The sequence below is a fragment of the Oncorhynchus masou genome, chromosome 31 (genome assembly GCF_036934945.1).
Source record: "Oncorhynchus masou masou isolate Uvic2021 chromosome 31, UVic_Omas_1.1, whole genome shotgun sequence".
Classification (NCBI taxonomy): domain Eukaryota; kingdom Metazoa; phylum Chordata; class Actinopteri; order Salmoniformes; family Salmonidae; genus Oncorhynchus; species Oncorhynchus masou.
In genome coordinates this window covers 30,442,259-30,586,437 of record NC_088242.1, presented here as the reverse complement: position 1 = coordinate 30,586,437, position 144,179 = coordinate 30,442,259, and the positions used below count along the sequence as shown (strand labels likewise).

Here is a 144,179-nt window from a genome sequence, read left to right as displayed (position 1 = left end):
CAACTATGTGCGATAGCTACAAACTCTTAATATTCATTGGGGAAAAAAACATGTTATTAAAAAGTTGTTTTGGGGCTGATTCCAATGAAGTCATGCAAATACATTTTTTTCATTTTGCTATTGACTTCAGTCTAACGGACTGATTGCAAAGCTTTCAGGGCTGAACAATGTATTCTAAATGCCTATGTCTCATTAAAATGTTCCATTAGAATGCGGCTCCCAGTGTGATCGCTACCTCACAAATTTGCTCATGAACCTGAAAATATTAGCAAGGCAACTAAGAGCGATTTAACCTTTCAATAACGCAGGGGGAAAATGTTGATTCTTCCCACAAAGTTGTTATCTGTTCACCATTGGGTGATGGTGATGTTTATAAAGGTGCTCAATTAGCGTCATGCCTCCTCTTCTACCAGTCAGAACATTATAGGAGAACGAGTGGTTTGAAAGAGAGGAGAGAGAGATGACAGTTAAGTGTGTGACAGGCGTGTCCAGCGAGGCCTGTGATTGTCATAGAGGGGCACGAGGGGAACAGAAAGGCATCTCTATGTTCCAGAGAGTCTTAGCTTCCCGGAACAGCTTATAGCCAAAATGGTTCAAACGCTAGAGACAAAATTCATAGGAAGAAGTAAATAAATCCAACATGCCACATTGGATTCAGAAACCTCCAGAAGCTTCCGTTTCCCACAGGTAGAGTTTGATGAACTTGAAATTAGAGTGTCGGTCGTCCGGCCCTGCGACCTAGTATACGTAACTTGAAAATATATATGATCAGTTTACACAGCACCAGTGGCACACATTAGCCCACAACATACAATAGTATTCTAGTAACACATTCATACTGAGTGAATGTTGGGCACACTCAACTTTACATGTGCATACTGTGGAGGCATAACTACATGGAATCAGCCATGGGGAAGAATCTCTGCATTCTTCATAATACATCACCCCTACTCTACCATCGCCATCATGCTGACATACTGCTAGTTACAGTTGAGTAATGTAGTTTATGAAAGTTCATTCCAGGCTGGTCGGGACGACTCGTCACTTTTATTAATCTAGTAAACTCGTGTAATTCACATTTTGTCACGGCTGTCGTAAGAACGGGACCAAGGCGCAGCGGATATTGAGTTCCACATATTTAATTCAAAGAGAAACTTAAACAAAACAAAATACATCAATAAACGAACTGAACGTGCACAAACACAAAACAATATCCCACAAACATAGGTGGGAAAATAGCTACTTAAATTATGATCCCCAATTAGAGACAACGATACCAGCTGCCTCTAATTGGGAATCATACAAAAGACCAACATAGAAAATATAAACTAGAAAACAACATAGAAATTATAAACTAGAATAACCCCTAGTCACGCCCTGACCTACTACACCATAGAGAAACAAGGGCTCTCTATGGTCAGGGCGTGACACATTGCTTCCCATTTTACTCATCAGCATAGCAGGTATGTATTTATGTGGTAGTGGCCATAATGATACCTCATCAGCATAGCAAGTATTTATATGGTAACGATTATAACACGACCTCATAACCATAAGCAGGTGTCTATGGTAATGGTTATAACTTCACCTCGTCAGCATAGCATCATCTCATTCCTCCTCCTGGAACACAAGCTAGCGTGTGGAATGTCATTCACCTATTAGCTTCAGCCTATGAGCATGGCACACCAAGGCAATTTGACAACGGTTGCCGATTTACCAATCGGCTCACTTGTGCAATGATCACTCTCCTTTCTTTCAACCAATTGGAACGAATCTAGGGGAGTACTTATATGTCACCTCAAACCTCGTGTCTCCCACTTGCTGCTTCGCAGCAACAGTCTTCCAACGACTTTCTACCTCGAAACCACCAACGACTGAAGGCTCGTCATCGGATCCCCGTTCTCCCAGAGGGTTTCGATGCCAGCTGCCCCAGCATAGGGCAACCTGTCATCGGCATCTGGCTCTGAGGAGCATTCCTCGGGGACAAGGCCCCAAACTATTCAATACAATTCCATAATGTATTCGGCCTCTGTTGTCATTCAGTCAAGCCTCGATTGAACTCTAGCAGCTGTAGACGTACAGTACATGTATAGAAGAGATGGGAATCCCATCACAGAGCGAAGACAGCGGTATACTCAGAAAACAAATGGTTTATACACTTGGTTACATATCAATGTTATTATCCATTTGCCCTTACCTAGGAATCCTATCACATCACTGACAGACAGAGGGGATGTAGCATGGGTAGAGACCCCCGGGAGGACACAGGCAGCTAATACCACTGTCAGTCTCAGCGATGCCTCTGTCACTCAGTGCCTGCGTGTTCCGGGGGAGTAACCGTCTCGCTGTTCAAACGGTGTCGTAGGAGATTAGCCATTAGAAAGAGAGAACGTAGTGCTGTGACAGTGTTCAGATGGAGGGGTGGTTGGAAAATGAGAGAGCGAGAGACTCACTCTGACCTTATGATAACTGGGTAGTGAGTACACTAATAACTGATTCCTCTGCAAGGAAAAAACTGTCAAAGTGGATGGGACTCATGGTGAATTCTGTACTGGGGAGTATACAGTACCAGTCAAGTGTTTTTGTTTTGACTATTTTCTACATTGTAGAATTATCGTGACCACATCAAAACTATGAAATAACACATAATGAATCATCCAGTAACCAAAAAAGTTTTAAACAAATCAAATATATTTGAGATATGATATTCTTCAAAGTAGCCACCCTTTGCCTTGATGACAGCTTTGCACACTCTTGGCATTCTCTAAATTAACTTCATGAGGTGGTCACCTGGAATTAATTTCAACTAACAGGTGTGCCTTGTTAATTAAAAGGTTCCCGAGTGGTGCTGTGGTCTAAGGCACTGCATCTCAGTGCAAGAGGTGTAACTACAGTCCCTGGTTTGAATCCAGGCTGTGTCACATCTGGCTGTGATTGGGAGTCCCATTGGGCGGAGCACTGCTGGCCCAGTGTCGTCTGGGCCAATTGAAAAACCCTTGAACAAGTAGGTGTGTCCAGACTTTTGATTGGTACTATATATGCTGATAACACCGCCGGGAGGGAAAGAGTGGCACAGTCTATTGGTTGGAGGCACCTCCATTGGGGAAGACAGGCTCATGGTAATGGCTGGAGAGGAATCAGTGGAATGGTATCAAACACATGGTTTCCATGTATTTAGATGTCATTCCATTAGCTCTGTTCCGGCCGTTATTATGAGCTGTCCTCCCCTCAGCAGCCTCCTGACTAACTGACCTACAATGCTGATGGACTGATGTCCTTCCTTGGGAGAAGGAAATCTCTAGGTATCACCCTGGATATACAACCACTACAAACATCACGTGACACACATACAGGGAAGAACAGATTCACCCAAATAGATAGAACCCAGATATCTCTCTCCCACCTCAGTTGCATCCACTAAACCTCTCATTTCCCAGCCCAAGGTGACACAAGTTAAATGTGACCTTGGCATTGACATTAAGGTGACAGTGACACAGTTTAGTAAACACAGAGGGAGTTAACCCTGCTGATCTGGCCTTCATCGGTGAGAGGAGGCCTTATTGCCTGTTGGGCCAATATGCCATTAAATAGACTGCCTGAGTGAGGATACAGAGAAAAGAAGGGATGGAGGGATGAAAGGAGGAAGAAAGAAAGAGAGGGAGGCATGGAAGTGCAATGGTCCCATCTCGTATGTAGCAGGATTAGACCAGGGAGCAACAGAGGCTGGGGTATCTCTCTCTGCTAGACAGGTTCCTAATAGACGCTCTGAATGCAGACTCACACTGTGAAGCCGTGTTGGACGACTAATTGAAAAGTAATTACAACCCTCTCATCTCAATTACACACACACATCCAAATATATTTGTATATATATATATATATATATATATATATATATATATATATATATATTGATGCTCCTGCAGTTAGCTGGAAGCCAGAGACAGGCTCATTTGATGCAGTTAGAAGTGAGGCGGAGGTGCCGGCGTAGGGTTTGATTCCAGCCCTCCTCGCAGGTCTCACCCTCTCTGAGGTATTGTTAATTATAGGCTCAGACGTAACCGTGGGCTCTTCAGGCACAGCAAGGGGTCTTGCTCAAACATGGCTTCCCGACGCATGACATTTTCACCGCCGAGCTGATTTTTTAGGGAGGGGAGGAGGTATCAAAGTTATCAGGTTTGTGTTAGGTTACTGTGCCCTGAGTGACTCTGCTCTTTCTCTCTCTCTGCCTTTTCTCTCTCTACCTTTTCTCTCTCTACCTTTTCTCTCTCTACCTTTTCTCTCTCTCTCTCATTACCTTTTCTCTCTCTCTCTGCCTTTTCTCTCTCTCTCTTTTCTCTCTCTCCACCTTTTCTCTCTCTCTCCGCCTTCTCTCTCTCTCTGCCTTCTCGCTCTCTCTCTCTCCGCTTTCTCTCTCTCTCTCTCTCTCCGCCTTCTCTCTCTCTCTCTCCGCCTTCTCTCTCTCTCCGCCTTCTCTCTCTCTGCCTCTTCTCTCTCTCTGCCTTTTCTCTCTCTCTCTGCCTTCTCTCTCGCCCTCTATATTCTCAGTCAGCATGTCATTCCTCCCCTCTCTCTCTCTCCGTCTATATTCTCAGTCAGTGTGCCATTCCTCCCCTCTCTCTCGCCATCTATATTCTCAGTCAGCGTGCCATTCCTCCCCTCTCTCTCGATGTCTATATTCTCAGTCAGCGTGCCATTCCTCCCCTCTCTCTCGCCGTCTATATTCTCAGTCAGCGTGCCATTCCTCCCCTCTCTCTCGCCGTCTATATTCTCAGTCAGCGTGCCATTCCTCCCCTCTCTTTCGACGTCTATATTCTCAGTCAGCGTGCCATTCCTACCCTCTCTCTCGCCGTCTATATTCTCAGTCAGCGTGCCATTCCTCCCCTCTCTCGCCGTCTATATTCTCAGTCAGCGTGCCATTCCTCCCCTCTCTCTCGCCGTCTATATTCTCAGTCAGCGTGCCATTCCTCCCCTCTCTCTCGACGTCTATATTCTCAGTCAGCGTGCCATTCCTCGACTCTCTCTCTCGACGTCTATATTCTCAGTCAGCGTGCCATTCCTCCCCTCTCTCTCGACGTCTATATTCTCAGTCAGCGTGCCATTCCTCCCCTCTCTCTCGCCATCTATATTCTCAGTCAGCGTGCCATTCCTCCCCTCTCTCTCAACGTCTATATTCTCAGTCAGCGTGCCATTCCTCCCCTCTCTCTCGCCATCTTCTTTCCCTTTCTCCCCTGTCTCCTTCACTCTTTTCCTGTCATCTCTTTCCATACATTTTCTCCTGGTCCCTCTCCCAACACACCCCTCCTCTCTCTCCTACTCTATGCATGTCCCTACCTCTGTCCCTTCCTGTCCTCACACTTGCTGTCTTTAAAGTAACGCAGGCAGTAGGGGCTCGACTGGATTTACTTTTATTGCATTTTAATACCCTCACATCCCCGTTCCCGTCCCTCTCCTTCTCACTCTCCTTCTCACTCTCCTTCTCACTCTCTCCTGCAGAGCTGTCTGCTGTGCTGAGCTGTTGTGTATTAGCATGTCATCATTAATTTGTGAAAGGCTCTAAACACTCAGAGAGATAGAAAGCAAGAGCGAGAGAGAGAGGGGCTAAACACCGAGCTCTGAGAGCGAGAGAAAGCAAGAGACAGAGAGAGAGAAGCTAAACACAGAGCTCTGAGAGAGAGAGAAAGCGAGAGGCTAAACACAGAGCTCTGAGAGAGAGAGAGAAAGCAAGAGAGAGAGGGGCTAAAAGAGCTCTGAGAGAGAGAGAAAGCAAGAGAGAAAGAGAGAGAGAGAGAGAGAGAGAGAGAGAGAGAGGGGCTAAACACAGAGCTCTGAGAGAGAGAGAAAGCAAGAGAAAGAGAGAGAGAGGGAGAGAGGGGCTAAACACAGAGCTCTGAGAGAGAGAGAAAGCAAGAGAGAGAGAGAAAGAGAGAGAGAGGCTAAACACAGAGCTCTGAGAGAGAGAGAAAGCAAAAGAGAGAGGCTAAACACAGAGCTCTGAAAGAGAGAGAAAGCAAGAGAGAGAGAGGCTAAACACAGAGCTCTGAGAGAGAGAGAAAGCAAGAGAGAGAGAGAGAGAGAGAGAGAGAGAGATCCTAAACAGAGAGCTCTGAGAGAGAGAGAAAGCAAGAGAGAGAGAGAGAGAGAGAGAGAGAGAGACTAAACACAGAGCTCTGAAAGAGAGAGAAAGCAAGAGAGAAAGAGAGAGGCTAAACACAGAGCTCTGAGAGAGAGAGAAAGCAAGAGAGCCAGAGAGAGAGACTAAACACAGAGCTCTGAGAGAGAGAGAAAGCAAGAGAGAGAGAGGCTAAACACAGAGCTCTGAGAGAGAGAGAAAGCAAGAGAGAGAGAGAGAGAGAGACAGAGAGGCTAAACACAGGGCTCTGAGAGAGAGAGAAAGCAAGAGAGAGAGAGAGAGGCTAAACACAGAGCTCTGAGAGAGAGAAAGCAAGAGAGAGAGAGAGAGAGGCTAAACACAGAGCTCTGAGAGAGAAAACACAGAGCTCTGAGAGAGAGAGAAATCAAGAGAGAAAGAGAGAGAGAGGGACTAAACACAGAGCTCTGAGAGAGAGAGAGAAAGCAAGAGAGAGAGAGAGAGAGAAAGAGGCTAAACACAAAGCTCTGAGAGAGAGAGAAAGCAAGAGAGAAAGAGAGAGAGAGAGAGAGAGAGAGAGAGGGGCTAAACACAGAGCTCTGAGAGAGAGAAAGCAAGAGAGAGAGAGAGCACACCCTAATTGACAACCAAACAAACCAAAACAAAGGCAAAGTCTTTGTTTTGTTGTCATGCTTTGTTGATTTCAAAAAAGCCTTCGACTCAATTTGGCATGAGGGTTTGCTATACAAACTGATGGAAAGTGGTGTTGGGGGTAAAACATACGACATCATAAAATCCATGTACACAAACAACAAGTGAGCGGTTAAAATTGGCAAAAAACACACACATTTCTTCGCACAGGGTCGTGGGGTTAGACAGGGATGCAGCTTAAGCCCCACCCTCTTCAACATATATATCAACGAACTGGCGCGGGCACTAGAAAAGTCTGCAGCACCCGGCCTCACCCTACTAGAATCTGAAGTCAAATGTCTGCTGTTTGCTGATGATCTGGTGCTTCTGTCACCAACCAAGGAGGGCCTACAGCAGCACCTAGATCTTATGCACAGATTCTGTCAGACCTGGGCCCTGACAGTAAATCTCAGTAAGACCAAAATAATGGTGTTCTAAAAAAGGTCCAGTCACCAGGACCACAAATACAAATTCCATCTAGACACTGTTGCCCTAGAGCACACAAAAAGCTATACATACCTTGGCCTAAACATCAGCTCCACAGGTAACTTCCACAAAGCTGTGAACGATCTGAGAGACAAGGCAAGAAGGGCATTCTATGCCATCAAAAGGAACATAAATTTCAACATACCAATTATGATTTGGCTAAAAATACTTGAATCAGTCATAGAGCCCATTGCCCTTTATGGTTGTGAGGTCTGGGGTCCGCTCACCAACCAAGACTTCACAAAATGGGACAAACACCAAATTGAGACTCTGCACACAGAATTCTGCAAAAATATCCTCCGTGTACAACGTAGAACACCAAATAATGCATGCAGAGCAGAATTAGGCCGATACCCACTAATTATCAAAATCCAGAAAAGAGCTGTTAAATTCTATAACCACCTAAAAGGAAGCGATTCCCAAACCTTCCACAACAAAGCCATCACCTACAGAGAGATGAACCTGGAGAAGAGTCCCCTAAGCAAGCTGGTCCTGGGGCTCTGTTCACAAACACACCCTACAGAGCCCCATGACAGCAGCACAATTAGACCCAACCAAATCATGAGAAAACAAAAAGATAATTACTTGACACATTGGAAAGAATTAACAAAAAAACAAAGCAAACTGGAATGCTATTTGGCCCTAAACAGAGAGTACACAGTGGCCTGACCACTGTGACTGACCCAAAATTAAGGAAAGCTTTGACTATGTACAGACTCAGCGAGCATAGCCTTGCTATTGAGAAAGGCCGCCGTAGGCAGACATGGCTCTCAAGAGAAGACAGGCTATGTGCTCACTGCCCACAAAATGAGGTGGAAACTGAGCTGCACTTCCTAACCTCCTGCCCAATGTATGACCATATTAGAGAGACATATTTCCCTCAGATTACACAGATGCACAAAGAATTCGAAAACAAATCCAATTTTGAAAAACTCCCATATCTACTGGGTGAAATTCCACAGTGTGCCATCAGAGCAGCAAGATTTGTGACCTGTTGCCACGAGAAAAGGGCAACCAGTGAAGAACATGCACCATTGTAAATACAACCCATATCTATGCTTATTTATTTTATCTTGTGTCCTTAACCATTTGTACATTGTAAAAACACTGTATATATATATATATATATATATATATATATATATATATATATATATATATATATATATATATATATATATATATATATGACATTTGTAATGTCTTCATTGTTTTGAAACTTCTGTATGTGTGATGTGTAATTTTTATTGTTTATTTCACTTTATATATTATCTACCTTACTTGCTTTGGCAATGTTAACACATGTTACCCATGCCAATAAAGCCCCTTGAATTGAATTGAATTGAGAGGGGCTAAACACAGAGCTCTGAGAGAGAGAGAAAGCAAGAGAGAGAGAGAGAGAGAGAGAGACTAAACACCGAGCTCTGAGAGAGAGAAAGCAAGAGAGAGAGAGAGGCTACACACAGAGCTCTGCGAGAGAGAGAAAGCAAGAGAGAGAGACAGAGAGAGGCTAAACACAGAGCTCTGAGAGAAAAAAAGCAAGAGAGAGAGAGAGAGAGAGAGAGAGAGAGAGAGACTAAACACAGAGCTCTGAGAGAGAGAGAAAGAGAGAGACTAAACACAGAGAGAAAGCAAGAGAGAGAGAGAGAGGCTAAACAGAGCTCTGAGAGAGAGAGAAAGCAAGAGAGAGAGAGGCTAATTACAGAGCTCTGAGAGAGAGAGAAAGCAAGAGAGAGGCTAAACACAGAGCTCTGAGAGAGAGAGAAAGCAAGAGAGGCTAAACACAGAGCTCTGAGAGAGAGAGAAAGCAAGAGAGAGAGAGAGAGACTAAACACAGAGCTCTGAGAGAGAGAGAAAGCAAGAGAGAAAGAGAGTGAGAGAGAGAGAGAGAGAGAGGGGCTAAACAGAGCTCTGAGAGAGAGAGAGCAAGAGAGAGAGAGAGGGGGGCTAAATACAGAGCTCTGAAGGAGAGAGAAAGCAAGAGAGAGAGAGAGGGGCTAAACACAGAGCTCTGAGAGAGAGAGAAAGCAAGAGAGAAAGAGAGAGGCTAAACACAGAGCTCTGAGAGAGAGAGAAAGCAAGAGAGAGAGACAGAGAGAGGCTAAACACAGAGCTCTGAGAGAGAGAGAGAAAGCAAGAGAGAGAGGCTAAACACAGAGCTCTGAGAGAGAGAGAAAGCAAGAGAGAGACTAAACACAGAGCTTTGAGAGAGAGAGCAAGCAAGAGATAGAGAGAGAGAGAGACTAAACACAGAGAAAGCAAGAGGGAGAGAGAGGCTAAACACAGAGCTCTGAGAAAGAGAGAAAGCAAGAGAGAGAAAGGGGCTAAACACAGAGCTCTGAGAGAGAGAAAGCAAGAGAGAGAGAGGGAGAGAGAGGGGCTAAACACAGAGCTCGGAGAGAGAGAGAGGCTAAACACAGAGCTCTGAGAGAGACAAAAAGCAAGAGAGAGAGAGGGAGAGAGAGGGGCTAAACACAGAGCTCGGAGAGAGAGAGAGGCTAAACACAGAGCTCTGAGAGAGAGAGAAAGCAAGAGAGAGAGAGAGGCTAAACACAGAGCTTTGAGAGAGAGAGAAAGCAAGAGAGAGAGAGAGAGAGGCTAAACACAGAGCTCTGAGAGAGAGAGAGAGAGAGAGCAAGAGAGAGAGACTAAACACAGAGCTCTGAGAGAGAGAGAGCAAGAGAGAGGCTAAACACAGAGCTCTGAGAGAGAGAGAGAGAGAGCAAGAGAGAGAGAGGCTAAACAGAGCTCTGGGAGAGAGAGAAAGCAAGAGAGAGGGAGAGGCTAAACACAGAGCTCTGAGAGAGAGAGAGAGAGAGAGAGAGAGAGAGAGAGAGAGAGAGACTAAACACAGAGCTCTGAGAGAGAGAGAGAGAGAGAGCAAGAGAGAGAGGCTAAACAGAGCTCTGAGAGAGAGAAAGCAAGAGAGAGAGAGAGACTAAACACAGAGCTCTGAGAGAGAGAGAGAAAGCAAGAGAGAGAGAGAGAGAGAGAGAGAGAGAGACTAAACACAGAGCCTTGAGAGAGCGAGAGAGAGAGAGAGAGAGAGAGAGCAAGAGAGAGAGAGGCTAAACACAGAGCTCTGAGAGAGAGAGAAAGCAAGAGAGAGAGAGAGACTAAACACTCAGAGCTCTGAGAGAGAGACAGGCAGGCTCAGTAGCCAGCTATAGCTGAAACACACACCTATTGAGGGATAGTAGAAAGGGGATAGCAGAAAGATGCAATGTACTGTAAAAATAGAAAGACTCAAAACATCATTATTGTGTAATGCAATCTTTACAAGAAGTGCATCTAACCTGAAATCTGGTGTTTGGAGGGTGTTTGAATGTAAATCCAGTGTAAGTGTTATGATACACAGTGTTTGAAAACAGAAAATAAGTACACTGAAACACCTAAAGTAGTTCTTCAATCTGAATATTGGTGTTTGAAAACACTTTTTTGGGGGGGTTTCAGTGCATGTAACAGGTAGTCCCTCATACAATCAAATGTTTAAGAAATGAAAACGGTGTATAGCCTCAATATTGATTCACAATATAGACCTATGGAGAAGAGTAATTTGTTTAACTACTTCAGCAGGCATAGTTAATCACAGTATCCAATCCAGTAATAGTAACTGGTGGTTTTACAGCAAGTATTACATGATACTGTATTTGCCTCTACCATGAATAGTCTAATTTTTCGGGAATGGGTTGTCTCATCATTTAATGTAATTTTCTGTGACGGTTTTGATATCCGTTCATCATGATCCATTACGCCTCATGGCACAACACACTGGTTAATACTAATATAGAAGTCTACTTTCTTCAAACATGCATACAACGTTGTGTAAAAGAGTTTAAAAAAATGAATTACCCACAATCCCCTAAAAACAGAGACATGTGGCAAGATAGGAAGTGCAAGGAGATAATTAGTATTAGTATAATCACACATTTTCTCTATCTTTGGTTATCCTCATATAAAATTGACTTACATTTTGTAAAACATATTAAGTTGGAATTTTTTCTTATATTTTTACTAAGTACATGTTGGTTGTTTTTTTTTGGTCAAATTTCAATTGACACCAGAATTTTTTTTTACACTGTGGTTGTGTGGTTGAATATGTAAAATTACCATTGAAATTCCCATGAAATGCATCATCTTACTGCCCCAGAAGTTGGGCGTCCAATTCCTGCTTCAGCCTGTCCCACTTTTACTACTTCTCGGAATCCTCCTGTTTGTAATCTGTCTAAATAAAGCGATGAAAGTGGATTTAAAGCTGGTAAATGATAAATGACATAAATCAGGTATCTAATTCTGCACTAGACAGGATGTGAAACACCATAATAGTGTTGAGAAGCTACAGAGAGAGGAAACGACACCAGAAGAGAAGGTATCTACACTGAACAAAAATATGAACGCAGCATTTAAAGTGTTGGTCCCATGTTTAATGAGCTGGAATAAAAGATCCAGGAAATTTCTTAAAAGCTTATTTCTCTTATATTTTGTGCACATATTTGTGCACATCCCTGTTTGTAAGCATTTCTCCTTTGCCAAGATAATCCATCCACCTGACGTGTTGCATTTCAAGAAGTTGATCAGTGTGATCATTACACAGGTTTACCTTGTGCTGGGGACAATGAAAGGCCACTTTAAAATGTGCAGTTGTGTCACACAATGCCAAAGATGTCTCACGTTTTGAGGGAGCGTACAATTGGCATGCTGACTTGCAGGAATGTCCAACAGAGCTGTTGCCAGAGAATTCAATGTTAATTTTTCTACCATAAGCCACCTCCAACGTGGTTTTAGAGAATTTGGCAGAACTTCCAACTGGCCTCACAACCGCAGACCACATGTAGCCTCGCTCTGGATAAGAGCGTGTGCTAAATGACTTAAATGTAATGTAAATGTAGCCACGCCAGCCCAGGACCTCCACATCCGGCTTCTTCACCTGCGGAAACGTCTGAGACCAGCCACCCGGACAGCTGATGAAATTGAGGAATATTTACGTCTATAATGATGCCCTTTGGGGGGGGGGGGGGGTATTCGGATTGGATGTGCCTGGCTCCCCAGTGGGTGGGCCTATGCCCTCCCAGGCCCACCCATGCCCATCCATAGATTAGGGTCTCATAAATTATTTAAATCTATGAACTGTAACTCAGTAAAATTGTTGAATTTGTTGCATGTTGCATTTATATTGTTATTCAGCACAATTCTGCACTTAGAACTTGAAACACCAAAATAGTGTTTTCAACATTTTCCGGTACTGATCCCAGTCCCTGGAAAGGTGTTGCACAACACTTGATGAAGGGGTTTTCCACCCCCGTGTCATGTTTCAAAGCATCTAATGATGTGTTTTCATACTCTAGCAAAGTTAAGGTTTTGTCTCCTTTGCTTTTGTGGTAGCTCTGTTGCCATCAGTTTTGGGGTCACAAAGCACTTCATATTAACATTGTAGGTTTTGATTAGGATGAGGAAGGTGATGAGGGTGGGGATGATGATGATTGGACTTTAGACAACCTAGTAAAAGTGAAGCTGTGTCTCTTTAAGAGCTGCAAAGCAGGGAGGAGTTCAGGGCTTGTCACTATGCTGAAATGAAAGTTATCTTGGGAGAATCACACATGGTAACAAGCTCTCTTCTACTCTTTGCAAAAAAGAAACAACACAGATACACAAAGTCTACTTTTCGTCAACTCAAACAAGGAATAAACACTCAGGTAAGTAGAGAGAGAGAGAGAGAGAGAGAGAGAGAGAGAGAGAGAGAGAGAGAGAGAGAGAGAGAGAGCAGTGGAGGCTGCTGATGGGAGGATGGTTTCTAATAATGGCTGGAATGGGGTCAATGGAATGGTATCAAACACATCAAACACACGGTTTCCATGTGGTTAATACCATTCCAATGACCCCATTCCAGCCATTATTATGATCCGTCCTCCCTTTAGCAGCCTCCATTGAAAGAGAGAGAGAGAGAAAAAGAGAGAGAGAGATGTATTATCTGTGTGGAATTCAAGCCATATTCTCTGTAGTTCCTGTTTTTTTCACCTGTGCTGTTAAAATTCTGTTAACATATGGACAGCGTTACAAACATATTATCCATAATGGTTTAATGGTTCATTTATAAGTCACTACATCTCCAAACCTTCAAATTAAAAAGCTGGATAGGTAAAGTACAGAAAAATCTTTTCTTAACTCTTCCTCCTCTGGATAAAATACAAATGTATGGAACATGTTGAAACTGTGAATCAAGATTGTTATCACTACAAAAATCAATACATAGTATTCAGATAATGAATTACTGTATAATGTTGACTCATTCCAGGAAGTATTCTTATAATTTGTATTGTGTTACAGAAATGGCGTCCTCCAGCAGTCTCCTGTCTGAAGATCAGTTCCAGTGCTCCATCTGTCGGGATGTGTTCACTGAGCCAGTCTCCACTCCATGTGGACACAACTTCTGCAAGGCTTGTATTAGTGGATACTGGGATACCACTAGCCGGAGCCAGTGTCCACTGTGTAAGCATACTTTCTACATAAGACCAGAGCTAAAGACCAACACGACACTCAGAGATGTCGCAGATCATTTTAAGAGGAAGAGAGTCAGAGATGAATCTCTTCACAGGGCTGGGAAAGGGGTCTGTGACTTCTACATGGAGAACCTGGAGGACAGAATCATGTGTAAGAAACACAACACACTCCTTGAGCTGTTTTGTAGGACTGACCAGATGTGTGTTTGTCAGTTCTGTACTGAGACAGACCACAAGACTCACCACATCGTCCATCTAGAGGAAGAGTGTGGAGAGAGGAAGGCTCAGCTTGGGAGGACGGATGCACAAGTGCAGCAGATGATCCGGGAGCGAATGCAAAAGGGTTGGGAGATCAAACATTCAGTAGAGCTCAGCAAGAGAGACGCAGAGAGAGAGATAACAGACAGCATGCAGGTCTTCACTGATCTGGTGCGCTCCATTGAGAGAAGCCAGGCTGAGCTCATTGAGGTGGTTGAGGAGAAGCAGGAAGCAGCAGAGATGCGGGCTGAAGGGTTCATTAAAGAGCTGGAGCAGGAAATTAATGAGCTACTGAGGAGAAGCACTGAGCTGAAGCATCTCTCACACACTGAGGATCACCTTCAACTCCTCCAAAACTCCCTATCCCTATGTACCCCTCCAAATGCCAAGAACTGGTCTGAGATCAGTATTCACACTGAGCTGATGAATGTGAAGAGAGTTTTGAGGAGCTCTGTGTCGGAGCTGGAGGAGAAGACGAGGAAAGCATTTTCTGAGCTCATGGAAAAATGCAATAAAGCAATGGAGAAGTTTCATGACAAGCTGAAGATTCCTGACAATCTGAAGAGTATGCAGCAATATGCCGTGGATGTGACTCTGGACCCTGATACAGCAAATCCCTTTCTCGGCCTGTCTGCGGATGGGAAACAAGTGAGTATTGGACAGACATGGAACGTTCGCCCTGAAAACCCAAAGAGGTTTGTTAGTCGATGTATCCTGGGAAAGGAGGGCTTCTCCTTGGGGAGATTCTACTATGAGGTGCAGGTGAAGGGGAGGAATTGCTGGGAGTTAGGAGTGGCCAGAGAGTCCATTAATAGGTCCATTGAGAGGACAAGCTTAGGGGTTTTGTTCCATTCAGGGCTTCCACTGACCCCTGAGGGTGGATTCTGGACAATGGGACAGAAATATAATATGTATGGGAATACCTATGAGGCCAACACCTCTCCTTCTGTAACCCTCACCTTGGAGACGCCCCAGAAGGTGGGGGTGTTTGTGGATTATGAGGCTGGTCAGGTGTCATTCTACAATGTGGAGACCAAAGCTCATATCTTCTCTTTCACTGGCTGCAACTTCACTGAGAAACTCTATCCATTCTTTGACTGTGGGTTTTATGATAATAACGATCCGGCATTGATCATCTCCCCTGTCAGTCATACAGACTGAATTAGGGCACATTAAAGTTACAGGGCACAATACGAAGGCTGGGATTCAATATGTAACCTCGCTATAGTGCGCTTGACATTTAAAGGTCCTTTCCAATGGACTACTCGACGTCTGTAGTTTTTACCTTGAATGCGAACTCCATGAACGCGGTAACATTGCCTTTAAAAGCCACATTGTCGAGTAGAGCCATCTTATTGAATCCCAGCCTTAATACATTTTTCTGCCCAATAGTAGCCCTGCCACTCGGTTTGCTAAAGCTGAGGGATGGCCTGGAGAAATGTAACCACTCTCAAATTCATAGATTGACTGACAGTTCATAAGATCACAATTATAGTATTCAACTTATTTTGAAGCTGAGCATTGTTTGTTGACAAATATATAGTTTACAAACAGTGGAGTATTGACATCAGGGCTTGGTCACACTTTATTTGGATCGTCCCACAGATGGTCATACTATCAACAAACTATATGTTGATAAGCAACTGCTTGCTAAGGTTACTGTTAAGGTTAGGTTTAGAATAAAGGTTGGGGTTAGGGTTTGGATAAGGGTTAAGGTTAGAATTAGGGCTAGGGTTGGGATTAGTGGTTAGTTAGTCGAAATGTTGTCCCATCTACTTGGGACTATCCAAATAAAGTGTTGCCTGCAGCTTTTAAAAGCAATGTTCCCGCGTTCTCAGAGATCACATCTGGTAAACTCTGCGTATGTTGCCTTTATTACATTTACATTTAAGTCATTTATTGCCAACAGATTGTCAACAACCCGTGATCGGATTGAATGCTGGCCCATGAGGGTGATTGTTGAAGTTGGTTGATTTAACTGGTTGAATTATAGGTCCCAATCATGAAATCTACCTTCCAAATTCAACTTCAAGACTAAGACAGACTAGGACAACTCAATCGTTGAATCGTCAAAAATCAAGTATCTACATCTTAATCACAGAGGACATCTCCCCATTATATAATTGAAATATTTGAATTTACAGAGAAGTGGAGGATTTGTTACATATTTTCTGGTGTTATCACATAGTGGCTAATATTTGGAAAAGAGTGCAAGAAGGGTTAGTCCCTGTTTTACATGATTTTGTTATCTCGCCACAAACATAGATATTGGGAGACTTAAGGGACAGATGCAACACTATACAATGTTTTAATTCTGCTGTGGGAAGGTTTTCATTTTTAAAACTCTGAAAACTAATATGCTATTGGATTCTTTCAAAAATAACTGTCAAACACTACTAAACTCAGCAACAAAAGAAACACACTGTCCTCTCACTGACGACTGCGTTTATTTTCAGCAAACTTAACATATGTTCATACAAATATTTCCACAAAAAGATTCAACAACTGAGACATAAACTGAACAAGTACCACAAACATGTGACTAACAGAAATGGAATAATGTGTCCCTGAACGAGGGCGGAGGGGTGTCGAAATCAAAAGTAACAGTCAGTATCTGGTGTGGCGACCAGCTGCATTAAGTACTGCAGTGCATCTCCTTCTCATGGACTGCATCAGATTTGCCAGTTCTTGCTGTGAGATGTTACCCCACTCTTCCACCAAGGCACCTGCAAGTTCCCGGACATTTCTGGGGGGGAATGGCCCTAGGCCTCACTCTCCGATCCAACAGGTCGCAGACGTGCTCAATGGGATTGAGATCCGGGCTCTTCGCTGGCCATGGTACTGACATTCCTGTCTTTCAGGAAATCACGCACAGAATGAGCAGTATGGCTGGTGGCATTGTCATGCTGGAGGGTCATGTCAGGATGAGCCTGCAGGAAGGGCACCACATGAGGGAGGAGGATGTCTTCCCTGTAACACACAGCGTTGAGATTGCCTGCAATGACAACATGCTCAATCTGATGATGCTGTGACACACCACCCCAGACCATGAGGGACCCTCCAACTCCAAATTGCTCCCGCTCCAGAGTGCAGGCCTCGGTGTAATGCTTATTCTTTCGACGATAAACGAGAATCTGACCATCCCCTCTCGAATCTGACCATCACCCCTGAGACTAAACCGTGACTCGTCAGCGAAGAGTACTTTTTGCCAGTCCTGTCTGGTCCAGCGATGGTGGGTTTGTGCCCATAGGCGAGGTTGTTGCCGGTGATGTCTGGTGAGGACCTGCCTTACAACAGGCCTAGAAGCCCTCAGTCCAGCCCCTCTCAGCCTATTGCGGACAGTCTGAGCGCTGACAGAGGGATAGTGCATTCCTGGTGTAACTCGGGCAGTTGTTGTTGACATCCTGTACCTGTCCAGCAGGCTTATTGTTCGGATGTACCGATCCTATGCAGGTGTTGTTACACGTGGTCTGCCATTGCGAGGACGATCAGCTGTTCGTCCTGTCTCCCTATAGCGCTGTCTTAGGCGTCCCACAGTACAGACATTGCAATTTATTGCCCTGACCACATCTGCAGTCCTCATGCCTCCTTGCAGCATGCCTAAAGCACGTTCACGAAGATGAGCAGGGACCCTGGGCATCTTTGTTTTGTTGTTTTTCAGAGTCGGTAGAAATGACTCGTTAGTGTCCTAAGTTTTCATAACTGTGACCTTAATTGCCTACCGTCTGTAAGCTGTTAGTGTCTTAATGACCGTTCCACAGGTGCATGTTCATTAATTGTTTATGGTTCATTGAACAAAAAAGGGAAACAGTGTTTAAACCGTTTACAATGAAGATCTGTGAAGTTATTTCGATTTTTACGAATTATCTTTGAAAGACAGGGTCCTGAAAAAGGGACGTTTCTTTTTTTGCTGAGTTTATAAACTAAAAGGATTGACAAATGGGACCAAATGGGACCAAATAATACATCAAGAGGCATCATAGACAAAGGAATGGTTGCAAGTTAAACATTTTCCTGAAGGCCAGTCATATGGCAATTCTATTTGTTGTTTTTTCTGTTGAGATAATATACACTGCTCAAAAAAATAAAGGGAACACTAAAATAACACATCCTAGATCTGAACGAATGAAATATTCTTATTAAGTATTTTTTTCTTTACATAGTTGAATGTGCTGACAACAAAATCACACAAAAATTATCAATGGAAATCAAATTTATCAACCCATCGAGGTCTGGATTTGGAGTCACACTCAAAATTAAAGTGGAAAACCACGCTACAGGCTGATCCAACTTTGATGTAATGTCCTTAAAACAAGTCAAAATGAGGCTCAGTAGTGTGTGTGGCCTCCACGTGCCTGTATGACCTCACTACAACGCTTGGGCATGCTACTGGTGAGGTGGCGGATGGTCTCCTGAGGGATCTCCTCCCAGACCTGGACTAAAGCATCCGCTAACTCCTGGACAGTCTGTGGTGCAACGTGGCGTTGGTGGATGGAGCGAGACATGATGTCCCAGCCCCAATCCCAGATCCCAGATATGCTCAATTGGATTCAGGTCTGGGGAATGGGTGGGCCAGTCCATAGCATCAATGCCTTCCTCTTGCAAGAACTGCTGATACACTCCAGTCACATGCATTGTCTTGCATTAGGAGGAACCCAGGGCCAACCGCATCAGCATATGGTCTCACAAGGGGTCTGAGGATCTCATCTCAGTACCTAATGGCAGTCAGGCTACCTCTGGCAAGCACATGGAGGGCTGTGCAGCCCCCCAAAGAAATGCCACCCCACACCATGACTGACCCACCGCCAAACCGGTCATGCTGGAGGATGTTGTAGGCAGCAGAACATTCTCCACGGCGTCTACAGACTCTGTCACGTCTGTCACATGTGCTCAGTGTGAACCTGCTTTCATCTGTGAAGAGCACAGGGCGCCAGTGGCGAATTTGCCAATCTTGGTGTTCTCTGGCAAATGCCAAACGTCCTGCACGGTGTTGGGCTGTAAGCACAACCCCCACCTGTGGACGTCAGGCCCTCATACCACCCTCATGGAGTCTGTGTCTGACCGTTTGAGCAGACTCATGCACATTTGTGACTGGCTGGAGGTCATTTTGCAGGGCTCTGGCAGTGCTCCTCCTGCTCCTCCTTGCACAAAGGCGGAGGTAGCGGTCCTGCTGCTGGGTTGTTGCCCTCCTACGGCCTCCTCCACGTCTCCTGATGTACTGGCCTGTCTCCTGGTAGCGCCTCCATGCTCTGGACACTACGCTGACAGACACAGCAAAACTTCTTGCCACAGCTCGCATTGATGTGCCATCCTGGATGAGCTGCACTACCTGAGCCACTTGTGTGGGTTGTAGACTCCGTCTCATGCTACCACTAGAGTGAAAGCACCGCCAGCATTCAAAAGTGACCAAAACATCAGCCAGGAAGCATAGGAACTGAGAAGTGGTCTGTGGTCTCCACCTGCAGAACCACTCCTTTATTGGGGGTGTCTTGCTAATTGCCTATAATTTCCACCTTTTTTTCTATTCCATTTGCACAACAGCATGTGAAATGTATTGTCAATCAGTGTTGCTTCCTAAGTGGACAGTTTGATTTCACAGAAGTGTGATTGACTTGGAGTTACATTGTGTTGTTTAAGTGTTCCCTTTATTTTTTGGAGCAGTGTATTTATTATTGATGTTTTTCTGTATGTTTTTTCTGTTTATGTCCTTTTGTAGTTTGTTAGGGTAATATTTTTTTTCTGTGTGGGTGTTTTTTGTTGTTAGGGTGTTGGTTTGCATTCTTTGTCTACCAGACCATTGATAGTGGGTTGAAGGGGTTGGAAGTTCTGGGGGAGGTGTGGAGAGTAATCTGGGGGACCATGAACCTTAAGGTCCCACTTGGGATGGTTATTTGTAAGGAAAGAAAGACCCTCAAAGACCCTTGTAAAACATATTTAATCTGTGTAAAAAATAAAATAAAGAATAGTTTAGTCCCCCAAACATGGGGGTTGGTGGTGGGCTATTAATGAAATATTATATAATAAAATAATAATTACAGAGAAATCTAAAGTGAGTTTCTCCATCTCCACCTATGAAATAGCAAGACCATGTGGCATAATAAAATAGGTCAACAACTTGCAGATGAAAGCTGTTTAGTACTGAATCCTATGAACAAGAGCTCTTGATATATTCACAGTAATAAAATGAACATATGCTACTTGTTTGTGTCTGCTTGTTTTTCTCCAGGGAAGGGATCCATCTCCCAACATCATCATCCTATCATCCTCACTGATATTACTAATAGTTGTTTCATGTCACAGTGTCTCCCTGAACAATGTTTAAGACAAAACATCTTATGACAATCATACAGATTAGAATCCAGGCAGCATCCGGCAAATAGGAATTTATTCTACATTCTTTACATTTAGATATACTCTATTTATAAGCATAGAATTATACTTAGAGTACAGTATAATTATACCTATAAATATATATTTCTGCGCAATAGACAGCCAATTCTCAGTTATATCCACTAGAGTATAAAATAGGTCATTGAGGTCAGCTCAACCCATAAACAGCTCTCATAGGTCATAGGGGTCAACTTAACACATGAACAAGCGTTGTGAGGGAAATCTGTTATTCTGTGGGTGATATAATAGTAAGTTTTCAGTCACCATAGCTGTGGAATTTGTAAGCAGTCAGTCAAGATGGTTGAAACCTGCCCTGAGACAGCTAGCTCTCTCTCTCTCTCTCTCTCTTTCTCTCTCCAATTAACCTAACTAGGACATTATTGTATTGAAGCTGTTGATACCAACCGAACCCATTCTAAATCTTAACTAGCCTTGACATTTTAGTTAATCTACACTGAATGTAGAAATCATTAAGAACAACTTCCTAATACGGAGTTGCAACCACACCCAAAATCCTCAATTTGTTGGGGCATAGCCTCTACAAGGTGTCACAGTTGTGTCAAGTTGGCTGGATGTCCTTTGGGTGGTGGGCCATTCTTGAAAAAAACAGGAAACTGTTGAGCGTGAAAAAAGGTTTTGCAGTTCTTGGCACAAATCAGTGCGCCTGGCATCTACTACCATACCCCGTTAAAAGGCACTTCAATATTTTGTCTTGCCCATTCAACCCCTGAATGGCACACACACACAATCCATGTCTGAATTGTCTCAAGGATTAAAAATCCTTATTTAACCTCTCTCCTCCCCTTCGTCTACACTGATTGAAGTGGATTTAACAAGTGACATCAATAAGGGATCATAGCCTTCAACAGGATTCACCTATGCCATGGAAAGAGCATAATGTGCATACTGTTTTGTACATTCATTGCTCTGGCTCTACCTAAATGGACCTGCTGTGTGTCTCTCACTTGGCTGACTTGCTAATTGTTTTCTATGTAGAGTAGCTGAAATCAATTTAGCCAAGGGAGTGATTAACAAAGCATGTCAGGTGAGCTGCTGTATCAGATACAACACCTCCTGTTAAGGAGTCCTATACCTCTCTATACCTCTCTGTAACTTTTCTGTTCCTCTCTACACCTCTCTGTACCTCTCTGTACCCCTGTTCACGCATGACTGTATGGCCAGGCATGACTCCAACACCATCATTACATTTGCTGATAACACAACAGTGGTAGGCCTGATCACCGACAATGATGAGACAGCCTATAGGGAGGAGGTCAGAGACCTGACTGTGAGGTGCAAGGACAACAACCTCTCCCTCAGCGTGATGATCGTGGACTACAGGAAAAGGAGGACCGAGCACGCCCCCATTCTCATCGACGGGGCTGTAGTGGAGCAGGTTGAGAGCTTCAAGTTCCTTGGCGTCCACATCACCAACAAACCAAGCACACCAAGACAGTCGTGAAGAGGACACGACAAAACCTATTCCTTCTTAAAAACCTTTTGCGGCTAGCAAACCCGTATCCGGGAGCGTAGTCATAGCCTCAAATGCATTAGCATAACGCAGCGGACATAAATACCACTAGAAACTTTTCCTATTCATGAAAATCGCAAATGAAATGAATAAAATATATTCAAACACAAGCTTAGCCTTTTGTTAACAACACTGACATCTCAGATTTTCAAAATATGCATTACAGCCAACCCTAGACAAGCATTTGTGTAAGTTTATCATGGCATAATGCTATGCTTGGCTCTGCTGGCAGCAGGCAACATTTTCACGAAAATAAGAAAAGCAAAGAAATTAAATCATTTACCTTTGAAGAACTTCGGATGCTTTCACTCAGGAGACTCCCAGTTAGATAGCAAATGTTTCTTTTTTTCCAAAAAGATTATTTTTGTAGGCAAAAAAGCTCCCGTTTCTTCATCATGCTTGGCTGAGAAATCGACCGAAAAATGCTTCTACTATAACGGCAAAAAAAATCTAAATTAGCAACATAATATCGACAGAAACACGGCAAACGTTGTTTAGGATCCATCCTCAAGGTGTTTTTAACAAATATATTCGATAATATATCCGTCGAGGCAATTGGTTTCTCATAAGAAGCGATTGGAAAAATGGCTAACTCAGTATTTTACGCAAGATTTTCTGCAGGAGACACCATGTGACCACATGCTATATATGGTCCCTTACAGCCATTCTTCAATGGAAATGCCTAACAATACGTCACAATGCTGTAGACACCTTGGGGAATGCATGGAAAATGTAAGCTCATTCGTAGCTCATTCACAGCCATATAAGGAGTCATTGGCATGAGGCGGTTTCAAAAAATGTGGCACTTCCTGATTGGATTTTTATCTGGGTTTCGCCTGTAACATCAGTTCTGTTGCACTCACAGACAATATATTTGCAGTTTTGGAAACGTCAGAGTGTTTTCTTTCCAAAGCTGTCAATTATATGCATAGTCAAGCATCTTTTCGTGACAAAATATCTTGTTTAAAACGGGAACGTTTTTCATCCAAAATGTTTAATAGCGCCACCTCGTCGCAAGAAGATAAGAGACTGAAAAGATTTGGAATGGGTCAAATCTTTCAGATCCTCAAAAGGTTTTACAGCTGCACCATCCAGAGCATCCTGACCGGTTGCATTACTGTCTGGTATGGCGACTGCTCGGCTTCCGACCGCAAGGCACTACAGAGGGTAGTGCGTACGGCTCAGTACATCATTGGGTTCCTGCCATCCAGGACCGCTATACCAGGCGGTGTTAGAGGAAGGCCCTAAAAATTGTCAAAGACTTCAGCCACCCTAGTAATAGACTGTTCTCTCTGCTACTGCACAGCAAGCGGTACCAGAGTGCCAAGTCTAGGTCCAAGAGACCTCTAAACAGCTTCTACCCCCAAGCAATAAGACTCCTGAACAGCTAATCATATGGCAACTCAGACTATTTGCATTGCCGCCTCCAGTCCTACTGTAAATCACCTCATATAATGTACCTCTCTGTACCACAGAACCTCCAGTTCGTCCTCTAACTCAACCACATGCAGCTCCACTGGAGACTTGGCGCTATTCCACTGTCTTGTAACAGTGGGAAAGCCTAAAGGGATGTGTGTCATAGGTCTAAAATGGACCCCTCTTGTCTATTCTGCTGTTCTTGTCTTCTTACTTTCATATACCTTGATGTGAATCAACTATACAAATGAACGCAAATTCCTAGTAGCCATCCATTATGGATTTCACCCTTTTTTTTTGATAAAGCAGAGGAGACGAGTAAAGGAAGCCACTGGAGACTATTGAGACACATCCATGACTCCTCTCTGGAACAACACTGCCCTCTGTTGGCCTAACCATGTAACAACACAACATGTTCTTGGCATGTATTACATTGTGGATAATAATACATTTCGTCACACAGCTTCAGATCTGTGCGGTACACAATTTATAATGACAATCTCGTCCCAGTAAATCCACTGATTAACAATGTAATATCAGATCATCCTCATCTGCATGATAAGATGAAAGAGGAATGCTCAATGTGTGAATACGTTTCTGCCATCTCAAGGCTTCCGCATGGCAGGCTACGACACATATGTCGAAGCAGTGAGTGGTCTGTGGAAGTGGGTCAGGCAGCGATCCCCAGTTCATACTCAAATCACACATGAATAAAATATCATGAGGAAATGAATAAATGAGCATCCACTTTTTCACATCGCTGCTGCTTTCCTGGCAGCTCCTTATATTCCTCAATCTTCCCTCCCTTCCCTCTCCCTTTCTGTCCCCTCCCTCCCTCGCTCCTTCCTGCCCTGTATACCTACATTTACTACTCGGCATTCCAAACCCTGGCACTGCATGCTCTGCTGAAAGCCGTGGTTGGCTGGTTGGGTTAGAGAGCCAGTGTGAACCACCTTGGGAATAGAACGGGGAGAGAGTAGAGGAGAGGGTAGGAAAGCGGAGCAGGCCGTCCGCCACTTTTTTAAAACCTCTTAAGAATCTGACCCTTTTTTTTTCAATTTTTGCCTAAAATGACATACCCAAATCTAACTGCCTGTAGCTCAGGACCTGAAGCAAGGATATGCACATTCTTGATACCATTTGAAAAGAAACATGTGGACATTTGTGGAAATGTGAAGGGAATGTAGAATAATAACACATTAGATCTGGTAAAAGATAATACAAAGAAAAAAAAAACCTTTTTTGTGCCGTCATCTTTGAAATGCAAGAGAAAGGCCATGTATTATCCCAGGCAAGGCACTATTTAGATTTAGTCCACTAGATGGCAGCAGTGTATGTGCAAATATCCCGACTGATCCAATGAACCATTGCATTTCTGGTCAAACGTTTGTGTCAAGACTGCCAAAATGTGCCTAATTGGTTTATTAATAACTTTTTAAGTTGAAAACTGTGCACTCTCCTCAAACAATACCATGGTATTATTTCACTGTAATAGCTACTGTAAATTGGACAGTGCAGCTAGATTAACAAGATTTTAACTTTTCTGTCAATATCAGACATGTCTATGTCCTGGGAAATTTTCTTACTTACAACCTCATGCTTATTGCATTAGCCTGCGTTAGCTCAACCGTCCCATAGGGGACCCATATATCCTGCTGAGGTTTAATAATTGATGAGATAGTCCAATGAGATAAGATCAGAATTCTGTGATACTATTACAAGGACATGAACGGACGTGAATGCGAACTACTGTACTCCTGTTCTGGCTTTTATTCTTGTCCTGTTACTGTGTGATCATCATCATCCACCCCTTGACAACACTCCTTTGTGATCTCCCAATGTCTTATCACTCTCCTACTGTGTCTACCAGTGGCGATTTTAGCATGCAAATTTTGGTGGGGCAAAAAAAAGTGGGATACATGCCAACAAAGCCACTACAAAACAATACATTAACGGCAATATACCACTACTACACCTGGCTATCAGTAGAGCCTTGTCTGGCAGCAAAACAGTTCATTCAGCCTCATTTACTGCCTTTAAAAAAAACATAGCTGATATGGCTGACTTGCTGAAACAAATGTGGTTTCTCATGACGAGATGTACAAACTATGGCATAAAGGGACGACAAGTGAATAAGAGGAAATCAATTAAGACATTAATAAGTGAGTTAGGACGGACCTAGTCAATATAACTATTTGTTCAGCACTTTTGAAATGTACAGCAACAGAATTCAGAACATGGTCCGTTTTTACAGTGTTCTCACTGTACACCAAGTCAGAGCCGTAGGATAAATAGAGGGGTAAAAAAAAAGTAGAATCATGATGACGTCAGTGTTCTTCAGATCAGGAACTCGGTCCTCTTTCTAGCTACGATTTACAATTTCTAGTTGGATGAGAGTTCAAAACATATTTTTTCCAGAGTTCACAGTTATCTGACTTTAATGAGTTCAAGACTTTGCCATTCCAAGTTAACAGTTGTTTTGAATGCGGCCCAAATCATGCTTCATTGACCGCATGGCCAATGTGGAATGTTTATCATTTTAAACTAGGGAATAGCAGGCTAATTGTTGCTTTGCAATGCTTTCAGTTAGCCACTGTTACCTTCCAAACCACTCATTGTTGCGATTTCCAACTTGTTGTGTAATTTTTATGTCCAATGGCCGATGAGCATCGATATGTTTTATCTATAATTTATCTTCATTATTTATCTTAATATGGCAAGGATTTAAAAGGATTTGCCAGTAGATTGTCAACTTGATTCATGATGATGACTGCTAGCTAAGATTTTGAAAGTATGATGTTGACATGATCAGTCCAATCCCAACTACTGTAGATATAACGTGATTTGACGTCATTTTATCTGTGGCCAATGACCTTGAGCCTTCTTCGATGGGCATGTCTAATGTAACTATGTGCGCACCCAAGGGGCTTGAATTTTCAAGCTCCACCCTTAGACTTGGTGGTGAAGTAGTGTCCCCATGAGGGACAGAACACTGAGCCAATCACGGCACAACACTACGTATTTTCTGCTGGCTTGCCCCACCACCACAGAAAGCACTGAGATAGGCTGAAACACCTGCATTTTGGAGCTGCCTTTCTCAAGAAAACAAAAAAGAGACCATGTTTGTATGCAGCTTTAGTAACTCAATAATATATATATTTTTTACATTGTTTGCAAACTGATATGTGACACGTATTAATGCCAAAATAGACACTGCCCCACCTGCACTGAATGGTGGGTCGCCATTATTCTACTATAGTTTTATTGTGAATTAGCACCTCTCCTCTTATGTGGTATCCTATAGCTACTGCTCACTTTTTGCCCATACCAAGACCAATGCATGTATTCTGTTGCTTTTCTCCTCTCCCACCCATATCTTATTTACTGAACTCAGGTAGATTGTATTGTATGTTACAATAAGTATGTAAATCTCGCCTTTGGGAGCTCTGTACTGCTGCTCTCCTTTCCTCTTAAAGGTCCAGTTGTAACGGTCGTTGGTGGAAGAAGGTGAGGACCAAAGTGCAGCGTGGTACTTGTTCATGTTATTTATTAAAACTGAACACTATCAAACTAAGAAACAAAAAGCACAACCGAAACAGCTCCGTCAGGTGCAAACCACACTAAACAGAAAAATAATCACCCACAACTCAAGGGTGAAAACAGGCTGCCTAAGTATGGTTCTCAATCAGGGACAATGATTGACACTTGCCTCTGATTGAGAACCATACCAGGCCAAACACAGAAATACCAAATCATAGAAAAAAGAAAATAGACTGCCCACCCAACTCACACCCTGACCATACTAAAACAAAGACATCACAAAGGAACTAAGGTCAGAACATGACACCAGTGAAGCCATTTTTATGTCAATCCGAAATCATTTATGGGACCCTACTGTGATTGTTTTGAATTAAAATGGCTAACAAGAAACAAAAAAGCTTATTTTTTTCATTTTTGACTAAACTCTTTTTTTCTTATCTAGCTGATAACAGCTGAGGGAAGAGGCTGGTTTTCTCAAGACCTGGTCCTGTAGGGCTGCAGGGTGACTCATAAAATCTTGTTCTCCAACATAAGTGGTTTATACCGTATGCATCATATCTTAATGGTTACAACGGAAGTGCAAGATAGAGAGAGGAACGAAGAGTACATAAACCCGCCTTTCAGCATTAGAAGTGGCCAAATGACTCCTAAGTGGCTACGGTAGAAGTAGGAGCTCACCAGATCAGAGCTACGTATAAATAACATTTATGAGACATCTTATCAATCTATCCCCATCTGGCCGACTGTATACCCTACCTCTGCCCTGTGGTACAGACTAAGATAGCAGACAGGAGACAGCAGATAGCGATTGGCACAGGGTCTTGCGGTGTTAGTAGTGGACAGTTAGGGGCCTCTCTGAGTGGCCTAGGGAGCTTGTCAGGATGGCCTAATGAAGACAAAGCCTGGGGTTGCGAGGGGTTGGTGGGGTTAGAAGAGGGTGGAAGTGGGTGAGGATGGGGGAGGCTAATGTGGCATTAATGGGGACCTCCACTGTCATTGACAAATCACCTCCAGAAGTCCTTGACACACACACACACACACACACACACACACACACACACACACACACACACACACACACACACACACACACACACACACGTGCACAGGCAAACACATACACACACTGTAGTGTACACACAGTAGTCACACACACAATGAGAGAACACACATACACAGATCCTCCTACACAGTAGACCCGCCACATGCACCCACTCTAAGCACTTATCAAAAATGCCACTGTGCAAACTCAGTTAGAGTAGTAATGAGCGGCATTTGTGTATGTACATATCCTCTCATCAGCATAATATCATCTCTTTTTATCTCTCCACATACCATTTTAAAGAAGTGGTCACGTTCCATGGTGGGAAGTGAATGTCAAAATTACACATTGTACCCACATTGCCTAGTTCAGGGGAATGTAGCGTTCCCACAACACGGATGCTTAAAATGCTCTGCTTAAAATGCTCTGCATCCAAATGGCACACTATTCCCTATGTAGTGCACTCCTTGTCACCAGGCCCTCTGGTCAAAAGTAGTGCACTACATAGGGAACAGAGTGCTATTTGGGACACCGCCTGAGTTCCCCTCAGCATGACTATAAAGTGTTAACAGCTCAGTTGAGGACCCTGAACACTTTACTACCACCCCCAAAACAACAATCCTCTGAGACATCAACACATGACTATTTATATGTGTTGCAGTGTACAGCACTCCAGGTAGTCCAACAGAACTTTATTATTGGATGTGTAGAGTGGTGTTGCGTTCAGTTCACAAGGAAGGAGAGGTACATTATTTAGATTCAATGACATCAAGGGAAGTGCTATATTGAGACCCCCCCCCTCCTCCTCTCTACACCTCCCCCTCTGTCTCTCTCTCCGTCAGTCTCCCCAACCCTCCCCCTCCACTCTCTCAGTTCAATTCAAGGTGCTTTATTGGCATGGGAAACAAATGTTAACATTACCAAAGCAAATGAAATGAACAATAAAAAGTGAATGGCAAATATTATACACAAGATCCAAAAGAATAAAGACATTTCAAATGTCATATTATGTCTATATACAGTGTTGTAACAATGTGCAAATAGTTAAATCCCCTCACACTACCTCTCTCTGTCTCTTCCTCCCTCTCTCTGTAGTGATACAGTTACCCTCTCTTCCTGTGAATTGAGTTGTAAATCCTTGTCTGCACTGAAATGGCTCTAAAGAGTTCTGAGAGGGTGAGCAGAGCTATAAATTGACTATCTGTGGATCCTGGGGTGAGTTGTTATATTAGATATACATTATCCAACACCAGTTTGATATATTTTGAGATTAATTGATTTAAAGCTATTTGAGAAGATAGTGATTTAGATATTATGCTGCTAACCCAGCAAACAAACATTCCCACAACTTTCGAGAGCGCTCCCTTCATAGTCTCATTTGGGTCATTAACCAACATTGTCATAGAACTGTTCCCGTGATGTGCAAGGAATGTTTACAAGAGACTATTCCCTAAATGTCAAATAAAAACTTGGTTACCATGTTCTCAGAACTCAGGAAAAAAATTCCCTCAACGTCCTGCCAAACATATACAGAACACGGTTGACTTGTTCTCAGAACATAAGATATTAATGTTCTAGACACGTTTCATGGGAACGTTGCAGAAACATTTACGTGTCCCAAGAAAATATATTATGCATCACGTCTTGTTACTTCTGCCAAGCCAGTCACTGATTTATTTGAAGCTCTTTTTCTGTTGACATGTTCAGGGCAACTTACACACAGTACTTTTAACATGCAATAGTTCTCAACATGAAGTCGGAGGTTTACATACACCTTTGCCAAATACATTTAAACTCAGTTTTTCACAATTCCTGACATTTAATCCTAGTAAACATTCCCTGTCCTAGGTCAGTTAGGATCACCACTTTATTTTTAAGAATGTGAAATGTCAGAATAATAGTAGAGAGAATGATTTATTTCAGCTTTTATTTATTTCATCACATTCCCAGTGCGTCAGCTGTTTACATACCCTCAATTAGTATTTGATAGCAATGCCTTTAAATTGTTTAATAACTTGAGTCAAACGTTTTGGGTAGCCTTCCACAAGCTTCTCACAATAAGTTGGGTGAATTCTGGCCCATTCCTCCTGACAGAGCTGGTGTAACTGAGTCAGGTTTGTAGACCTCCTCGCCCACACACGCTTTTTCAGTTCTGCCAACAAATTTTCAATAGGATTGAGGATAGGGCTTTGTGATGGCCACTCCAATACCTTGACTTTGTTGTCCTTAAGCCATTTTGCCACAACTTTGGAAGTATGCTTGGGGTCATTGTCCATTTGGAAGAGCCATTTGCAACCAAGCTTTAACTTCCTGACTGATGTCTTGAGATGTTGCTTCAATATATCCACATAATTTTCGTACCTCATGATGCCATCTATTTTGTGAAGTGCACCAGTCTCTCCTGCAGCAAAGCACCCCCACAACATGATGCTGCCACCCCCATGCTTCACGGTCAGGATGGTGTTCTTCGGCTTGTAATCCTCCCCATTTTTCCTCCATACATAACGATGGTCATTATGGCCAAACAGTTCTATTTTGTTTCATCAGACCAGAGGACATTTCTCCAAAAAGCATGATCTTTGTCCCCATGTGCAATTGCAAATCGTAGTCTGGCTTTTTTATGGCGGTTTTGGAGAAGTGGCTTCTTCCTTGCTGAGTGGCCTTTCAAGTTATGTTGATATAGGACTCGTTTTACTGTGGATATAGATACTGTTGTACCTGTTTCCTCCAGCATCTTCACAGGGTCCTTTGCGGTTGTTCTGGGATTGATTTGCACTTTTCACATCAATGTACGTTCATCTCTAGCACACAGAACGCGTCTCCTTCCTGAGCAGTATGATGGCTGTGTGGTCCCATGGTGTTTATACTTGCATACTGTTGTATGTACTGATGAACGTGGTACCTTCAGGCGTTTGGAAATTGCTCCCAAGGATGAACCAGACTTGTGGGGGTCTACAATGTATTTTTTGAGGTCTTGGCTGCTTTCTTTTGATTTTCCCCTGATGTCAAGCAAAGAGGCACTGAGTTTGAAGGTAGGCTTTGAAATACATCCACAGGTACACCTCCAATTGACTCAAATGATGTCAATTAGCCTATCCGAAGCTTCTAAAGCCATGACATCATTTCGGGGAATTTTCCAAGCTGTTTAAAGGCACAGTCAACTTAGTGTATGTCAACTTCTGACCCACTGGAATTGTGATACAGTGAGTTATAAGTGAAATTGTCTGTAAACAATTGTTTGAAAAATTACTTGCGTCATGCACAAAGTAGATGTTCTAATTGGCTTGCCAAAACTATATTTTGTTAACAAGAAATCTGTGGAGTGGTTGAAAAATTTGTGTTTGTAGACCTCCGACATCAACTGTAACTGACACACATGATTACATTATGTATCTTACGTTATACAGAAATTATAATAACACATGTCCACTAGAGGTCGACCGACTATGATTTTTCAACGCCGATACCGATTAATCGGCCGATTTAAAAAAAATGTATTTGTAATAATTACAATTACAACAATACTGAATGAACACTTATTTTTTACTTCAAATAATACATCAATAAAAATCTATTTAGTCTCAAATAAATAATAAAACATGTTCAATTTGGTTTAAATAATGCAAAAACAAGTTCCTTGCTCAGAACATGAGAACATATGAAAGTTGGTGGTTCCTTTTAACATGAGACTTCAATATTCCAGGTAAGAGGTTTTAGGTTGTAGTTAATATAGTATTTATAGGACTATTTCTCTCTATACCATTTGTATTTCATATACCTTTGACTGTTGGATGTTCTTATAGATACTACAGTATTGCCAGTGTAACAGTACAGCTTCCGTCCCTCTCCTCGCCCCTACCTGGGCTCGAAACAGGGACACATCGACAACAGCCACACTCAAAGCAGCGCGACCCATCGTTCCACAAAAGCCTCGGCCCTTGCAGAGCAAGGGGAATAATTACTCCAAGTCTCAGAGCGAGTGACGTTTGAAACGCTATTAGCGCACACCCAGCTAACTAGCTAGCCATTTCACATCGGTTACACCAGCCATTATGCTGATAGGCTTGAAGTCATAAACAGCGCTGTGCTTGCGAAGAGCTGCTGGCAAAACGCACAAAAGTCCTGTTTGAATGAATGCTTTCGAGCCTACTGCTGCCTACCATCGCTCAGTCAGACTGCTCTATCAAATCATAGACTTAATTATAACATAATAACACACAAAAATACGAGCCTTAGGTCATTAAACTATCATTTCGAAAACAAAACGTTTATTATTTCAGTGAAATACGGAACCGTTCTGTATTTTATCTAACGGGTGGCATCCCTAAGTCTAAATATTCTTGTTACATTGCACAACCTTCAATGTTATGTTATAATTACGTAAAATTCTGGCAAATTAGTTAGCAATGAGCCAGGTGGCCCAAACTGTTGCATATACCCTGACTCTGCGTGCACGAACGCAAGAGAAATGACACAATTTCACCTGATTAATATTGCCTGCTATCCTGGATTTCTTTTAGCTAAATATGCAGGTTTAAAAATATATACTTCTGTGTATTGATTTTAAGAAAGGCATTGGTGTTTATGGTTAGGTACAGTCGTCCAACGATTGTGCTTTTTTCGCAAATGCGCTTTTGTTAAATCATCCCCCAGCGTTGCATCGATTATATGCAACACAGGACACGCTAGATAAACGAGTAATATCATCAACCCTGTGTCATTATAACTAGTGATTATGATTGATTGTTTTTTATAAGCTAAGTTTATGCTAGCTCGTAACTTACCTTGGCTTCTTACTGCATTTGCGTAACAGGCAGGCTCCTCGTGGAGTGCAATGAGAGGCAGGTGGTTCTAGCATTGGATGAGTTAACTGTAAGGTTGCAAGATTGGATCCCCCAAGCTGATAATGTGAAAATCTGTCATTCTGCCCCTGAACAAGGCAGTTAACCCACCGTTCCTAGGCCGTCATTGAAAATAAGAATGTGTTCTTAACTGACTTGCCTAGTTAAATAAAGGTATTAAAAATTAACAAAATCGGCGCCCAAAAATACAGATTTCCGATTGTTCTGAAAAGTTGAAATCTGCCCTAATTAATCATCCATTCTGATTAATCGGTCGACCTCTAATGTCCACACCTGATATTTGAACTCACAACCTCTTGAGTGATCATACTCAGAGCTTCCTATATTACTACCATGGCCGTGTCAGGTATCATGTAATATAACTTAAGGCATTAAGGCATTGACTTATTTCAACAATTTAAGCTTTTTTTTGTATAGCTGCCTAATGTTGGTGGAGCATATTAATCTGTTTTAATGATACTCCTGAATCACTATGATCAATAAATTATTTTTTAGAGTGTGCTTTTAATAGAACTCAAATGTACTTCAGAGTGCATTCACCCTATTGCTTACACCTATCAAGTTGTTTCATCTACATCAGTGCCTAGGGAGGAGGGGTTAGGTTTTCTTCTGGACAGGGCCTAACTATACTGGCCCAATAAGCACACATCCTTGAGATACGCCTTATTGGGATTGTGGTTTGTGCTTTTGTCATTGGTGCTGGTGGCCTAGGTTCAAGACCCGCGAGGGGAGTTAGCCTTCTCTCACATTTGTACAAAATATTCTGTATGTTAATATCATTATTGCCATTTTAAATTGCATTTATCAGACATTTCGATTGTTTGTATGGACATTTCATTAGAACACGTGGAAATCTTTGTTACCATAATGTGCGTACATTTCCCCTCTTTCACGCATTTCTGGAACTTTGGCTACCAGCTTTGTGCCTTTGTGCATAACCTCCAGATGCATTTTCAGGTTTGATGTGGTGTTTCTGGACGAAGAGATCAACGCTACCTTTGCAGAGTTTGCATTTGACTAAAATGTTGTTCTCTTTCTCCACGAATAACTTAAAATACTGGGAGCATTTCCACAATGAAAAGGTTAAGTGGGGTAACAACACAGCTGCCATCTTTCTTTGATTTTTGGCTTTATGATACTCTATTTGAAACAAGTTAGCCTGCAGCATGATACAATATTTGAAGACAGTAACTCGTTGTATTACTCTGTTACTGGTAAAAGTAATTACTGTAATTAATATTTGATCCCCAACCCTGGTCCCAAGTATTCTGATAGCAATTGTCTATATTTCCGCATGAAAAATTGGAGATGAAACTCTGTGTTGTGTATTGTTTTGGTATAGCTGCCATCATTGTTGTTTAAATGGCAAATGTAAGAAAGTACAGACGTGCTCCTGTAAATAAACACATTTCTGATATTCTGAGAATATGGCAACCTTGTTCTGGGTACATTTCTATCAGAAGCAACAATACCACTTGGGCCGTGTTTCGGCAACAAATTAGGAATGTTACAGGTAGAAATGCAATGACAAGAGCTGATGTGATTCCTTATCAGAGACGTGTTTAGTGCTACATGGTATATGTGCTGTGGATTTCAAAAGACGATAGCAAGTTCTCACTGAGATGCTGAGCTACGTAGAATTCTACCGATTCCCATCTTTTAATGAGAAACTAATCTTAATTAGATCACATAGGTGTGTTGTAACTGTTGCCAAACAATAACATATATTGCTAAGAAGACAGAGTAGGGTGACTCTTCTAACAGGTCTCGAACACAGGCCACCAGAAGCAATAACTAGCACCCTAACCACTGTCCCAACAAGGGACATATTTGTAAGGTATGTGCTTATTGGGCCAGTATAGTTAGGCCCTGTCCAGAAGAAACCCTAACCTCTCCTCCCTAGGCACTTGTGTAGACAACTTAATAGGTGTAGGCAATAGAGTGAAGACACTTGGAAGTACATCTCAGCCCTGTTAAAAATACAAAAAAGTGATTCAGAAGTATTTTAATTAATTATTTTTTTAATTAAACCTTTATTTAACCAGAAAGGTCTCATTGAGATTTATAATCTCTTTTTCAAGAGCGTCCTGGCCAAGATAGGCAGCACCAAGTCATTATAAAAATTACAGACAAAGAACATGAAAAACTACAAGTAATCTAGTAAAAACCACATTCAGAAGAGTATAACAAAATCAAAAACAGCAATTTAAAAACATTGACAGGTCAGGGAATCAGTCTCAAGATCATTCATCGGTGATTTAAAAATACCAATCGGGACAAGTTCTTCCAGTTTAAAAGTATTTTCTAAAGCGTTCCAAGACGATGGCACAGAGTACATAAATGCCAATTTACCAAATTCAGTTCGGATAAAGTCCAGGATAAGGTCCAGCGAACGAAGAGAGTACCCACCACATTTCTGAACATTAAAAATGCCCAAATAAAAAGGTAGTAAACCCAAAATGGCTTTGTAAATAAAAGTATACCAGTGACTGAGCCTACGAGTGACTAGAGAAGGCCAGCCAACCCTGGTATACAAAGTGCAGTGGTGCGTAAGGGTTTTGAAGTTTAAAATACATCTCAAAGTGCCATGGTAAAGGGTGTCAATTGATCTCAAACACTGAGCCGAAGCGTTCATATATAAAATATCTCCATAGTCTAGTAAAGGCATAAATGTAGCTGATACTAGCCTCCTTCTGGCTTCAAAAGAGAAACAGGCCTTATTCCTAAAATAAAATCCCAATTTCAGCTTCAATTTTTTTTGTAAGTTGTTGAATATGCAATTTAATAGAGAGACCGTCATCAATTAAAATTCCAAGATATTTATATGAGGTTACAGTCTCAATCTCAATGCCCTGACAGGTAATAATAGGTGAAAAGTTCAGAGGTTTATTTCTTGCTTTAGAAAACACCATTAGTTTAGTTTTGTCAGTATTGAGGATAAGCTTCAATTGACACAAGGTATGTTGAACAGTATAAAAAACATTTTGCATGTTCTGGAACGCTTTTGTAATAGACGAGGGCCTTTGTCAGAGCTTATTAAAGAGCAGTGACACCAGCAAGAGCAGTGTACAGGTTTCTTATTTTTTCACATCGTATTTTAAAATACAAAAATACACTTGCAAGTAGCCGGCCCAAACAGCAACAACATACTTTCTATAACTGTGATATGTTGTTGAGCAAATGAGCAAGTCACTCTGGATAAACGTGTCTCTAAATTACCAAAATGTAAATATGTGAAAATGATGAACATACCAGAATTAACTGCAATGGGGCTGAGCTCATTATAATAGTACTCAGCATGCTTTGCAATTGCTAATTTGAACATATAGTGCATTCGGAAAGATTGAGGGAAAGATGAACGGAGCAAAATTCAGAGAGATCCTTGATGAAAACCTGCTCCAGAGTGCTAAGGACCTCAGACTCGGGTGAAGGTTCACCTTCCAACAGGACATCGGCCCTAAGCACACAGCCAAGACAACGCCAAGACAAAGTCTCTGAATATCCTTGAGTGGTCCAGCCTGAGCCCGGACTGAACCCGATCGAACATCTCTGGAGAGACCTGAAAATAGCTGGGCAGCGACACTCCCCATCCAACCTGACAGAGCTTGAGACGATCTGCAGAGAAGAATGGGAGAAACTCCCAAGATACAGGTCTGCCAAGCTTGTAGCGTCATACCCAAGAAGACACGAGGCTGTAATCGCTGCCAAAGGTGCTTCAACAAAGTACTGAGTAAAATGTCTGTATACTTATGTAAATGTGATATTCCTGTTTTTGCTGTCATTATGGGGTATTTGTGTCGATTGATGAGGCTTTTTTATTTTTTAAATCAATTTTAGAATAAGGCTGTAACGTAACAAAATGTGGAAAAAGGGAAGGGGTCTGAATACTTTCCGAATGCACCGTAAATGTATATTTAGCAGATGCTTTTATCACACCATAGTGCTATCAGACGTCTGATACCAACGCAGGGTGAATGTGGGGCCACAAAATGTCAACTGTTATAGAACATTTATTTTGTATTTTGAAAATATAAAAGAAATTGGAGTGTAGTTCAGTCCAGTGTAATTCAAATGACTAAATAATTCCCACAAAATATGTTGCCATGGTTGCCATGTTCGCAAATGATAAGATATGTCTCCAGTTTTCTGAGGTTTAGGAGAATATTCCATCAACTTCTAACCAAACATACACTGTACTTTGATCTTCCCACTGTGCGACAGTGTCCCTGTCAAGTATCGGATATTCTATTCTCATCATTGATTTGAATGACTTATTTCAGCCATTTAACGGCTTTCTGCATTGTTGTCTAATGTTTGTGGGGCATGTTAGCCTGTTTTAATGACACACACCTGAAATATTTTTTATTGTGTACTTTTAACAGAGCTGAGTTTTACTTTAAAGTGCATTCACCCTATTGCTTGCACCTATTAAGTTGCTTCATCTACATAAGTTCCTAGGGAGAAGGGGTTAGGTTTTCTTCTGGACAGGGCCTAACTATACTGGCCCAATAAGCACATTTCTTAGCGATATCCCTTGTTGGGACAGTGGTTAGGGTGTTCATCATTGGTGCTGGTGGCCTGGGTTTGAGAAATGCTAGGTGAGTCACACTACTCCAGAGCTCTTCAACCCTGTTCCTGGAGAGCTACTGTCCTGTAGGTTTTCACTCAAATCCTAATAAAGCACACCTGATTCTAATAATTAGCTGGATGATAAATTGAAGCAGATTAGCTCCAATACAATTTTGGTTGGAGTGAAAACCTACAGGAGGGTACCTCTCCAGGAACAGGGTTCAAGAGACCTGCTCTACTCTCGTTCTTATTAATATATGTTCCCTAACCATGCCAACAGACAGAGCTATGACTGGATCAGTTGTTCATAAATTAGGTGCCTTGATTGGCAACAGTAACAAGGCGTGATGTGTAATTAACCATTAATTAAATTATCTTGCATCTTTCCCATGAAACGTGTCTCGAACATTCATATCGTATGTTCTGAGAACATGGCAGACATGTTCTGTGTATGTTTAAGGGGGGATGTTGATGGGATATTCTCCTAACCCACAGAAAACTGGACACACGGATGTTCTTGCAATGTTCCCATGAAATGTGTCTAGAACATTAATATTGGATATTCTGCGTTCTGTATGTTCTGTTTGACATTAATTTGCATCCTTCGTGGGAGACGACATGTTTTGTTTTGCAGCTGACGAGATGGTCAGGAAATGTCAACAGAGGGCTACTTGCGCTCTCCAAGGAACAACTTTGACACCGGTGTCATATTTAATTACTTGAACTCTTCCACCATATTGACAGCAGATTCTTTCAGCTCGTTACTACTTAGTCTATGGTTCCACTTTAACTCATTCATACTGCCACACTGCCATCTCGTTGAGGTAGATATAATGGCATGCAGGGGATTGTTGCAATGGGCTGAGCCCCAAATCTAAATGCATCCTCTCCTTGGGTGCATCTCAATTATCTTAAGTGGCTTCCTTTCCTGTGGCTTTGAATTTGTGTAAATTAAGAAGAGGAGACAAGGAGTGGAAGTTACTTTAGCGTATTAAGATGCACCCTATCATCCAACCATCCTAAAGTCAGGGAGGTTTTTATGAGTCGTAGCAATAGAGTGTTGTGTACAAATAGATATCAGGCAGATGTAGATATCATCAATAATTCAGATGTTTGAATGAGTTCAGATGCCGTCCTATTTTCTTCCTAAAAGTACACTACTCTTGTTCTAGAAGGTTAAGAGTGCTTAAGTTTTAAATCATGTACAGAGATGTGAACATTTTCTGGAATTCTTAAGTATGCTGAGAATGATCCCTATGGCCCTCAGTTTATGGTGATATCGTGGGATTCACAGATCGAAGTGCGTGTGTGTGTGTGTGTGTGTGTGTGTGTGTGTGTGTGTGTGTGTGTGTGTTTACAAGTTCATTTCAGGCATCTTGATAAATATTCACTGCAAAAAAAACACTGAAAACAGGGGTGAAACTCGTTCGAACTGACAAGAAAACAGATCTCTTTCGACAAAGCTGTTAAATTATGGATTCCTAAATTACTGCATTTCTGAAGTTATGTGTGCCCTTTAGAATCCACACTACATACACTGCTTACGAGGGGCAACGGGCTGTAGAGGAGGGCAGTCTACTACAATAATGACTCCATCCCCTTTGGACAGGCAGAGGTGTTTGGATGACAGGGAAATATTGTGGTAAAACTGACCAAAAATGTAATCACTTTTGACGCAGATCATTCATTCGGGTGGCATGAAGAAAACATCTGCCTCCAGACATTTAGTCTGGCCCCCTAGAAGAGAATATAGAGTAGTTAAATCTTCCTTATGCAATAGCTGTACCTCTCAGGCCCTTTTAAATGTCACCAGAATTGAGAATGCCTCATATATTCCAAATAAATTCTTGAATTTGAATTGAATTAGTAATTTTTTAAATTCTATATTTTTATCCCGTTAAAGGGAAATATCATTGAATTAATTGAAATTCAAATGCCTCTTTCTATTCTATACTGAACAAAAATGGCTTTATTCGACAGAAATACTCCTCAGCATCCCCTCACAGGTTCTGGGCTGGCGTGGTTACACGTGGTCTGCTGTTGTGAGGTCGGTTGGACATACTGCCAAATTCTCTAAAACCATGTTGGAGGAAGCTTAAGATACAGAAATGAACATCAAATTCTCTGGCAACAGCTCTGGTGGACATTCCTGCAGCCAGCATGCCAATTGCACGCTCCCTCAAAATTTGAGACATCTGTGGCATTGTCTTGTGTGATGAAACTGCACATTTTAAAGTGGCTTTTAATTGTCCCCAGCACAAGGTGCACCTGTGTAATGATCATAACGTTTAATCAGCTTATTGAGGCACTGCATCGCAGTGTTGCAGCATCACTACAGCCTGAGGTTTGATCCCTGGCTGTGTCACAACCAGCTGTGATCGGGAGTCCCATAGGGCGGCGCACAATTGGCCCAGCTGTGGTGGCTTTACTTGTCTCATTGCACTCTAGTGACTCCTTGTGGTGGGCCGGGCACCTGCAGGCTGACTCTGGTTGTCAGTTGAACAGTGTTTTCTTCAACACATTGGTGCAGTTGGCTTCCGGGTTAAGCGTGCAGGTGTTAAGAAGCGATGCTTGGCGGGTCATGTTTCGAAGGACGCATGACTCGACCTTCGCCTCTCCAGTGCCCATTGTGGAGTTGCAGCAATGAGACAAGATCGTAATTACGAAATTGGGGAGAGAAAGGGGGTGAAAATTACAACAACCATTTTTTTTAAAGAATGGTCCTCCACCTAAAGGACATCCAGCCAACTTGCCACGACTGTGGGAAGCATTGGAGTCAACATGGGCCAGCATCCATGTGGAACGCTTTCGACACCTTGTAGTCCATGACCCAACAAATTGAGGCTGTTCTGAGGGCAAAAGGGGGTGCAACTCAATATTAGGAAGGTGTTTCTAATATTTTGTACACTATGTGTATTTCATTAATCATTTACATTTTGTTCAATATGGGGAAAATACTATACTTCCCAGAATGCATTCATTTAACCAGTTGATCCTGGGGCCTTCAAAAAGAAGCCAAACAAATGAAATTGTTGGTGGAAATGTAATTGGCTATTGTAAGCATCTAAGCACAAAGGTTAAAATAATATATGAACATTGTTTTATAGAAAAAGTGATATATTTTTTGGTATCTGGAAGTGTGACCGGTCAGATTCCATGGAAATTCTATGGAATTTCTTTGAATTGCACTGAATTAAATATTTCCTGTCACTCAAACTTAAATTGTACATCCTGTGGGTTGTGGCAAATTCAATTAGAATTTAAACTCATGAGTTGAATGGGAGTCAATTCCAAAATTGTGAATTGAGCCCAACCCTGCCTTCCAGCCGATCTGCAACTACTATTAGGCCAACCTTTTCCCTTGACAACTCAATATCTATACATTTCTCTCTGGGTGAATCTGTGCCATTTTCACCCTTCCCATTATGAATGGTGATGCCTCTGCTGCAGTATAGAATGATCACACACCATTACAAGCTATTACAACACAAACAACTCCCTGCTTACACACAGCGCACCACATTCTCAAAGAAACATACAGAGACACGGCTATAAAACCCCTAAGCTGACACACACTTAAGTACAATTACTATACCACCTAGTCTGTCTACTCCACCTCCCCAGAGGAACGTTATAGTAGCCCCATACAACAGAACTACAATCTGCATGCACACACACACAGAGCAGCCTAACCAGATTTCAGGAGTTGAGTGAATAACGTTTACGATCAACAGCCACTCCGGAATAGCTCCATATTAAAACATGGGTATTAAACAGTACCACTTGGCTGCCGAGGCTCCTAATCCTGGTCTTAAACCCTGGTAAAAATAGGACTGGGTCTACCAGTCATCCAGGCAGCAGAGTCAGGAAATTAGAAGAAGGAATTAGCTATCCATTCGATGAGCGCTGTGGATTGGGGAGGAGAGGGAAGGGAAAGGCTTGGAGAGGTTCTGGCTGCTGGTTTGCTGTTCAGCTCGTGTGGCAGGCCTGGCAAGCTAGTGCTTGTTATTCCATTAGACACACTGAGTTGAGAGAGAGGGAGCACATAGAAGAGGAGAAGCTGAAAGGGTGATGAATGATGAATCATGGTTTAGGAATGCATGGAGATAGGAGGGAAGACAAGACAGTGACTAGTGAGACTTCCGTGTGTGTGTGTGTTTGTGTGTGTGTGTGTGTGTGTGTGTGTGTGTGTGTGTGTGTGTGTGTGTGTGTGTGTGTGTGTGTGTGTGTGTGTGTGTGTGTGTGTGTGTGTGCGTGTGCGTGTGCGTGTGTGTGTGCGTGTGTGTAAACAACCAGTGAAGCATCACCCCGTGTTTCTGTAGAACCACACTTCCTCTACCCGGTTAATGCTCACACTAATAAACAGGGAGCTTCTCTACAAATACTTCTGTCTGCAGAAGCTGCTTTCCTTGTGTAATGGTCAGCCAGCTTGCAGAAAGAGACTGGTCTTAGTAGTAAACACTGACTGGGACACGGGCCAAAAGCTCTGGGATGAAGTAGATTCTATCTCAGAGGGAGATTTGAGTCAGGGTTAAGATTTCAAATGTTTTCATACTAAAAAGGTTCAGGGGAGTTGCTCTAAAATTCTCAGTCCATTTTCACAGAATGATTTTTAAGTTACAGTTGGACAGGTGAGGAATGAGGAATGGACATGGGAGGATGTTTTGGATGGCAAGGGTTGCTACACATGGGAAGAAATACTGGCTGGAAGAGATCGCCTCCCATGGGAACAGGTGGAGGCACTTAGGAGAGCAGAGGCAGCCGGAGAGAGGAGCCGGCGTTATGAGGGAACACGGTTGGCAAGGAAGCCCGGGAGTCAGCCCCAAAAATTTCTTGGGGGGGCTCACAGGGAGTATTGCGATGCTAGGTAGGAGACCTACGCCAACTTCCTGTGGTTACCGGGGGTCTGGAGAGACCGGGCAGGCACCGTGTTATGCTGAGGTGAGCACGGTGTCCCCAGTGCGGGTGCATAGCCCGGTGTGGTATATTCCAGCTCCGCGTATCGGCCGGGCTAGATTGGGTGTCGAGCCAAATGCCATGAAGCCGGCTCTATGCATCTGGTCCCCAGTGCGTCTCCTTGGGCCGGCTTACATGGCACCAGCCTTGTGCACATTGTCCCCGGTTTGCCTGCATAGCCCAGTGCGGGCTATTCCACCTCACCGCACTGGCAGAGCGACCGGGAGTATTCAACCAGGTAAGGTTGGGCAGGCTCGGTGCTCAAGAGCTCCAGTGCGCCTGCACGGTCCGGTCTACCCTGTTCCACCTCCCCACACCAGCCCTCCGGTGGCAGCTCCCCGCACCAGGCTTCCTGTGCGTATTGTGACGACCCTCCCACTCCGTCTGCTGTATTCTGTTTGTTCTTGTTTCCTTATTAGGATGCCGGTGGGCGGAGTTGGGGAGGGTCGTCAGCTACATGGGAAACACCTGGGCCAGGTGTGGCCCAGGATAAATAGACCTCCTCTACATTCATGGAGGAGACTCTCTCCATGCAGACACCATTGTAGATTGTGTTGTGGTTCTTGGTGGTCTTTTGTTTATTTGCTTTGGCACCTTTCACCAACCTGCATTATCACATTCATGCATGCAAAACACTCACTTACACTGCTGATTACTGATTACACACACCATTGTATATTATACTTAGTTACTTATTTAATAAATATATATACATTGCTACTCCTTATCTCCACGTTGTCTCCCTTTGTTACGGGCTTTGAGCCGGTTCGTGACAAGTGGGGGCTCATCCGGGATCTTTTGAACTATTGGTTTGGGAGGCCGTGGAGGTACGTGTTTGGTTTGCATATTTTGTTTGCGTGTGATAGGCCCAGTATTGGTTGCCTTTGTTATTTTGTTTGTGTGCTGTGTTGGAGAGAGTATAATGGTTAGTTTCCAGGCCCTGCTTAGCCTGAACTCTTGTTCTACTTTCTGTTGGGACGTCAGTCTGAGGTGAGTAATCGGCTGTGTACCTCAGTGGGAGATTTGGGTAGGGTAGTGGAACTTGCTACCTGGAGCTATAGCCTTTTTCCCCTGATAGGTTTAGCGACGTGTTTCATTTTTTGGAATATGTTGGGCATGGTTAATGTTTGTTATTTTTGTGTGGTGTCTGTGGACTGAGCAGTTGTCTCGGGGCACATCCGTAGCTTGGTGGAATTTACCAGCATGCTGGGGAGTTTTTCCTTGCCAGCGGGCTACAGTGCGTAAATTCCCACCGCAAATCTGCACGAAGACTAGGGTTGAGTTATTGTAGGTTTTGGGGAAGCTCCATATCTCATCTCTCTTCTGTGGTGCTCAGGGTGATTGTCAATTCTCGGGTTGTAGTCTGGTTTGCTCAGCAGAAGGGAAGAGCGTCATGGCGTCTTATGTAGATGAGTTCATTCGCTCTCCATCGGAGGGATTGTTAGATTTAGGTACTAAAGAACAGCTGTTGAAGGTCGCGGAACACTACAAGGTTGAGATTAGTGATAAACGTCTAAAAATTCTATTAGGTTGATATTGAAGGCCAATCTGATGGAGAGTGGTATTCTTGAAGTTACCACTGGGCCAGCCTCTGCTGAGGATTGGTCGTCTCCCAGTAATGTTACAATGGCCATTCCATTGGTTAGTCCTAGTAGCCTTCTTTTTGAACAGCAGAAAGAACTGCTTCTGTTACAGCTGGAGCATGATCGTGAGAAGCTAGAGCATGATCGTATAAAATATGAAAAGGAATTGGCATTTAAACAAGATATGGAGCGTGCAAAGCTCAAGTTGCAACAAGAACGTATAGAGTTGGTTAGGGAAGGAAAGATCTCAGGGGAGAGTTTGTTTTGGGAAGGTGACCCAGATTTACCTAGGGGTAGTTCCGTTTTTGGTCGTGCCCCAGAGACATTTGATATTGTTGGGAACTTACGGTTATTGCCTCAGTTTAATGAAAGGGACCCCGAGACATTCTTTTCGTTGTTTGAGCGGGTTGCTGACGCTAGGAGTTGGCCTGATTCTGACCGCACTTTAATGTTGCAGTGTGTGCTGACTGGTAAGGCGCAGGAAGCATATTCAGCTCTTAGTGTACATGACAGTGCCAGTTATGATAAAGTTAAAACAGCTGTGTTACAGATTTATGAATTGGTCCCTGAGGCTTACCGCCAACGATTTAGGACTTTAAAAAGGGATGATAAGCAGACTCATGTTGAGTTTGCGCGACAATTATCTTTACAGTTTAATCGCTGGTGTTCTGCCTCTGCAGTTGTGACTTTCCAAGGGCTGTGTGATCTGATTATGTTAGAGCAATTTAAAGACACAATTCCTGATCGTATTGCCATGTATATTAACGAACAGAAAGTAAAGAATGTTGCTGAAGCTGCGGTTTTGGCGGACGAGTATGTGTTGACTCACAAAAGTGTCTTTGCAGAGCCCCGTATTCGGAAAGAGTGGGGGCGTTCGGATAGATTTGGGCTTCGCTCACCGAGATACTTTGGTTCACGGGCAGAGTTCTATCCAACTCGGGTTGAGCCTGACTCCCATGGTAAAGCTGACTTTGGGCAGGAGTGTCACTACTGTCAAGGTTCAGGTCATTGGAAAAACGAATGTCCACTTCTCAAGGCAAAGGGTGCTTACGCTAAATCTAAGCCTACCGCGTTAGCTGCACCTGTTCCACATCAGTTCACCCATGACTCATTTCCTCAGGCCCAAGAGAATGTGAAAGTCCATATTGATCCAGACTATTTACCTTTCATTACGGAAGGTTTTGTGTCTATGTTAGGAAGTAAAGACCTAGTGGCAGTGAAGATCCTGAGAGACACAGGAGCCTCTGAATCATTTGTGTTGGAGTCTGTGTTACCCTTTTCTGCTGAGACTGATTCAGGGAATAGTGTTCTAATTAGGGGAATAGGTTTGAACACTCTGTCAGTTCCATTGCATAAACTGATGTTGGATTGTGGGCTGGTGAAGGGTGAAGTTGTTATGGGGGTGCGTCCTTCGTTGCCTATTGAGGGTATCGACGTGATCCTTGGGAATAACTTGGCTGGTGAGCGTGTATGGCCTGTCGTGTTTCCATCTCTAGTGGTTTCCACTAAGCCGTCATTTGTTGGGATTCCTGATGAGAGTGTACAGAGTTTCCCAGAGGTGTTCTCTGCGTGTGCAGTGACACGTTCTATGGGTCGTGGCGAACTGGTCACTGCTCCGACTAATGATAATAATACAAAGTATGTCACTGTTTTCCCTGTTATCCCGTTATCTGTAACCCGCTCAGATCTAATCAATGCACAACGGAATGACCCCACGTTAGAAGAGTTGCGTGACCAAATTGTGCCTGTGGAACAGTTGGGAGATGTCGCCCATGGCTATTTTCTCCAAGAGGATGTCCTGATGAGAAAGTGGGTGTCTCATGATAGTTGTTTTCTAGGGGACGCAATTAGTCAGGTTGTTGTACCAGTTAAGCTTCGTGAGTTGGTGTTGGAAACTTCTCACAGCGACGTTGCTGGACATATGGGGGTGAGGAAAACCTACAATCGCATATTAAGACATTTCTTTTGGCCTAGATTAAAGAGGGATGTTTCTGATTTTATCAAAACTTGTCACACCTGTCAATTAACTGGTAAGCCTAATCAAGCTATTAAACCAGTTCCATTGTTTCCTATTCCTGTACTTAGCCAACCTTTTGAGTATCTGATTATTGACTGTGTGGGTCCTCTGCCTCGTTCTAAAAAGGGTAGCAGTTACCTGTTCACTGTGATGTGTCAGACCACTAGGTTTCCTGCTGCCTATCCTCTTCGATCTATCACGACTAAATCTGTGTTAAAAGCTTTAACTCAGTTTCTCTCATTGTTTGGAATCCCTAAGGTCATTCAGAGTGATCAAGGCTCTAATTTCACCTCTAATCTGTTTAGTCAGGTTCTTCAACAGCTCCATATTAAACACAATTTGTCTAGCGCCTATCACGCGCAAAGTCAAGGAGCACTGGAACGTTTCCATCAAACTCTTAAGTCTTTGTTGAGAGCTTATTGTACTGAGATGGATAAGGATTGGGAGGAGGGGTTGCCTTGGTTACTGTTAGCTGCTAGGGAAGTTTCACAGGAGAGCACAGGTTTCAGTCCAAATGACCTTGTGTTTGGACATAGGGTGCGTGGACTTTTATCCGTTCTCCAGGATGACTGGAAGTCTCCCGAGCCTCCTCAGTCCCTATTATCGTATGTGTGTGATTTCCGGCGACGGCTGTACGCCGCTGGTGAAATGGCTAAAGAGAAGTTATCATCTGCACAGGAGAGGATGAAGGGCATATTTGATCGCCGAACTGAGCCTCGTCACTTTAGTCCAGGTGACCAGGTTCTTGCTCTGCTGCCAATTGTTGGTTCTCCTTTACAAGCTAAGTTTCAAGGTCCATATACAGTGGTGCGCCAGTACACTGAGCAAAATTATCTAGTTGCCACTCCAAAACGGAGGAAAGCACACCAGCTGTGCCATGTAAATCTGTTAAAACCCTATTATGCACGTTCCTCTGAGACTGAACAGTGGGATTCTACAGAGCACGGTAAACCTGTTCTTTTGGCTGATACAGTTGTTTCCTTGGGTTCTTGTCGTGCTAGATCTGGGCATGAGGAGGAAGATGTTCCTGGTCCTGACGATTGTATATTGCAGGGTAGATTAAAAAATTCAGAAACACTGGATATTTTAGACAGTCTTCTCACTCACCTACCTGATGATGGGCGTGAAGAGATGGTTGGTCTGATTCAGAGCTTTCCAGGTTTATTTTCAGATACACCTACACGTACAAACTTAATAGAACATGATATTGACATTGGAGGTGCTGACCCCATTCGTCAGCGGTTCTATAGAGTTTCTTCAGAGAAACTACGTTGTCTGGATGCTGAGGTCAAGTACATGCTGGAGAGTAAGATAGCAGAGCCTTCTTTCTCCAGTTGGGCTTCTCCCTGTATCTTGGTCAGTAAACCGGATGGAACAAACCGATTTTGTACGGACTACCGTAAGGTAAATAGTGTCACAAAGCCAGATTCATTTCCTCTTCCTCGAATGGAGGACTGTGTTGATCAAGTCGGTGCAGCTAAGTTTGTGAGCAAATTTGACCTGTTAAAAGGCTATTGGCAGGTGCCACTGACGAGTAGGGCACGTGAAATCTCTGCCTTTATTACACCCTTTGGTCTGTACTCGTATTCGGTTATGAGTTTCGCTTTGCGCAATGCACCTGCCACTTTTCAGCGACTTATGAACAGGGTTGTCGCCGGTCTGACCGGGTGCGCTGTTTATTTGGACGATGTAGTGATATATGCAGATACTTGGGAAGAACATCTGTCCCGTATTCAAGCCTTGTTCGAACGTCTGGCTGCGGGTCGCCTCACAATCAATCTGGCTAAATGTGAGTTTGCTCAGGCGACCGTTACATACCTTGGAAAAGTGGTTGGGCAGGGGGAAGTGCGTCCTGTTCGGGCTAAAGTGGTGGCTATTGATGCTTTTCCACCACCAACTACTAAAAAGGAACTAATGCGTTTCTTGGGCATGATTGGTTATTACCGTAGTTTTTGTAGTAACTTCTCCACTGTGGTCGCTCCCTTGACAGATCTGCTGAAAGCTAAGGCTGTTTATGTGTGGTCTACTCGTTGTCAACACGCTTTTGAAGATGTAAAGAGGTTGCTTACCTCAACTCCGGTGCTGGCTGCTCCTCGCATGGATTTGTCATTTACCTTGCAGGTGGATGCTAGTCATGTGGGGGCAGGTGCAGTTTTGCTGCAAGCAGATGTGTCTGGGATTGAGAGGCCTGTTAGTTTCTTTTCTAAAAAGTTTAACGATTATCAGTTGAATTATTCAGTTATTGAAAAGGAAGCGCTAGCACTCATTTGGGCGCTACAACACTTCGAAGTGTATGTCGGGTCGGGGGTAGTACCTATTGTGGTCTACACCGACCATAACCCCCTCACTTTTTTGAGGTCCATGATGTGTCCAAACCAGAGGATAATGAGATGGTGTTTATTTTTACAATCATTCCATCTCGATGTGCGCCACATCCGGGGAACTGAAAACGTGATTGCTGATGCTCTCTCTCGGGCGCCCTGTTCCTAAATGTTTACGTGACTGACCATTGTTACGTATTGTCATGTTCTCTCTGTCCTGTCTGCTCCCGCCTGGTCTTGTGTTCTTCTTTCCTCTTAAATGTTGCTTCCTGTGTGAAGGTTGCTGAGGTCTGTGGAGGAGGTTGGCTAGGGTGAACACATAGACCCTCATCAATTTGTGGTGCAGAAGCTGTGTCAATTTGGAACTTAGAGGCTGGTATTTTCTTCCGGGGTCCTTGTTGGTCCCCGGTTTTATGGGGGGAATGTGACGACCCTCCCACTCCGTCTGCTGTATTCTGTTTGTTCTTGTTTCCTTATTAGGATGCCGGTGGGCGGAGTTGGGGAGGGTCGTCAGCTACATGGGAAACACCTGGGCCAGGTGTGGCCCAGGATAAATAGACCTCCTCTACATTCATGGAGGAGACTCTCTCCATGCAGACACCATTGTAGATTGTGTTGTGGTTCTTGGTGGTCTTTTGTTTATTTGCTTTGGCACCTTTCACCAACCTGCATTATCACATTCATGCATGCAAAACACTCACTTACACTGCTGATTACTGATTACACACACCATTGTATATTATACTTAGTTACTTATTTAATAAATATATATACATTGCTACTCCTTATCTCCACGTTGTCTCCCTTTGTTACGGGCTTTGAGCCGGTTCGTGACAGTATCCTCGGCCCAGTACCAGCAGTGCCAGCACCACGCATCAGGCCTACAGTGCGCCTCGCCTCTCCAGCGCTGCCAGAGCCTTCCTCCTCTCCTGCGCTGCCGGAGTCTCCCGCCTGTTTAGCGCTGCCAGAGCCTTCCTCCTCTACAGCGCTGCTGGAGTCTCCTGCCTGTTCAGCGCAGCCAGAGCTGCCAGTCTGCATGGAGCAGCCAGAGCTGCCAGTCTGCATGGAGCAGCCAGAGCTGCCAGTCTGCATGGAGCAGCCAGAGCTGCCAGTCTGCATGGAGCAGCCAGAGCTGCCAGTCTGCATGGAGCAGCCAGAGCTGCCAGTCAGCATGGAGCAGCCAGAGCCGTCAGTCTGCCAGGATCCGCCAGTCAGCCAGACTCTTCCAGATCCGCCAGTGAGCCAGACTCTTCCAGATCCGCCAGTCAGCCAGACTCTTCCAGATCCGCCAGTCAGCCAGACTCTTCCAGATCCGCCAGTCTGCCAGACTCTTCCAGATCCGCCAGTCAGCCAGACTCTTCCAGATCTGCCAGTCAGCCAGGATCTTCCAGATCCGCCAGTCAGCCAGGATCCGCTAGTCAGCCAGACTCTTCCAGATCTGCCAGTCAGCCAGACTCTTCCAGATCCGCCAGTCTGCCAGACTCTTCCAGATCCGCCAGTCAGCCAGACTCTTCCAGATCTGCCAGTCAGCCAGGATCTTCCAGATCTGCCAGTCAGCCAGGATCCGCCAGTCAGCCAGACTCTTCCAGATCTGCCAGTCAGCCAGACTCTTCCAGAACCGCCAGTCTGCCAGACTCTTCCAGATCCGCCAGTCAGCCAGACTCTTCCAGATCCGCCAGTCAGCCAGACTCTTCCAGATCCGCCAGTCAGCCAGGATCTTCCAGATCCGCCAGTCAGCCAGGATCCGCCAGTCAGCCAGACTCTTCCAGATCCGCTAGTCAGCCAGGATCTGCCAGAACCGCCAGTCAGCCAGACTCTTCCAGATCCTCCAGTCAGCCAGGATCTGCCAGAACCGCCAGCCAGCCAGGATCTGCCAGAGCCTTCCTCCTCTCCTGTGCTGCCGGAGTCTCCCGCCTGTCCGGCGCTGCTGCCGGAGTCTCCCACCTGTCCAGCGCTGCCGAAGTCTGAAGAGCCCCTCTGTCCCAAGCTGCCCCTCTGTCCCGAGCTGCCCCTCTGTCCCGAGCTGCCCCTCTGTCCCGAGCTGCCCCTCAGTCCAGTGTCATTAAGTAGGGTCGACGTGGATAGGAGGCCACGGAAGCGGACAAGGTGGGGGACTAAGACTACGGTGAAGTGGGGGCCACGTCCAGCACCAGAGCCGCCACCGCGGACAGATGCCCACCCAGACCCTCCCCGATAGGTTCAGGTTTTGCAGCCGGAGTCCGCACCTTGGGGGGGTACTGTCAAACCCTGACCATAGTTTGCTTTGTATGTTTCTATGTTTTGGTTGGTCAGGGTGTGATCTGAGTGGGCATTCTATGTTGGATGTCTTGTTTGTCTATTTCTATGTCTGGCCTGATATGGTTCTCAATCAGAGGCAGGTGTTAGTCATTGTCTCTGATTGGGAACCATATTTAGGTAGCCTGGGTTTCACTGTGTGTTTGTGGGTGATTGTTCCTGTCTCTGTGTTTTCACCAGATAGGACTGTTTAGGTTTTCACACATTTATTATGTTGTTAGTTATTTCATGTCGAGTTCCTTTATTAAAGAACATGAATAACCACCACGCTGCATTTTGGTCCGCTTCTCCTTCGCATACAGAAAACCGTTACAATTTTGCTAAATAAAAATTATTGTCCTTCTGAAGTCCACCCAACTCACAGAATAACACTGATTAAGCAATTGTTTTTTTAAATATTTTTTACAGTGTAGTTCAGCACTCCTACTCAGAGACACTTTGTGGATATGGGCCCAGATCACAAACCTGGTTGGGGGAGTCTGATGGAATGCTAATGGGTGCATCTCAATAGTCTAATGTGGCATCCTCTCCTCATCTCCTTCCCTAAAGAACATTACACTGGTGTGAAAGAGTTGGACAACGTGCACAAGGCTGGTGCCATGTAAGCCGGCCCAAGGAGACGCACTGGGGACCAGATGCGTAGAGCCGGCTTCATGGCATTTGGCTCGACACCCAAACTAGCCCGGCCGATACGCGGAGCTGGAATATACCGCACCGGGCTATGCACCCGCACTGGGGACACCGTGCTCACCTCAGCATAACACGGTGCCTGCCCGGTCTCTCCAGACCCCCGGTAACCACAGGAAGTTGGCGTAGGTCTCCTACCTAGCATCACCATACTCCCAGTGAGCCCCCCAAGAAATTTTTGGGGCTGACTCCCAGGCTTCCTTGCCAACCGTGTTCCCTCATAACGCCGGCTCCTCTCTCCGGCTGCCTCTGCTCTCCTAAGTGCCTCCACCTGTTCCCATGGGAGGCGATCTCTTCCAGCCAGTATTTCCTCCCATGTGTAGCAACCCTTGCCATCCAAAACATCCTCCCATGTCCATTCCTCATTGCGCCGCTGTTGCTGTTGCCTGTTGTCACGCCGCTTGGTCCTGTTGTGGTGGGTGATTCTGTAAGGGTTTTCTTCCGTCGAAGGAGAAGCAGACCAAAATGCAGCGTGGTGGTTATTCATGTTCTTTAATAAAAAGGAACTAGACATGAAATAACTGACAAAATGATGAATGTGTGAAAACCTAAACAGTCCTATCTGGTGAAAACACAGAGACAGGAACAATCACCCACAAACACACAGTGAAACCCAGGCTACCTAAATATGGTTCCCAATCAGAGACAATGACTAACACCTGCCTCTGATTGAGAACCATATCAGGCCAGACATAGAAATAGACAAATAAGACATCCAACATAGAATGCCCACTCAGATCACACCCTGACCAACCAAAACATAGAAACATACAAAGCAAACTATGGTCAGGGTGTGACAAAAATAAATCAAATGAATAACAGTATGAGGATGAGGTAGTTGGATGGGTTATTTACAGATGAGCTATGTGCAGTGAACTGTGAGCTGCTCTGACAGCTGGTGCTTAAAGCTAGTGAGGGAGATCTGAGTCTTCAGCTTCAGTTATTTTTGCAGTTCATTCCAGTCATTGGCAGCAGAGAACTGGAAGGAAAGGCAGCCAAAGGAGGAATTGGCTTTGGGGGTGACCAGTGAAATATACCTGCTGGAGTGCGTGCTACGGGTGGGTGCTGCTATGGTGACCAGTGAGCTGAGATAAGGCGGGGCTTTACCTAGCAAAGACTTATAGATGACCTGGAGCAGTGTGTTTGGCGACGAATATGAAGCGAGGGCCAGCCAACGGGAGCGTACAGGTCGCAGTGGTGGGTAGTATATGGGGCTTTGGTGACAAAACAGATGGCACTGTGATAGACTGCATCCAATTTGCTGAGTAGAGTGTTGGAGACAATTTTGTAAATGACATCGCCGAAGTCAAGGACCGGTAGGCTAGTTAGTTTTACGAGGGTATGTTTGGCAGCATGAGTGAAGGATGCTTTGTTGCAAAATAGGAAGCCAATTCTAGATTTAATTTTGGATTGGAGATGCTTAATGTGATTCTGGAAGGAGAGTTTACAGTCTTACCAGACACCTAGGTATTTGTAGTTGTCCACATTCTAAGTCAGAACCGTCCAGAGTAGTGATGCTGGACGGGAGGGCAGGTGTGGGCAGCAATCGGTTGAAGAGCATGTATTTAGTTTTACTTGCGTTTAAGAGCAGTTGAAGGCCACGGAAGAAGAGTTGTATGGCATTGAAGCTCGTCTGGAGGTTAGTTAACACAGTGTCCAAAGAAGGGCCAGAAGTATACAGAATGGTGTCGTCTGCGTAGAGGTGGATCAGAGAATCACCAGCAGCAAGAGTGACATCATTCATGTACACAGAGAAAAGAGAAGAGAAATTTAGTTAATGCGTGAACGTTTGTTTACTCAACAAAATTCCTTACAGTTAGCTGAATGCATATTACTTGTTGAGTCGTTTTACAAATTCATGTTTGTCTTTGGAAGGCTACACTGTATGTTGGTTCAGCTATATGCTCAAATTGTGCGCCGACTCAGAATCCTATTGCAGCTGGTTGCCTTAAAATTGTATGTTGAATCACCAAACTCTGCTCGAAGTGAGCTGAATTTGAACAACCTTGTTGATTAAAATTACAAATTAATGTTAGCTCAAAACCACCCAAAACCTCACCCATCATTATCATATTTCCCAGTATGCTCAATTGCAGGTTGATTTTCAGAATTTTGTGTTCCAATACCTGTGTTTTTGCATGTATATTGATTGTTAGTAGGATAAAAAACGGTCACTTTTTATGTAGTGTAGGTGCAAAGTATTGATCATTTTACTTTGGAAGCAAGAAGTGAGCCTCCACCCCTAACCTCCCATCTCATTCCCTCAATCCCACCCATCCAACATCTCTCCATCAAACCACCCACCTCCTGCCCCCCCTTCCTTAGCAACTATGGCTGTTTTGTCAGTCACCTACTGCAACTGCTATAGCATCTTTGCGCACAATGGTAAGCAGCATCATCTGGATATGTATGCAACAAAAGTTCAACATTCACCTTCTGCTACCATTTCTGTCAAGCCGTCTACTCATACAGTTTGACGCATATATTCGATAAATCCAACATATGCCCCACACAGAACGCACTGCAACTGCCTCTGCTCTGCTGCAAGGCAAACGGCAGCATTTCTTTGGAAATTATTATAATTCTGGTGTACCGAAATGCAAGGCGGCAGTGGGTGTGTTCGAAGCCGTGAATGTACTTCTGGCATACCAAAATGCAATGAGGCTGTCGGTGTAGCCTAGCAGGCAAACCGGTTTAGCATACTAGTCTGGTGTCTGCAGTGTTGTTGCTGCATGGTGACACATCCTTCATTGTGAGTGATAACCAAACTATGCCAATCCCAACAGGTCATTACACGTATGCTTTGTACACATAGACTCTACTGTCTGTAGTAGGCTACCTCTTTCCCAACTCAGTTTTTGTTTATTTTCCTTGCCTGAGAGTACATTTTTTTATTAAATTCCACGCAAAATTTTCACCCAATTATCTTTGACTCAAGTTAATTCACCAATGTGTAGTCTATAGTAAAAACATTATACAGATTGAGTCAAACATTTAGCCTATTACACTAATCAAAAATATAAACGCAACATGTAAAGTGTTGGTCCCATGTTTCATGAACTGAAATAAAAGATCCCAGAAATGTTCCATAGGCACAATAAGCTTATTTCTTTCAAATTTTGTGTACAAATTTGTTTAAAAAACATTTCTTCCTTGCCAAAATAATCCATCCACGTGACAGCTGTGGCATTTCAGGAAGCTGAATAAACAACATGATCATTATGTAACGAATGTGAAACGGCTAGCTTAGTTAGCGGTGCGCGCTTAATAGCGTTTCATTCGGTGACGTCACTTGCTCTGAGACCTTGAAGTAGTCGTTCCCCTTGCTCTGCAAGGGCCGCGGCTTTTGTGGAGCGATGGGTAACGATGCTTCGTGGGTGTCAGTTGTTGATTTGTGCAGAGGGGCCCGGGTATGGGCGAGGGGACGGTTTAAAGTTATACTGTTACAATTACACAGGTGCACTTTGTGCTGGGAACAATACAATGTTTTGTCACACAACACAATGCCACAGATGTCTCAAGTTTTGAGGGAGCGTGCAATTGTCATGCTGACTGCAGGAATGTCCACCAGTACTGTTGCCAGAGAATTGAATGTTCATCTCTCTACCATAAGCTGCCTCCAATGTCGTTTTAGAGAATTTGGCAGTATGTCCAACTGGCCTCACAACCGCAGACCACATGGATGGCGTCATGTGGGCGAGCGATTTGCTGATGTCAATGTTGTGAACAGAGTGCCCCATGGTGGCGGTGGGTTTATGGTATGGGCAGACATAAGCTACCGACAACAAACACAATTGAATTTTATTGATGGCAATTTGAATGCACAGAAATGCCGTGCGAAATCCTGAGATCCATTGTGAGGCCCATTTTCTTTTAAGTATATGTGACCAACAGATGCTTATCTGTATTCTCAGTCATGTGAAATCCATAGATTAGGGCTGAGGGTTGGTCTCTCAACATCCCTCAGCTCTCCCTTTTCTGCACTAACACTGACCAAAAGGGGACACCACCTTCCAGCTGATTGCAAAACTCGAGTCGCATCTCATTATTTCTGCCTCATGTACAAACTTCAGTTGTTACTCCTATGAACAGAGAAAGTGAAATATTCCTTGATATTAAAAAAGACCCAAGCCGCTAATAATAACAACAATGCAAGCCTAGATACACTTTCCTACTCATTACTGCTGCAGTGTTTGTTGTAGAGCCGAGTGGAAATAGGAAGAACACCCATGTTATGCCTTATAAAAGTGTTGACAATGCTGAGAAGGAACTTAAGCATGAACACACTCATAAAAACAGCATCTCTTTGCTGTATTCGTTGACACTCTCTAGCCATGGTTATTTTATACCTGATACACATGAGGGGAACACTGCTCGCCACTCATGCAGTTTACTCTTTTATCCATTATATGGTTAATTTGATCCCAGCCAATCACAGTTTAGCTGTTCACGCATCTCACTCCTTGAGGTTTTGTTATAAAAAATCTTTGGTGAGATCGCTTACTGAGTGAGGGTGACCATCTGAAGAGTGGCTCCCAACTTTTCTACAACTGTTTTGTGTGCGTTCAGATACTAGTGAGTGTTGTTTGAGGTTATATCGTAATTCTATTGAAAGCCCGAGTGTTAATTGCCATTAGTGGTGTTCATTTCACCTTTATCTGTTGAGTAATGGTAGATTGCTAGACTAGCTGTTCGCCTGATATGGCTTCTCTTTGATGTTTGTATAGGCCTACTATTTGCTCACATTGTTTGCCTCATGAATATTAGCTAATGGTTATTACTTAGTTGTGACATTATGTGGTTACATGCAAATGCAGCGGCATTGCTTTGTTAGTGCTACAATTAAGTGTAATATGCTATCATGCTAGTGTGCATGCCTTTGCCTCATGGCAGTGTGGTTGCGCTTGCAGGCGCGTGCGCTATTTTGCTAATTGAAGCCTGTATGTACCAGCCTGCTTGTTTAGCCCTGTTAATAGTACTGTTTGTGTCCACAGTGGTTATGGACATTATTATTATTTCAGTATAATCACTCATTGCAGAAGCATAGCCAGTAATTAGTTGGTGGGTGGGCCTGCAGAAATTTGCTGAGAGAAAATGTTGCATTTTTAAAGCTAATTTCCTGCAATTCTACCATGAAGCAGGCAGGAATCCTTGCCTTGTTTCATTACATCACTACCACTTCTGACACCAACTTAATGAAACAGGCAGGGAGAGCGGCTCGAAACCACAACCTTCTAGCCATATACTGGGCCACTAAAGCATGCTTATGTGGCAGAGTCAATATCTGCGTTTATAAACCAGGGTCGCTGCATTATGTAAGTCTATTTGTAATATTGGCCTTACTGTATGTATTAGAGGTCGACCGGTTATGATTTTTCAATGATGATACCGATTATCGGAGGACCCCAAAAAAGCTGATACCGATTAATCGGCTGATTTTTATGTATATATATATTTCTAATAATGACAACAATACTGAATGAAGAATGAACACTAACTACAGGTTAGTCGAGGTAATTTGTACATGTAGGTAGGGGTGAAGTGACAATGCTTAGATAAGAAACAGCGTGTAGCAGCAGTGTAAATACAAAGGGTGGGGTCGTCAATGGACATTTGATTAATTGTTCAGCAGAAAATGTTTGGGTCCTTCCTCTGACACCGCCTAGTCTATAGGTCCTGGATGGCAGGAAGCTTGGCCCCAGTGATGTATTGGACCATATGCATTATCCTCTGTAGCGCCTTATGGTCAGATGCTAAACAGTTGCCGTACCAGGCGGTGATGCAACCGGTCAGGATGCTCTCGATGGTGCAGCTGTAGAACTTTTTGAGGATCTGGGGACCCATGCCAAATCTTTTCAGTCTCCCTTACGTTGATGATCTTTTGCAAATCCATGTTGATTCAACGTCATCACATTGCTTTTTTGCATGATGTGGAAACAATGTTGATTCAACCAGTTTTTGCCCAGTGGGCGCCTCCATGTGTAAAACCCAGTAGCGCTCCTGCAATCTGCAGTGGGATTACTGAAAGCACCGCATTAGCAAAAATAACCTGCCCAGCTCCCTGTCAGTTACTAACCCGGAGGATCAGTTGTCAAGGTATAGTAAAGCTATTGTAGCTATAGTATAGTCTACCTGTTTGTGACCTATTTAACTGATATTATATGTCTATATCTTACTGGGATAGACCTAGTTGGAACCTTGTTTAATTTTTATTTGGGATATTTAGTCGTTTAATATCTCGGGAAACATGTTATAGGCTATTTGTAGTAGAGCCCAGCCTATACTCTCTCCTATGGCAATCTGGTGTGAATGCATTTCATTTTGGTGAGTGATTTTCTGCGTAGTTTTACCTGGAGAAGCACATGTTCACCACTCGAGATATTATCCTAGCAGTATTTTGTGAATAAACATTTAGTGCTGTGATAATTTATTACATTTTATTTGCTCAGTGTTGTTAGGAAATGTGTTGGAACAAATCATCCACTAAGGTGATTTTGATGCTGGTGATTAGGTAGATTACCTTCTGGCAGCTGGTCAAAGACGCCACGGAGCATGACAGTTGTCAGGCTTCAAATGCGAAGGCAGCGGGGTTACCTTGCTAAGGGGGTCCAGTGTGCACGGTGTCATTGGCTCCGTCCATGAGATTGTCCCATGATGGGAGTCGGGGGCCTCGGCACCGCGACCCCAAGCTGAATGTGCCAAATGTGCGTAACGTTTTCTTACAGTTGGTGGAATTCGCCTCTCTCTCTCTTTTCTATCCTCTCTCTCTTCCATCCCCTCAATCTCTTAACCCCCTCCTTCCCTCTCTGTCTGTCTCATATCACACTCTCCTCTGTCACTGTGTAGCCTTCTCCCTCTTCTCTCTACTCCTTATCTCCTGTCCTCGTAGCGCCATGTCGAACGAGGAGCGGACTTTCATTGCCATCAAGCCAGATGGAGTTCAGAGGAGGCTTGTTGGCGAAATCATCAAGCGATTTGAGCTAAAGGGCTTCAAAATGGTGGGGATGAAATTTGTCCAGGTACGTCATTCTACTTACTGGAATCTGTTACTTTATATGTAGGCTGTAGTCCTATGCACTTTCAGCGCATTACCAGACAAAATGGTATAGCCAATAAGTAGGACTGAATGGCAGGCCTGTATAACAGTATGTAATCAGGCAATCTGACTGCTTTTTTAAATAAGCACACAAATCGTCTAAGCAATAACTGCCAATACACATTGTTTGGGCATACAATACACATTGTTTGGACATACAGTGCAGTAGGACCTCATCTAGTCCTTGAGGTAGTTCCTAGTGAGCAGATTAGCTTCCTGGCTTTTCTTGACCACATGTATGTTTAGCATAGGTCTCCTGATCCTGTCTTCGTTGGTCTGTGGCCAAAGAGGGCTGCCTTGTGACCTACGAACCCAGGGATCAGAAGTGCCCACCGGTTATAGTCACTGTTTGCAATGGGCTGTTTAAAGGTTAAACACATGCACTCAACGGTTACCTAGTGACTTCATGTGATTGATGCTATATGCACTATAGCAGAGTGTATCCAGATTTAGGCTATAGCTTTACGAAACCCTTGTTTTGTTGCAACATGACTGTTACAGGATTCTTTTACTCCACAGGAGGTTGGTGGCGCCTTAATTGGGGAGGATGGGCTCGTGGTAATGGCTGGAGCGGAATCGGTGGAATGGTATCAAACACATGGTTTCCAGGGGTTCGATAGCATTCCATTAGCTCCGTTCCAGCCATTTATAATGAACCGTCCTCACCTCAGCAGCCTCCACTGCTTTCCTTCTGCTATTCTACCACTGGTGTTCCAACATGGCCCGCTGTATTCTGCTGTGATCTGCTTCTTGTGTGTCTATGGTTATGGTGGATTATTGATTGTTTATTGATGGTTCTGACTACCTGTTGTGTTATGTCGTGTCTGACTAACCCAGGCCCCGGAGTCTCTGCTGAGGGAGCACTACGCTGACCTGGAGGACAGACCCTTCTTCCCAGGCCTCGTCAGCTACATGACCTCAGGACCAGTGGTTGCCATGGTAGGAGAGACTTTCCTTGTTGTGTTCATTGATAAGTGGTGCAATTGGTCAAGTTTCCCCTGCAAGAACACAGAAAAGCCTGCACACTGTAACGCTTCTAATACCATTTCACCGTGCATGCGTTCACTACCTGTACCACTGTCAGATTATAGCTTTGAGCCGCCAGGCTTGAACATATTCACATTAGTATTCGTATTTTGAAATGTATTTGACCGCTGTGCATCGAAATGGAAGATCATAAAGCGTACTTGGATAGTACAGTGTTATCCATCTGTGTGTGGGTGCCAGGTGTGGGAAGGGTTCAACGTGGTGAAGACGGGCAGAGTGATGCTGGGAGAGACCAACCCTGCAGACTCCAAACCCGGCACCATCCGAGGGGACTACTGCATCCAAGTGGGCAGGTGAAAATTCATCGCGCCACACCACTGCACATGATACAACAAGAAAAGAAAGCCGCGTTTAATTACACACACACAAACAGATAACACACAAAAGCATTTATTAAGTAAACATGTGTTGATATTTTAAAACCTCTGCTTTTTTGATCATTGACATCACTTGGACAAGTCCAGTACTTGCTAAACTCTATCCAGAGACACTAATTAACCCATCGTTAAGTCTCCATCTTTCTTCCCTTGTTGTTTTCAGGAACATCATCCATGGCAGTGACTCAATAGAGAGTGCCAACACAGAGATCAACCTGTGGTTCAAACCTGAGGAGCTTTGCAGCTACACTAGCTGCTCTACCAGCTGGCTCTACTGATCTAGGATCAGTTTACCATCCACAAACCCTAACCATTAGGACTAGGAGGGGGAATGTAAAACTGGCCTTAGATCAGAGACAACTTCATCCTACTCTAGCTGGCGACTGAAGACCATTTACTATGGTAAATGTGTTTGACTGCCTGTTTTGTTCAACTGAGCTTTCCAATAAAAAAAAACTCACAACCATCTTTTTTTCTTGTTGCTAGGGGTTGCCAAGATCTGATAACCTTAATGAAATTCCTAGGTTTTCCAGAAATCCTGGTTGGAGGATTCTGGATTTCTTGCTCATTCCTTCATGGTTCAGGGAAACTTCCAACTGTGTTTTGTGGAAAGCAGGGATTTTATTTCATCTACCTCGCATCATGAAAACCCTTTTCTTTCAACAGCCACCCAGTGAACTGCTCTTGATCTGACATGGCCTACAGTAGGTTGATAGGGTTCATTGGTGCATCACTGTCCTGTGGGCCTCAGTCCTGCTGGCCACATTGACAGTTCAAACATTAGCAGGCCTGGCCAGGTCACTGCCAACATTAAGCGGGATTAGCCGGCGCCATAAACCTAGGTTGGGATTAACTGTGGATCTGCTACCTTGCTCAGGTGAGTAAACGGTCAACCTAATGATGGACCTGGGATGGGACCTGGGATGACACAAAGGCTCAAAGGAGGTATCACACACATACTGTATGCTTAGAATAGTACCTGTGTCACTGGGGAAGATTTGACCCAAGATGTCTATCAGACGTGCATGTGGTGTGGAGCACTGGAATCACCTGAGCCTGGCGGATCTCTGTAGTCAGTCTCATTGCAGGACTCTGGGTCCACTGCATAGGGGAAGTGACATCGGGGTTACAATCGTTAGCAGCCGCACACAAGCCTAAGATCACCATGCGCAATGCCAAGCGTGGGCTGGAGTGGTGTAAAGCTCACCGCCTCAGGAGCTGTGGAAACGCGTTCTCTGGCGTGATTAATCCCGCTTCACCATCTGGCAGTCTAACAGATGAATCTGGGTTTGGCGGACACCAGGAGAATGCTACCAGCAGCCAATGCATAGAGCCAACTGTAAAGTTTGGTGGAGGAGGAATAATGTTGTGTGCCTGTTTTTCATGGTCCGGACGAGGCCCCTTAGTTCTAGTGAAGGGAAATCTTAACTACAAAGATTGGAAAAAATCTGCATCAACAAATATAGTAATTTATAAGTATCATTTTATTCAGTGTAAAAAGTTAGTTCTTACAAAAATCACTAACAGATAGACCTTTTCACAGCCATGCGGAAACCGTTTGCAATGATTGTAAACAAAGAAACCAATAACACAACCAATATTGTCCCCAAACATTTGATATATTTACAAATTCAAGGAATTGTCTATCAAACTTTGATCACAGCACAAAATTACCATAATGATGAAAGGAAATCTCATTTTTATAGACACACTATCAAAAAATGTACAAACCCTACACTGCAACTTAATATGTATTACAAGGGCCAGTGTTAATAATTTCAACAATCTTAACAAACCATTGTTATTTGTATCCAAAATAAATCAAAAACGCAACTTAAGCCCCTCAATTCATAATTACAATTGAGAATTATTTCTCCAATAAAATAACTAATAATCACGTTATCAAATATATGTAGCACCATGATATAATGGCTGAATATAGAGGGTTTGTCGCATACAAAAAGAGACCCGTGTTAGTATTCAATGAACAGACACCACATTCTAGATAGACTCCCTAGCCCCTACCACCACGAGAAACCATGTTTGAGCCTGAAAAGATTTGGATAGGTGTCAGCAATATGGCTCAAATTCCACCAAGCTTACCAAAAGGGCAAAATGGAGGTATTTCCATGTTTCTCATACCTATCAAATCCTTTCAGATCTGTAGGTGATACTTTGGGTTAGGTGCTAGAGGTCGATTTAGTGGGCGGTAGCACGACCAAAGACCATAACAGCAACAACAACAAAAGCTCAGTACAGGACCACAGAAAGACCTCACTATTCTGCATGCACTCTTAACTTGATTGATCAGTGCACCCACTCCCAAATCAGCCCCTCAGATCTACACACTTCCTGAATTGCCCCTTGTATATCTGAACAGACCGGATAGATGTGAGCCTATAATGTCATATTGCTTATATGCAACCTGTTCTTTCAGATATCTAAGGATTCAGAAGTGACTAGATGGAGAGGCAAGGTGTTGACTTTGGATTGGGCTTCTAGGTGATATTGGGATATTCTTACATACATTTCTAAGAATAAAGAAAGAGGCATAGTATCACTGAAAAAGTAGAAACCTTCAAAATGCAGAAAAGGTTTGCGGTGTTTGTGCGTTAGGAATCATTTGGGTTATTTGGAAAGTAGCAGCAAAATTAGTCTATAAACAGCAGTGTCATTATTTTCCGTACGGTGATAATGTAATTTGGTCAGTAAATTGGTTAAGATGACCATCATCCTTTTAATGCTTTCTTCGTTCTCATCTAGTTAGTCAAAGTCTGTGCCAGATCGAATTTCATAAAGTGAATCACAAACAAAAAAGCAAATCCTGAACTCCAAACCTTTTACACATAAGGGTATAAAGAGACACGACATTTTATTGCTCTGCTGGACATTGTGTGTATAACCTTAATTAATATGATGAACAATTCAATCATAAATCAACAGAGTGAGGAAATGCATATTGGCAGAAACTATGAAACTATACATCCCTTGGAAAAAGAACACCACATGGAAACAACGAGGGTAACACATACCTATCTACACAAAGCACGGCGTCAAACTGAAAGCTGATCCAAGGGATCTTAATTGTTACTGTTAGAACATTAGGACATGAATGGTTTATATAAAATACCTTACCAACCAACTGAACAGTAAATCACTGAACACAAGAAACCATATCAAAAACGGGAGAAATCAACATTCAGACACGGACAAGAAGAAACAATGTGAGCAAGTTGTTCCATTAAGACTTTTCTCTAAGTAACTTTACGCAATGTCGTTCTGTTTGATTTTAACCGTAATGTGCTTTGCTTGACCCTTGAAGACAAGAAAAAGCAAACATTTCCTGAGAAGTTAATCGTCAACCTTACTGGTATAGAGAGATTATAGCTAATTTCACAACTGCGACGATCACTGAGCAAGACCCATTTTTCTGTACTAGTCTATTTCGACACGGAGTGTACAAAGCATTATGGACACCTGCTCTTTCTATGACAGACTGACCAGGTGAACGCTATGATCCCTTATTGATGTCACTTGTTAAATCCACTTCAAATCACTGTAGATGAAGGGGAGCAGACAGGTTAAGGAAGGATTTTTAAGCCTTGAGACATGGATTGATTGTGTATGTGTGCCATTCAGAGGGTGAATGGGCAAGACAAAATATTTAATTGCCTTTGAACGGGTATTGTAGTAGGTACCAGGCACACTGGTTTGTTGGGGTGGGGGCAACAACAGTATTAGGACGGTGTCCTTAAGGTTTTGTACACTCAGTGTATATAGCGTGTGGTTCTAACAAACCTAACTATTCTATTCTGATTATAGACCATAGCTCACAGTTGTCACAGTTATGCAATAGAATTTAGGTAAACTGATGTAAGTATAATATATTTTATGCATCTTAATATCACTTTAGGGTGTTATAGTTCATGGATGTGACATAGCAAAATAATACAGAAAACATTATTGCATATTATTCCATTTCGAGGACTACCTCAAATGTGCTATGTTAGAAATATCGGGTGTTTGCGGTCTAGTCTTAAAGTCAAACATATGAGGATATAATTATTTTATTTGCATATGGTATGTCAAGTTGCCCAAACCTGCATTTCAAATTTGAGACCCCATTAGGAATTCACAATGAGCCCCAACCCTGTCTCTATTTGACTGCCAAGCTCACCAAGAGGTAGTACAAAGATAGAAATTAAGTCTAGATACAGATGCGTCACCACTCAGTACCAGCTACAACACACAAGCAGATTCAGGAATTCAGGAGGATCTCCTCCAACCAATCAGGAATCTTATAAAAATGTATGCCCTCTAATTGGTGAATAAAGAAGCCAATGGGAAAGGTTCTCCTGCTATAGCCTACTCCAATCTGATCCCATTGGTTTTATGTACGTACAGACTATCAACAAAGCCGTGTTTAATAAAAGACATTAACACGAACAATAAAGGTGTTATCCAGTGGCTCGGTTGAATACTTAACCAGTACGCATCAATATGGCTCTGAAATAAAGAACTACCCATACACAAGAGGAAAAACACCACTGAAATAAAATGACCGGTTTTGCATATCTCGGAAGTCATCCATGAAATGGAGCCTACATTGTTTTTCTGCCTGCTTTACAACATCATTTTAGGATTAAACTGCTTGATTACTAAAATCATTTCTGTCTTTTAGGGCCAGACTTACTAAGTTTACACTTGTTTTCTTCGAGGAAAATAGGTTATGACAATATGGTAGAGTAAAATAAAGAGTATATCATGGTTTAGCTTTGTTTCTGGAGTTGTATCCTGTACTTGAAAAAAACAGATGCAAACGTTAGCTAAGTCCGGTCCTTCTATTCTAAAGCTGCTGACATGGTAAAGGGTGGTTCCAACAACCCAAAGAGACTGGTTGTTTGTTCCTGTAGTGCAATCTGTGACAGTGTTTATCTAGTGTATCCCAATAGACACATTAGCACTACCTAGTATGCATAGCCAATACTAAGTAGTACGCAAGTTACCCTATTAAGACACAAACACCATCTAGGTTTGAGAGTGTCAGTCCTATCACACCAGCAAGGTTTCGGATTTATACAACATCTATTCAAAACCCACTCTCGTCAAATCACAATTCTTAATATCTATATAGTTCTATATTGAACAGTCACATCTATGAATATGTATCCTCATAATATCTACACCACTCCCGACAGTATCTCCTCCCCCCCCAAAAGAGAGGTTGATAACAAATCAGAGTTGAAGTCAAAATAACAACAACCCTCCAATTTAAAGGGCAAAAACAAACAAAAAACAGAAACTTTACAAATATCAACTGAAAACTTCAAGTACTATTAACAAATAAAAAGCAAGTCCACCTGGCAAAATGTTTGAAAAATAATAATCATCCTGCTTTATACAACTTGTTCCCTCCCTTCTCAAGACCGAGTGAAATTAAATCCCGCCATGTGCGGCTAGCCTTCTTACCTGAAAGAAATAAACCAAGGCCTGGCTCAGAAATATCTGTCACAGTTAGTCCAGGTGACTGTGTGTTTGGGCCCCACGTTTTGAGTCAGAGATCCTGCCTAGCAGGGTGGGGGAGAGAGACTACCCAAAAGAGAGGCTTCTGTTTCTGGGCATCCAGACCTCCAATGCCCCCTAGATAGATGCATTTATGGAGGAAGAGATGGAGAGCCACAGTCGTATCCAATCATCCAGGGAATTGGGATTTTAAATCAGATTGTCCAGGTATCATAAGAGACCTCTTCTGGGCCGGTGGCTTTGGGAAGTGTCCAGTTACCCGTTAGCCTTGTTCATATGGTATGTCTGTCTCAGTGACTGTATCAGAGCGCCAGGGTTTGAGGCTGTAGCTGCTCAGAAGGGTACTCGCCCCTGCGTGGTTTTGGGGAGCCCCAAGTAGCTTAATTTGTGGGTGAGGGTTGGGGTTTCAGGGCGTGAAGTCACTCAGTGTTTTGTACCCCAGTAGCATTCTCTCCTGATTGGGGTGTAAGAAACTGGCATCTCTGGATATGTTTTTTTTTTTTGAGCACTCCATGCTCCCTGCCCTGTTGTTCTCGTCTTGGTTTAAAGATGTCTTATCCTAGTTGAGGGGGGGTGTAAGAGGTTGCCCCTGGCCTCCCAGGCCTAGCCCGAGGCCCCTGTCCCCCGGATCATCAGGGCTCCTGTTTGATGTAGTAGCTGCCCGAGCCGTTGCTCTCCTGATCTGAGATGCCCTGGGAGAAGGTGAACTCATCCACCTCAGCCGGCTCCTCCTTCAGACGCAGCAGAGACTCTGGAGAGCGGGAGAGAGAGGGGGAGAGAGCGTTAGCCAAATTGAGGGTTTGATGAATCTCAAAATTATAGGCAAAACTCTTTCCAGCATCCCAAGACAGGGCATTCATTATTCAACTCCCAAGAGAACAAAAAAGCAAAACAATTTTTATTCACAAAACCCTTTGCAACACAGGAACAGCTGACTTAATACCTAGCCTTCCATTTGAGCCTGCAGTTCCAGTAATACGAACAGACATACACAGTAAATCATATTACCACTTTTGCTCACCTAATACGCATCATGAGGTGGGAGGAGAAAATTACATTTTTCACATTAACACTTTCACTGCAATAACATGACACAGAAATAGATCAAATAGATTTTTCTTTCCTGCAGTTGTATCCGACACACAGCGATCACACATGAAGGTCAGGACCTAGAGTGGATGAGGACTGGCCCCTGTTACCACCCTCAGTCTGTGTGGAGGTCTCAGTTGTTATTCATTGTTAGTGTGTTACCTGGTTTGTGGGTGTGGTGGTGGTGGTGGTGGGTGCGGGGCCGGGGGACCATAGTGGGGCCCTGGCTGGAGTAAGGGGGCGGACTCTGCTCTTCCTCCTCCCCTGATAGGCTCCTCCTCCTGCCTGCCTGACTGAAGGGCCGTCGACCAACCGGAATCTTCCGCTCTAGACACCAAGTCAGACTCAGGTAAGCTACCAGGGGTGTTTTCAGGATGCTAGCGCTCCCAACAGTATAGATTTGAATGTTTGGTTGCACAGTGTTGCTTTATATGCATTTTGAAAAATCTAGTAAATGCATTCATTTATTCATCATAGATAATATTGTGTGTATTAGGCAAAGGCCTAGACAACTCCATGCTTTAATGAGATTATGTACATATTCCAAGTCCTTTCATATAATATTTCAAAACACGAATCACCAGGCCCCAATGAATTATTCCGTTGCAAAACCTTTCAAACGGTTCCAAGAATGATCTCTGTTCCATTATGAAATGTTATAGAACCGTACATATTCTGAATACACCCCAGGTAAGCTACCAGGTAAGCCAGACTCAAGTAAATCAGCTAGAGTTGGTGGTGTGTGTGATCGTGTCTACACATATCCGCGCTAAACCACTCCCTGAGGTGTAAAACAAGCTGTGTTTGGATCATCACACCTGGTGTTACAAGCACGTTCCCCACATCTTTGGCTTTTACCCAGAGTGCCACATTTTCCTTTCATGTGACTCATGCCAACCAATCAGAACCCAAGGAACAGACAAGAAAGAAAAAAACTAATCGATAAGAGAAAGGTTAGATCGATTGACCCCACCAGAGTGTGGACCAACGGAAGGAAGAAAAGAGGAAAGAAGTGATAACTCACTCTTCTTTTGGCCTTTGTACTGTTGGGCTTTCTTCTTCTGCTTCGGTACAGCAGGTGGGATTTCTCTGGCCACTGAAATAACATAAATTAGCAGTAAATAAACAGTTGTCTATTGTTTTACTGACACAAAGGTACATTTCTGCCTGTTAGTTTGGGACTAGGGTGTAAAACCGGTAACCGGTATCCCGAGATTTCCCGACCAAGCTCCTTCAGGTTTCCTGAGAAAGAAAATGAAAGGTACCGTGGACCAATAATATACTAACTCTATGTCTCACTAACGCAAAAATATTAAACACGTACGTCCAAATAGCTGCATGAAACGGACATACCTACTCTCATAAATCAAACCAGTCATCACAACGCTAGCAGCGTACCATATTCACTCAACATAAAGTCCCCAATTTAAAAAAACACTTGGCTTTTAGAAATGTAATCGCTGACTATCATGTGTTGGTTACATGCGACCTCTCATTACAGTCGAAAATCTCCATCTTACATTCACAAATCTCCAAACTAGCTGTGTGACACTGGCAGAGGTTCAACATGTGCTAGTCTACTCACTGCTAACAAAACAGCAGCTACACTGGGTCTGAAAGACATTTATAACATCGTTCCATGATGTTAAAACTTAAAAAGCGGGAGCACAGGGCTTACGAGTCAAATTTGCCAGAAATTGATCAACCACTCCACTATGCATAGTGTTGAATCTCCTCTACTTGCTCATTTGTTTGTTCAGCGGCGAATCATATTTATTCCCTGTAACAAAGTCACCACAATAAGTTGGTTAGCATTGAGTAAAAACAGCCACAACCCTCCCAAATTCCCCCTGATAGCCAAGTGGAAGGGGAGAGAAAAGGACAAACAAGCTGACATATTTCAGCCAAAGGTAACCGTATAATATTTCACCAGTCGGCCAGCAGTGCTTCATCAACGTAATAGGGCGGTGACAGAGAACTTCTGAGTTATTAAATGGCAACAAATACAGTACATAAAGACACCATTATATTCACGTGTATATATTTCTCCATTTACAGTGTATTATCAGGTCAGATTTTTTCACTGGTATTACATGTTCTTTTAAGCTAGAGATGTGTTGGTTTTTTTTGCAAGAGCTGCGTCTCGATCCACCGCATCCGCCAACAGTGGCCTTCCGCATCTGCGGTGAAAGGCGGCCGAGCAACAGCGGTGTTTGTCAGATCATGAGACATCCGGGGAAAAAAAAAAATTGGTGTGGAGAGGGGAGATTCTCGTGAACGCGATGGTGTTCTCCGTTTTGCTCTACGATGGGACTCGACTGAAGGTAACTGGTACTTTTGGAAGTATGGAGTTTTGTGCCTACCCCCAGAAAAAGGGGTTAAATGTGTCAAAAAAATACTAAAATATTTCCTGAGCTTTATGTCTCCTAGATATAGGACAGACACTTCAAAACCTTATGATCTATTTTGCCATTTATGAATGTGTTATTCAATGCGTTCCTGTGGGAATTGGTACTAAAGACCCCCTTCCCCATAGACTCTAGAGAATAAATAGCATTTCTGGTTTGAACAGGAACACCGGGATGCCCCAGGTGTGTTTGCAGTTTTCCTGGGAAGGAAAATACTAAACCCAATTTGGGACTCCAATGGAATGTTATTGAGTAATTGGCAACATATCACTGGAACCTAATCCAATCCATCAACGAGAACCTAAGGGTAGAGGTTGGTTTATGTCTGAGCATGTTAGTGTGTTATATTTGGGTAGAACTATAGCGCTTGATCTCACTCTGTGCGGCGGGGGGCTGTAGCTGGTAGCCGGTCAGCTGACACCAGCCCACAGGGTAGAGGTCAGGTGATTGGCAGTCCACCCATTGGTCGTACTCATCCTCCCAGCCGTCAAAGTGGATGCGCAACAGGCGGTGGACGATCCGAGTCACTGTGGCAACACACACCAGCCTGGGATCCATCAGGTCCACGGCCTCCAGCTTCATGCCCTGGCGGAAACCGTGGTTTGGAACATCCTGGGCAGGGGCAACAAGATAGCGGAGGCAAGGAGGAGAGATATTCTTAGGTTAAATGCTCAATCCAGTGTTTTTTCCATTACAATTTTGAAGCACTTTCTTACAACAAAGATGTACAGTGGGTATTGTAAGTACCCCCCTTGGATTCCTTCACATTTTATTGTTTTTTTAATTTTAATTTTACCTTTATTTAACCAGGCAAGTCAGTTAAGAACACATTCTTATTTTCAATGACGGCCTGGGAACAGGGGCAGAACGACAGATTTGTACCTTGTCAGCTCTGGGGTTTGAACTCACAACCTTGCGGTTGCTAGTCCAACGCTCTAACCACTAGGCTACCCTGCCGCCCCATTGTGTTACAAAGACCTAGGAATTTATGCCTTTCCTACAGTCTTCTCACTATTTAGTATTCAGACTTACTTTATTCAGTCACGGAACATGCTCTGCGGGTGTGGCTACCTTGCACGCTCTGAATAAACTTCATACAACCGCTGAAAACCCTCCCGCTTGCTGGCCAACAGATTTCCTCGTGGAGTTTTCATTCAAATAGGGTTTTCAGTACATTTATCTTAAGACATCCCTTTAAATACGTTGTACCTTTTGTCGACAGACTAGAATATACAGAGAAAGCAGGTTCAGAATATTAGGGGTCAATGAAAGAAAGCCATCTAAATAAATGCATATTCATCTACATTTCATTTTTAAGGTTATTTTCGATTATTTAAAGTTAAGGAAAGTATTTATGAATCTGGTTTGGAGAGACTTTACACACGAAAGAAGAAAAAAATGAGGTTTGATTCATACAGAAAATTGCGTCAAATGATAATAGGGATTATAATAGGTGAGAATAGTGTATAATGTTAGGCTATACCCTCCTCGTTTAATGCCTCCTCATTTATTGCCTGCACTAACCATGGAACTGTGTGATGACACAGCCAACAGGGTATTATACCACACTGTTACGGCTTGGCCTGCGCTCTGATTTAAATTAGCTTGCATGTCTTTTTTTCTTATACTATCAACTGTTACTAATGATCCTCAGCAATAAAAAATAAAAATCACACAGCCGTGACGATGTTTACAGAGGAAGCAAATGAAAGTAAACGAAACAATCTAATTAAATTAAATGATAACGTAGACTAACTGAAGGGAACCAACAGTAAATTGGCAGTTGAATATATGTGGTTATTAGTCCTACTAATAGTGACTAATATTTAACATGATTAGAATCAGGAAACAGAGAAAGTCGGGGTAGCCTGTAATTAAGACATTCGAGGGCACATCCCTGGATGCCAGTTAAAAGGCTGTACAATTTAAATTCTACAGTATTTCATCAACTTTACAGCGGGAAAGATATGTTGATATGCTTCAGTTTGCTGCCATATGACTGGTTTCACGTGTCTCCAGCGATCATAAGGTCAAATATTTATTTTACAATTCCCTTATCCAAACTGATTACTCATTTAACCTAGCTCTTATCAAGTTGTACATTACAGTGCATAGAAAACGGTGTTACTTCTTTCAGAGGAAAATGAAGTACATGTTTTTTTTCTCACTTGGAACCGGCAGGTTCGCTACACCTTATTCATTTTAATTTTTTAATTTTACCTTTATTTTACTAGGCAAGTCAGTTAAGAACAAATTCTTATTTTCAATGACGGCCTAGTGGGTTAACTGCCTGTTCAGGGGTAGAACGACAGATTTGTACCTTGTCAGCTCGGGGACTCGAACTTGCGACCTTTCGGTTACTGGTCCAACGCTCTAACCACTAGGCTACCCTGCCGCTCATGGTTTCCTTGTGCATAAAGGTGGTGGAAATATTGGTAAATTAAGTCAAGGTCAGAATACGGCGTATCTGTAGACACCTCCGCCACACCTTCATTTATCTGATCTCCACCCCAAACGAATAGCGGGTGAATAGCAGGCTATCCTCATGCTTAAGTTCAAGGTCAGAATACGTGGAGAGAGAAAAGTGCATTAAGGGATTTACATTCCATTTACGCTTGCTTAACTCATGTGGAAATCCCCCTATGAGATCTGTCAAGGTGTTGGGACTCATGACTAGACAGTGATTTTAAGTCTCGCCATAGATTCTCAAGCAGATTTAACTTTAACTTGGCTCCTCGGGAACATTCACTGTCTTCATAGTAAGCAACTCCAGTGTAGATTTGGACTTGTGTTTTATGTTATTGTCCTGCTGAAATGTAAATTCCTCATCCAGTGTCTGGTGTAAAGCAGACTGAAGCAGGTTTCCTCTAGGATTTTAGCTGTGCTTAGCTACATCCTGTTTCTTTTTATCCTGAAACAGTCTTTGCTGATATCAAACACCATGATGCAGCCACCACCATTTCAGCCAAAAAGTGTATTCCTTTGCCGTTTTGTTTTTTTGCAATATTGCTTTAGTGCCCTGTTGCTTTCAGGATGCATATTCAGTATATATCTTTTTGGTCATTATTGAGGCGTCACAACAATGTTTTTTATCCTCATCAGTTTCCTCCTATTGCAGCCATTGAACTCTGTAGCTGTTTTAAAATCACCAATGGCCTCATGGTGACATCCCTGAGCATTTTCCTTCCTGTCCTGCACCTCAGTTCAGAAGAACAACTGTGTCTTTGATGTGTCTGAGTGGTTTAATACATCATCCACGGTATAATTATTAACTTGACCATGCTTAAAGTGACATTCGATGTCTGATTTGCTATTGTTACCCATCTACCAATCACTGACCTTCTTTGAGACTTTTGAAAAGCTCCCTGGTCTTTGTAGTTGAAATAATGTCATGCCTATTATTTCACACAAAGTGAGTCCATGTAACTTATGTGATTTGTTTAACCAAGTTTTACTCCTTAACTAATTTAGGCTTGCCTAAACAATGGGGTGAATACTTACGAAACTACTATATTTTAGTAATTTTGTTTGAATTAATTTGTGAAAATGTGTAGAATGTTCTTTTCACTTTGACATTATGGAGTATTTTGTGAAGATCACAAATGACATAATTCAATCCCATTTGTAATGCAACAAAATGTGGGGGAAAATCCAGGGGGGGGTGAATACTTATAATACCCAATGTATGCAACCAAAACCTATCAACATATTTTTTTTTATTTGTATATTTCATGTGATCATAGAAGAACAAAACGCATGTTGGCATCGCTTTGTCATTACACAGAACTATAGGACCGGGCGAAACAACAAAACAACAAATCCACGATGTCAGGAATCAGTCCTACCTTGTTAAAGAGCTTCACAGGAGCGGCTATTGAACTCGTTTCTCTGAGGTAGTCAAACCATTTAAATGGCAGTTTAGTGTACCCTGTGGGGCAAAGTCAGTGGTAAGGCTGGGTTAACATATAACCCCCGACCAGAGAGAAGGAAAGGAAGAGGAAGGAAAACTACCTTAGTATCTCTTTGTCCCAATAGTTTTTATCTAAATGAGACTATCCTTAATTAAATAAACAATGGTTGAATGAAGAAAATTAAAATCGGAGTGAAGTAATGTTGTAGTCTGTGAAAGGAAAAGGGGCTATAGAAATGTACCTCTAGGGGGCGTGAGTTCAATGTTGTTGATTCCACAGAAGCCAGCAGGGAAGATGGAGGGAGAAGTGGAGTGGTAGCAAAACCAGTCTGAGCCATCAGCTGCCTCCGACCCGTCGATGGCGATCATGAGGTACCCGTCTGCCAACACCTGAGACACAATTAAACATAAAGACAAGATGTATACAACTCAACACCTGAAACATATAGCAAACATCAAGACGTATACAACTCAACACCGGAAACAGGTTACTGAAAATAACATGGAATCCCCAATCCAGGGGTACCAACAGTGGAGAAGTATGATTGGGGTAAATGCCCCTTGAATTTGCCCTTTATGAAAGTTCTCCATTGGTAACAATCCAAACTGTTGCCATAACTTCTTACAGTGGCTACACATATACCTGAGGGGTGAGAATTACCTTTCTGACAGTGGCTACACATATAGCTGAGGAGTGAGACAGTTACCTTTCTTACAGTGGCTACATATATAGCTGAGGGGTGAGACAGTTACCTTTCTTACAGTGGCTACACATATAGCTGAGGGGTGAGACAGTTACCTTTCTTACAGTGGCTACACATATAGCTGAGAGGTTTAGAGGGTCAATGGCCTCTAGTTTCATCCCGTCCTTGAACCATTCACCACTCTGGTCCACATCCTTCACCTGAGGAGATATCACAGACACATTCTTCATTCCGGATCCATACATAGGAAAATATCAATAGAAACCACAGAGGCACAAAGACTTGGGCCACTGTAACTGCACTTGGCGTATTACATTACCTTGGCAAACAGCGGGGCGGGGGCGTCCATCTGACCATCGATTTTCTTTGACACATCTGAAAAGAATCATTGTCGTCAGAGCAAAAAAACAAACACATTGGAGTAACCAACTAACTAACTAGGCCTAACTCACTAACAACTTAACTACCCAAACAACTTGACTGACCGGATCGTTTGAAGCGGTGCCCGATGCTCCGTGACCATCCGATGGCGTGTATGAGCGGGGAGTACATGTGACACCAGAAGTCGTCGGAGCTCTCCTCGTAGACAAGCCTCAGCCTTCCCCCGATCACCTGCTCCACCAGAGCCACCCGAGTTCGGCACAGGTGCGTCTTATCCACCACCTCCACTCGCATCAGCTTCTTAAAAGGGAACTGCATGTTCTCATGGACCTGGTTAGAGAGGGGGGAATGAAAGGTGTTTAGAGCAGGGACTGGAAAAAAATAATTTTGTTAACTATTTCGTTCTGAACAGAACCACACATTTCTTCTCCTCACTGTTCCGACCAGAAAAATACAATTCTGAACCAGTTCAAAACAAATATCGTTCCCTTCTGTTCCTTTTTTAACCTGTGAAAATTGACCATTTTTTTTTTTTTTTTTTTTTTACATTTAGCTCATTAAATTACTAGACCAATCAATGCGGATAGAGTAGCTTGCTATGGAGCGGGCAAGCTAGTTGTTCACATACGTAATGGACAGACAAGTGTAGGGTATGAGATACGACTGAAATTGTGCGGTTGGGGAGAGAGCGGAGGAGGAGGCTTGGCTTGAAGCGCTGGGAATCCTGTTATGACATGCATTACCTGAATTAGGACCACAGAATATAGCCCATCTATGGAAGAGCGGCTTCTATGGAGGAACTTTGAACGGAGTAGGTATAACACTGGACCAGAGCTAGCTAACAAGCTTGTGTGTGCAGTGCGGCACCAGAACTAAAACACGTATTGCCTTTTTGTTGCTAATAAATCCAATGTGAAATGTGATAACTACACTATCCTTAACTAGCATGGAAAAAGTTCATCTGTTCTTCTCTAATAAACATCTCTGTCCCCTTATCTTGTGAATCACACTTGGTATGTCAGTAGGCCTTGCATAAGCCCTTATTTCTTTCTTTTTTTGTGGGACTGGAAATACAGTGCCTTCAGAAAGTATTCATTGTTCTAAAATGCCATTGTTCTAAAATTGACTAAATAAAAATCCTCATCAATCTACACACAATAACCCATAATGACAACGTGAAAACAGGTTTAGACATTTTTGCTAATTTATTACAAAAAAAAAAGTATTCAGACCCTTTACTTATGAGATTCGAAATTGAGCCCAGGTGCATCCTGTCTCCATTGACCATCTTTGAGTTTGTTGATTGATTGGACATGATTTGGAAAGGCACACACCTGGCTATATAAGATCCGACAGTGCACGTCAGAGCAAAAACCAAGCCATGAGGTGGAAGGAATTGTCTGTAGAGCTCCGAGACAGGATTTTGTTGAGGCACAGGTCTGGGGAAGGGTACCAAAAGAATTCTGCAGCATTAAAGGTCCCCAAGAACACAGTGGCCTCCATCAGTCTTAAAAGAAAGAAGTTTGGAACCACCAAGACTCTTCCTCGAGCTGGCTGCCCGGCCAAACTGAGCAATCGGGGGAGGAGGGCCTTGGTCAGGGAGATGACCAAGAACTTGATGGTCACTCTGACAGAGCTCTAGAGTTTCTCTGTGGAGAAAGGACAACCATCTCTGCAGCACTCCACCAATCAGGCCTTTATGGTCGTGACCAGACGGAAGCACATGACAGCCCGCTTAGAGTTTGCCAAAAGGCACCTAAAGACTTACAGGGGGGCGAAGGTTCACCTTCCAACAGGACCACGGCGCTAAGCACACAGCCAAGGCAACGCAGAAGTGGCTTCGGGACAAGTCTCTGAATGTCCTTGAGTGGCTAAGCCAGGGTTCGGAATTGGACCCGATCTAACATTTCTGGAGACCTTAAAATAGCTGTGCAACATTGCTCCCCATCCAACCTGACAGAGCATGAGAGCATCTGCAGAGAACGGAAGAAACCCTCCAAATACAGGTGTGCCAAGCTCGTAGTGTCATACTCAAGAAGACTCGAGGCTGTAATCGCTGCCAATGTGCTTCAACAAAGTAGTGAGTAAAGGGTCTGAAAACTTACGTAAATGTGATATTTCATTATTTAATTTCTTATATTAGCAACAATTTCTGAAACCTTTTTTGCTTTGTCATTATAGGGTATTGTGTGTAGATTAATGAGGGGAAAAAACAACAATCAATTTTAGAATAAGGTTGTAACCTAACAAAATGTGTAAAAAGTCAAGGGGTCTGAATAAAAGTCAAGGGGTCTTCCCGAAAGCACTATATGTAAAAGAAGAACGTTATAAACCGGTTTCGTGCTTTAAAAGAATAACGGCTTTGTACCGGAGCAGTAGAGGTCACTTTCATTCCCTGTTCCTTGAAAAATGTACATTATTTTCCAGTTTTTGGTTCTGTTCCCTGAACTGGTTTCAACCCCTGGTTCAGAGTGGGAGCTTTTAGAGCTCTATTTTTTCATTTAACCTTTATTTAACCAGGTAGGTCAGTTGAGAACAAGTTCTCATTTACAACTGCGACCTGGACAAGATAAAGCAAAGCAGTGCAACAAAACAACAACAGAGTTTCACATGGAATAAACAAAAGTACAGTCAATAACACAATAGAAAAATCTACATACAGTGTGTGCAAATGGAGTAAGGAGGTAAGGCAATAAATACACCATAGTAGCGAAGTAATTACAATTTAGCAAATTAACACTGGAGTGATAGATGTGCAGATGATGATGTGCAAGTAGAAATACTGGTGTGCTTAGGCTATCATCCTTGCCTCTGCGGCTCGTAATTATGAGATCTTACCTTCGCAGCAAAGTCTGGTGGCAGTGTCTTGGCTCCAGTGAGTCGCTTCACAAGAAAAGCTTTCCAGTTAGAGTACTTATTCTGTATCGCTGAGAGAGAACACAAAAACATATCCACCATCAGTCTATCGACCTGGTTTTTCATCTTCTGTTAGGGATTGTGTGACCAGTTTATCAAAGGCAAGTTCAAAGCGTATTACTATGATCCTTATTAGAGTGATGTTTACATTTGGGAGGTACGAGGGGTTTCCCACTGGAGGCGCACCACCCCACGGGGTGGATCTCTGGAACGCAGAGGTTACACCAGAAGTCCCTGATGGTGTCGTTGTCAAAACCCTCGTACCGCAGCAGAGCCTTGAACCCTGGGGAAGAGAACAAAACAGAAAGAGACAACAGATAAAACAGAATGTTTCATGTGACAACCTCATTACCATGCATTCTTCTAAGAGGAATACCTTATACAAGTATAGTCTGATCAGTGACAAAAAGCTGCGTAATACTTCTATTGTACCCCAGGTACAATTTGTATAAAATCCTCCATGTGTTTAGATGTATTCTTACCTGCAAGTTTGACAATCCCTGCTATCCAGTAGACTTTAGTAGAGAGGTTAGTATCGGAGTTGAGCACCTCCACCCTCACTCCTTCAGCTAGGTCTCCCCAGCACATACCCATAGGGACCTAAGTCACAGAGAAATATTTCAATTTAACACAACTTCATATTATTTCCCACATGGGACAATTGTTTTGATCAAAACAGTGTTGATTTACAGATGTATAACCTTAGCATCTGTAATAGACCATTTGAATGTCTGGCTATTGTTTAAACGTACGTGCTTGAAGCAGCTGACTGGTGCTCCAACCAGGTTATTGCTACAGATGTATCTTCCCCAGTCAAAGCATTCAACAGGAACTACTGTAGGGGAGAAGAAACAAGGTCAACATCACATGTTCACTATACTGGGTCATATATACAGAGAACGTGTATTCTTTTGACTGAAATAACTTTCCATTCAATGTCATTCTTCTCCATTACAATATGAGAGACTGTATGTTTGGTCTACTGTGGGACTCACCTGCTTTTGATTTAGCCAGGTTTTGTTGTTGTTGACTTGCTTGGTACTGGGCGTAAGCTGCCAACTTCGCCATGAGAGGCTGTTTCTGTAACACCTTGGCCTTTTTCGTAGGTGGTTTACCCTTCGAGTAAAAAGCACACAACAATTACAATAAAGAATGAAAATAGGTAAATATGTTCACAAATTTTACTGATGCTTTCTTGCATTTCCAAAGGAAATATAAGAAAATACTCTCATTCTCATATGCCCAAAATGCAGAGCATAGTTGGGCATATCATGGTTACCTGGAGTCTAGCCATTATACTGGCTTTTTTAGAGTTGGAGGAATAACTTCTAGAGCAGGAGACGCTGCAGAAGCGTTTCGTTTTGGAGTAGAAGGCGTCTCGCACCCCAACCATCCCACACATCTCACAGGTGGCTGTGGAACAGAGGCAACACATAAACATTCCCAGGAAACTCAGAATACAGCAGGAAATTCCAATTAATTCAAAGTAATATATAATTTTATCAGTTCTTCTTCTTCGCAGTTGCAGGCCGGGATCCATGCCAATACACACTCTTATAGTCTAACCTCAATTACAGGCAGCCATTTAATTCACAATCTCTTCCACAAGCCCCATCCACCAATCCCCAACCTGCTTTGTGCGATCACCCCAGAGTGACACTGACTGACTCATAGATATTCCTGACCAATTTCGATCTATATCTTCAGATTCTATATCAATATTTGTCCGTACTGACCCATGCCAGCCTTGCCGTCGGGATAGGTGTAAACCTGTCCATTGTTCTTGATGATGGGCAGGCTGGCAGGGATGGAAGGCACCTCGTCCTCACTGTCCTCTGAGCTGGAGCTACTGGTGCTCTCCTCACTGCAGCTGTCGTACCCGTCAAACATACCGAACGAGTCCTGACGCTTACGCTCCGAACGCGGGGTGCGCTCAGCCTGGAAGGAGCAGAGAGAGGGAGTGAATGACACCAACTGTACGGTGAGAGGGTGTGTGAGTGAGTCTATAATGTTGTGCTAGATTTTGTGGAGAGATAGACTAAGAGATCTATCATTCATTATCATGACTTTGGTTTTTCTTTCAAAAAGTAAGTAATTATAACTTTCGTAACCACATATTTTATTGTGGCATAGTCATAATAGAATATTGTCTTGAAAACTGGTATACTTGGAAACTGGGTATGGTAAACAATGTGATTCAACAGTCGCAATGATATGTGACAGATACAGATAGTTACATGGCTATGCATATGTACATGGCTACCAGCATCAATGAGATGAGAAACAACATCCATACCAATAGAGCTAACGTTAATAGTATGAGATAACGTTTTACTGAGCAATGACTGCGTCTTAGCCACATAGTTAACATACATAATAGCAATTACCTTCCTATACAACTACAAAGCCGTCTCAGAGTTTGCATTAATTTAACACTTCCTCTTCTGCATATGACAGTAACGTTACTGTAAAATGATTTCCCCATTATCTGTTTCGCACTACGTTACTGGCTAGCTATTTATAATGTTCTAGTTAGTACACTTAGCTGGCTAAGTAACTAACCGACTTGTGTAGAATGAATGTGAGAGCTGAGGCCTTAGCATATTTGTTAATCCAGTTCTACCATAGCGTTAGTTAGCTAGCCAGACTTAGCTAGCTAACGTTGGCTAGTTACAAGACCGCTTGCAATACATTATTTCAATAAACGAGTAGACCTTTATCGTGTAAAAAAAACGAATAAAGCATCCATATATTCACTTTCCAAATCAGGGCTATTGGATATTATCTATCATGTTTGGTGATTCAATCAGCTGTTCTTACTACAATCTGATAACAACGAGGGGAGGGGGGGGGGCGCTAGCTAGCTAACGACGTTAGCTAGCTACGTTAGCTAGCTCGCTACACAACAAGTCGGAAGCAGACGGACCATATCGGAGAAATTAACTCACCAAATTCCTTGTGTTCTCCATCAGCCCTTCATAAAGCTAGCTATTGTATTTTATTATTGTCTAAATTGGCTATAATAGTAAAACTCCCCAAAAAAGGGGAGGTTTATTAGCTTCAGAAAGCTAAACTCGGAGCCTGAAAATATCAGGATATCAACAAAAACACAATGTATCGAAAGCGCACGCGCGAGTTTAACCCACTTTGCTGTGATTGGTCAGAGTTGAACGAGAGTTGTAGAAAACAAAACAGACAATCCCTATTGTCAAGTAAATGAATTACCCTCCTTACAGTTAAATTACCACAATCTTTGATCGTAAAAGTAAAAGGATCAAAGTAAACTGGCAAAAGGTTCCAATTCAAGATTCAATTTAAAATGACTTTGTAGTGTACTTTGAAATAAAATCAGAAAAACCTTAACTCTTAATTCTTTCTCACAACATAAACATCTGAAGCACAATATTACAGAGGCGTACATTTTGCATTTCCATACAGATAGAAAATAAGTGAAAACCAAACAACACAATCCAAACATTAGCCACAATTACCTACAGTGGCTTCAGAAAGTATTCACACCCCGAGACTTTTTCTAAATTTTTGTTGTGTTACAGCCTGAATTTAAAATGGATTACATTTAGATTTTGTGTCACTAGCCTATATACAAATTAATAGAAAATGAAAAGCTGAAATGTCGTATTCAACCCCATTGTTATGTCAAGCCTAAATAAGTTCATGAGTAAAAAGTTCCTTAACAAGTCACATAAGTTGAATGGACTCACTCTGTGTGCAATAATAGTGGTTAACATGACTTTTGAACGACGACCTCATCTCTGTACCCCACAAAATACAATTATCTGTAAGGTCCCTCTGTTGAGCAGTGAATTTCAAACACAGATTCAACCACAAAAACCAGGGAGGTTTTCCAATACCTCGTAAAGAAGGGCACCTATTGATAAAACCTGGTTAATAAAATACCTGTATTTATGGTCAAGATGTTTGAAAAGAGTATTTTGATTTTAAATTATATTGTAAATTGGAATGGTAGAGTTGTCTTTCATGGAGTTAGCAGAATTGTATGGGAAGGTCTGCTCAATCCAAGATTAAAACCAATTGATTACAGCATTACCCCAAAAATGGAGGAGGCAGGTGGCAGCGGGAGGAAGTAGGGAACTGGTCTGTCTGCCCAATATAAAGGATCAAAAATGGCAGAGGAATAAAAATATTCTTAAAAGGTATACCAGTTTCATTTGAGGACCAGGATGTTGACAGCTGTGCCATACCGATTGCAAAATGGATTTTTGATGTACCAATTCCATGGTACAGGGTGTATGAGTTGATATATAAAACGAAGCAAGATTCAAGAATTTCAGCAAAAATGATTATATAGAATTCTTGCCACCAACAAAAAGTTGAATATTTGGGGCATTCAATCATCGAAGCTCTGCAGATAATGTTGTGAGGATGCAGAATCAATAGACCATTTATTTTGGTACTTCCCTCAGGTAGCCTGTTTCTGGTCTCAGGTTCAGGAACCTCTGGAAATCCATAGCATTGATCTAAAACTGACCCTAGAAATAGTACTGTTAGGAGATCTGGAGAGACTGGGTCAGTCAATTAATAATATACTAATATTCTTAGTAAAAGTATTTATCTTCAACTTGCAATCTGTGGATTCTATTCAATTAGATAGATTGAAATTGTATATTAAACATCACAGCATAGTTGAAAGACGTTTATGGTGCGTAGAAATCCAAAGAGGGTGGCCAACAGAGATAGGTGGGAGGGGCTAAGGGTTGGGATGTGGAATTGGAGACAAGAGGGAGAGGAGTTGCTGGGCGGGGATAGAATGACTGTCAAAGAAAAAAGTATCAAAAAAATTCAATAAAGTCAAAATAAAACATAACAAAAAGTATATTTGAATGAAATTGAGGGGCAGCGTTTTTACAGCTCATACCGGTTTGCCTGAGGCTGATACCGTGCATGTGTTTGTACACATGCATATACACACACTCGCATTCAAATGCACACGTGTGCACATACATGGACACACACACAGGTAAATAGTGCCATACATGCACTCAAACATATTTAGTTGGCCTTGCTGTTGTGATTTTTGTTGTCCTTCATGTCTTTTGTTTTTCTTTGTCTTTGTCTTTTTCTCTTTTGTTTATTTTTTTGGTTGTTGGTGCATTGGGTGATGGGGGCTTGGGGGGGGGCGGTCTTGGGGGTGGGGTGGGGAATGGAATGATTTCATTTTGGAGGGCTGGTGGCCTGGCGGTTGGGAGCTTGGCCCAGTGGCTGATAGGTCACTGGTTCGGGTCCCCGATTTTGATCTTGTGAGAGATCTGTCGACGTGCCCTTGAGCAGGGCGTTGACCCTGGTTGCTTCTGTGTGTCGCTCTGGACGGGAGTCTGTTAGATGAGTGAATGTGATGTAGATGTTGAGGCGGCTTCACTCCAAGTAGATTGTATGATTTACTATTCCAAAAAATAAAACAATAATACATTCAAGTAAGTGTGTGTGAGCGGCAGCTGGGACACAAAGATGCTGTAGAGGTTGGTGGTTCGGTTGAGCGTGTGAAAGCGCTGGCCTGAGACCTGGTGGTCTGGGGAGAGGAGGGGTTGTCTTCAACATCAGCCCGCTGCAGCTCCAGAGGCCTCAAAGAACCTGAAGACAATGGGAACAGAGATGATGTTGTGGCCAGTTCTGACACCCACTCTCCATTATGAAGGCCTGTACTTTAATCAAGACATGTGCCCACCAAAAGGAGTTGTTCAGACAGCGAAAGAGAGAAAACACCTGGGGACAACTGTGTTTAATATGAATGAAATGTTCAATAAAGCATAAATGTGGAAAATGCATTGAAACCCGAAAAATGAAATTAAGTGATTTCACACATTCAGGTAGAACATAATACATTCATCCATTTCAAAACATTTAGTCAATTTCTTAGCTACTGAATGTGACCCTTCTCAGTGTAAACCCACCTGATAAGCTGATGAAGGACAGGCTCCCATCACATCATCCTAACGGAACACAGACACAATTTTAAGTCATATATAGTTCAGGGTTTCTGTTAGGAAAATGTGGCGCCAGACATTTGACCGGCAGCATTTTAATTTCCCAGACATTTGGAAAATGTACCGGACCCATAGGCATTGTGTGTGTAACCTGATTAGTGCATCTACCCATGGTGCTCAGAATGACAGAAATCACATTTAGTTTATGGTAATTCATCTTAACAGAACATGCAAGTTGAGGATGCAACGATGTGCGGTCCTCCTTACCGAATCCTGTTGCGCACTTTGAAGATGTTACGATAACTGTCCACATGGACTTTTCCTCAGCCAACAAGACGAGCAACGAACTGCAAAATAACTAGCCTTTCAATCCACTACCCCTCATAGTCCAAAAGTTGACCAATTCTAATATTGTATTCCAAACAGACTCTGGGACAGTTGTGGGACAATAAATCCCAAATTCATTCAACCAGTAGGCCTCGGTTACATTAAAAAAAAGTTAAAAAGCAATGTCTGATGCAACTGATCAGAACGTTTAGCTTAAAAATGTTGATAAACTATACTGAACAAAAATATATACGCAACATGTAAAGCGTGTGCCATGTTTCATGAGCTGACATAAAAGACCCCAGAAATGTTTCACACACACAAAAACCTTGTTTCTCTAAAATTTTGGGAACAAATTTGTTTATATCCCTGTTAGTGAGCATTTCTCCTTTGCCAAGACAATTCATTCACCTGACAGGTGTGGCATATCAAGAAGCTGATTAAACAGTAAGATCATTACACAGGTATACCTTGTGCTGGGGACAATATAAGGCCCTTTTAAAAGTGTAGTTTTGTCACACAACACAATGCCACAGATGTCTCAAGTTGAGGGCGTGTGCAATTGGCATGCTGACTGCAGGCATCTTCACCTGCGGGATCGTCTGAGACCAGCCACCTGGACAGCTGATGAAACTGTGGGTTTGCACAATTGAAGAAGTTCTGTACAAACTGTCAGAAACCGTCTCAGGGAAGCTCATCTGCGTGCTCGTCGTCCTCACCAGGGTCTTGACCTGAGTGCAGTTCCTGCGTCGTAACCTACTTCAGTGGGCAAATTCCTACCTTCGATGGCCACTGGCACGCTGGAGAAGTGTGCTCTTCACAGATGAATCCCAGGTTCAACTGCACCAGGCAGATGGCAGATAACGTGTATGGCGTCATTGTGTGGGTGAGCGGTTTGCTGATGTCAACGCTGTGAACAGTGTCCCATGGGGGTGGTGGGGTTATGGTATGGGTAGCAATAAACTACGGACAACGAACACAACTGCATTTTTTCAATGGCAATTTGAATGCACAGAGATACCGTGAACAGATCCTGAGGCCCATCGTCGTGCCATTTATCCGCCACCATCACCTCATGTTTCAGCATGATAATGCATGACCCCATGTCGCAAAGATGAAAATATCCCAGTTATTGGCCTGCAATCTCACCAGACATGTCACCCACTGAGCATGTTTGGGATGTTCTGGATCGACGTGTATGACAGCGTATTCCCGCCAATATCCAGCAACTTCGCACAGCCATTGAAGAGGAGTGGGACAACATTCCACAGGCCGCAATCAACAGCTTGATCAACTCTATGCGAAGGAGATGTGTCGCACTGCATGAGGCAAATGGTGGTCACACCAGATACTGACTGGTTTTCTGATCCATGCCCCAACCTTTTTTTAAGGTATCTGTGGCCAACAGAAGCATATCTGTATTCATATGAAATCCATAGACTAGGGGCTAATGACTATATTTCAACTGACTGATTTCCTTATATGAACTGTAACTCATAAAAATATTAGAAATAGTTGCATGTTGTGTTTATATTCTTGTTCGGTGTATTATTTAATGACATTATAAGGGCAGCAACGCACACAATAATTAAATTAGCAGGAAAATACCACTTTTGAAAGCACACCATTCATGTGAGCGGTTTAATGTGACGGATATCATGTGACCACGATGAAAATATCCTTTCAGAAATTTGAAAGAGGGGAGACCTAATATTCAATAACTAGCATGGGTTGCTAATATGACTAGGATTGTGAGTTTGGCTACTGGAAAATGAAAGAAAGTTTATATAAAATAATTGCCTCCACGGATATGGTCTGATTTTGGCGCCGATTGAGATGGCTGCCGTTTTACGCGTTATCTGCAACTTATTTTGTACATAATGTGAATATCATTAATGTGATGGCGATTATTTTATCAAATCAATTAACTATGCTTAATTAATACGACGGTTAAATTAAGCACGTAACAATTAACTCATTAGCAATCTTGGGGCACCACAGAAAAAAGTTTGTTTAATGAGTTACCGTTTCCCAAAATAAACTCAAGAATATCAGAACATATCGTTATCGTATTAGTCATCCATTAATTATTATTACCTCATATCAGTCTCATTCTGAACGTCGTAATATTGTATAAATCTGCACAAACCTAATTTTATTTATTGTTTTTTCAACAAACAAAATATATCATTCAAAAGCCGTCTATTAACAGCTAACGGAAACCCTGATATAGTTACATACTTTGCGGTTGTATCTCTAAATCGCTCTAATTTATTTTCCCTCTCCTCTGCCTTGTGCTCTTACCAACATCCTCTGTGGTGATCCGGGGTCGTCCCTGTCACCCCTACCGTTCCAATTATCCTGGCTAGGCACAGCATGGACAAGACTCACCACCTCCTCTCCTAGATCCACAATCTGACAGGGAGAGAACGAGAAACCAGTCACACACAAAGGGGGAGATCACGATAAGAGACAAATGACAAGGCATCTTCCAGAGAGAGAGAGATAGGCGAGACATACAGTGTCATTTCCCACCCCAGTCCAGGTTAGTACTGATCTTGCCCTCTGTGTTGTCGTAGAGCTATACAGTACACTGAGCCAGAGTGGGTGTAGCTGCACAGTTTGGCCAGCAGGGGTCTCCACTCGGCAACATATGTCAGACGGTCAAAGTCATCCAGGACTTCTCTCCACAGGGGTCTCCACTGGGTTGACTCCAGCTAAGCTGCACTCGATGACCTGGAATGGTAGGCTGAGGAAGTCACTCCTAAAAGGGGCATGAGAGAAGAAAAGACAAACCATTAGCCAAATAGCTAACAGCTATTAGAGTAACAGCTTTCATCTATTATTTATTACGTATGCAATACAACGAGGAGTGCTGGAATGTATTGTCCAGCTCTTTCTTGGAAACAAAATTATATATTTCAGAGCCCTAACCTCATAACCCTGACTTGTCACCTCATACTTTGTAGACTGTCCCTGGGTTGTTCAATATTGTCTCCAAAGTCGACATTGTGGAGGTCCACCAAGCCAGAGCCCATCACCCCCAGGAGCCTTGCCCTGTTCCAGGTGCTATAGTCCGGGTACTGAGCAGCCGCAATGTCCCCCACCATGAAGATCTCCACTCGCTGGTCCTGGAGCCGTCACACATAGGGCTCAATACTAAAGTTCAACACTATAGAAACATATTGTGTTTCTCTGTGATTGAGAATAAAATAATAGAGTCAGCTCTAGACACCATTCTATTTCAGTGGTTCATTGTAGATGGAATCTAGAAAGTCATGTTCATGAGGGCAGACAACGGAAAACATTTAGCAAAATAAAATATTTAGCAACACACAACATTTAGCAACAGAAAATATTTAGCAACAAAAAAACAAAAATTAGCGCATTTATAGGAAAATACCAAATAGTTCCTCCCTGTTTCAATCCATTTGTCTGTTTGGTGTCTATAGAACACAAGCAAGGTATGACTGACCTGCCAGGTTCCTTTGCTGTAGAAGCGGCTAATCTCGTCAATAAGTGTGTCCAGCCCCAGAATCTGGATCCAGAAGTGGTGGGGGTTCTCTGACGTTAACACATCGTTGACTCATCTGTCTGGAAGCTCAGGTCTGGACAGGACAAGAGAAAGGGAGATATATTTGAGCGAAAATATCAACATGCACACCATTGCATTGTGGTGCAGAGAAAAGGAAAACTCATTCCGTAGTCAATGATTTTTGACAAAATGTTTAGTGTCAATGACAGCGCACCTGTATTAATCTCAGTATTGTACAGCCAATTTCAAATGGGTACAACTTTTCAAAATGCCACATTTTCAGAACTTCTCAACCTACTTTAGAATTTGAAAATCTCTGATAGGGAGCCAGGTGAGACGATTTCATCCTCCTCCATCTCCTCCTCTCGTGCCTCTCTAGCCAGTTGTAACTCCTCTCCTGCTGCCATTAGCCTGGACCAGCCCCTCTTCCTTCACCCTGAAAGATCGTGGAGCCTCCTCTGACTTCAGCTCCTGTGTGGGTTTGATTTCAGTTACCTCTGAACTCTGTAGTAACAGAGTAGGGTCCACACACCCAGATGCTCCTATACATACAGTGGGTTCCTACAGTATTGACACCATTGGTGAATTAGAACAATAATGACTGTATACAATCTAATACTAAGCTACAGCATATTGTAAGCAAAAAAAGGGCATATTATATTATTTTATACTAGTACAATTGCTCAGAAAAAGAGATTGTTTTAAGTATTTTTTATAGGGGTGATTAATGATTGACACCCCTAAAGATTCTTATAAATAAAGTAGTCAAAAATGTCGATTTCATTCCATATTCTTAGTATGTAATGACTACATCAAGCTTCTGACTCTACAAATTTACAGATAATCCTGAATGAATCGTGAATATTGAGAAATTAGAAAGTTATAGAGGGTTGAGATAGCAAATCTGCAAGACTATGTTATAATACTTTTATTGCATCAAATGGTTGTGTTATGCAACAGAATAGAGTATTCTGTTAACTATTGTGTGTGTGTTCTACTGAGGATGGGCCTCTGGGAGATGACACTGACAGAGGAGATGTATGATGCCGTTTGGGTGATCAAACCTAAAGAGCATTCCAGAGCATGAGTTCATGTTTCTGTTCTATATGGTACCAGGGAGAGATGGTTCCAGTTTGGAGTCGGAGGGCCAGACTCTGGTCTATACAATGAAAACTGTTGACACAGCAGATGCTGTCTGCTATGTATTATAGGTATCGTTCATCCAGATCTTAACCTTGTGACTCGTTCTATATATATGTTGCTGGTCATGTAGGTTGAAAGGGGTGAATCTTGGCTATAAAAGACCCTTGTACTTTTGTCTCGGTGCTCTCAACGAATCATCTGAGCGTGAATTGTCGACCAGCCATGACCAGTCATCATTATCGCAGCGCACTCAATCGATTCACTTTATATGTGTGCGTTGTATTGACCTGCTCCCTTGTTAATAAGTGATTAAATATTTAGTTTAAGTATAACTCTGACTTGTGCAATAAGTTTGTCTCTCCTCATTTGATAGTAAAGAAATTAACCACCACAGGGTCAATGATCATACCCCCAAGACATGCTAACCTCTCCTGTTATTGGTAATGATGAGAGGTTAGCATGTCTTGGGGGTATGATCTTTTCAAAATGTCGCTAAACCCACGTGTGTTCTGACTCTGGCCCAACCAATCGGTTTCTGGGACCAATCTGATGGTCTAGAATGTATTTCCATTCTAGAAATCGTAGGGGAGGTACTCAGAACCAGACTCATTAGACTCAGAGCCAGACTCATCGTAGGGGAGGTACTCAGAACCAGACTCATTAGACTCAGAGCCAGACTCATCGTAGGGGAGGTACTCAGAACCAGACTCATCGTAGGGGAGGTACTCAGAACCAGACTCATTAGACTCAGAGCCAGACTCATCGTAGGGGAGGTACTCAGAGCCAGACTCATCGTAGGGGAGGTACTCAGAACCAGACTCATTAGACTCAGAGCCAGACTCATCGTAGGGGAGGTACTCAGAGCCAGACTCATCGTAGGGGAGGTACTCAGAACCAGACTCATCGTAGGGGAGGTACTCAGAACCAGACTCATTAGACTCAGAGCCAGACTCATCGTAGGGGAGGTACTCAGAACCAGACTCATTAGACTCAGAGCCAGACTCATCGTAGGGGAGGTACTCAGAACCAGACTCGTTAGACTCAGAGCCAGACTCATCGTAGGGGAGGTACTCAGAACCAGACTCATTAGACTCAGAGCCAGACTCATCATAGGGGAGGTACTCAGAACCAGACTCATCGTAGGGGAGGTACTCAGAACCAGACTCGTTAGAAGAAACTAACGTCTGTGGCTTAGCGTTTGGCCAGAGCAAGGAGTTTGGGTAGCCAGGCATTTCTATTGGGCACAAAATAATCTTAAAAACAGCCAAGAAACTGCTAAAACACATCTAAACTTTGGACTACTTTATTTATACGAATATTTGGGGTTGTCAATAATTTTGAGTTTCGTTTAAGTTTATTTATTTTATTTTTACAGGGACAGTGCACATTAATCAACGTTTCAGTAAAAGTGCCGGTTTTAGCCAGCCGGCTAATTTTCAACCGCAGTCCCTGGGCAGGTTATTAAAAACAATTACAATACAGACAATCGTTGAGCAGGAGCACACGCAGAGCAACATAGGACAAGCAAGACATAGCATACAGACAGAGTGCCACTCACTGACCGTAGATTGCTTTGTATGTTTCTATTTTTGTTTGGTCAGGGTGTGATTTGGGTCGGCATTCTATGTTTGTATGTCTAGGTTTTTGTATTTCTATGTTTCGGCCGGGTATGGTTCTCAATCAGGACAGCTGTCTTTCGTTGTCTCTGATTGGGAATCATACTTAGGCAGCCTGTTTTCCCACTATGGTTTGTGGGTAGTTGTTTTCTGTTGAGCGTTTGTATCACCTGTCAGAACTGTTTCGGTTATTCCTTTTGTTATTTTATATTTAGTGTTCAGTTTCAAATAAATAATATGAACACGTAGCACGCTGCACCTTGGTCCTCACCTTCTTCCTATGAATGCCGCTACAGAACTACCCACCACCAAAAGTACCAAGCAGCATGGAGAAGAGGACTGGACATGGGAACAGGCGGAAACAGCAGGAGAAGGGAACCGGAGATACGAGGGAACACGGCTGGCAAGGAAGCCCGAGAGGCAGCCCCAATATTTTTTTGGGGGGGAGGCACACGGGGAGTGTGGCACACGGGGAGTGTGGCAGGTTGGAGACCTGAGCCCACTCCCCGTGCTTACCGTGGCGATCATGGGACTGGTCAGGCCCCGGGCTATGGGGGGAAATTGGAGGTGAGCAAAGGAAGCGAAGCCGAGACTGTGAAGGAGATTATGGGGAGATTGGAGGAGAGAGCAATGAGAGCGCTGCTGTGTTGGTGCTTGAGGCACGACATCCACCCGACGGAGCGTATCCGCGATTTGATGTCACCTGAGTCAGCTCTCGATACTCGTCCTGAGGTGCGTGCTAGCCATCTGGTGAAGACTGTGCCAGCCCCACGCACCAGGCCTCCTGTGCACCTCCCTAGCCCTGCACGTCCTGTGCCAGCTCAGAGCTACAGCTTTCCAATATGTGCTCTGAGCCCGGTGCTCTACATTCCAGCTCCCCGCATCTGCCGGGCTAGGGTGAGGATCAGGTCAGGACGGGTTGTGCAGGCCCTTAGTTCGAGACCTCCAGTGCGCCTCCACGGCCTGGTCTATCCTGTGCCTCCTCCAAGGACCGGGCTGTCTCTCCATCTCCTCCCTCCAGGTTCTCCCTCCAGTCCGGCTCTGCAAGAGTCTCCTTCCAGTCCGGAGCGGCCAGAGTCTCCTTCCAGTCCGGAGCGGCCAGAGTCTCCCTTCACTCCGGAGCGGCCAGAGTCGCCCTTCACTCCGGAGCGGCCAGAGTCGCCCTTCACTCCGGAGCGGCCAGAGTCGCCCTTCACTCCGGAGCGGCCAGAGTCGCCCTTCACTCCGGAGCGGCCAGAGTCGCCCTTCACTCCGGAGCGGCCAGAGTCGCAGCCCCACAGACCAGAGACGCCAGAGTCGCAGCCCCTCAGTCCAGAGGCGCCCCTCAGTTGGCGGGAGGGTCCCAGCTCTAGAGGCATCACCTAAGTGGGCCGAGCCAAAGGTGGAGCAGGGTCCACGTCTCTCTCCAGAGCATCCACCTCTGAGTAATGCCCACCCAGACCCTCCCCTATAGGTTCAGAGTCCGCACCTTTGGGGGGGTACTGTCACGCCCTGACTGTAGATTGCTTTGTATGTTTCTATTTTTGTTTGGTCAGGGTGCGATTTGGGTGGGCATTCTATGTTTGTATGTCTAGGTTTTTGTATTTCTATGTTTCGACCGGGTATGTTTCTCAATCAGGGACAGCTATCTTTCGTTGTCATTGATTGTTTCAAATAATGAATATGAACACGTACCACGCTGCACCTTGGTCCTCACCTTATTCCTATGAATGCCATTACACAGAGCAACAGAACAAAAACTATACAGTAACTATACAGTCACCTCTCATGGCAGACCTTGTGCATCTGCTGCCATATGTTTGGATTTCTGTTTAACAAAAATACTGAGTGGAGGAGCCAGGCCATTTAGGATCTTGAATATAAGACATGCGTCGGTGTATTGCACAAGATTTTCCCAACTCAGGAGCTCATGCTTTCTGAGGATGTAACAGTGATGATTGCTATTGGGCTTCCTATCAAGCACTTTGAGAGCCTGTTTGTAGACAGACTGAATAGGTTTAAATGTTGTACAGCAAGCTTGGCCCCAACTAGTCAAGCAGTATGTTAAGTGGGAGAGTATCATAGATTTTAAGTACAGTTTTACTACCTCTGTAGTCAAACAATTTTATATAAACCGGAAATTAGCTAGGTTTAATTTGGTTATTTGAATGACCTTTTTCACATGCTTTTTAAATGAGAGGTTCGAATCAAGTATGATGCCAAGGTACTTAAAATCAGATACCACCTGGAGCTGCTCCCCTGACACATAGACACCTGGCTCAGTAGCATCTGTTGCCCTCTTTGTGAAAAACATGCAGACAGTTTTTTTCACATTGAGATGCAAACACGAGTCACTGAGCCACTTTGTAATTCTGGACCATTACAGTAGTGAATTATTGTGCAGCTTGTTGTTTGCTCTTTGCACATATATCACTGTATCATCTGCATACATTTGAACTTCAGACCCAGTACAGACAGATCATTAATGTACAGGCTGAACAGAAGGGGCCCCAGTATTTTATTTTACCCCCTTTATCTCCCCAATTTCGTGGTATCCAATTGTTAGTAGCTACTATCTACTAGCTACTATCTCGCTACAACTCCCATACGGGCTCGGGCGAGACGAAGGTCGAAAGTCATGCGTCCTCCGAAACATAACCCAACCAAGCCGCACTGCTTCTTAACACAGCGCCATCCAACCCGGAAGCCAGCCGCACCAATGTGTCGGTCGCGGTTGGTTACGATCGGTCGCGGTTGGTTACGATCGGTCGCGGTTGGTTACGACAGAGCCTGGGTGCGAACCCAGAGTCTCTGGTGGCACAGCTGGCGCTGCAGTACAACACCCTTAACCACTGCACCACCCGGGAGCCCCTAAGTATTGACCCTTGAGGCACGCCCACATCATAAGAGTGGGCGACAGCTCATTGCTCACTCTGACACACTGAGTTCTGCCTTCAAGGTATGATTTCATCCGTCACAAGGCATCGGGGGAAAAGTTTAACTTGGACAATTATGTGATAAGAATCTCATGGTTAACAGTATCAAAAGCCTTCCTTAGGTCCAGAAACACAGCCCCAACAATGCCCCCTCCATCTTGGTTAGTTGGTAAACAAAATCTTTCTCTGAGCAATTTTATTAGTATAAAACAAGGGTCTTCACAGTGCTTCATTTGTAAACCTGGAGATGCCGGAACAAAAAAATTGCACAACAGGGGTTGACCTGAGGAGCTCTGAGGTACCGGAATGCATCATTTTTTCAAAATAATAACCTTTATAATAAAGCATTGCATGCATATCATCACATTTGCGTAGTGGCATAGAGCAGTATAGACCATACCATTTACCAAGAGTTTTCATCTATATTTTTTGTAGACATCTATTTACCACAACAAAACAATGCTGGCACTAAGACCACAATAAACAAACTATGTTGGGCCATAAGCCAACTAGAAAATGCTCATCCAGAGACAGAGCCGGTGATATTAATGCAGGAAAACTGAAATCCGTTTTATTTCATTTTTACCAGTATGTCACCTGTGCAACCAGAGGGGAAAAATCTCTAGATCACCTTTACTCCACAAAGAGAGACATATTTGTCCCTCATCCTCCATTTGGCAAATCTGACCACCAGAACTCTATCCTCCTGATTCCTGCTTACAAGCAACCACTCAAACAGGAAGTAACAATGACATGCTCAATTCAGAAGTTGTCCGATGAAGTGGATGCTAAGCTACAGCACTATTTTGCTTGCACAGACTGGAATATTTTACGGGATTCATCCGATAGTATTGAGGAGTCCACCACATCAGTCACTGGCTTCATTAATAAGTGCAATGACTTCCCCACAGTGACCGTATGCACATATTCCAACCAAAAGCCATGGACTACAGACAACATCCTCACTGAGCTAAAGGCTAGAGTTGACCAGGGCATAAAATTAACACCCGCCAGCTGCCAAATGAAGGTAGATTTAGGTATTAAATCCATCCTCCTGACAGGTGTGGCATATCATGAAGCCATTTAAATGGCATGATCACTACAAAGGTGCACCTTGTGCTGGGGGCAATAAAAGGCCACTCTAAAATGTGCAGTTTTGTCACACAACACAATGTCAACGATGTTTCAAGTTTTGAGGGAGCATGCAATTGGCATGCTGACAGCAGGAATGTCCACCAGAGCTGTTGCCAGAGAATTTAATGTTCATTTCGCTACCATAAGACGCCTCCGACGTCATTTTAGAGCATTTGGCAGTACGTCCAACCGGCTACAGACCGCATGTAAACACGCCAGCCCAGGACTTCCACATCTGTCTTCTTCACTTACGTGATGGTCTGAGACAAGCCACCCGGGCAGCTGATGAAACTGTGGGTTTGCACAACTGAATAATTTCTGCACAAACTGTCAGAAACCATCTCAGGGAAGGCCATCTGCTTGCTCGTCATCCTCACCAGGGTCTTGACCTGACTGCTCTTCACGGATTAATCCCAGTTTCAACTGTACCGGGCAGAAGGCAGACTGTTATGGCGTTGTGTGGGCGAGCTGTTTGCTGATGTCAACGTTGTGAACAGAGTGCCCCATGGTGGTTGTGGGGTTATGGTATGGGCAGGCATAAGCTACGGACAACAAACACAATTGCATTTTATAGATGACACTTTGAATGCACAGAGATACCGTGGCGAGATCCTGAGGCCCAGTCGTGCCATTCATCCGCCACCATGTTTCAGAACAATAATGCACGCCCCCATTCCTGGAATGTGAAAATGTCCCAATTGGTCACCCATTGATAATGTTAGGGATGCTCTGGATAGACAGGAAGATCAGCGTGTTCCAGTTCCCACCAATATCCGGCAACTTCGCACAGCCATTGAAGAGGAGTGGGACAACATTCCAGAAACAACAGCCTGATCAACTCTGAGAAGCAGATGTTGCGTGGCATGAGGCAAATGGTCACACCAGATACCGACTGGTTTTCCAATCCATGCCTTTTTAATGCGTCTGTGACCAACAGATGCATATGTATTCCCAGTCATGTGAAATCCATAGATAAAGGCCTATTGAATGCATTTCAATTTACTGATTTCCTTATATGATCTGTAACTCCGTAAGATCTTTGAAATTGTTGCAGGGACATTGTTGGAGTCTGGTTAAAACTCAAATCATATTTTAATTATTGATGTACTAGGTGGAAGTACAGTATCAGTATGTAAGCAGTTACAGTATATTTCATTGTTTAATTCAATATGGCAAAACCTTACTCTGTAGTCCTTCCAAGCTGCTCATTGCCAGAATGTTGTGAACCATAACCTTTTTACATAAATCTAATAAAATAGCTTAATGCCTTGTTCATTGATGCCTAGTATGGAGTTCTGTTTATGTAACAGTATCAGTGTAATAAGAGCGAATTACTCTACCAAAGCATTTTGCTATACTTTTACATAATGCTATACCAATAAAACACTCATTACAAAACAAAGGATTGTCAGTATTATCAATAAAAATTACATACAACCCATTGCTGAAATGATAACATTTATTCAAACTGCATTCATTTTGTTGGTTATAAACTGAAACCATAATGCTTTGACATTGAAGTAGAAAATGAAACAAAACCATAACCAATTAAAACTATATAAAATGTGAAGCAAACATGTCTGAATTCAATTTCCCTCCAACCAGACCAAGCCTCTATAATAAATCTGTCCTGCAGCGTGTGCCGTCCTTTGGTCTGACATGCGTGTTTGGAAGACCAAGTCAAGCTTCAGCGCTTGATTAAGATGGCGGGAAGGATAATTTGGAAAGATCAAGAATCAGCCACCAACCTATACACAAAACTAAAACGTGAAAGCATTTCACAGGACAGTACACATCCCCTTCACTCAAAACGCAGTCGCAGCAGCAGCCGGACAAGGGGAAAGAGACTTCTTCAAAAGAAAATCAAAACAGATAGATATGGGGACTCTTACTCCAACAGTCTTTAGGCTGTATAAGTGTCTGTTGGTCCCTCGAGTCTTCAGCATATTGCACTTTCATTTTAAATGTGTAGCTATAGCACTTTGAATGAATTATATTGTGTAGTTTCTCGATTTTCATGTAGTCTTCAGCACATGACCAAATTAATTTCCCCGATGGGATAATAAAGTGGATCTAAATGCAGTTTTCCTGCATAGTCTACAGTAGGGCACAAATGAAAGATAAATATGGTTATTTTAAAACAATATGACTTTCATACGACTACTTTTCACCAATTAGCAACTTCATTTTTGCAGATGATCAGATATTCAGGTAGGGCCTGGTGACCATTGAAGATGACACAGGTGTCCACACCCCCTTTCACGCTGTCATAAAGAGTGATGGGGTCTCCACTGGACATCTCCGGTGGCACAATAAGATCTGGTGAGCCATGTGTGGACTTCCCTGTCAGCACTTGCGCCTCAACGAAGTACAGGTATGCCTCGTCTGCCAAGCCTTTCCACTGCTTCTTTGCCCCATCCACACTGCCACTGAAGTAGATCCCCTCTCCATAGATTTGCACTACGGATGAAAGTAACACATCAATAATAAAATTAAAGATGCACTATCCAGAAATCTCTCCATTTCCTGGTTGCTAAATTTTGAATAGTTGGCCTAATTTCAGTTTATGACAAAACAAGCAAGTATAGCGTAGAGAATCATTGTAACATCTAACCCACTAAAATATATTCTCCACAACCAAAAAAAGCACAGAAATAGAACAGATCTACACTTCTTAGACTTGCTTTCAATGAGTGACAGATCTATAAAACACATTTAATTTGGTTGGGTCTAGAATATTCAGAGGTGGAAACTGTGGGAATTACCATGTTAAATGTAGATGTTTTTTGCATTGGATATAAACTCAGCAAAAAAGAAACATCCTCACACTGTCAACTGCTTTTGTCTTCAGCAAATTTAACATGAGTAAATATTTGTATGAACATAAAAATCAACAACAGACAAACTGAACAAGTTCCACAGACATGTGACTGACAGAAATGGGATAATGTGTCCCTGAACAAAGGGTGTGTGGCCACAAGCTGCATTAAGTACTGTGGTGCATCTCCTCCTCATGGACTGTACCAGTTTTGTCAGTTCTTGCTGTGAGATGTTACCCCACTCTTCCAACAAGGCACCTACAAGTTCCTGGACTTTTCTGGGGGGAATGGCCCTACCCCTCACCCTCCAATCCAACATGTCCCAGACGTGCTCAATGGGATTGAGATCCGGGCTCTTCGCTGGCCATGGCAGAACACTGACATTCCGGTCTTGCAGGAAATCACGCAGAATGAGCAGCATGGCTGGTGGCATTGTCATGCTGGAGGGTCATGTCAGGATGAGCCTGCAGGAAGGGTACCACACGAGGGAGGAAGAGGTCTTCCCTGTAACGCACAGTATTGAGTTTGCCTGGAATGACAAGCTCAGTCCGATGATGCTGTGACACACCGCCCCAGACCCTGACGGACACTCCACCTCCAAATTGATCCCGCTCCAGAGTACAGGCCTCGGTGTAACGCTCATTCCTTCAACGATAAACGAGAATCCGACCATCACCCCTGGTAAGATAAAACCATGACTCGGCGTCAAAGAACACCTTTTGCCAGTCCTGTCTGGTCCAGCGACGGTGGGTTTGTGCCCATAGGTGACGTTGTTGCCGGTGATGTCTGGTGAGGACCTGCCTTACAACAGGCCTACAATCCCTCAGTCCAGCCTCTCTCAGCCAATTGCAGACAATCTGAGCACTGATGGAGGGATAGTGCGTTCCTGGTGTAACTCGGGCAGTTGTTGCCATCCTGTACCTGTCCTGCAGGTGTGATGTTCGAATGTACCGATCCTGTGCTACACATGGGCTGCCACTGCGAGGACGATCAGCTGTCCGTCCGGTCTCCCTGTAGCGCTGTCTTAGGCATCTCACAGAACGGACATTGCAATTTATTGCCTTGGCCACATCTGCAGTCCTCATTCCTCCTTGAAGCATGCCTAAGGCACTTTCACACAGATGAGCAGGGACCCTGGGCATCTTTCTTTTGGTGTTTTTCAGTCAGTAAAAAGGCCAGTTTCAGAACTGTGACCTTAATTGCCTACCATCTGTAAGCTGTTAGTGTCTTAACAACCGTTCCACAGGTGCATGTTCATTAATTGTTTATGGTTCATTGAACAAGCATGGAAACAGTGTTTAAACCCTTTACAATGAAGATCTGTGAAGTTTAGTTTTTTACGAATTATCTTTGAAAGACGGTCCTGGAAAATGTCAGTTTCTTTTTTTGTTGAGTTTATTTACCATATGGAGACAAACATTTGACCTTATCATAAGTAGACATAATTGCAAATGATTAAATCCTTCCAATAGAAAAAAAATAATTGAGTTACAAATTGAACTTTAATTCAATGAGTTTACTCTTCACATGGGATGATTTCAACTGAACAAAATAAATAAATATTGAATGATCCCCAATGCTCAATTACATCTCCCAAAAATGTTTTCAACATACATCTGTAAAATGATAGTCTAGAAACTAAAGCTTTGGTTGTCTTCCTCTCAGGCTTCAATGTCTTCTCCTTGGACCTCCTCAATGTCCACCTTTTGAACATCAGATTCTGAGGCTGCATCTTCACTGTCACTTTCCAACCTTGTTGAGAATGGCTCGTTGTCAGGCTCAAAAAGCCTCAAATTTGCACGGATAGCCACCAATTTTTCAACCCTTGTATTGGTCAACCTGTTGCGTGCTTTGGTGTGTGCTCCAAAACAAGAACCAGTTGCGCTCTGAGGCGGCTGATGATGGTGGGATTTGGAGGATGATGGAGGCAACAGGGGAAAGCGCCTCAGAGCCACAAAGTCCCTTCCACCAGGTGGCTGATGAGATCCGTTGGCACAACTAGCATATTGCATCTCCATCCCAAAGTCCTTGCTTGGAAGTGTACTTCGCCAGACTGCCAAGAAACTTTCCCTCATCCAGGCCAAGGTGGCGAGACACAGTAGTGATGACACCATAGGCCTTGATCTCTGCACCAGACAGGATGCTCTTGCCAGCATACCTGGGGTCCAACATGTATGCTGCGGCGTGTATGGGCTTCAGGCATCGTCTCCCTCAAGCCGTGCAATGGCTACTGCTATAGGTTTCAGGAGTTTCAGGCTGCTTACCACTCTCTCCCAAAATACATCATCCAGGAAGATCCTCTTGATGGGGCTGTCCATATCGGCAGACTGTGATATGGCCATTTCTTGGAGACTCCTTCCCCTCCAGGAGACTGTCAAACATGATTACAACACCACCCCAACGTGTGTTGCTGGGCAGCATCAATGTGGTTGGCTCTCTTGTAGAGTGTATCCATTGTTTTCAGTGCCATGATGTCCTTGAGGAGCAGATTCAATGCATGAGCAGCAAAGTCAATGGGTGTAATGTGAGGGTAGGACACCACTTTAGACCAAGCAGCCTTCATGTTTGCAGCATTGTCTGTCACCAGTTCAAATGCCTTCTGTGGTCCAAGGTCATTGATGACTGTCTTCAGCTCATCTGCAATGTAGAGACCGGTGCATCTTGCCCCTTGTGTCTGTGCTCTTGTAGAATACTGGTTGAGGGGTGAAAATGTAGTTAATTATTCCTTGCCCGCGAACATTCGACCAACCATCAGAGATGACTGCAATACAGTCTGCTTTCTCTATGATTTGCTTGACCTTCACTTGAACTCTGCAACCAGTAAATTAGTAGATTAAGCATCTCTGGTTGGAGGGGTGTATGCTGGGCGAAGAAAATTCAGAAATATCTTCCAATACACATTGCCTGTGAGCAGAGGTGAACCAGTTGCATACACAGCTTAAGCAAGACATTCATCAGCATTTCTTTGACTACATTCCTCCATTGAGTCAAAAAAACTTCTGATTCCAGGAGGACCATGAGCTGTTGCTATCGATAAGGTGTCATTCATCATTTTCACCTCAAATAGAAGTTTAGGGACTTTTGAGGTTGCTTGCTGTGAGCGCTGAGGGAACTTTATGCACTTGGTCAGATGATTCTGTATCTTTGTTGCATTCTTCACATATGATTTGACACAGTATTTGCAAATGTACACAGCTTCTCCTTCTACATTTGCTGCAGTGAAAGGTCTCCACACATCAGATGGTGCCCGTGCAATTTTCCTGTAGAGATAAGTGGGGGCAAATATGAGTACAAAAAACAAATACAATTCCATGTACAGGTAAATTGTTAAGCATTTAATCTAACTACTCCTTTGTAAGATACATGTTTTAAAATGAAGCATGTATGGTGAATTCACACTCCTTAGCAGGCTCAAATAAGCTAAAACCCACATGGTAGCAAATACGAACTAGCAGAAATTGTTAACAAGTTAGAAATTATTTAAACACACTGTTGTAGGCTACTATTTACTAGTTAACTAAAAAAATCATATGTAATATAAAATATATTCACCCCACCCAGTATTTTAATCAAGACTTACCAGAAAGCATGTAGTCCTTGGCTCAGACAGTGTAGAAGTGTGGGCTCAATAGCATCTCATTAGTGTGCAAGATCTTGAGAATCTGCACATGTGATGGAAGAATACACTGTGCATGCAGAGGGTAAGCAAAATTCCCAAAAGTCCCAGGCATAAGTTCCCATGAAAAATTTCCTGACAAATTCCGGAAAGTTTCCGACCCTTTGCAACCCTAGTTGGGTCACCCAGAAGGTTACATATTGCAGTAATACATTAAATTAATTGCTTCACAACAATTATTTCAGAGCTATTCTTTAAACACAGTGCTGGTTCCATATAAATAGAACACAAAGAATGTCATTAGAATGAATAGAATCTGTTTTTATTCAAGGGTTGCACCTCTGTCAATCGGTTGCCTCATGCTATTGTTATCAAAGTTCTACAGACGCCTCAGCAATAGTTGCGTCCAAAAGTCGAGTCGTGACCAGTCATTCTGAACTGGGGCTAGTGACCGTTTGGTCTAAATTACACTGTAGCGGCCAGGTAATACGATGACATTGCTAAAGTAGGCAAATTATTAGTCGGAAACAACTTTGCCATCATTATGACGTTGTCAAATTTACTTTAGACAGCAATGTTGACTTTAGTGGGCAAAGTTCATCAGCTCCAATTGAGAATGCATTAAGCAGAATATGCAGTTGCAATATTGCAACGCAATGTACATCTCATGAATAGGTGGCTTCTCTCTTACCATCAGGTGGTGCAAACTCCCTCTGGAAGCCCACTCTGGTGAGCAGATGACAGTATTGCGCTGGCAGGCGCTGGTACATTCGCTGAGAGGTAGACACGTCCAACTGCTTCTTTTTAAGCTCGAAGACCTGCTTTAGGGCACGGTTCTCCACTTTCTCAACCTGTAACACATTTGCCATAACCATATTTGATTGGTTATCAAGCAGTTAATATCACAGATTGCACCTTTAATGTTAAATCTGTTGTTTCTTGTGTGGACACTCACCCTGACAATATTAAGCCCGGAAAAATTCCGCTGTCTTTGTCTATAGTCAGAACTGCTCTCGTCGACAGGCTTCCTTGTGGAACTAGTGGAAGTGTTCAGGCCCATGTCCGTCTCCTCTTCTTTTGCGAAATCCTCTTGGACTTTGCAGCACATGGCTTCTACCTCTAATACAGCAGCTTTGACATCTCTAGAAACCCCATGGATGTTCACGCCGGCACAACCATCTTTGAAGAACACCTCAATGGAAACGTTGAACTTGGTCTGAAAGGTCAGCAGCTTTCCAACCTCATGTTCACCAAAGTGCTGGATGAAATTGTTGCGAATGGTGAAGACATTCTTGGAGACAGGGTTGAAAACAGAAAAATACCAGGATCTGGCCTCTTTCAATGTCTCATCAAAGGCACTGCTGAGCTCAATATATGGTTGTGCGCGTTCCCTTGAATCTCTGGAGTCAAAATAGCCAGTTGTGGTCTCCAACACTTGCAGACAAGACACAAAATAATTTAATCCAAAATACTGCATGCATTGTGCAAAAACCGCTGTAATAAATATGTTGTATCAAGAGTTCTGTTAACACACAAATGATAATAACATACCACTTCTACTTCTTTTGACTGGGATCTCACCTTGAGCGGAGGCACTGTTGATGGAGCTAGAATATTGTGTTGCGCCTTGAAGAGATTTCAGTTTGTCTTCAAAGGCCTGTGGAAAAGAGCAGAAATATGTGATGACTGGTAAATAGGCTATATCAACTCTGGTGTCCATAAGACGACAGACGGCAAAGAAATGAAGTATTTTGGTTTAGAAATGTATCATATTCACAACTCTTCAGTTCGAAAACGGCTAAGTAATTTCATTTCAAAAGAGTGAAATCGTCAAAGAGCTGTGGGACGATTACCAGGCCACGAAGGATTAGTATAAAAATGACTGATAATACTTTGATCGTAATAATAATAATAATAATACTTTTACCCTATATGTCTCAGTGTCCTCTGGATATATAACATAATAGATATCCATGTTCGTGCCATTGTTTTGCTTGGCAAATTTCACTGCTGTGTCCATCATAATCTTGGCAACCTCTTGCTTGTTGAAGCCCAACATACCAGTACCAATGGCTGGGAAGGAGATTGATGACAGACGGTTTTTTTGGGCCATGCTCAGACACTTTGAGATGACATCACCAAGAACCTGTCATGACAAGAATACAGAAAGCTTACAAATTACTTGTCCAGTTTTTTTATTCTATACGTTATACTTCTAACTATATTTTACTATGTCTCTAGTCCAGATCTTTGATATACTACCCTTAACATATTGCTAGGAACGAGGTAGGATAACTATTTTGTGTTTGATCGCAACAGTACATTTTTAGTGTAGTTGAATATCTTAAAACCTTATTTGCATTTACCTTATCAGATGCTTGACCTTTGCGAGGACATATCGTGTGGTATACGTAACTGCATGATAAATTGTGTCCAGCGGTCTCAATAACGTCACTGTATTTGTTGTAGTAATTCGATATCTCCACCTGTATGCCTTTTCCAGCCTCTCCCAGAATTGCTTTGGATATTGCCCCGGATGACAAATCAAGGTTGGAAGAAATTGTGTTCACAATGACGCCCGTCTGTCAATAAAAGACAAGCAAGAGAGAATATCAGTTAATAACAGTTAAAGCTTTTCATATATTTGGAAATATGTTCCAAATGCTGAACCAGAGCCAAATATTCACACACATTCCTCCATCAGTCATGTCTACCATTCAATTCTGATTATTTATCCTTTTTATGTTCCATTTTCTTTTAATTGTACCTTCTGTTTCTCAATGTATCCTTGTTTGAGGTTCAGAGTGACATTGTTGACTTTCATGAAAGTTGAGCCTTTTCCGTGACTCACAACTTCACTGTATGAAGCTTTAGGTGGCTGCCCCCGAGCTGCCGCTGGTTGACGGTGTGAAACCGTTGACCCCAGTATTTCACTGCATGCTCTCTCCATCTCCCCAGCCGATAGGTCATCGTGATTGACAAGGCGAACCTCTAAAGGAGCCCCGGAGTAATGGTGATCATGGTAGTGTTTCAGGGTTTTAACAATGACATCTGCACAGAGTGGCAAGGGAAAGTTGAACAAGCCAGAACTTATAGCAGGAATGGCAACAGACTTCAGATTATGTTTCTTTACCTCCTCTAGAATGTTTTTAACAACCTTTTCAAGTATTTGTGTGGCAGTATTAACATCATATTTTTTGGGGTTGTATGGTAGGCTTGGACCAACGGCATGAATGATCTTCTTGTATGGAAGGTATCCAGGTTGGGCAACGATGGCATCTCCCGTTAACAACTTTCCGTTGGTCTTTATGTACCAGTCACTCTCTAGCTGGATATCTGGGCCACCGGCATCGCTAAGCGCCTTGGCGAGACCTCCCCCATGACTGAGGTGCTCATTGGCCGCGTTGACCACAGCCTCTACGCCACGGTGAGTGGTAAGGTCGTCCCTCCATACAGACACCCTGAGGCCCTTGGACAGCACGGTAGACAACCTCATCTCAGGCTGCATGGACTGTCCGGCAACATCCACACCATGGAGTACGGCAGTGCATCCAAACTTGCTTTGCAGTGCGTAAGTCAGAGCTGGTCCACATTGGCCCAGGATGCTCACTATCTCCTTCTCCAGTGGGAAATTCTCTGACTTGGCCATGGCTCACACAATACAGGGTATCCAATGTTGTTCTGAGGACTGAGGAAAACATGAGTGTAAGATGTCATATGCAATCAAGGCATACATTACACAAGTCAAATGAGCTTCTTATGAACATGACAACCTTTCATTATAGAAGTTTTTTTTTTGTAATAGTCTACATTATGTTATCCGATTTGATTATTATTTATTTTTTTCCATTCACATGGTCTAGCTTACATTACCAACAAACTAAATATGATTGTATCACCTATTCATTTGATAATTATGAAAACAATACTTTATTTACATCAGAGGATCTCTATAGGCTGGGACATCAGATCAAGCTGTTTTGCTGGAACAACACTGACCTTGAGGACTAGGCTATAATCAAAACTGAAAGTAAACTTACTTGACTGATCTGGATAAATAAGTACATTAAAAAAAAGACTAGTCAATAATATTACTCACAAGCTCAACAATATTGAATTTAATATTACATTCAAGTAAAGCATAAATATCGCAGGGTGTAAATTAGGGTTGAATGGCGGGAATCCGATTACCGAGATTTACCGCACAAAACCACTCCATTTTCCCAGGATAAATAATTGCAAGAAAATGGTAAATGATTTCTATGAACAGCATGAAATGGAACTGTTAAATGATATGCGATGTCTAAACATGGCTTCTCTACGGCCTCTGCATGATTAAATCAATGCTCAAGGTGGGGACGTGGTAACTTTCTGGTTTGTGACAGGTACATTTGCTGCAGCATAGCCTATGCTACAGTAATATAAAGACTGAATGCGCGTCTAATTTACCCATCTGAATCTGGCTTTCGGGGGGTCGCATTGTTTTTTTAATTGTAAAGATGTGCATTTACTTATTGCAGTTGCAGAGTTTTTAAAAAACAGCCTAGCGCTTGGATATCGTTGATTTAAAATCAGTGCGCGCGTGAGCACTCTTTCTATCAACTCCATTCAAATTGCATCAAAAATAGATCATGTTTACGGTATATCCATGTCCTAGCCTACCTCTTGCAGGTAATGCATTCAATGTAGTGTCGGCCATATATTTAGCTAATTAATGATGGGTTAGAACTTAAAGCCTCAGTCTCTTGCGCAAAATGCAAGCACATGAGCTCTGCTGGCCTCAACAACAAAAACACTCCTTAGCTCTTGGAGACGTATGCAGGAAAAGATACACAACTTTTTTTAGCATTTGTTATACCAAGACTATTCGAAGACTATTTTTGCTGAATGTTAAATACAACAGCCAATAGAACTCACGGGTAGATTGAAAGAAGAGCTAACGTGTGATTTATTCAGATCTGTAAACATCAAAGCGTCGCCTTCTGCATCTAATTCTAGTCCTATATTATTCAAGGATGTCATTAGAAAGACGAAGATGAAGACAACTAAACCCGTTTCATTTCTGTTGAAAGCGAATAAAAAATGAAGCAACAGTGAGAGAAAGAGTCAGCCTACTAATTATACAAATAGGCCACATTATATTTTAAAATCAAATTTGCTAGCCTATACTTGCAACTTTGTAGGCTGCAACAGAAGGGTGGTTTGAACTGTGTGTGTGTAATTCCAATACAATAACACAGTTCACACTCAAATTAGCCTACTGGAGCTAGTTTCACTTAATTACCCGAGACAGCATATACAGTGCATTCGGAAATAAAAGTATTTAGACCACTTGACTATTTTCGCATTTTTATGTTACAGCCGTATACTAAAATTGATTAAAGGAATAAACCCTCCCCCCAATCTACACACAATCCCCCATAATGACAAAACCTGTTTTTGCTTTTAGAAATGTTTGCAAAATACATTTGGGGTATTCCTCCCATTCTTCTCTACAGATCCTCACAAGCTGTGTCAGGTTGGATGGGGTGTGTCGCTGCGCAACTAATCACAGGTTTATCTGGAGATGTTAGATCGGGTTCAAGTCTGGGCTCTGGCTGGGCCACTCAAGGACATTCAGAGACTTGTCCTGAAGCCACTTCTGTGTTGTCTTGGCTGTGTGCTTAGGGTCATTGTCCTGTTGAAAGGTGAACCTTTGCCCCAGTCTGAGGTCCTGAGTGCTCTGGAGCAGGTTTTCAGCAAGGATCTCTGTACTTCGCTCCATTCAATCATTCTCTTGATCCTGACTAGTCTCCCAGTCCCTGCTGCTGAAAAAAAAAAAAACATACCCACAGCATGATGCTGCCACCACCATACTTCACCGTAAGGATGGTGCCAGGTTTCCTCCAGATGTGATACTTGGCATTTCATCAGACCAGAGAGTATTGTTTCCTCATGGTCTGAGAGTCTTTACGTGCCTTTTGGCAAACACCAAGCAGGCTGTCATGTGCATTTTACTGAGGAGTGGCTTCCGTCTAGCCATTCTACCATAAAGGCCTGATTGGTGGAGTGCTGCAGAGATGATTGTTCTATCTGCACAGAGGAACTCTGAAGCTCTGTCAGTGACCATCGGGTTCTTGGTCACATCCCTGACCAAGGCCATTCTACCCCCATTTGCGCAGTTTATCCAGGCAGCCAGCTTTAGGAAGTGGCTTCCATTTAAGAATGATGGAGGCCACTGTGTTCTTGGGGACCTTCAATACTGAAGAAATGTTGTTACCCTTCCCCAGATCTGTGCCGACAATCCTGTCTACGGAGAATTCCTTCGACCTCATGGCTTGGTTTTTGCTCTGACAACTGTGGGACCTTACATAGACAGGTGTGTGCCTTGCCAAATCATGTCCAATCAGCATCATTTTCAAGTCGTAGAAACAGGATGTACCGGAGCTCAATTTCGAGTCTCACAAGTTCAGGCCCTTTGCTGTAAGTAATGCATTTCAGTTTTTTAATTGGGCTATTGTGTGTAGATTGATTTGGGGAAAAACATTTGATCCATTTCAGAATAAGGCCGTAAAGTAACAAAATGTGGAAAAAGTCAAGGAATCGATACATTCCGAAGGCACTGTACACAACCAGTTTATAGCTGCTGGTGCAATAAGTAGGGGGGATATAATGTCTCCAGTTGTATCCATTAGCTACGGACTGTTACAACTTTTGAAGCAGAGTGGGTCGAACTAGACATTTGAGTATTTCGCTACATTGTACATCAAAAAAGAGGAAGCGAAAGGGAGATGGTTTGTTGAAGAATGGTAGAAAGTGTAAGCAGACTGAGCTGTACGCCAGATCGAAGAGAGGAGAAATGGAAGGGAATGAGGGTGAAGTATCGGAGGTGGTAGGTGTGGTGAAGTCAGCCAAGACCTCAGAAAAAAAATTGTAGACTTCCACAAATCTGGTTCATCCTTGGGAGCAATTTCCAAATGCCTGGGGGTACCATGTTCATCTGTTCAAACAGTACGCAAGTATAAACACCTCTGGATCACGCAGCCGTCATACCGCTCAGGAAGGAGACGTGTTCTGTCATCTAGAGATGAACGTACTTTTGTGCAAAAATCAATCCCAAAACAACAGCAAAAGGACCTTGAAGATGCTGGAGGAAACCGGTACAAATGTATCTATATCCACAGTAAAACGAGTCCTATATCGACATTACCTGAAAGGCCGCTCAGCAAGGAAGAAGCCACTGTTCCAAAACCGTCATAAAAAAAGCCAGACTACGATTTGCAACTGCTCATGGGGACAAAGATCATACTTTTTGGAGAAATGTCCTCTGGTTTGATGAAACAAAAATAGAACTGTTTGGCCATAATGACCATCGTTATGTTTGGAGGAAAAAGGGAGAGGCTTGCAAGCCGAAGGACACCATCCCAACTGTGAAGCACGGTGGTGGCAGCATCATGTTGTGGGGGTGCTTTGCTGCAAGAGGGACTGGTTCCATTCACGAAATAGATGGCATCATGAGGAAGGACAATTATGTGGATATATTGACGCAACATCTCAAGATGTCAGTAAGTTAAAGCTTGGTCGCAAATGGGTCTTCCAAATGGACAATGACCCCAAGCATACTTCCAAAGTTGTTGCAAATGGCTTAAACTTTTTGGGATAGGGGGCAGCATTTTCACTTTTGGATGAATCGTGTGCCCAGAGTGAACTGCCCCCTACTCTGTCCCAGATACTAATATATGCATATTATTATTAGTATTAGATAGAAAACACTCTAAAGTTTCTAAAACCGTTTGAATGATGTCTGAATATAACAGAACTCATATGGCAGGCAAAAACTGAGAAAAGTCCAACCAGGAAGTAGGACATCTGAGGTTTGTAGTTTTTCAAAGCTTGGCCTACCAAATGCACATTGAGATACGGATGCGGTTGCACTTCCTCGGGCTTCCACTAGATGTCAACTGTCTTTAGAAACTGGTTTGAGGATTCTACTATAAAGGAGGGGCTCATAAGACCTCTGAGTCAGTGGTCTGGCAGAGAGCCTTGGTCTCATGACACACGCGCCCGACAGAGTTACTTCTCGTTCCAGAGCTTTTCTGAAGTCAAAAGGAATTCTCCTGTTGGAACATTGATGTTTTATGTTAAAAACATCCTAACGATTGCTTAAATACATCGTTTGACATGTTTCTAAAAGGACTGTAACGGAACTTTGAGTTTTTGTCTGGATGAAGTGGCTGTGCCTCATGAAGATGGATTACTGGGCAGAACACGCCAACAACAAGTGGCTATGGACATAAAGTTCCATAATTTATGGAACAAATCAGTCATTTACTGTTGAACTGGGATTCCTGGGAGTGCCTTCTGATGAAGATCAAAGGTAAGTGAGTATTTATGGGGCTGTTTCTAACTTTGTTGATTCCAAAATGGCCGATATTCCTCTGGCTGTTTTGGGTTCTGAGCGCCGTTCTCAGATTATGCTTTTTCCGTAAAGTTTTTTTGAAATCTGACACAGCGGTTGCATTAAGGAGAAGTCTATCTTTAATTCTGTGAATAACACTAGTATATTTTATCAATGTTTATTATGAGTATTTCTGCAAAATCCCTGGATATTTTGGAATCAAAACATTACTGCACGTAAGGCGGCAATGTAAACAGATTTTTGGATATAAATATGCACATTATCGAACAAAACATACATGTGTAATATGATGTCCAAGGAGTGTCATCTGATGAAGATCAAAGGTTAGTGATTAATTTTATCTATATTTCTGCTTTTTGTGACTCCTATCTTTGGCTGGACAAATGGCGGTGTGTTTTTTCGACTTGGCGGTGATCAAACATAATCATATGTTGTGCTCTAGCTGTAAAACATTGTTGAAATGGGACACGATGGGTAGATAAACATCTTGTTAATCTTTTATTTGCTGTATTGGACTTGTTAATGTGTGAAAGTTACATATTTCTAAAAAATATTTTAGAATTTTGCGCGCTGCCTTTTCTGCGGAATGTTGTCGAGCCTGCGCTAGAAAGGTTAAGGACAACAAAGTTAAGGCATTGAAGTGGCAAAGCCCTGACCTCAATCCTATAGAAAATGTGTAGATAGAACTATATAGCTACTGAAACAGATTGTGTTATTTGACATGTATCTTTATTGACATGCAAAGACCCAAACGGCATTCCATATAAATCCTGGTTGAGAATGAAACAACGAAACAGCACAGCAAGTAAGTGAAAGAAGGGACATACGTAAATTCCAACAAAATAACTTTTTGTTAAGTGTGGTGTGTGTAACCTTTTTTTAACTAGGCAAGTCTTAAGAACAAATTGTTATTTACAATGATGGCCCTGACGACACTGGGCCAATTGTGCACCACCCTATGGGACTCCCAGTCACGGCCAGATGCGATAGTCTGGATTCGAACCAGGGACTGTAGTGACACCTCTTGCACTGAGATGCAGTGCCTTAGACCGCAGCATCCGTGTGTGTGTTAACTATTTAACTGTACCAGAATGCTTAAAAGGTCGCTAAAATTATAAATATCGGCACCGTATTTTTTTGGCAAGGAACATATCGGATATCGGCCAACAATGTCATATCGGTGCATCACTAATTACTGGTGTTGGTGAAACTCGTCGTTTGGTGCGACGCAGACAGGATGGCGTGAGTGGTGAAACAGAGACGTCTGTTCTTTTGAGTTTTGATGAGTCTTTGCTTGACAAAGTGATATTTGGATTTAAATGATCCTGTACAAGCTTTTGTGCCAAATACATTACATTGCTACAAGTGTTAAGCTTATGGGCATGTGGCAGCAGTGTGTAGGAGGGAGGTTCCTAGGTGTGAGAAGTGTGCAGAAGGCGATGCGACAAAGGAATGGGTAGCATTGGGGAAAGTAGTGGTATGTGTTAATTGTAGGGGTGCCCATGGGGCTGGGGATCAGAAATGGCCAGTGCAAGAGAGGCAGGTTGAGGTTTCCAGGGTTAGAGTAGTGCAGAAGTTGTCATATGCTGAGGCAATGAAGGAAGATGGGTCAAAGGGGGAGGGATCAAATCAAAGCTGCCGGGGCAGCAGGGTAGCCTAGTGGTTAGAGTGTTGGGCTAGTAACCTGAAGGTTGCAAGTTCAAACCCCCAAGCTGACAAGGTACAAATCTGTCGTTCTGCCCCTGAACTGGCAGTTAACCCACTGTTCCTAGGCCATCATTGAAAATAAGAATTTGTTCTTAACTGACTTGCCTAGTTAAATAAAGGTAAAATAAAAAAATATTAGTCACATGTGCCAAATACAACAGGTGACCTCACAGTGAAATGCTTACTTACAAGCCCATAAACAACAATGCAGTTAAAAAAGAACAGGGATAAGAAATAAAAGTATCAAGTCATTAAAGAATAGCAGTAAAACAGCAATAGCGAGACTATATACAGGGCAGGGGCACAGGTTAGTTGAGGTAATGTGTACATTAACTTCTTAGTGCACAGATCCCGTTAGTGGGATTAAATTTGACAACATCCGGTGAAATGTCAGAGCGCTACATAAATAGTGTTACGGATACAGTTATCCTGTGTGTGTGTGTGTGTGTGTGTATCCTGTGTGTTTCTTTTCTCTCCTTCTCCCCTCACAGGTGAAAATCATCACTCCCCAATCAATCATCAATCAGAAGACCTGTGTGTCCTGTGTGGCTCAGTCGGTAGAGCATGGCGCTTGCAACGCCAAGCGTCGTGGGTTCGATTCCCGCTGGGACCACCCATATGTAAAAAAGTAGTGGCCCCAGCCGACTTGTAAGTCGCTTTGGACAAAAGCGTCTGCTAAATGGGATATATTATTATTATATTAAGACACACCTCCTCATATTTCCTAAACCTATCACAGTTCTTTCCCCATGGTTTAAAAACCCCATCATTTGTTTGTTCTAGAGCTCAGCTCAATCTCTCTGTAAATACCATGTCTGTAGGTCTCTGTGTTTCACTCTCGCTTTGTGTCGTAACCTCTCTTTTGTTTAAGCACCTCATAGCACTTTGTCATCACCTGTGAGTATTGTTTTTGGTTATGGTGTTTGTGTTTGATTGCTGGTGGAAAAGGGGGAAACCAAGACAAGTCGCCCATGGGCATACACTACCCGTAGGTGAACTTTGTTAAATACACTAGTTAGAACTGGGCGGACCACCCACTGTATTTTTGGTTAGTTAGTTAGCTGTTGTTAAAGTAGGCTAGTCTAGCTTAGGGGTGTTTTTGAATACTTATTGTTTCTTTCCTTGGGTCCAGCTCAGCCCCTTTTCCTGCTCCCCCCATTACCGTGTGTTTATAAATAAACCTAGAGTTTGACGGTAGATTTCAGTTGTCGTGCTTATTTCGTTCACACTTTTCCTTTGTCACAATAATAATTTGCATGAGTTATGTTACGAGTCTCATTACCATCCCCCCTAGACTGTCGGGCCAAAAGGGATTCGTAACATAAGTAATATTAAACATTCATGAAAATACAAGTGTCTCACATGGTTAAAAAGCCGAGGAGTCTTTGTAATCCAACTGCGTTGTCAGATTTCAAAAAAGCTTTACGGTGAAAGCATACGATGCGGTTATATGGAGGACAGAGCCCCATACCAAAATACTATTTCAAGCAGCACAGGCGTAACAATCACAAATTGCAATAAAATAAATAATTTACCTTCCTCTGTTTGCAATCCCAAGGCTCACTGTTACACAATGAATGGTCTTTTGTTTGACAAAATCCATTTTTATAGCCTAACACGAAACATTTTGTGAACCGCTTGTGTCGTGAATTACGTCTCATTCAACTTTCGACGAAACAGTCAATGTAAATACACACTAAACATGCGTTTATCCAGTCATGTTTGGTTACATTGCAATCAACTGGTGTAACACAACCAGACATGATGATTCTTTTCGCGGGACATATTGACCGAAAGAAACCGATTTGAAGACAACAAGTAATGACCTCATTGTGCACCAATTATATTGGTGGTTCGTTGATTGACCTCCTCCCTATAGGCTGTCTCGTCATTGTCGGTGATCAGGCCTACCACGGTTGTGTCTGCAAACTTAATGGAGTTGGAGTCGTGCTTGGCCGTGCAGTCATGAGTGAACAGGGAGTACAGGAGGGGACTGAGCACACCCCCCTTAGAGGCCTCTGTGTTGAGGAGAAGCGTGGCACATGTTTTGTTACCTACCCTTACCACTTGGGGTCGGCCCGTCAGGACGTCCAGGATCCAGTTGCAGAGGGATGTGTTTAGTCCCAGGGTCCTTAGCTTAGTAATGAGCTTTGAGGGCACTATGGTGTTGAACGCTGAACTGTAGTCAACGAATAGCATTCTCATGTAAGTGTTCCTTTTGCCCAGGTGTTGAGTGCAATAGAGATCGCATCATCTGTGGATCTGTTTGAGTTGTATGCAAATTGGTGTGGGTCTAGGGTTTCTGGGATATGGTGGTCTGCTTAAAACATGTTGGTATTACAGACTCGGATAGGGAGAGGTTGAAAATGTCAGTGAATACACTTGCCAGTTGGTCAGCACATGCTCGAAGTAGACATCCTGGTAATCCGTCTGTCCCTGCGGCCTTGTGAATGTTGACCTGCTTAAAGGTCTTACTCACATCGGCTGCGGAGAGCGTGATCACAGTCTTCCGGAGCAGCTGGTGCTTTCATGCATGTTTCTGTGTTATTTGCCTCAAAGCGAGCATAGAAGTAGTTTAGCTTGTCTGGTAGGCTCCTGAGAGGAGTGGTGTGAGTAGTAGATCTGTACCAGTACAGAGGAATAGGCCAACAAGTGATATGTTTCAGTAAGATTGTATTTTTAGCAATGTTTATCAACTGTACTGCAGGGATGGAACGTAAGTCGCAGAAAATGTAGGTTGTGGCGGCAGCTGCAGAGATATTTGGGTGTGCGAGACTTGACATCAGAATACTTAACACAATTGTTTTCTTAACTTAAAGCATTGTTGGTTAGGGGCTTGTAAGTAAGCATCCCATGTGACAAATAAAATTTGATTTGAAAAGTTACAGGGTGTGTTAAGTGGTAATGTCCCATCCGTTCAGGCTGTTGGCCTGAGATAGGGCAATAGATTTAAAATGTGGAGTAGGGTGGTGGGTTAAAAAATATATAATAATTTAGTGAGTGTATGGTTAGATGGTAAGGTATGTTTTTATATATATTTTTTTTAACAAAGTATATGGGAGTTATACGCCAGTCTAGTAGGTGGCAGTAATGCAACATTTATTGGATGCCAAACGCCGTTAAAACATCGTAGAAGATGTTCCAAATTTACTACAGTGCCAGTTAAATTTTTATATCGTCAGAATGTGAGCACTCAAGCGTTTCAATTGCAGCTGTGTATGCAATGCTCTGTCATGGTTGCTAAAGTTATACACTGTTCGCTCAATTTCAGTTTGTGAGAGAACAAGCACTAACTGGTGCTGCTGGGAATCTAAATCGCAGTGTAATATTTTCAATAAGCAAAAATATTTAGTTTTATAGTTGTTTGAAGCTGGTGGACCAAAACCGAAAGAGAGACCCAAACCGAAAGAGACCCAAGTTACAGGAAATAAGATACAGGGGAGTGGAGATTGGTTTGGAAAACAGTTCTGTTTTAATTCACCTAACTTCTTCACAGGGGTAAAATCCCGAGAAATTATATGAGTGCGCTCTAAGCGTTCGTAAATACATATAGCTCTCTGAGCGTTCAACGCGCACACTGGAAGTTCTGGCCGAGGAGTAGTGTAGATGTATCAGACACTAATGAGAGAACACCGAACTCTGACCATTCCTCTCGCCCTAGCATAGCCTCTTGGGCTGTTTGTTATCTAGAGCGTTGGTGACTGGTCCTGTGCTGCAGGCAATTTAATTACGTTTACTGACATGGTCATAGTCAACGGTTGTTGCCAGTTCGTAAAATCCGCAGTTCTTCTGCGCTCTACCACTCGGATGAGAGCATTTGACTCGGAGTAGATAGAGTGAATTTACGAACGCACAATGTGAAGCAGTTTTAAACACTTTCCAAATGTCGGTCTTGTTAGACACACTTCCTCTCTGCTTACACATGTCAAAATAAAAATCCTGCACGTGCGCCATAAATGGACAACAAATAGCCTACTATCCATGGATCCAAAACACACTCATCCATGGATCCAAAACACACTCACAAGCAAAATACAGAAACGGGCTCTCTTTAAAACGAGCTTAATCTAACAATCCGTTTCCAGATGACGATATCCCTCCCATTGTCACAACGTACCTACTGTACTTTTACATCAATCGAACCAACCAGCAAAGAAATAGTGAAGCTGCGTAGTCTACTCACCTGACGGCAGCTAAAGTTTATAGCAAAGGCAACTGACGAGTCGACTGGATATTCAAAAATATGGAATTCAATGCGTCGAGTCGTCGTCGACAAAGTTCGAAACTGAAAGAAATTATCAGTAAAATGAAATTTAAACACGCCCCCGTCTTGGAAGCGAAACATGATTATGCTACCGTTCTCCTAGCAGCAGGATATTATGATGGCAACATGATCGCGGATTTGTTTTTTTCTTCAAAATAAGAGTCCCCCTGCAAAGACATGCTAAACTATGGTAATATCGATTTTTTTGGCGGTCTAGGGTGACCACATGTTCCGTATTGTGCGGGATAGTCCCGAATTTTGGCGCTTTGTCATGTGTCTCGCAATCATGTCCGCATTTTATCAACAAATTCAAAACATCGTATTCCTGTCAGACGTTCCAATCTGTCTCTTGCAGTCACGTTATGGACAGAAACACCATACGGATGTGGTACTGGCAGTGGCGACCTGTCATCCGTCATTCAGAGCCCCATCTGTTTTGAGCCCCACATCTTTTGCAAAAATATATATATATAAATTGGGGGCTTGCCTGTTTTGATGTTATTTTGGCATTAATACTTGTCACATATCAATTTGCAAACAATTTAAATTAAAATCCAATTGTGTTAATAAAGCCGAAAACAAACAGGTAGCTCCAAAATGCAGGTGTTCAACCTGGCTCAGTGCTTTCTGTGGTGGTGGTGCTGGCCAGCAGAAAATAGAAAATAGGAGCATTGCACCGTGATTGGCTCAGTGTTCTGTCACTCAAGGGGACACTCGGTCACCCGCCCTTAGTCGGCATCAAAAATGTAAGCCCTTTGTGTCCTGCCATAGACTTACATTAGAAGTGCCCTTCCAAGAAGGCTCAAGGTCATTGGCCACATATACAATTACATCAAATCACTTTATATCTACAGTAGCTTTGATTGGATTGATCATGTCAACGTCTTACTTTCAAAATCCTTTCTCTTTCGTTGATGACAAAATTTGCCCACGAAGGACCGCCGCGTCACCTTCCTGTTCAAGTGAGCACATTACAACAACGCGAGGCCAAAAATGTCTTCTATGCTGCTGCAGAAATGATGTAATATGCCAGGGAGATATGTATACTGCAGCTAAGTAACAACGGCGCACGTTCTGAAGTCTGTTGCTGTATATTCCAAAAGTGCTGAACAAGTAGTTATATTGACTAGTCCGTTCTGGCTCGCTCATGTCTTAATCAAAATTACGGATTGCCTCTTATCCGCTTGTCGTCCACTAGTAAAATAGTTTGCACATCTCAATTGTCTGTAGACAGCACATTTGTTTAAGCAATTCAGCCATACCAGCTATGTTTTTTTAAAGGCAGTAAATGAGGCTGAATGAACTATTTCGCTGCCAGACAAGGCTACACTGTTAGCCAGGTGTAGCAGTGGTAAGATGTTGGGAGTGCTGTTGGGGCTCTGCTGTTGAGACAGCTTTGTGTAGGCCCTAACAGTTTGTGTGCACCTGTTTGTCACTGTTAGATTGCAATTAATGTATTATTTAGTGTTGTGGCTTTGCTGGCATGCATCCCACTTTTTTTTGTTGCTAAAATCCCCACTGGGTACTGGTGATGTTAAACACTTCTCCAATAGTTATTGTTGAGATTTGATATTCTGCGCAGCGCAAGACGATCGTAGGTCAATGTCCATAATTTGGAGAGGACAGTAAGGATAAACTATATACTTACAAAAAGTGTGCTTCCTTCATAGAGCTACAAAAGTAAGTAAATAGCCGTATTATACCAAAATATATAAGGTAATTTCGTCAAACTCATGAGGCTCTCCATGCCCATGCTCATTACTTTCTCATACAACACATTTACAACTTCAATCAACCCTGTTCTGAAAGTCTCCTTTCACTTTTGAATCATCTGTCGATAGAACATTATTCCAAGAGTTTTGATGATCATCCAGGATGTAAAAAAAAGGCAGTCCTGCTCCTCTCCTCTTTACCTATAACATTTCAGGTAAGACCCAAGTGCAGACTGTGTTGAAGTAACAATGTTTAGTGGGAGTTCTACATGCTGTGTAATAATAGGTAATTTCCACAAATTACTTACTGTTACTTTGATAACTTTCAGACATACGTTATAATGAACTGACATTCAGACATTTGGATGGAAATGGCGCTGACAGAGAGGGCTGCTTCGCTTCTAGTCCTTAGGAAACGTTGCAGTATTTCGTTTTTTTATGTATTATTTTATACATTGTTAGTCCAGAAAATCTTAAGTGTTATTACATACAGCCTGGAAGAAATATTGGATATCAGAGCGGCGTCAACTTATCAGCACTACGGCCAGGAATACGACTTTCCAGAAGCAGACCCTTTGTCCGCAACACCCAGGGCATTTGAACTGATTCCAGAGGCCAACCCAAAACAACACTGCCGTCGGAGCGGTCTTCTAGTCAGACTTCGGTAGGTATACCAACCAAGTATATTACTCACTAATGTCCAGTCCTTAGATAACAAAGTTAACAAAATCAGGGCATGGGTTGCTTTCCAGAGAGATATCAGGGATTGTAACATACTCTGTTTCACGGAAATATGGCTCTCAGGATATGCTGTCGCTTTCGGTACAGCCACCTGGATTCTCAGTACATCGCGCCGAATGGAATAAACATCTCTCCAGGAAGAAGAAGGGCGGGGGTGTATGTTTCATGAATAATGACTCATGGTGTAATTGTAATAACATACAGGAACTAAAGTAATTTTGTTAATTTGACCTAGAATTCCTCACAATCAAACGCCGACTATATTATCTCCCAAAATAATTATCTTCGGTTGTTGTTACAGCCGTGTATATCCCCCCTCAAGCCGATACCACGAAGGCCCTCAAGGAACTTCGCTGGACTTTATGAAAACTGGAAACCATATATCCTGAGGCTGCATTTATTGTAACTGCGGATTTTAACAAAGCAATTTTGAAGAAAAGGATACCCAAATTCTATCAGCATATCGACTGTAGCACTCGCGCTGGAAAAACATTGGACCATTGTTAATCTAACTTCCGTGATGCTTAAAAGGCCCTACCCCGCCCTCCTTTCGGCAAATCTGACCACGACTCCATTTTGCTCCTACCTTCCTATAGGCAGAATCTCAAACAGGAAGTACCCATGCTAAGGACTATTCAACACTGGTCTGACCAATCGGAATCCATGCTTCACGATAGTTTTGATCACGCAGACTGGGATATGTTCCAGGTAGCCTCAGAGAACAATATCGACGCATACGCTGATTCGGTGAGTGAGTTTATAAGGAAATGTATAGGAGATGTTGTACCCACTGTGACTATTAAAACCTACCCTAACCAGAAACCGTGGATGGATGGTGGCAGCATTCGTGCAAAACTGAAAGAATGTACCACTGGAATTAACCATGGCAAGGCGACTGAGAATATGGCAGAATACAAACAGAGTAGTCATTCCCTCCGCAGGACAATCAAACAAGCAAAATGTCAGTATAGAGACAAAGTGTTGTCGCCATTCAACAGCTCAGACACGAGATGTATGTGTCAGGGTCTACAGACAATCACAGTCTACAAAAGGAAATCCAGCCACGACTCGGACACCGTCTTGCTTCCAGACAAACTAAACACCTTTGCCCGCTTTGATGATAATACAGTGCCACTGACGCAGCCCACAACCAAGGACTGTGGGCTGTCCTTCTCCGTGGCCGACGTGAGTAAGACATTTAAATGTGTAAATCCTGGCAAGGCTGCCCAGACGGCATCCCGAGCTGAGTCCTCAGAGCATGTGCAGACCAGCTGGCTGGTGTGTTTACAGACATATTCAATCTCTCCCTATGCCAGTCTGCTGTCCCCACATGCTTCAAGATGGCCACCATTGTTCCTGTACCCAAGAATGCAAAGGTAACTGAACTAAATGACTATCGCCCCGTAGCACTCACTTCTGTCATCATGAAGTGCTTTGAGAGACTCGTTTTTTTCAGCAGGATAGAACAGCTGCCTCCAGTAAGACAAGGGCTGGCGGTCTGTGTATATTTGTAAAAATAAAGCTGGTGCATGAAATCTAAGGAAGTTTCGAGGTTTTGCTCGCTTGAGTTAGAGTATCTCATGATAACGTGTAGACCACACTATTTACCGAGAGAGTTTTCATCAATTTTCTTCGTAGCTGTCCATTTACCACAACAAACCCATTCTGAAACTTGGACCACACTCAATGAGCAGTATACGGCCATACAAAAACAGGAAAGTGCCAGTCCAGAGTCTGCGGACTTTAATGAAGGGTAAATAAAATCGATTTTACCTCATTTCTACCAGCATTTTCAACCTCTTATTAAGCATCAGACACTTGTTTTCAATTTTCACCAAAAATGACACCCATATTCTAACTAGCTCAGGACCTGAAGCAAGGATATGTATATTATTGATACAATTAGAAAGGAAACACTTTGAAGTTTGTGGAAATGTGAAATTAATGTAGGATAATATAACACATTAGATCTGGTAAAAGATAATGCAAACAAAAAAACACGTGTTTTTTATTTTTATTTCATCATCTTTGAAATGCAAAGGAAAGGCCATAATGTATTATTGGAGTTTAGGCCCAATTTTTGCCACTAGATTGCGGCAGTGTTTATGCAAAGTTTCAGATTGAGCCAGTGAATCATTTCAATACTGGACAATATTTTGTATCAAGTCTGCCCAAATGTGCTGAATTGGTCAATTGATACATTTAAGTACATAACTATAGAGAACAAACAAAAATTATATGGTAATACACAATTTAAGTTTACACACTCCCAGGAATGTCATACATGATGGATCATTAGCTTATACACTAACTTTCACACATCTGGATGGCTGGGCGGGGTGGGTGTGGAGCCAGAGACAGCAAGGGTTCAAACTGTAGAACCCAGTCCCTACATTTGAATTTAAAAATGTATTTGATCAAACAGAACTATAGTACATTTTATCTCGGGACCCTCAGGAAGACAAATCAGAGCAAGATTTGATTTGGATCTCTTTGTGTCCCCATTTGGACTAATCTTCCAAGAGTCCTTAAACATTAAAATACAATTTATAATACGAACACATTTCCACATAAACACACTATTACAAACACATAATATACTAGCATAATGACCCAATAAATACTCAATCTAAAGAAAATATTGATTCTTCATCTACTATAGTCCCACAACATTTCTATGTTGTGCCTAAAAATGCATCAGGTCAATGGCTTGGCCTGACAACTAAATATTTTTGAAGTAGTATCCTAATAAATTCACCTTGCTATAGGTTTATATCACCCCAATTATGCATAGCTTTCCAACGAGTTTCTTAAACCCTTGGTTTGCCTCTTGGACTTGGGTTTTGGACTGATTCATGAATCATCGCCTATTTCTCCAAATTGTCTTTTGTGAGAAAATAAAATGTTATTACTTAGCCTTCGTCTTATTATAACTCCTGTCTTAAAGTCCTATGCAATGGTTGTTTTAACTTGTGCTCCTTCCAACCTCCCTTTCAATTGCTGGATAGCATTTCTTACAGAAATCTCTCATTTGATAGGCCTAGCTGTAAAAGAGGAGAGGTGGCATAGCCCCCCAACAAGAGAAATGGGACAATTTACATTTACACACACCTTTTTTGGACACCTTGATTAACTCAGCTTGGTGATTCAACCTTCTTCAACTTCATCTATTTCGAGACTATTGGTGAGAGACCTCGTTGCTTTATCAGGTGGGCAACAATGCTTTTGTTGTTGTTGGTCAATGTTGTTGGTACTACTACTGTTTGTGTATGTAGGCATATGTGTTGGGAATTTAATATTCCTACTTAAGTTGGGGTCAATTGGAGGAAGTTCTTTGAATTTACAAAATTGAGAGAACTTGACATAAATAGCTTTTCCTTATCAGCCTATTAAGAAGTAAATTAAAATAAACCTCTTTTCAATTATTGCATTGGAATATAATTTATCTTCCTGAATTGATTGCCAAAAAAATTCAAATTGATCCCAATCCTGAGGCCTAAATCCGACACTCAAATGAGATGAGGATCCTACTGCACTCAATGCATTACGGTTTCATAGGCTACCCAAGTCACTTTCCTTTACAGTTTTACTCTGTGTTCAAGTAGACAGTTATCAAAAGCTTGTTTATTATTGTTAGTCATTCAAAATGTACAGGCCTACAGTGGTTTAATTGGCATAACTGTGTAAACGCCCCAAAATATATACATAATGCAAATAAGGATGTTCTCTTTTGTAGTGCATGTTCTCTGGTTTACACGTTTTGCATTTTATCTACTGAGTATTTCAAACCAATGTGTATTGCATTGTGGGCTATGGGGGGGGGGGGGTAAATATAGACCCTACTGAGTATTTTCCAACACACTTTAGCTGAGACAGGTCAAAAAGTTCTCTCTACAAGACAATATCGATCCCACGTACTGACTATTACAGTGTATTATTGCATTGGAAGCTATTTAGTGGACGGAGTGAAAAGCCAGCAGCAGGCAGTGCTACATAGCTCCCCTCCAAAACTACACTGAGTACTTCGCATCCAACTTTAGCTGAGACAGGTAGAAAAGTTCTCTCTCAATAATCTCAACATACCAGAGTCAACATTGTATCATTGTATTCATTATTGATTTTAGTTTTTATTAACCATATTTTGTATTTGTTTTCAAATCTGTCTTATTGCCTTTTCTTGTTGGCACAATAAAAGTGTCAATTGATTAAAATTCTATATCTTTTGAAGGAGTTTTGAAATACGGGCTGTTATTTTGAAGGTTCTGACATGAACATACAAACGTGATGTCATCATTTGTGCTGCTGGCAGAATACTAGTTTCAAAAATACATTTAAGACTTGATGATTGCAAACTGTAAGAAAAAGTATGTGTACAGTCAGTGTGCTAATGTATTGATGTCAACAAAAAAATGAAGCAAATATAAAGACGAACGATCGATACCGATCACGTTTCAATGTCATTGATATAATATAATTTCACACGAATCAAAAGTGAAACTAAACTGATACAGGCTACCACACCCACAGTGAATATATTCGTTGTTTGCCAGTTGAGGTTATTCAGGCTGCAATGGCAGATGCATACGCATTTGGACTGCTTGTTGAGCAGGAGGGGAACCCCAATATTCCCAAACTGAAAAACAAGTTGGTAAAATACACTTTATATACAAGAGTATGTGGACACCCCTTCAAGTTAGTGAATTCGGCTAGTTCAGCCACACCCGTTGCTGACAGATGTATAAAATCGAGCACACAGCCATGCGATCTCCATAGAAGAACGTTGGCCTTAAGGAAGAGCTCAGTGACTTTCAATGTGGCGCCATCATAGGATGCCAGGTTTCCAACAAGTCTGTTTGTAACATTTCTGTCGTTCTATATCTACATAGGTCAACTGTATCAAATCAAAGTTTATTTGTCAAGTGCGCAAAATACAACCTTACAGTGAAATGCTTACTTACAAGCCAACAGTGCAATTTTTAAGTAAAAAATATATATTAGGTAAATAGATTTAAAAAAAAAAAAACTTTTTTTTTTAAATAGTCTATATACAGATGATACCGGTAGAGTCAATTTGCGGGGGCACAGGTTACTCGGGCTAATTGAGGTAATATGTACATGTAGGTATAGTTAAAGTGAATATGCATAGATAATAAACAGAGAATAGCAGCAGCGTAAAAGAGGGGGTGGCGGGACACACTGCAAATAGTCCGGGTAGCCATTTGATTACCTGTTCATGAGTCTTATGGCTTGGGAGTAAAAGCTGTTGAGAAGCCTTTTGGTCCTAGACTTGGCGCTCTGATACTGTTTGCCATGCGGTAGCATAGCATCATCTCCTTTGTCTTGATTACGTTAAGGGACAGGTTGTTATTCTGGCACCACCCGGCCAGGTCTCTGACCTCCTCCCTATAGGCTGTCTTGTCATTGTTGGTGATCAGGCCTACCACTGTTGTGTCGTCTGCAAACTTAATGATGGTGTTGGAGTCGGGCCTGTCCATGCAGTCGTGGGTGAACAGGGAATACAGGAGGGGACTGAGCACGCACCATTGTGGAGCCCCAGTGTTAAGGATCAGCGAAGTGGAGATGTTGCTACCTACCCTCACCACCTGGGGGCAGCCCATCAGGAAGTCCAGGATCCAGTTGCAGAGGGAGGTGTTTAGGCCCAGGATCCTTAGCTTAGTGATGAGCTTTGAGGGCACTATGGTGTTGAACGCTGAGCTGTAGTCAATTAATTACATGATCAAGTAGGTGTTCCTTTTGTCCAGGTGGGACAGGGCAGTGTGGAGTGCAATAGAGATTGCATCATCTGTGGATCTGTTTGAGCAGTATGCAAATTGGAGTGGGTCTAGGGTTTCTGGGATAATGGTGTTAATGTGAGCCACTACCAGCCTTTCAAAGCACTTCATGGCTATGGACGTGAGTGCTACGGGTCTGTAGTCATTTTGGCAGGTTACCTTAGTACTCTTGGACACAAGGACTATTGTGGTCTGCTTGAAGCATGTTGGTATTTGACTCAATCAGGGACATGTTGAAAATATCAGTGAAGACACCTGCCAGTTGGTCAGCGCATGCCCGGAGCACACGTCCTGGTTTAAAGGTCTTACTCGCGTCAGCTACGGCGAGTGCGATCACACAGTTGCCCGGAACAGCTTATGCTCTCATGCATGCTGCAGTGTTGCTTGCCTCGAAGCGAGCATAGAAGTTATTTAGCTCGTCTGGTAGGCTCGTGTCACTAGGCAGCTCGCGACTGTGCTTCCCTTTGTAGTCTGTAATAGTTTGCAGGCCCTGCCACATACGACGAACGTCGGAGCCGGTGTAGTACGATTCAATCTTACTCCTGTATTGGCACTTTGCCTGTTTTGATGGTTCATCTGAGGGTATAGTAGGATTTCTTATAAGCTTCCGGGTTGGAGTCCTGCATCTTGAAAGCGGCAGCTCTACCCTTTAGCTCAGTGCGAATGTTGCCACAGTCACTGTGGGTACAACGTCCTCGATGCAATTATTGATAAAACCAGTGACTGATATGGTGTACTCATCAATGCCAAAAGTCCCGGGAACATATTCCAGTCTGTGCTAGCAAAACAGTCCTGTCGTTTAGCATCTGCTTCATCTGACCACTTTTTTATAGAGCGAGTCACTGGTGCTTCCAGCTTTCATTTTTGCTTGTAAGTCAGAATCAGAAGGATAGAATTGTGGTCAGAGTTTCCAAATGGAGGGCGAGGGAGAGCTTTGTACAGTTCTCTGTGTGTGGAGTAAAGGTGGTCTAGAATATTTTTCCCTCTTGTTGCGCATTTAACACGCTGATAGAAATGAGGTAAAACTGATGTAAGTTTCTCTGTATTAAAGTCCCCGGCCACGAGGATCACCGCCTCTGGTTGAGCGGTTTCCTGTTTGCTTATTTCCTTATACAGCTGACTCAGTGTGGTCTTAGTGCCAGCGTCCGTTTGTGGTGGTAAATAAACAGCCACGAAAAAAAGTCTGTGGTGGTAAATAAACAGCCACAAATGTTTTTAATGAAAACTTAAATAGTGTGGTCTACAGCTTATCATCTAAGATACTCTACTTCAGGCGAGCAAAATCTAGAGACACTTAGATGTTGTGCCCCAGCTGTTGTTTACAAATATGCACAGACCCCCCCCCCCCCCCACCCATCTTACCGGAGTGTGCTGTTCTGTCTAGCCAGTGCAGCGTATATCCCGCTAGCTGAATGTTTTCCATGAAACATAAGATATTACAGTTTTTGATGTCCCGTTGGTAGGATATTCGTGATCGTACCTCGTCTAATTTATTGTCCAATGATTGTATGTTGGCAAGTAATATTGATGGTAAGGGCAGATTTCTCACTCGCCGTCGGCGGATCCTTACGAGGCACCCCGCCCGGTGTCCTCTATACCTGTGTCTCTTTCTCTTGCCAAGGACAGGGATTTTGGCCTTGTCGGGTGTCTGAAGTACATCCTGTCTTTGTCTCATCCGAGGTGAGGGATTGCTGTCCTGATATCCAGAAGCTCTTTTTGTGTCATAAGATACAGTGGCATTAACATTATGTACAACAACAACAAAAAAACACATAATAGCACAATTGGTTAGGCGCCCGTAAAACGGCTGCCATTCTTCCGGCGCCGTCTTGTAAGTGCTGTTATTGTGAAGTGTAAACGTCTAGGAGCAACTACGGCTCATCCGTTAAGTGTCAGGCCACACAAGTTTACAGAACAGGGACTGTGAGTGCTGAAGTGCATGGAGCGTTAAAATCGAATGACGGAGGCGACCCGTCATTTAGGGCAGGTGAGACAGTCTGTTTTGAGCCCCAACTGTTCAGCAAAAATCTTTTTGTTGTTGTTGTTGCCTGTTTTGCATGTTATTTTTGCATTAATACGTGTCACATATCAGTTTGCAAACAATGTAATACATTTTTTTATTTTTTTTATCATTGAGTTAATAAAGCCGCATACGAACATGTTCTCTTTTTGGCTTTCTTGAGTAAGGAAGTTAAAAAATGTAGGTGTTTCAGCCTCGCTCAGTGTTTTCTGTGGTGGTGGGGCAGCCAGCAGAAAATACAGAGCGTAGGGGTTGGTAATGTTCTCTAGTTGCACTGTGATTGGCTCAGTGTTCCGTCACTACATCATCTATGGGGAGAGCTCAAAAATGAAAGTGCCTTATGTGCTGCCATAGAGTTACATTAGAAGTGCCAATCCAAGAAGGCTCAAGGCTGATAAAATGACATATTAATGATCAATTAAAGCTATTTTCCGTAGCTTTAATTATACTGATCATGTCAATATCATACTTTCAAAATCTTAGCTAGCATGCTAGACAAGCAGTCATGAATCAAGTCAACAATCTACTGGCAAATCATTTTCAATCCTTGTCATATGAAGAGAAAATAATAGATAAAATGTATTGGTGCTCATCGTCCATTGGACATAAACATTACACAAGTGGGAAATCACAAATTCAACAACTAAATGGTTTGGAAGGAATCAGTGGCTAACTGCAACCGCTGCAAAGCAATTACTAGCCTGCTATTCAGTGGAGTCATTGTGTGGTCCAAGTCTGGGTTTAAGGGTCTCTTTTACAAGCTTAAAAGGATAAACATTCAACACCATGGGCCAGAAAAGTTTGAATGCCTTGGCCATACTCTCAATAAAGCATACTGCATTTAAAACAATTTATAACTCGGAAATCTCAGAAGACAACTGGGAACTGAAAAAACTAGCTCCAACTGGGAAAATGTGTTTTGAACGGTAATCCAACTTGGAATTCCAAGTCAGGAACTCGGGCCTCTTACTAGAGCTCCGACCTGACGTCATGATTCAACCTAGTTTTTTCTCAGTTGTCTTGAAAGCGCCATAAATCCAGAGAATGACAGACTTTGATAACAAAGTTTGATTACAAAATTTGCCCACAAGATGGACACCAAGGTTATTCCAAAAATGTATTGTATGCTACTGCATACTGTTGCTAAGAAAGTAATACTAAGTGTAAGTTGTGTAGTAAGTCCCTAATAATTTAGTCCCTTTCCTCCTCATAACTGAGCCAAATTGCACTTCTGACTTGGGGGTGCACATATAGCCTGTTTTAGAGAAATGTAATCATCAAATATTGTAAGAACTTTCATTGTCTGCTCATATGTCCCCTGTCACGATGTGCGCAAATGGTTGAAGGTAAGTCGGGTGCAGGAGAGCAGAGATGGGTAATAACAGGCACACTTTATTCATGCTCAAGGAAAACAGCGATAACGCCCAAAGTACAAAAAACGGTACAATAAACAAAACACACGGGTCAAACACATACCTGGCGCAAACCAGCCTGATGCGAACCACACGTAACAAACAAATAGTTCCACACACAGACATGGGGGGGAACATAGGGTAATATACATTTAGTCAGATGAGGGAATGTGAACCAGGTGTGCGGAAAACCAAGACAAAACAAATGGAAAATGAAAGGTGGAGCGGCGAATGCTAGAGGACCGGTGATGTCGACTGCCGAACGCCGCCCGAACAAGGAGAAGTACCGACTTGGACTGAAGTCGTGACATCCCCTTTATTTATACTACAGTTCTGACTTGGTGTAAAGGGAGAGAATACTGTAAGAATGGCCCATGATCTGAATTCTGTCACTGTACATTTCAAAAGCGCTGAACAAATAGTTATATTGACTACGTCCGTTCCAGCTTGCTCATTGTCTTAATCGAAACTACGGATTGCCTCTTATCCGCTTGTTGTCACCTTATGCCATAGTTTGTACATCTCAATTACATTTACATTTACATTTAAGTCATTTAGCAGACGCTCTTATCCAGAGCGACTTACAAATTGGTGAATTCACCTTCTGACATCCAGTGGAACAGCCACTTTACAATAGTGCATCTAAATCATTTAAGGGGGGGGGGGGTGAGAAGGATAACATTATCCTATCCTAGGTATTCCTTGAAGAGGTGTGGTTTCAGGTGTCTCCGGAAGGTGGTGATTGACTCCGCTGTCCTGGCGTCGTGAGGGAGTTTGTTCCACCATTGGGGGGCCAGAGCAGCGAACAGTTTTGACTGGGCTGAGCGGGAACTGTACTTCCTCAATGGTAGTGAGGCGAGCAGGCCAGAGGTGGATGAACGCAGTGCCCTTGCTTGGGTGTAGGGCCTGATCAGAGCCTGGAGGTACTGCGGTGCCGTTCCCCTCACAGCTCCGTAGGCAAGCACCATGGTCTTGTAGCGGATGCGAGCTTCAACTGGAAGCCAGTGGAGAGAGCGGAGGAGCGGGGTGACGTGAGAGAACTTGGGAAGGTTGAACACCAGACGGGCTGCGGCGTTCTGGATGAGTTGTAGGGGTTTAATGGCACAGGCAGGGAGCCCAGCCAACAGCGAGTTGCAGTAATCCAGACGGGAGATGACAAGTGCCTGGATTAGGACCTGCGCCGCTTCCTGTGTGAGGCAGGGTCGTACTCTGCGGATGTTGTAGAGCATGAACCTACAGGAACGGGCCACCGCCATGATGTTGGTTGAGAACGACAGGGTGTTGTCCAGGATCACGCCAAGGTTCTTAGCGCTCTGGGAGGAGGACACAATGGAGTTGTCAACCGTGATGGCGAGATCATGGAATGGGCAGTCCTTCCCCGGGAGGAAGAGCAGCTCCGTCTTGCCGAGGTTCAGCTTGAGGTGGTGATCCGTCATCCACACTGATATGTCTGCCAGACATGCAGAGATGCGATTCGCCACCTGGTCATCAGAAGGGGGAAAGGAGAAGATTAATTGTGTGTCGTCTGCATAGCAATGATAGGAGAGACCATGTGAGGTTATGACAGAGCCAAGTGACTTGGTGTATAGCGAGAATAGGAGAGGGCCTAGAACAGAGCCCTGGGGGACACCAGTGGTGAGAGCGCGTGGCGAGGAGACAGATTCTCGCCACGCCACCTGGTAGGAGCGACCTGTCAGGTAGGACGCAATCCAAGCGTGGGCCGCGCCGGAGATGCCCAACTCGGAGAGGGTGGAGAGGAGGATCTGATGGTTCACAGTATCGAAGGCAGCCGATAGGTCTAGAAGGATGAGAGCAGAGGAGAGAGAGTTAGCTTTAGCAGTGCGGAGCGCCTCCGTGATACAGAGAAGAGCAGTCTCAGTTGAATGACTAGTCTTGAAACCTGACTGATTTGGATCAAGAAGGTCATTCTGAGAGAGATAGCGGGAGAGCTGGCCAAGGACGGCACGTTCAAGAGTTTGAGAGAAAAGAAAGAAGGGATACTGGTCTGTAGTTGTTGACATCGGAGGGATCGAGTGTAGGTTTTTTCAGAAGGGGTGCAACTCTCGCTCTCTTGAAGACGGAAGGGACGTAGCCAGCGGTCAGGGATGAGTTGATGAGCGAGGTGAGGTAAGGGAGAAGGTCTCCGGAAATGGTCTGGAGAAGAGAGGAGGGGATAGGGTCAAGCGGGCAGGTTGTTGGGCGGCCGGCCGTCACAAGAAGCGAGATTTCATCTGGAGAGAGAGGGGAGAAAGAGGTCAGAGCACAGGGTAGGGCAGTGTGAGCAGAACCAGCGGTGTCGTTTGACTTAGCAAACGAGGATCGGATGTCGTCGACCTTCTTTTCAAAATGGTTGACGAAGTCATCTGCAGAGAGGGAGGAGGGGGGAGGGGGAGGAGGATTCAGGAGGGAGGAGAAGGTGGCAAAGAGCTTCCTAGTGTTAGAGGCAGATGCTTGGAATTTAGAGTGGTAGAAAGTGGCTTTAGCAGCAGAGACAGAGGAGGAAAATGTAGAGAGGAGGGAGTGAAAGGATGCCAGGTCCGCAGGGAGGCGAGTTTTCCTCCATTTCCGCTCGGCTGCCCGGAGCTCTGTTCTGTGAGCTCGCAATGAGTCATCGAGCCACGGAGCGGGAGGGGAGGACCGAGCCGGCCTGGAGGATAGGGGACATAGAGAGTCAAAGGATGCAGAAAGGGAAGAGAGGAGGGTTGAGGAGGCAGAATCAGGAGAAAGGTTGGAGAAGGTATGAGCAGAGGGAAGAGATGATAGGTTGGGAAGGTTGGGACGGCGCGATACCATCCGAGTAGGGGCAGTGTGGGAAGTGTTGGATGAGAGCGAGAGGGAAAAGGATACAAGGTAGTGGTCGGAGACTTGGAGGGGAGTTGCAATGAGGTTAGTGGAAGAACAGCATCTAGTAAAGATGAGGTCGAGCGTATTGCCTGCCTTGTGAGTAGGGGGGGAAGGTGAGAGGGTGAGGTCAAAAGAGGAGAGGAGTGGAAAGAAGGAGGCAGAGAGGAATGAGTCAAAGGTAGACGTGGGGAGGTTAAAGTCGCCCAGGACTGTGAGAGGTGAGCCGTCCTCAGGAAAGGAGCTTATCAAGGCATCAAGCTCATTGATGAACTCTCCGAGGGAACCTGGAGGGCGATAAATGATAAGGATGTTAAGCTTGAAAGGGCTGGTAACTGTGACAGCATGGAATTCAAAGGAGGCGATAGATAGATGGGTAAGGGGAGAGAGAGAGAGAATGACCACTTGGGAGAGATGAGGATCCCGGTGCCACCACCCCGCTGACCAGAAGCTCTCGGGGTGTGCGAGAACACGTGGGCGGACGAAGAGAGAGCAGTAGGAGTAGCAGTGTTATCTGTGGTGATCCATGTTTCCGTCAGTGCCAGGAAGTCGAGGGACTGGAGGGAGGCATAGGCTGAGATGAACTCTGCCTTGTTGGCCGCAGATCGGCAGTTCCAGAGGCTACCGGAGACCAGGAACTCCACGTGGGTCGTGCGCGCTGGGACCACCAGATTAGGGTGGCCGCGGCCACGCGGTGTGGAGCGTTTGTATGGTCTGTGCAGAGAGGAGAGAACAGGGATAGATAGACACATAGTTGACAGGGTACAGAAGAGGCTACGCTAATGCAAAGGAGATTGGAATGACAAGTGGACTACACGTCTCGAATGTTCAGAAAGTTAAGCTTACGTAGCAAGAATCTTATTGACTAAAATGATTGAAATGATACAGTACTGCTGGAGTAGGCTAGCTGGTAGTGGCTGCGATGTTGACACTACACTAATCAAGTCGTCTCCGAGTGTAATAGTTTCTACAGTGCTGCTATTCGGGGCTAGCTGGCTAGCTAGCAGGTTGATTGCGTAACGTTACCTTAAAAGAACGACAATAGCTGGCTAGCTAACCTAGAAAATCGCTCTAGGCTACACAATTGTCTTAGATACAAAGACGGCTATGTAGCTAGCTAGCTACGATCAAACAAAACAAACCGTTGTACTGTAATAGTTACTACAGTGCTGCTATTCGGGGGCTAGCTGGCTAGCTACGTTAAAAGAACGACAATAGCTGGCCAGCTAACCTAGAAAATCGCTCTAGGCTACACAATTGTCTTAGATACAAAGACGGCTATGTAGCTAGCTAGCTACGATCAAACAAAACAAACCGTTGTACTGTAATAGTTACTACAGTGCTGCTATTCGGGGCTAGCTGGCTAGCTACGTTAAAAGAACGACAATAGCTGGCCAGCTAACCTAGAAAATCGCTCTAGACTACACAATTGTCTTAGATACAAAGACGGCTATGTAGCTGGCTAGCTACGATCAAACAAATCAAACCGTTGTACTGTAATGAAGTGAAATGAAAATGTGATACTACCTGTGGAGCGACGCGGAATGTTGACCGGGTAGTTGGAGTTCAATTCGGTAGAGGTTGGCTAGCTGTTGGCTAGCTAGCTAGCAGCATCTCCTACGTTAAGGACGACAAATAGCTGGCTAGCTAACCTCGGTAAATTAAGATAATCACTCTAAGTCTACACACTCTAAACTGCACAATTATCTTGGATACGAAGACAGCGAAGACAACTATGTAGCTAGCTGACACTACGCTAATCGAGTCGTTCAGTTGAGTGTAATAGTTTCTACAGTGCTGGTGGACAGTGGATGTTAGCTAGCTGCTTAGCTAGCTGCTGGGCAGATACGTTAGGACGACGAAATACGATAATTATGCAATTATCTTTGATACAAAGACGGCTATGTAGCTAGCTAAGAAGAAATTGCTAAGATTAGACAAATCAAACCGTTGTACTATAACGAAATGTAATGAAAAGTTATACAGCACAAAAACTGTTCTTCGGGAGCTTCATGAAATTTGTTTCCATGGCCTAGCAGCCTCACACAAGCCGAAGATCACCATGCGCAATGTCAAGCGTCGGCTGGAGTGGTGTAAAGCTCGCCGCCATTGGATTCTGGAGCAGTGGAAATGCGTTCTCTGGAGTGATGAATCACGCTTCCCAATCTGGTTTTGGCGGATGCCAGGAGAACGCTACCTGCCCAACTGTAAAGTTTGGTGGAGGAGGAATAATAGTCTGGGGCTGGTTTTCATGGTGTGGGCTCGGCCCCTTAGTTCCATTGAAGGGAAATCTTAACGCTACAGCATGTAATGACATTCTAGACGATTTTGTAATCCAACTTTGTGACGAAAGTTTGCGGAAGGCCCTTTCCTGTTTCAGAATGACAATGCCCCCGTGCACAAAGCGAGGTCCAATTCAGAAATGGTTTGTTGAGATCGGTGAGGAAGAACTTGACTGGCCTGCAGAGAACCCCGACTTCAACCCCATCGAACACCTTTGGGATGAATTGGAACACCGACTGCTAGCCAGGCCTAATAGCCCAACCTCACTAATGCTCTTGTGGCTGAGTGGAAGTAAGTTCCCACAGCAACGTTCCAACATCTAGTAGAAAGCCTCCCTAGAAGAGTGAAGGCTATTACAGAAGCAAAGGGGGGACCAACTCCATATTAATGCCAATGATTTTGGAACGAGCAGGTGTCCACATACTTTTGGTCATGTAGTGTATTTCAAAAGTCTAACGGTGGTGATTGTCTCGTGGTATACGAAGATGGACAAGCAGTAGTGCAGTTCAAAACTGAAGAGGGGAAGTTATGGCAATTGCAAATGATGTCTTAACCTGCCTGTATCACCTGTTGTTTTGACATGACATTAATTAACCAAATGTTGTGACATTGTTAACTTACATTGTTGCAAATGCCCTGTATTCATGGATGATTATGTTGAGCATGATTTTTTTACATCAGTGCAAGCGGTTATTTTGTATCCCATACAGCCAGGTAGAGAGTTCTTGAGAAGCAAGAGCACGAGATCAGGTGGGAGCGTAGCCCAAAGGCCGGCAGATGGCGATATTGAATCGTTTCATCTTTCCCTCCAAAGGGAATGCATGCAGCCAGCTATACACTCCTATATCCTGTGGACCGGTTTGTACATAAAACATCCTCCATTCAGGGTACAAATGCGATGATTTCCTCTTCAACGGCGAGAAGGCAGGAAAAAAAGGGGAAAATATGGGTACTTTATGAAACAGGAGCTTTCCATGCTAGAGTGGCTAATGCCTAGGAATGCTAGTCCCAGACATTGCCATCTGCCAGCCTTTGGGCTCGTTGAATTGAGGGATGCTGAAACTGACCGTTGCAATGCCATCAGATGAGGTCAACACAAGTGCACAGTGGTGATGTGCAGTTTGCAAACAATTCGTTATTTTTGAACGACTCTTTACTGACGTGAGTCATGATTCGTTTTTCTGAGTGACTCGTTAATTTGTGTGGTTCGTTTGACCTGCTGGCTGCAATGAGTCCTACAGTATGATACATGCTCCAGAGACATAGCCTGGATGACGCGACCCATGCAACTACAAAGCGAAGAGCTGGTGTGCATGGCCAAAGAACTCTATTTTCATGTCATTTGAACAGAGCACCGGGTCCAAACCAAGTGCCAACGCCTTTTAGAAAACTCCATGCGTTTACATTTGTTGGATGACATGAAAATAAAGCTCTTTGGCCATGCAAACCAGTGGTGGGTTTTCCCATCAAAAGAAATAAGTATATGCAGAAGATTCCCATACCTACCGCAAAATATGTTGGTGGATCTTTAATGTTATGGAGCTATTTTGCTTCTGGTTGCCGCTTGCTTGACGACGAAAACGGAATTATTCCGCTGACTTGTAGTTGCTACATACTTAAGTCGGAAACTACCATCGCTGAAGTCATTTGTGGTGATGTCGAACTGAGTGGTTTTGTTCAAAACAATGTCATCAGCGTTTGGATATCTCTAACCAATATGAGTATCAAAGCCAGACACATTTTCTAAAAGCTGCATACCCACGTGTGTTCTGGCTCAACCCATTGGTTTTTGGGACCAATCAGAATGATTAGAATGTTTGCGATCTAGAAATCATAGGAGAGGTACTCAGATAGGGACTCATTGCGAAAAAGAGACTAACGTCCGTGGGTGTGGAGTTTGGCCAGAGATAGGAGTCTGGGTAGCCAGGCAAGGTTGCCTCTGCTAGGAGGCTAAAACTTGGCCGGAAGTGGATCTTCCAGCAGGACAATAACCCCGAGCATCCATTGAAAATCCACAATTTAAGTTAATTGACCACAAAATCTACATTTTGCAATGGCCATCTCAGTCGCCAGACTTGAACCACATTGAAAACCTGTGGTTTGAATTGAAGAGGGCAATCCTTAAGCGCAGGCTAAGGATATCATAGATCTGGAAAGATTCTATATGGAAGAATGGTCTAAGATCCCTCCCAAAAGGCTCAGTGCTCACCTTTATCGTGCCAACAATTTTGGACCGGACTGTAGAAAATTGGACAGTGATGTTCCATCCAAGACCTTTAAACCCCATTAGGTTACTCTGTCCAATGTGTGTCCTGTATCATGGGAGAAGAGGCACATCTGACTGTACTCTGGTGCTGTTCAGGCCACAGGTCTGATTTATAGGGTCAGTGTAGACCTTATACATTTATCTAGTTTTGTCGTGTTGAATAAAAATAGTTGCACTCCCATGTATTGTTATCCAAAGACATTTTGAATAAGTGCATTCTATCCAATCTCAAAATGTTCTTCTCTTAAGCCTCAAGCAGCCACCTTTATCTGAACACCACAATATCCCTTTGTATCTCTACAGGCATTGTACGCTTGTAATTCATGTGGTATACAAAGCTAGGTGGAATCAATAAATTCATATAGGCCTACTGTTTTATTTTAAAATACCATATTTATTGACAATTCGATTCACAAATCAACTTTTGCAACAAAATCAACTGAAATCATTTTACATTTAGACCTTAAAAAAAATATACAAAATATACATTTGTGAAGCACAACAAATAATCAATCACAGCAAGTCAATTGACACACGGTTCAGCTTCAAGCATTTGTATGAACACAGACACAGTTCCAGAGCCTTGGTTGCTTCACCCAAATTGGTGTATTCCCATCCCAATCAACCCATAGCCTGTACCTTCAACACCTCACAAACCGTGTCTTCAGAAAATATTCACACCCCTAGACTTGTTCCACATGTTGTGTTACAGACTGAATTTAATTTATTAAATTGAGATGTTTTTCATCACTGTCCTACACACAACTTATAATGTCATAGTGAATTATGTTTTTTCCATTTTTTTCTCTCACACAAATTAATAAAATATGCCTTGAGGTAACTATTCAACCCCTTTATGGCAAGCCTAAATAAGTTCAGGAGTAAACATTAGGTTAAGTCACATCAGTTGCATGGACTCACTGTGTGCAATAAGTGTTAAACATGATTTTTGAATGACTACCTCATCTCTGCACCCCACACATACCGATAATTTTAAGGTCCCTCAGTGGAGCAGTGAATTTCAAAAACACAGATTCAACCACAAAGACCAGGGAGATATTCCAATGCCTCGCAAAGGGCACATATTGGTAGATGCGCAAAAAAAAAAAAGACATTGAATATCCCTTTGAGGATGGTGAAGTTTTTAATTACACTTTGGATGGTGTAGCAATACACCCAGTCACTACAAACATACAGGTGTCCTTTCTAACGCCGTTACGGGACAGGAAGGAAACCACCTAGGTATTTTACCATGAGGCCAATGGTGACTTTAAAATGGAGTTTAAACAGCTGTAATAGGAAAAAACTGACGATGGATCAACAACATTGTAGTTACTCCACAGTACTAACCTCAATGGCAGAGTGAAAAGGAAGTTTTCACAGAATAAAAATATTTCAAAACATGCATCGTTTGCAACAAGGCACTAAAGTCATCTAAAAAAAATTGTGGCAAAGCAATTCACTTTTTGTCCTGAATACAAAGAGCTTGTTATGTGTGGGGCAAATCCAACACGTCACGTTACTGACAACCACTCTCCATATTTTCAAGCATAGTGGTGGCTGCGTCATCTTATTAGGTAGTCTTGTAATTGTTAAGGACTGGGTCGTTTTTCAGGATAAAAAAGAAACGGAGCTAAGTTTAGGCAAAATCCAAGAGGAAAACCTGATTCAGTCTGCTTTTCCACCAGATACTGGGAGATGAATTCACCTTTCAGCAGGACAATAACCTAAAACATAAGGCCAAATCTATATGAATTGCTCATTGATATTTTACTAGGCAAATCGGTTAAGAACAAATTCTTATCTACAATGACAGCCTACTCTGGCCAAACACAAACGACACTGGGACAATTGTGCGCCGCCCTATGGAACTACCAATCACGGCTGGATGTGATACAGCCTGGATTCGAACCAGGTACTATAGTGACGCCTCTTGCACTGAGATGCAGTGCCTTGGACCGCTGCGCCACTCGGGAGTCCCAAGGAGACAGTGAATGTTCCTGAGTGGCAGAGTTACAGTTTTGGCTCAAATCTGCATATGGCTTGACCTGATGGTTTTCTAGCAATGATCAACAACCAATTTGACAGAGCTTGAAGAATTTTGAAAATAATAAAATGGGCTAACGATGCACAATACAGGTGTGGAAAGCTCTTAGAGACTTACCCAGAAAGACTCACAGTCAGGGGGTTGAATCTAAATCAAGATTTAATGGGGTTTCTTTTTTTTAATAATAATTGTTCTTCCACTTTGACAGAGTATTTTGTGCAGATCTGTGACAAAAAAAACAACAACATTTAAATCACACTTTGGAAAAAAGGTTATGAACTTTCTAAAAGATTGGATAGGTATGAGCAACATGGATTTTTATCGCCAGGTTGCTTATGCCGATCCAATCCTTTCAGATCTACACGTGCCTAGGGGTAGATTTGGAGCTGGCCCGTAGAAGAGGGTTAAGTAAGTAGGTGTCTTGGTCGGTCAGTGTGGTGAAAAAAAAACGCTAGCGACACCTGCAGTCCCATGCTCCACTGAGTTCACATTACACACTCAAACAATATTATCATGACCAAGACTGGGCATCCATAAGGTCTTATTCATGCATATATTTAAAGCAATGAATATCAAATGGAAAATTAAAACAATGCATTGAAATGTACTGTATGTGCAACGTGCAGATTCATTCTACTGTAGTGTATAAAAATCAACATATTCAGTTGCTGACTTCAGACATCCGTTTTCTCTCGTAAGCTCGGTTCATTCAACAGTAGGATAGACTGGGGGCAGTTGTAACGGGGGTCAATTGTAACACCTTGCATATCTCCAAACTTACTGTGATGAAACTCACACAGTGCATGGTCTCTCTCCCTGCTTGAAAGGTTACAGTGAAATATCTCACTCTTTGCACATTTTATGGGCAAATATTATTTATTTTTTTAGGGGTGAATGTAGTTCCCCCCACCCCAATCGGTTGTATTTTTCCTTTACGGTCCAATAATTCAAACTAGCATAATTTTCATCACTATATACTGGCTGAATATTGACATGACAGTATTGTTGTCTCTTGACAGACAAGATTTTGTCATGGTTGCTAGGGTGTTTGGCAATTGTAAAGCAGTGTTAAAAATGACCCTAAGCCAAGCAGCCAAATTATGAAAACAAGTGATTTTTACAAGCATGATACAAATACTAACTAAATAGCCTTGGGGTCCAGTAGCATACCAAAGAAGTTGTAAACAGTCATCTGGAAACCATCAGACTATTCAGATGTTTCGAGAGGAACTGAATGGACATGCTCAAACATACTGTAATTATTGGTTACGTTCATAGAAATACTCATTTGTTACAAAATCATTACATACGTCTATGATAAAAAAAAACATGAATGTTTATGAATTAAGTTAAGTGAATTTGGTTTATTTTTAGGTGTTACATTTGACCCCAGCTACTGTTAAAAAAAACATATTTCAAACCCTCTCTCTGGCCCTGGTACTTGGAGACAAACTTTGACTTCTTACAGCTGAGACAGGCTGAGGTCGAGGGTTGGTAGCCTGAGTCTATAGAAGGGCTAGCTGACAACGTCACGAAAACGATGCACACGCTTCAAATGGGGCAGAAGTCTGTGAGAGGTTGTGATTCTGGATGGCCAGATAGCTACTAACAATGACAAGAAACTGCCACGTGGGGAATCGTGACTCGTTTCATCTTGTTCTTGATACCATGTCTTGTTTTGAGGTGTTTTCATGTTAATGCTAATATGGCTAAAATTAGCTCGGTAACTAACCAACAACTGTAACGAGTGCTCATTGTGCAACATTTATTTAGGTTTTCAAAAAAACATAGGCGACAAAATATAGTTTACATGTTGTCAACAACCTAAGTCAATCCTGTCTGTCTGTACCCATAGTTGCGCACGCGTCGGTTTTGTTGCTAAAAAACCAACCCATCTATTGTCCTGCTGCAGAAGGCCACTTCACACCTATGTGCTAGGGACCAGGTTTCCATGGAACAGAGTCAGCTGACCTGATCAGCCAATCAGTGGCTTAGCCTGGAAGCATCAGAACCCCACTCTGCCTCTCAACTCTTCAGTTCTTTCCAGGAGGGCAGGGCAGAGAAGGGCTCTAAACTGATGTCCTCCACCTCAACTCATATCTGGACCCTTTCCACATGGACAACACTGCCTCCCAACTGGTGTTAGTGAGCCTTTGACAATGAACCACTATACATTATCACTTCCATTGGTTTTCTCCCCCTCTTGTTTGCCATGTATGTGAGCTTGTCCACGGAGCTCCAGCCCTGGGTCCACGGACCTCATCGTCCCATGACAGTCTAGTGTTCTCTTCCTGTTTGCCGTGTGTTTGGTGTATGGAAATAAAGTGTGAATTGTATCCCCATCTCCTACTGGTCATTTACGCCTTCTAACCGGGGTGCTGGGAAAGTTGTACCATAATCTAAACCGGTACCTCTTTCAGAGACCACCAAATGGTACGCTTCTTTTTCACGGTCCTTCGAGCCAGATAGGTGCAATTGTCCTGGACTATGACCAGTAGTGAAGGGATGCAGTTCATGCTGCATACCATGCCCAGGACGAGGCACACACAACGGCAAGAAGAGGAGGACCGGGAACTCCGGAGACTCCAGTTTATAAGGAAGAGGCTCCAGCGTATTACAGATGCTGTCATCAAGAAACTGCGGGAGGTAGATGCGAGGGGTGGCATGGTAACATCAGGACAAACCCAAGGCACTATGTGGGCATAGAGAACCCGCAGCGCAGGTCCTGAGTCCTGCCCGTCCAGCAGCCACTAGCTCCACAACCTCCGCCTGGCTACTGGCAGCACCCAAAAGCCTGCACTCCCCGGTAGGCAGTCATTGTGAATAAGATTTTGGTCTTAACTGACTTGCCTAGTTAAATAAAGGTTACATTTTATTTTTTTAAAGCCCCTGAGCACCGATGGATCGACCAACCGCATCCTGTGCCCAGGACAGGGCAGCAGCCTCAAATGGCTTGGGTGCCATGGCCACCGGTCCAGCCACCCCCTTACTCATGTAGAGTGGCCACTGGCACGCCAGCCAGTTCTGCCACCACCTGGACTCCAGCATGTCTGGTGGTCACGCAGTGCACCAGGAGGTGCTCCAGCCAGTGCCCTCGCCAGTTACTCAGCCAAGACTACCACCAGGACTCCAGCGGTCTCCAGTGTCACAAGTGCTCCAGCCAGTGCTCCCAAGCTAGTTACTTGGACAGTCAAACGGTCACCATCGGAACCTGAGCACATCCAGCAACCAGCTCCGCACCCAACCTGCACCCCAGGAGGCACCACCACAAGCAGCACCTGAGCCAGTGAAGCCATTGCCAGGGCTGCAGCCAGTCCAGCAAGCGTCAGAGCTCCAACCTGCAGACAACCAGCCAGACCTGCAGCTACCGGTGCCTGAGCCAGCACCCTAGCCAACACTCCAGTTACTGTCACTCCTGGGACAGCCATAACCGGACTCAACTCCGGGGGTGGTCCCTACACTACCTGCTGCCCTTGCAGAACTGTTCGGCCTGGACGTGACGCCCACGACGACTCTCCAGCAAGAGTCCCAGTTGGTGTCCCATCCAGCACCAGAGCCTCCAGCACCATGACCTCTGGACCTGCAGTCGGCTGCCCTAGTCCTGTTCTGGTTCCAGCATCAACTGCAGTCCTCAAGAACTAGCCCTGACCTCGGCACAGCGTCTGGCCCTGTCCTGGACCCACCGGCCGGTATGAATGAATAGGTATGAATGAATAGGAGTCAGATGTAAGTTTACTATTTATAAAAAATGACTGGCTTAGTTCAAGTGGTCTCTGAGCAAAAAAACAAGACAAAAATCAGTTACCAGACTACCCTATCTAGGATACATACTAGATCAGTGTTTTTACATTATATCTTCCTCACACACATTATGTAACTACTAACTACCCTATGAAATAATGTACTTAAAGAGTAAGTACCTACACTCCAGTGGAGGCTGCTGAGGCGAGGACGACTCATAATAATGGCCAGAATGGTGTAAATGGAATCAAACACATGGAAACCATATTTGATACCATTCCACCAATTCTGCACAATCCATTACCATGAGCCCGTCCTCCCCAATTAAGGTGCCACCAACCTCCTGTGGTACACTCCAATCAAAGGGAGCCTATGAAGGGCACAAGTGTGCGAGCGCCCTGAGTCGAGATGTTAATCCTAGGCACCATGTTTTTGTGCTCTCTTCGGCCCAGAACAGACTCCTAGTCAACTTAGCATTTGACCTTCATTGTAGCCAACAATCAAAATAGAGAGAGTGGGTGTGGCGCACACATGATAAAATAAATCCATTTATATATACAGTATGACTTGGGACACAAGGTTTTCCTGACCCCGTGGAGCCAACCAGGGAACAACTCTGGGTCTCACGATCAGATGACATGGTCAGAAAAAACTCCTGGCCCTGAAGAGGTAATTCACCAGAAGCGGAAAGCACGATGGAAAAGGCCGGTTTGTGCAGCATGACAGTTTGTCTGACAGCACATGATACATACATCAGCTATAACAAAAGCATCAATAAATAAATAAATACAATGTATAAATACACAGGATAGAAAGAAATAAAAACTGAAAAGCTGCATGGGCAATGGCAACTCATGACAATCTGCTTCCCAAATGGCACCCTATTCTCTATAGTGCCCTACTTTTGACCAGAACATTATGGGGCCATGGTCGAAAGTAGTACAAAGGATGCCATTTCGGACACAGCGAAAGTCGTATATCAGGGATAAAAAAGTTCAAATGGATCTACTGATTTGATCACCCAACACAGACAGGTAGCCTGGTGGGTGAGTCTTTCTGCTTTTAGGCTGGGATTCAACATGAAACGGTGCGTGAGCGCGCTTGACATTGGTCATTTCCAATTGAGCCGTCACCCCGCAGCGTTTACCTTAAATGAGATCTCCACGAACCCAGTAAAATTGCCTTTGAAAGCAGCATTGTCTACAAGCGTGATCTGATTGAATCCTGGACGTAGTCAGCTTGTGCGTTGTTGATGTCGAACGCAGAAACATGCACCCAGGCTAGTAAAAAGGCAACTGAATGATATGAATCACCTTCAGAATACCCTGGAACGCTCTAGAAGGTATTGTAACCGAGAACACCACAGACGAAACCTTGTTAGCTACAGTTGAAGACAGTCCCCTCTTTACTACAGTACTCTGGTGGGAAGAATAGGATGGAAGAATGTACACAGGGATCAAACCAGTCTATGATAATTATAAAATAACAAAACCTTCCTACAGTACATGAGTTTCAAAGTGGCATGCTAGCACATTCAAATATAACTGACTTAAACAATACTAATACAGTTGTACTTTTTCAAAGTACATTATATTAATATATATTCTTTATTGCATTACAGCAGGAGGATTGCCCTTGGCTTAGCTTGGGAGTCGGAGCATGTGTGTGAAACAAAACATATTTGTTAGAAAGGAAATGGGGAAAAAAGAAAGAAAAAACAAAATATATTCTCTTACATTCTGGTTTAGAAAATGCCATGTTCATTATCTGGCTCAAAGACTGGGTTATAGAGAGTAGCCTTGAGATTTCTTGCTGAGAAATGCTTAGTGTGTTTCCCAAGGTTCCCCATATTCACTTGAATCCAATTTCCTCCAGACGTCACCTGATGGTAGGTGTTTTTCTAGTCTGCTATTGGGATACTCTCCTCGGGCAATGTTTCCCCTACATGCATTTTCTTTTTATATACACTACTGTTCAAAAGTTTGGGAATGTCCTTGTTTTAAGAGAAAAGCAATTTTTTTTTGTCCATTAAAATAACATCAAATTGATTTGAAAAAAAAAAGTGCAGACATTGTTAATGTTGTAAATGACTATTGTAGCTGGAAACAGCTGATTTTGTTAATGGAATATCTACGTAGGCGTACAGAGGCCCACTATCAGCAACCATCACTCCTGTGTTCTAATGACACGTTGTGTAAGCTAATCCAAGTTTATAATTTTAAAAGGCTAATTGATCATTAGAAAACTATTTTACAATTATGTTAGCACAGCTGAAAACTGTTGTCTGATTAAAGAAGCAATAAAACTGGCCTGTAGACTAGTTGAGTACCTGGAGCATCAGCATTTGTGGGTTCGATAACAGGCTACAAATGGCCAAAAACAAAGAACTTTCTTCTGAAACTCGTCAGTCTATTCTTGTAATGAGAAATGAAGGCTATTCCATGCGCGAAATTGCCAAGAAACTGAAGATCTGGTACAACTCTGTGTACTACTCCCTTCACAGAACAGCATAAACTGGCTCTAACCAGAATTGAACGAGTGGGAGGCCCCGGTGCACAACATAGCAAGAGGACAAGTACATTAGTGTCTAGTTTGAGAAACAGACACCTCACAAGTCCTTAACTGGCAGCTTCATTAAATACTACCCGCAAAACACCAGTCTCAATGTCAACAGTGAAGAGGCGACTCCGGGATGCTGGCCTTCTAGGCAGAGTTCCTCTGTGCAGTGTCTGTGTTCTTTTGCCCATCTTAATCTTTTCTTCTTATTGGCCAGTCTGAGATATGGATTTTTCTTTGCAGCTCTGCCTAGAAGGCCAGCATCCCGGAGTCGCCTCTTCACTGTTGACGTTGAGACTGGTGTTTTGCAGGTACTATTTAATGAAATTGCCAGTTGAGGACTTGTGAGACCGTCTGTTTCTCAAACTAGACACTAATGTACTTGTCATCTTGCTCAGTTGTGCACCAGGGCCTCCCACTCTTTCTATTCTGGTTAGAGCCCTGTTCTGTGAAGGGAGTAGTACACAGCGTTATACGAGATCTTCAGTTTCTTGGCAATTTCTCACATGGAATAGCCTTCATTTCTCATTACAAGAATAGATGACGAGTTTCAGAAGAAAGGTATTTGTTTCTGTTCATTTTGAGCCTGTAATCGAACCCACAAATGCTGATGCTCCAGATACTCAACAAGTCTAAAGGGCCGTTTTACTGCTTCTTTAATTAGAACAACAGTTTTCAGCTGTGCTAACATAATTGTAAAATGGTTTTCTAATGATCAATTAGCCTTTTAAAATTATAAACTTGGATTAGCTAACACAACGTGCCATTGGAACACAGGAGTGATGGTTGCTGATAATGGGCCTCTGTACGCCCATGTAGATATTCCATAAAAAAATTGCTGTTTCCAGCTACACTAGTCATTTACAACATTAACAATGTCTACACTGTATTTCTGATCAATTTGATATTTTAAAAATGGACAATGTTTTTTTGCTTTTCTTTCAAAAACAAGGACATTTCTAAGTGACCCCAAACTTTTGAACGGTAGCGTATCATCATTTTTGGGATGATAAAATATTTTCAGTGTAAACTTAAACGACTAAAACCAGATATAATATGTAGTATGTAGAAAAGATAATGGAGCAATATTTTTTTTTACTTAGATCATCTTTGAGGACTAACAATCACCAAAATAAAACTAGAACATAAAATTCCCAAAATGTCATGGCTTTGATTTTGTTATAGTTATCTGAGTCACTCAGATCGCATAAGAACATGGCATGAGCCATAGGAAATTATCTTTAAAACTGTAAAATGTTCTCTCCGCCCCATGGCAAAATTGCAGGAAATTTGCTTAAAAACCGCTAAATGTTGCCTCTGCGGCCAAGAGGAGGGCCTCTAAATCCACACCATTGGCCACGCCAACTAGCCCCCCACGTTTACTTAGCCACCGCTGCTGCTGAAAAGAAATCCTGGGGGGAACCCTGTCTGGTATTGGGGCAAAAGAAAGGAGAAACATGCTGAAGTGTGATAACCCCTATGTGATACAGTGAGCGACAATATCATACAAACAGTGACCGTGGGAGAGCGTACCTCCCATCCCTAAGCAGGAACTACAGTAAATCATGCCCCAGGCCTTCAATAACGTTCCACAATATTATAAATACTTCTCAGTTTGTTTGCCTTTCTTTTAAAAGTAAAAAAGAAAAATGTTTTGGGATCTTTCTTTTCTAAAAAAATAAAAAAATGATACCATAATACAATTTAAACAAGGATCCCCCCCCCCAAAAAAGATTGGATTATCGCAGTGATAAACCACCCAGCATGTGTAGCAGTTTGGTTGAGGTTAGTGCTACCTGCTAGGAGCCAGTGCTTTCGGGCTGAGGTGGGTTGAGTGCTCCTGGGTTTAGGTCAATGGGCACTGAGCAGGAGTGCGATTATGAGCTTGAGGTAGAAGTTCCCCTCAACCACAGATCTAGGATCATATTACCCTTTCTCCAATCCTAACAAACAAGAGGGATGAGAAACGATCTGACTCAGTGTCAGCAGTTAGAACCAACTTCGAGGGCTGATTGGTTCCCAGCATGTATTGCCACGCCCCTCTGTTCATTGTCTGAGCCAATCAGAAGGGAGAGTTCATCCCTAGTTTGGTCTCAAACTGTAGCTTCTGTCTCTTCTGGTAGCGAACCCTCACCCTGCAGACAGAAGGAATGGGCCGATCAACACATAAGAACAGTTTTTCGCCCCACGTGACTATCCCTTCCCTAATCCTCTTCTCTCAACCATTCGGTCATCCGCAATCTTCTACCTTTCTCTCCCTCCTATCATACCACTCCTACTCTACTTGCATAGTTAAATAAAGTCTGAATAAAAACAGACTCATCCTTTCCCCTTCCTACTTCTCTCCTCCCCTCACCCTCCTCCATCTTACCGTATCTCGTGTAGTTTGACAGCCTCATTGAACAGCACCACCACCAGGGAGGACAGGGAGACAAGTAGCCAGGCCAGCATGGGGATGTCCTTCAGGTCAAAGGTCAAATGTGCCAACCGGTCCTGCCACAGCTGGTAGTCCACCGTGGCCTGCACCAACTGACCCAGCAGACTGGAGGTGGGGAGGAAGGGCGGGGAAGACCGAAAGAGTGAGAAAAGAGTATCAGTTGATGCCAAAAAAAGCTGAAACTTCTCTATTGCAGCTGCCTTTTAATACTT

At 43.1% G+C, this 144,179-nt stretch overlaps 6 protein-coding genes across 16 annotated transcripts in view; 2 read left to right on the top strand and 4 right to left on the bottom strand.

The window, feature by feature from the left end:
- Nucleotides 1-12,851: 12,851 nt before the first annotated feature.
- Nucleotides 12,852-20,209, top strand: LOC135523794 (E3 ubiquitin-protein ligase TRIM39-like). Its single transcript, XM_064950704.1, has 2 exons — nt 12,852-12,960; nt 13,592-20,209. The coding sequence occupies exon 2, from the start codon at nt 13,594-13,596 to the stop codon at nt 15,181-15,183; it is 1,590 nt and encodes a 529-aa protein (XP_064806776.1). The 5' UTR covers nt 12,852-12,960; nt 13,592-13,593; the 3' UTR covers nt 15,184-20,209.
- Nucleotides 20,210-55,714: 35,505 nt separating this feature from the next.
- On the top strand, nt 55,715-60,217 carry nme2a (NME/NM23 nucleoside diphosphate kinase 2a). 3 transcript variants are annotated; one of them, XM_064952896.1, is made up of 5 exons: nt 55,715-55,806; nt 58,078-58,250; nt 59,165-59,266; nt 59,555-59,667; nt 59,915-60,217. In XM_064952896.1, exons 2-5 carry the CDS (start codon nt 58,125-58,127, stop codon nt 60,027-60,029), a joined length of 456 nt encoding a protein of 151 aa, XP_064808968.1. In that variant the 5' UTR covers nt 55,715-55,806; nt 58,078-58,124; the 3' UTR covers nt 60,030-60,217. The 3 variants fall into 3 exon arrangements, with proteins under 3 accessions (XP_064808968.1, XP_064808967.1, XP_064808966.1); XM_064952895.1 differs by lacking the exon at nt 55,715-55,806 and adding an exon at nt 57,194-57,327; XM_064952894.1 differs by lacking the exon at nt 55,715-55,806 and having other exon boundaries at nt 57,863-58,250.
- Nucleotides 60,218-61,217: 1,000 nt separating this feature from the next.
- On the bottom strand, nt 61,218-79,886 carry LOC135523791 (MBT domain-containing protein 1-like). 2 transcript variants are annotated; one of them, XM_064950701.1, is made up of 17 exons: nt 79,631-79,885; nt 78,419-78,620; nt 77,962-78,095; nt 77,678-77,798; nt 77,435-77,517; nt 77,165-77,282; nt 76,831-76,965; nt 76,605-76,693; nt 73,871-74,096; nt 73,705-73,760; nt 73,481-73,585; nt 72,924-73,071; nt 72,617-72,699; nt 69,149-69,383; nt 67,388-67,459; nt 66,526-66,690; nt 61,218-66,025 (listed from the first exon to the last, which is right to left on the bottom strand). In XM_064950701.1, the coding sequence occupies exons 1-17, from the start codon at nt 79,649-79,651 to the stop codon at nt 65,907-65,909; spliced, it is 2,112 nt and encodes a 703-aa protein (XP_064806773.1). In that variant the 5' UTR covers nt 79,652-79,885; the 3' UTR covers nt 61,218-65,906. The 2 variants fall into 2 exon arrangements, with proteins under 2 accessions (XP_064806773.1, XP_064806774.1); XM_064950702.1 differs by lacking the exon at nt 66,526-66,690 and having other exon boundaries at nt 79,631-79,886.
- A 15-nt stretch (nt 79,887-79,901) lies between these two features.
- Nucleotides 79,902-86,393, bottom strand: LOC135523793 (tudor and KH domain-containing protein-like). 2 transcript variants are annotated; one of them, XR_010452871.1, is made up of 5 exons: nt 85,928-86,393; nt 85,493-85,736; nt 85,277-85,387; nt 82,613-82,651; nt 79,902-82,292 (listed from the first exon to the last, which is right to left on the bottom strand). XR_010452871.1 is itself a non-coding variant. In XM_064950703.1 (4 exons), the coding sequence occupies exons 1-2, from the start codon at nt 86,080-86,082 to the stop codon at nt 85,643-85,645; spliced, it is 249 nt and encodes an 82-aa protein (XP_064806775.1). In that variant the 5' UTR covers nt 86,083-86,393; the 3' UTR covers nt 79,902-82,292; nt 82,613-82,651; nt 85,277-85,642. The 2 variants fall into 2 exon arrangements, 1 of the variants encoding a protein (XP_064806775.1); XM_064950703.1 differs by having other exon boundaries at nt 85,277-85,736.
- An 8,363-nt stretch (nt 86,394-94,756) lies between these two features.
- On the bottom strand, nt 94,757-114,206 carry parp9 (poly(ADP-ribose) polymerase family member 9). Of its 3 annotated transcripts, XR_010452870.1 has the most exons (10): nt 114,039-114,206; nt 102,518-103,438; nt 102,117-102,332; nt 101,678-101,896; nt 101,302-101,407; nt 100,706-101,184; nt 100,442-100,601; nt 99,715-99,820; nt 99,193-99,394; nt 95,687-95,775 (listed from the first exon to the last, which is right to left on the bottom strand). XR_010452870.1 is itself a non-coding variant. In XM_064950699.1 (8 exons), exons 2-8 carry the CDS (start codon nt 103,397-103,399, stop codon nt 95,483-95,485), a joined length of 2,355 nt encoding a protein of 784 aa, XP_064806771.1. In that variant the 5' UTR covers nt 103,400-103,438; nt 114,039-114,204; the 3' UTR covers nt 94,757-95,482. The 3 variants fall into 3 exon arrangements, 2 of the variants coding, with proteins under 2 accessions (XP_064806771.1, XP_064806772.1); XM_064950699.1 differs by lacking the exons at nt 99,193-99,394; nt 99,715-99,820 and having other exon boundaries at nt 94,757-95,775; nt 114,039-114,204; XM_064950700.1 differs by lacking the exons at nt 99,193-99,394; nt 99,715-99,820 and having other exon boundaries at nt 94,757-95,775; nt 101,332-101,407; nt 114,039-114,203.
- Nucleotides 114,207-142,330: 28,124 nt separating this feature from the next.
- LOC135523789 (transmembrane protein 94-like) overlaps nt 142,331-144,179 on the bottom strand; it is a 32,628-nt gene continuing 30,779 nt past the window's right edge. For 4 of the 5 annotated variants that reach the window (XM_064950695.1, XM_064950694.1, XM_064950693.1 and 1 more), the window contains 2 exons: nt 143,902-144,072; nt 142,333-143,665 (listed from right to left, as the gene is read on the bottom strand). In XM_064950695.1, coding sequence (XP_064806767.1) covers nt 143,593-143,665; nt 143,902-144,072 — 244 coding nt within the window. In that variant the 3' untranslated portion in view covers nt 142,333-143,592. Of the gene's footprint in view, nt 143,666-143,901; nt 144,073-144,179 lie in introns of all 5 variants that reach the window. The other variant, XM_064950698.1, reaches the window with a different exon arrangement.

Excerpts from the sequence above, each read along its gene's own strand:
- LOC135523794 (XM_064950704.1), top strand. The coding sequence starts at position 13,594 with ATGGCGTCCTCCAGCAGTCTCCTGTCTGAAGATCAGTTCCAGTGCTCC.
- nme2a (XM_064952894.1), top strand. The coding sequence starts at position 57,870 with ATGAGATTGTCCCATGATGGGAGTCGGGGGCCTCGGCACCGCGACCCC. Across the intron at positions 59,267-59,554 it reads CAGGACCAGTGGTTGCCATG|GTGTGGGAAGGGTTCAACGT; the intron begins GTAGGAGAGACT and ends TGTGGGTGCCAG. Across the intron at positions 59,668-59,914 it reads TACTGCATCCAAGTGGGCAG|GAACATCATCCATGGCAGTG; the intron begins GTGAAAATTCAT and ends TGTTGTTTTCAG.
- LOC135523791 (XM_064950701.1), bottom strand. The coding sequence starts at position 79,651 with ATGGAGAACACAAGGAATTTG. Across the intron at positions 76,966-77,164 it reads AGGGATTGTCAAACTTGCAG|GGTTCAAGGCTCTGCTGCGG; the intron begins GTAAGAATACAT and ends TCTCTTCCCCAG. Across the intron at positions 66,691-67,387 it reads GTACAAAGGCCAAAAGAAGA|AGCGGAAGATTCCGGTTGGT; the intron begins GTGAGTTATCAC and ends CTTGGTGTCTAG.
- LOC135523793 (XM_064950703.1), bottom strand. The coding sequence starts at position 86,082 with ATGGTGGGGGACATTGCGGCTGCTCAGTACCCGGACTATAGCACCTGG. Across the intron at positions 85,737-85,927 it reads GACAGTCTACAAAGTATGAG|GAGTGACTTCCTCAGCCTAC; the intron begins GTGACAAGTCAG and ends TGCCCCTTTTAG.
- parp9 (XM_064950699.1), bottom strand. The coding sequence starts at position 103,399 with ATGGCCAAGTCAGAGAATTTCCCACTGGAGAAGGAGATAGTGAGCATC. Across the intron at positions 102,333-102,517 it reads GATACATTGAGAAACAGAAG|ACGGGCGTCATTGTGAACAC; the intron begins GTACAATTAAAA and ends TTTTATTGACAG. Across the intron at positions 101,185-101,301 it reads AGTCAAAAGAAGTAGAAGTG|TGTTGGAGACCACAACTGGC; the intron begins GTATGTTATTAT and ends CTTGTCTGCAAG.